The sequence below is a fragment of the Pelodiscus sinensis genome, chromosome 17 (genome assembly GCF_049634645.1).
Source record: "Pelodiscus sinensis isolate JC-2024 chromosome 17, ASM4963464v1, whole genome shotgun sequence".
NCBI classification, from domain to species: Eukaryota; Metazoa; Chordata; order Testudines; family Trionychidae; genus Pelodiscus; species Pelodiscus sinensis.
In genome coordinates, this window is record NC_134727.1 from 16,926,655 (window position 1) to 17,070,833 (window position 144,179).

The 144,179-nt window shown below is 47.4% G+C and overlaps 1 protein-coding gene across 2 annotated transcripts; it reads right to left on the reverse strand.

Annotated features, from left to right (window-relative positions):
* Nucleotides 1-37,474: 37,474 nt before the first annotated feature.
* On the reverse strand, nt 37,475-113,393 carry ADRB2 (adrenoceptor beta 2). 2 transcript variants are annotated; one of them, XM_075900249.1, is made up of 2 exons: nt 111,822-113,392; nt 37,475-39,762 (listed from the first exon to the last, which is right to left on the reverse strand). In XM_075900249.1, exons 1-2 carry the CDS (start codon nt 112,999-113,001, stop codon nt 39,728-39,730), a joined length of 1,215 nt encoding a protein of 404 aa, XP_075756364.1. In that variant the 5' UTR covers nt 113,002-113,392; the 3' UTR covers nt 37,475-39,727. The 2 variants fall into 2 exon arrangements, with proteins under 2 accessions (XP_075756364.1, XP_075756363.1); XM_075900248.1 differs by lacking the exon at nt 37,475-39,762 and adding an exon at nt 92,188-110,138 and having other exon boundaries at nt 111,822-113,393.
* Nucleotides 113,394-144,179: the final 30,786 nt, after the last annotated feature.

The following is a 144,179-nucleotide window of genomic DNA, read 5'->3' on the forward strand; positions in this document are numbered from 1 at the left end:
AGGCATGCTTGAATACGGGCAATACACAGCTTAAGGAAGTGGGTCTGGCCCACGAAAGCTCATCATCTAATAAACCATCTTGTTAGTCTTTAAAGTGCTACATAGTCCTGTATTTTGTCACAGCTTAAGAATGAGCCTTCTCTCTTGCTATCTTTTTCTTTAAAAGTCTGCAATGTTCCTTCTTTCTATCCTGTCCTCAGCACAGACTTCAAACTATCCCTTTCCCCTCTCCCATGGAAGTGGCTCCCTAGATAACTGTGGGTGCGTCTACACAGCAACGTTATTTTGGAATAACGCACATTATTCTGAAATAACTATGAGAGTGTCTACACATCAATTCCATTATTTCGAGATAATATTGAAATAACGGGTGGCTTATTTCAGCATTTGTAAACCTCATTCCACGAGGAATAACGCCTCTTCCAAAATAACTATTTCAAAATATTGCCTGTGTAGACAGAGCAGCTGAAGTTATTTTAGAATAAGTGGCCTCCAGCCCTTCCCACGGTGCCCTGCTGGCCACTCTGTCTACATTTAGTCAAACTCTATAGTCTCCCCTTCCCCTGGAGCCCTTTAAGCTGCAGCCTCAGGGGAAAGAGCTTGTGGCAGACAGGAGGCCCTGAGAGCCCTGAGCCACCCAGCAGCTGCCACAGCTACCCATTTTGGCAAAATGAGTGACTCTGTTGCTCTCATCCAACCCTCCACTGCTCCTAGGGAGCAATTCAGACAGCTCCCAGGAGTTTACCTGGGGACGCAAGAGACATGCACCTTCCTGGTCTGTGCAGAGATCCTGGACCTTATTGAGGTTCAGGATGATGAGACCAACCTCCAGGATCTCCACACCAGATGCAGGAACGCCGACATCTATGGCCCCCATGGCTGGCCACCAAGGGGCACATCCACACTCAGGAGCAGGTGTGGATGAAAGTCAAAGAGCTCCACCTGGCCTATGCCACGGCTCAGGAGTGCAGCTCCCACTCTGGGGAAGAACCCTACACCTGCCCCTACTATGAGAACCTGGACATCCTGGAGGGCTGGGCAGTCTCTACCCGCTCCAGTACTGCCACCAGGGCTCAAGACACCTGTTATCATCCTCCCAGGGCACAGAGCTGGTGAGGAGGTAGAGGAGGAGCCAGACGAGGTGAGCACTGTCATCCTGCTGACCCTGGAGCCGGTACCCCATGCTCTGGGCATGTCTGAGGCATTGACTGAGGCTGGGAAAGGCACATCAGGTGAGTGCCAGCATGTTCCCTACACACATGGGGTGGAGTGGTGAGTGGCGAGAGGCTGGGGTGTGCTCCTCACTCGGCCTTTGCAGCCTGGGGATCACACAGCAACCTGTGCAAGTGGGTGCACATGGAACGCCACTCCAGGGCACACGGCCCCAGGAGCCTGTATCAAAGGACCCTTGTGCTATTGGCCACAGTGTTTCTGGAGAGGTCTGCCATACTCCTGACACCAGGAGGGGACACCCTCCCACCACAAGCCACCACTAAAAGGAGGTTAGGGACATTGACACACACGCGCACACTCTGCAGTCCTGCACATGGCACATGGGCACTTGCCGCTCACACACACCTCCCCCCTCAACACCTTGACCCCCTCTTCTCCAGTGGGCAGGGATACAAGTTCTCTCCCTGCAGGACACCGCCACTGCCAGACCCGGTGTGTGCGTGGCAGGGAAGGAAGCCCAGCCGCCCCATGCTCCCCGCTCCCCACCAGCAGGCTCCCAGTCTGGCCAGTACTTTCACATGCCTGCTTGTCCCCAGGACATGGGGGTAGTGAGACTCCCCCCCTGGACATCTGGGCCCCTGTAGGAAAAGGCCCACTGGCTGGAGTGCACATGGTCTTACTCCAAGCACATTGCCTTTGTCTGAGCAAAGAACTGTCACTCTTGGCTCTGAGATGAGGGCAAGGCTTCAGGCACAGTGTCTCCTGGGATGACTGACCATCTCTCTGTCCTCCACAGCCAGACCAGCTGCAAGAGGGGTGCGGTCAACACCACCCTGGGCAGCCTCCTGACCCCAAGGGACCTGCTGGTGCAGGAGACTCATGGATGACTTCCAGAGGGAACACCTCACAGCACTCCGATCCCTGGAGCAGACCCTGGACCACTGATTGCAGGAAGACATCCACCTGCGGCAAGACATCTGGCAGGAGCTGCTGGAGCAGGCCCATACCATGTGTGCAGAGGTTCAGTCTCTGATTGCCAGCATGCTGCTTGCTCCTGCTCCTGCAACTGCTCCTGTTCCCGCTCCTCCCTACCTGCCCGCATGTGGCTGCCGAGGCCCCCGCACCCGTGGCGGTGGGATCTCCAGAGCCAGGTGCCACTCCCAGCCCCAGACCTGAGTCTCTCCTCCCCCTTCAGGCTCTGTCCCCCCTCTCCAAGATTCTCATCCTCCCTACTCCCCCTCTCTCCTCACTTCTCCCAGGTTCTTTCTCCAGTCTCTCCCCAGTTATTTTGACCCCAAATAAAAAAGCAAAGAGTTTATTTTTTTCAAAACAAAAACTGTGGTTTATTGTCTCTGCTGGAGAGGATGGAGGGGGCGGAAGGGAGGGGTGTGGGAGGAAAGGCAAGGAGGGGCAATGCACAGGCCCCTAGTGAGAAGGCCCAGGGGAGAGCTGGCTTTAGGAATTGCAGGGCCCAATTCGAACAATTTCGATGGGGCCCCACAGCAATTTTGGTTGAGCAAAAAAAAAAAAAAAAACCAGCACAAAAAAAATCCCCGTCAACACACACACACACACACACCCTCCCGCGGCACAGGAAAACCCTGCGCTAAACTCACGCCTCCTGTGTATAATTTTTGGTGGTGCTCCATTAGCCACACCCCCTGACCCCCGTTAACCATGCCCTGACCCCCATTAGCTACACCCCCTGACCCCCATTAACCAGGCCTCACTTGGTAACACACTTGGGACAAAATGGACACATGACCAGAAGTAAAAGGTGTCATGTGACCCTTCTCGAAGGACTTTTCCCACCATCCTCCTACCAACAGGGATTAGTCTGGCCCCACCAAATCCCCTCATGCAACTATCCTGCAGTTGCATTAACCCAATGTGTGTGACATTAACTCGGGGGCAGAGAGACTTGGGGAAGTGTTCCCTCTAAGGTTATGTCTACACTCACGGCTTCTTTTGCAAGTACAGCCGTTCTTGCGCAAGAACCCACAGAGCAGCCACACTGCCTGCCTGCTCTTGTGCAAGGAAATGTACAGTACGGCGTGGTAAGAGAGGGTATCTTGTGCAAGAGCTACGCTCTTTTCTAACAGTTGTAAATTCTCTTGCACAAGAGGGCAGTGTGGATGCTCAGCAGGGATTTCTTGCACAAGAAACCCCTATGGCTAAAATGGCCATTGGAGCTTTCTTGCTCAAGAGAGCGTCTACACACACGGATGCTCTTGCGCAAAAGCACAGCTCGCACATGGCAGTGTGGACGTGTTCTTGCGCAAGACAAGTACCCTTGCATAAGATGTTCTTGCACAAGAAGCCGCCAGTGTAGACATAGCCTAAGAGTTTCCTCCCATGAGCAGAATGGATTTTATGTTGCCTGTACTGAGTTCATGTGGCTTGTTTGGATGTGCCACTGTGGCACCCAAGGGTATGTCTACACTACCACCCTAGTTCGAACTAGGGTGGTAATGTAGGCAACCGGAGTTGCAAATGAAGCCCGGGATTTGAATTTCCTGGGCTTCATTTGCATAAAGCCGGGCGCCGCCATTTTTAAATGTCCGCTAGTGCGGACTCCGTGCCGTGCGGCTACACGCGGCACGGACTAGGTAGTTTGGACTAGGCTTACCGTTACCATCCCCCCTTTGCCCTCTTTTTCCCTGATGCCCACCCCGTCACCACTCTCTGCCCCATTCCCCTCCTGCCCCTCTGTGCCCTCACACATGACTTGCTCCATCCCCACTTTTCTCATGCCCACCCCTTCTTTCAAGCCTTCTCCCAGCACCTCCCGCTCCCCTCTCTAGCCCCCAATGCCCTTCCCCTTTCCTCTCCTCTCCCAGCATCACCCTGTCCCTCCTCCCACTGACACCTCCCCTCCTGCCCTTTTCCTCATTGTCTGCACTTGGCCCCCTGGCATTTGTCTCTCCTCCACCCTGTCTCTTGGTGTCTTCCTCTTTCTTCTCCTTCCCCCGCCCCCTCTGCACAAGTCCCTTCCTCTCCCCCCTCTGCACAAGCCCCTTTCCCCTAGTTTTTCCCCTCCCCTACCTTCTGCCTTCCACTTTGCGGGGCTGGAGTCTGCGCTCGGGCCCCGGGCTCTGAACCCGGAGCCAGGCTACATGATGCAACATGCCTCCGAGAAGTTTTAAAGTCCCGGGTCATGCCCGGGTGTCCTACCTGCTCATTTGCAAATGCTGCGCACGGCAGCAGCACGCACTGGTGAGGGGGAGCTGCACTGAGAGCCGCACACAGCAGAGATGGGACGGGGCTGAGGGGGATGCTCTGGGGTTGGGGTGGGAGGACGCATGGGGTGGCCGGGACCCGCTCCAGGCAGAGCCAGGGGAGAGACCAAGCTCCACATATTGCTGGAGCAGGGCCCCGGTTCTGAACATTAACTCACTGCCCATAGCGCCTGGCACACTTCCGGGTTCAGGGCAAGGGGACCCTTTAGGTGCAGGGCCCCATTTGGGGGAATCGGGTGAATTGGCCTAAGGCCAGCCCTGCTCAGGACCTCCCAGAGGTGCATGCCCCCCCCCCCCGCCATGTGCTTGTTGGATGGCAGCCATGTGCGGCTGCTCAAAGGCCCTGCCAATCCAGTCAGCCTCTGCCCCCGACCTTGGTAGGAACACCTCCCCCTTCCACTCACAAATATTGTGAAGCACACAACATGTGGCCACCACATGTGGGATGTTCCACTCCCTGACATCCAGCTGGGTGAGGAGGCATCAGAACCACGCTTTCAGATGCCCAAAGGTGCCCTCCACAACCATGCAGCCTTGCTGAGCCTGGTGTTGAACCATTCCCTGGAGTGGTCAAGGTGGCCAGTTAGGGCCAGGGCAAGAGAGGGCAGGCTGCATCCCCTACTATGCACATCAGCATGTCCACCTCCCTGACCCCAATAGTGCTGTCGAGGAAAAAAAGTTCTGGCTCTCAGCTTCTCGAAGATGCTTGAATTGTGGAAGACATGGGTGTCGTGAGCCTTCCCTGCACACCCAACTTATATATCTGTGAACTGGCCCCAGTGGTCCGTGATGGCCTGCAGGACCATCAAGGGTGGGAGGGATCCAGCAGCATAAGCCACGTCCTCAGAGAGCCAATGCCGGTCTCCCAGAGAAGCTGGGAGTTGGGTTCCTGCGAGGCAGCCTGCAGAAACTGCTGCACGAGGTGCAATACAAACTGCAATAGCCATCAAGTGCCCAGAGGCAGCTCCAGCTCCATAGGTGGATCACTGAGGTGTCTGCAAGGGCAACCACAGCAGGCAAAGAAATGGGTTTGCTGTCCCTCGAGGAGGTAGGCAAAGAAAAAAGCCTGAGACACTGCTGTACAGTCCTTTAAGCAAGAGCTTCAGATAGCCTCAGGCAGCAGCCACGGGAAATGAGTGCTGTCCTGATGCCCTGCCTCAAGGGGTTCTGGGTGGCCTTAAATACGATTCCGTGTCCAATGCATGCGGACGCTCTATTCCGAAATAGCTCAGCATTATTTTGGTGCAAATTTGGTGTGTAGACACGCTACTTCAAAAAAAGCAATTTTGCAGTATTTCTTCCGGAATAACTTCTTCCAAAATAAGTGTGCAGTGTAGACGTAGCCTGAGTGATACAGCACGCAGGCAACTCAGCTAAGTTTTGGACTAGAATCACTTAGGCTGCGTCTAGACTGGCAAGTTTTTCCGCAAAAGCAGCCACTTTTGCAGAAAAATTTGCCAGCTGTTTACACTGGCCGCTTTGAATTTGTGCAAGAACACTGATGATCTAATGTAAGATTGTCAATGTTCTTTCGCAAATACAATGACTCTCCCGTTCGGGAAAAAGCCCTCTTGTGCAAATGCTTTTGCACAAGAGGGCCAGTGTAGACAGCTGAGAACCATTTTGCACAAAAAAACCCCGATGGCGAAAATAGCGATCGGGGCTTTCTTGTGCAAAACCGCGTCTAGATTGGCACGGACACTTTTCCACAAAAAGTGCTTCGGCGAAAAAGCGTCCTTGCCAATCTAGACACTCTTTTCCGCAAATGCTTTTAACGGAAAAACTTTTCCGTTAAAATCATTTGCGGAAAATCATGCCAGTCTAGAAGTAGCCTTAGGGTATGGCTAGACTGTGGAGGTTGGGGGGGGTTGGGATACTGGAGGTATCCTGAAAAAGCTCTGCTGTGTCCAAGGAACGAGTTTGCTCTTCCACTTTTTTTTGCAGAACAGCAAACTTGCTTTTTCAAAAGCCCCTGTATTCCTTGTTCTATGAGGAAGAAGGGGGGTTTTGAAAGAGGGGGTTTTGCCGACATTTGGCCCAGTCTAGACAGGCCAAATGTCGGAAAAGCCTCTTCCAACAAAAGTATTGGAAAAAGCTACGCAAAATGCGAAGTGCATTTTGCATAGCTTTTCCCAACAAACAGATGTTGTCTAGCTGTACCCTAAGGAAAATGGAAAATCTTTAGCTTAGCTCTATCCACATTATCACTAGGCTACAGTTAAGAGTTAAGGGTATGTCTACACTACAGCGCTAATTCAAACTAACTTAGTTCGAATTAGTTAATTCGAACTAAGCTAATTCGAACTAACGCGTCTAGAACTAAAAACTAGTTCGAATTAGCATTTTGCTAATTTGAACTAGCATGTCCACATTAAGTGGACCCTGAACCGGGGTTACGGATGGCCGGAAGCAGTGCCGGCAGGGCATCAGAGGAGGACTTAAAGCGTAAAGATGCTGTCTCAGGCTAGCCGAGGGCTGTGCTTAAAGGGTCCCGACCCCCACCCCGGACAGACAGTTCTCAGGGGTGCCCCGCTTGCAAAGCAGTCCTGGCTTGGAGTGCCCGGAGTACCCACACTGGGCACATAACAGCACTCGGCCATCAGCCCGGCTGCACTTGCCGCAGGCTGCCATCTGGGGAGAGGGAGCAATTGGGGGGCTGCAGGAGAGCTTCCACCCCCAGAAACCCACAGAGCTAGCCCAGTCCTCCCCATCGGGGGCTCGTACCCCATTCCTCCCTCACCTCCTTCCACTTACCCTTCCCTAGCCCCTTTTCTTGATGTACAAAATAAAGGACAATTGTGTTCAAAAATGGAATCTGTCTTTATTGAACAAAACTGGGGGAGACTGGGAAAAGGAGGTGGGAGAGGGGAAGAGAGAGGCTGGGAGAGGGGAGGGCAACTAAAATGATCAGGGGTTGGGAACAGGTCCCATATGAAGAGAGGCTAAAGGAACTGGGACCTTTCAGCTTAGAAAAGAGGAGATGGAGGAGGGACAGGATAGAGGTCTCTAAAAGCAGGAGTTGGGTGGAGAGGGTGCATACAGAAAAGTTCTTCATTAGTTCCCATAAAGAAGGACTAGAGGACACCAAAGGAAAGGAATGGGTAGCAGGCTTCAAACTAGTAACAGAAAGTTGTTTTTCACAAAGCAAAGAGTCAACCTGTGGAACTCCTTGCTGCAGGAGGCTGTGAAGGCTAGAACTAGAACAGAGTTGAAAGGGAAGTGAGATCAAGTCATGGAGGTTGGGTCCATGGAGTGGTATTAGCCAGGGGGTAGGAGTGGTGTCCCTGCCCAAGGTTTGTGGAAGGCTGGAGAGGGATGGCACGAGACAAATGGCTTGGTCACTGTCTTTGGTCCATCCCCTCCAGGGTCCCTAGGGTTGGCTGCTGTCGGCAGACAGGCTACTGGGCTAGATGGACCTTTGGTCTGAACCAGGACGGCCATTGTAAGCTCAGGGCTCAGGGTTGGGGGTCTCAGTGGACCCCCTTGATTTTCATGCTCACCTGCTCCTGGGTGGCCAGGCTGGCAGCTCTCCTGCCCAAGCTGGCCACTTTCCTGTGCCTAGTGCGGAGATTGTGGACGAGGTCCACGATGTCTGCACTAGCCCAGGCGGGTGCCCACCTCTTGCGGTCCCGGGCAAGCTCCCGGGAGCCGCCAGCCTGGTCCCGGGAAGAGGGGGAGGGCTGGGGGGCATCGGCTGGGTGGCTCGATCCGTGCCAGGTGCAGGGTCTGCTGGCTGGGTGCTGGCAGGCTTGCACCTGGAACGGGCACCGTAGCCAGCCCGTGCCCCTCTAAGGGCTCCGGGGCCGGGAGGGGGGCATATGAGTTGCCCTGGTGGTGCCCAGAGTGGCCACCAGGAAAAGCTGGGGAGGGCTAGCCTCCCACTAGTTCGAATTAAGGGGCTACACACCCCTTAATTCAAACTAGTAAGTTCGAACAAGGCTTAGTCCTCGTGGAATGAGGATTACCTAGTTCGATCTAAGCGCTCCGCTAGTTCGAATTAAGTTCGAACTAGCGGAGTGCTAGTGTAGCGCCCATGAAAGTTAGTTCGAACTAACGTCCATTAGTTCGAACTAACTTTGTAGTGTAGACATACCCTAGGAGAGGTTAGACACTGGCCTTTTCTGGGCAACGCAGGGCTGGTCCCTACTGAGCCTCAGAGAGTGTCCTGAACACAGTGGGCAGTATCAGCCCATATGCCAAGTTCCACTGAGGAAGGTCAGCAGTGCTTGTGAAGGAATTCCTGGCTGAGTGTCTCTTTTAGTTGGGCTAGAAAATGGGAGAGGAAAAAGACTAGTCCTGCAAAGCCACGTGAGGAGCCCTCTGGTAGCTGAGAGAAGAATGTTAAGGGCAGTTGTGAAGGGCACTTCTGTCATCAGGCAGACATCTGCACAGGGCAGGCCAGGGCCGCCGAGCCTCCACAGGCAAACAAGGCCCTGGAAAGCTAACCCCCAAAAAGGGATGGAAAAGTAGCAGAGTCATGAACTTTCATTCCCTGGTAGAGGGTCTGGAAGGCAGATCAGACACAGGTGCAGCGTAGGCGAAGATTCAGTGAGTCAAGTTCCTTTTTCCTCCCTCTAATAATAACCTGCGACATCCCTTCTGGAGAAGTGTTACAGGGAGTTGTGGTCTGGGTTACATTAGGTCACATGGAGTCAAGCACTGAGGGAATTTGAGCTGGTGAGGCTCTGGGGGAGAGGCAGCGATCCAGTAATTCCACCCGTGGGCATGATCCTCTTCTCAGTTGCACCCGGATTTACTTCAGTATAACTGATGAGATCAGGCCCAGTACGCCTGGCTGAAATCAGCATGGTTGATGCAGGTACAGGTTGTTGAAAACTCTAGCAGGGGATTCTCCCCTGGATGGTTTCAAGATAATGATATCAGGAGATGACTCTTCCTAAGAGAAGTGAAGTCCCAAAGAGAGCACTTTTCCCCTCTCCCAGCTCAACTCTACAGCACCCCAGGGAGCTTTTAGGGTACCCCAGGATTTGGAGCTGTGTGCTCCCCTGAAATAGAAACTATCAGCTCCTCTGGCAGAAGTGAGGGTGCCAAGTAGGGAGCTGTGTTAGTGGTAGATCATCTGCAATGATGTGAGTGGTTGGTACTATATAAATAATCCCTTTCAACAAATCCAAACTGACTCCTCACTGCAACCTCCCTCTCCAAACACCTGTATTAAGCCCAGCATGCGACTGTCAAATATGAATAGGGTTTGTTAAGCCCACACAGCAAACAAGCCTTCATCATCTCCTGTGCCTTGGCAGGGACAGGAATCCAAGCATGAAAAGGGAACAAACTCCCTACCCAACCCTTCCACGCCTAATACATGATCCTAACAGGGTGTAGGATTATAAATGCTTCGTCATACACCATCCTGTGGGATGCTGTGCCAAAGTTTCAGTGATAAACCTCCTATATTCAGGGCTACATAATGGATCAATAATAAAGATAAAGCTCAATTGAGTTGCCTTCTGTTGCCATAGAGCCAGCTGTGGGAACACTCAGAATTATAAAGCACATTTCCTATGGCCCAGCAGCTGAGCCCTCCCTGCCAGCGAGCTCGGTGCCAGAGTAAGAAGACGTAGAAATGTCTGTCTTTCTCCTTCCAAACAGCTCCAGAGGAACCCTCTCCGTAGGCCAAATCCCAGACCCATTTAATAGGAAGAGGCAAGATTTGGGTTTTGGGTCCTGAGAAGGTTAGCCTATTAAAGCTTCTCTAAGCAACAGCAGCCTCCCCAGGGCTGCATGTTGCTTGTACAGAATCCACACATCTCTCAAGGCGGCTATGAATTCTCTCACCTCCGGCTCTGATCCTGCTTGGTCCCCAGCACCGGGACTTGCAAGGAGGGTAGCATAAGGATACGTCCACCCTATCCTGCTCTTCACCCAAGCACGGCCTACTTTGGTACACTGAGGCTTTGGCCGCATTCAGCAGAAACCGTATAGGGAGGGGGCAGAGCTGGCACTCTGTATTTAGGTTGCCAAAGATGTTATGATTCTGCTGTGGACAATACAGTTTAGAACCCCTTCCATAACTTCCCCATGATCTCATGTCATATGCCCTCATCCTAGAGCTGCAGCAGGGAACAACACCTGGTCTTTGTTAATTCGGGCAAGACTCAAACCAGTGAGCAATGAGTCTGTACTACTGCCCATTCCCTAATGCTGTGACCATCAGCATTTGGCCTCTGCTTGTTTGCTACACGTTTGGGGCAGGACAAACCAGGATGTTCATTCGTATTAATTTTTCTTCCGTGTTCCTGTGTGCTAGCGATCCACATCTGCTCTCACTCATCTTGCAACCCCAGACTCTTTGCCTTTTCATCTGGCTTCAGTGAGTCCAAAGCCTGTCTGGTGATTTTGGCTCATTTGATATTTATTGATAGTTATATTATTATAACATACTATTTGCTCAGTCAAGACCCTACCTGCTGCAAGTGACTCTGTGAGGCTGTCCCTCCCCTTGTAGGGTCATGTTCTTATAGGTTTAATTGCTCAGACATTGTGTGGGTTCATTACTCAAAAAACCAACTCAAAATGCTGTGTGGAACTTGCTTCTAGAGATGGACCTGGTAACTGATTCATTTTGCTCAGTTTGCTCATCCCTAACTAAATATTCAAAAGGTCAGAAAATATCAGAATGAATCAGATATGAGATGAATATTGAGCAAAAGGATTTTCATGTCAATTGGTGGTGGCGGCTATCATGCTTATAAAAGTTAGTTCAACTTTTCCTCTCTGAATAAGACTCTGCATGAATCCCTGCACCTTCTGAACTCCTGCTTCTAATCTACCTGGCTCTTTAAATGCCCCTAGACTGGCAAGAGGAAGATATATAGAAAAACAATTGGATTCTATTTCTTTTCCTCTCCTTTCATAGCTCTTCTGCTATGATAGCACTTCTTTTTTTATTGGTGTTGATTAAAGCATCTAGTTTCCTCAATGAAACTGACCACCCGGATCAGTGACAGCAAATCCCAGTGTGCCAGGTTTAATTAAGAATTTGAGAAATAAACCTTATTTTTCAGAGCAAAAACTGATCACCAGCAAAGCAATCAGAAAGATCCTTCATTTTGTTCCAACCTCTCCTTCCTGTCATGCTAAGTGATAAGGTATTACAGGCATTATGGTGGTTTATTTTTATACCTTTCTCTAAACACTGGCTGTTCTTGGAGCCAGAGCAGATCTAAGGTCTATCAGCAGGATGTCGGACTAGGTGGAACATTGTTTTCTTCCAGCTCGACAGGAGGAAGGACACCACTGATTTTTTAAGAATTATTTATCATTTGTATTATGGTAGCACCTAGAGACTCAAACTGAGATCAGGCTAAGCAAAGGATCAGTGGATGAGCTGGAAATAGGGCTTGGGTCTCCTGACTTTTTAGCTGGTGACCTATGCACTAGGCTGCACTGATGCCCAGGTAGACTATGCTGATATGGACCATGTGCACCAGATATGAAGTACCTGGCACAAAGGAAGAAGAGTACACTTTGCAGCAGTACAAATTCCTGTGGGAGCTACTATGAAACCCACATTAATACCCTATTAGTTCATTAGGATTCATGCTAGAGCCAGGAAGTCTTCACCAAAGGAATGAATAACAATGAGGCCATTATTTTACAGGGTTTACTGGAAACAATTATTTTGCTTCCATGCAGTATTAGCATAGCCAGAAGATGAAGTTCTAGGCAGAGCTGAGAGACGTTGCCAAAAAGCAGTGATCGCCTAATTCCTACCAGTTAGCAGCTGAGCCAGGACTCCAGGGCCATGCTTCCCTGCTTATTTTAGAGGCCATGTCTTCTTATCTGATTAGTGGGAAACCATTCCAGGGCCATGCAAAGCGTCAGCTGCGAGAATCCAAAATTGGTCTAGGGAGTGACAGTGGCTGACTTCTTTTGCCTACTTTTCTCCTCTTTCTCCACTGGTTTTAGGAACATAGGTCAGGACAGTGGAACAGTCGTCACCATTTTCTGTGGTCAAAAAGAAGCTGTGCCTGAGAAAGACCAGGTCAGATCTTACCTGCTCACTAAAGAAAGTGATTGGAAATAACCAGAATCATCATCCCTCCACTACATGCATCTGACGAAGTGGGTCTTTGCCCACGAACGCTTATGCTCCTACACTTCAGATAGGGTGTGTCTAGACTACATGCCTCCTTCGACGGAGGCATGTAGATTAGCCAGATCGGAAGAGGGAAATGAAGCCGTGATTAAAATAATCGCGGCTTCATTTAAATTTAAATGGCTGCCCCGATCTGCCGATCAGCTGTTTGTCGGCAGATCGGGGCAGTCTGGACGCGATGCGCCGACAAAGAAGCCTTTCTTCATCGGCACAGGTAAGCCTCGTGAAACCAGGTTTACCTGTGCCGATGAAGAAAGGCTTCTTTGTCGACGCATCGCGTCCAGACTGCCCCGATCTGCCGACAAACAGCTGATCGGCAGATCGGGGCAGCCATTTAAATTTAAATGAAGCCGCGATTATTTTAATCGCGGCTTCATTTCCCTCTTCCGATCTGGCTAATCTACATGCCTCCGTCGAAGGAGGCATGTAGTCTAGACACACCCTTAGTCTATAAGGTGCCACAGGACTCCTCGTCGCTTTTGCAGATTCAGACTAACACAGCTACCCCTCTGATACTTGCCACTCATGTTTGTGGATGTTTGCACTGTGAGATCTGTGTCTTTCCCATCTCTGCCCGTCTTGCTTCCCTTGTATTTTTCTCTCAGTAAGTCTGACTGTCTTTTCTCTCTCCCCCTTCTTTCTCTCTTTGTTCACTTTCCTCACTTCCAATTTTTCTAAGGCCTTGCCATTGAGGGATCCCTTTTGCATGGGGAGAAATGGTGCTTGGCTGTTACTGAGGCTCAGCTGCAGTGACATTTTGAAATCAGGGCTTCCTGTGAAAACAATCCCCTCTGAGGTGTTCTGTCCCTACCTGGCATTGGCTGTGTGCATGCACACAGGGCAGGGTATGATCTGGGACAGTGAGTGCAACGTCTTCATCTCCTGAACTCCCCCTTCCCCAGCCCAGTGAGATTAAACTCCTCATGCACAATTTAAAATGAAGAGGGGAACGGAGCAGGCAGAGGCAGGGTCCCCAGCCAGTGAGGAACAGCCTTGGGCAATACAAAATGCTGCCATCTCTCACAAGCTGCCATGTCTGAATATGGTTTGCTTTTGCCCATCTTGAGTGCCTGCACAGCCTGACACCACACAAAACCAGCTTCTTCTGCTGCTTGTTTTCTCACCGGGAGGGGAAAGCACAGCCATGCAAACTCAAAACTCTCCATGTGCTCTTCGGTGCAGGTGCAGATGAAAATTGTCTTTACTCATTTTTGAAAATCCTGCAGAGATTCCTTCAGCCTCTCTCTCATCTCCACCAGCACTGCTTTCCTTTTGGTCCTTCCATACAATCTGGCAGCTGTTGACAACAGTCTTCTTCTCTGCACTGTCTGAAATCTGGAACAGCTTCTCCTGTCTCTCCGCTTGACTGGCTGTCCATCTCATTTCAGATCTCAAATGAAAGCCATCCCTGTTTTCTCACATCCTTCCAAACCCCTCCCACATCCTTGGCTATTTTTCTCTGTAATTCTGTCACCCATTTGTACAGGATTGAAGGGTACCGTATGAGTTGTAGCAGACACACAAAGTTACAGTGGTCTGTGTGGAGCGCAGCTTTCATTATGTCTATGTATTTTTGCAACATCTGAATGTTACCTGCTGAGTAATTTCCCATGAGACAAAGAAGGTTTCGCTTGAGTTTGGCTTCTAACCTCAAACCAAGTAAAGAAATGCCTCTGAGATGAGTCTGGGTTTCCCCCTCCAGTTGATCCTAAGGCAGAGACAGTACATACTCCAGAGATACCATCATACTCTACTCAAAACAGCTCTTTGAATTTTGGTCCCGATAATCTCTCGTGCTATTAATGGTGGAGTAAGGGAGGCTTACGAAGAGACATGGTGGTGTTCAGAGCTTAACTGATAACTACAATTAAGAATCATATTTATATGTGTTTACTATAAATACCTGTTACAGCATGGATTTGTATTCCAGTAAGAGCAACGAAGACTTTCTTCTTCCACATTCAGAGACAGAAATAGCATCAAGCTGACATGCAGGGGGCACTAACTGGAAGAGGAGGAGACCCCAGGAAGTATCTGTTTCCTGATCTTAAAACCTCAACGTGCTTGTGCTGAATATTGCATTTTTGGTGTCAACATGACAATTATCAGAGGGGTAGCCGTGTTAGTCTAAATCTGCAAAAGCAGCAAGGAGTCCTGTGGCATCTTATAGACTAACTGAAGTGTTGGAGCATATGCTTTCGTGGGCAAAGACCCTCTTGGTCAGATGCATGTCATCTAATGTCTACATGACAATGATATCTAAATAAAGGTTTATACAAAATAATCTCAGTAGGGATTTAATATGTCCATCTCATTTCAGACTATGCTGTAAAATTTCAGGTGTTTCTTTAATGCAGTACACGGAGTTTATACCCTCTGAAATATCAGTGTAGGTTAAAATGACCAGAAGTACACAGTCAGACTTAAACTGTGCACAAAATTCCTTGTCACCGCAAAAGATTAATAGTTGTGGGAGAAAGAGGCACTTTGAATACCAGCTATTGCACCTGTGACTACTGCATGGCAGGCGTGGCATCTTCATTAAAATGGCAGGATTTGGGCAGACACCAGGCTATCACTGAGTTTGCCTTGAATACCCATGTTACAGTGCCCAGTAAAAAGGTCTTGCCAATGAAGGAGGGGACAGGTGTTCAGCTCAGTAGTTGATTTAATCATCTCCAGGTTTACTTTCCAAAATTCCTGAGTTCCTATGCTACGGCCAACCAGCATCTGTATCAGGGGTGGGCAATAATTTTCACAGCTACGTCTACACAGCAGTGTTATTTCGGGATACCAGAGGTATTCTGAAATAGCTATCCCGTGTCTTAACAGCAAACCCATTATGTTGAAAAATAATGGGATTGCTATTCCAATGTCCCTGTAAACCTCATTGTATGAAGAGTAAGGGACGCTTCATAATAGGGGGTAATTTCAAAATTTGGCACCATGTAGACAGTGCCAAATTACAAAATAAGCTATTTCAAAATTGACTAGAAATAAGCCACACAATTTGCATAGCTTAAATTGCATATCCTATTTCAAGCTACAGGTGCAGTGTAGACATACCCTTAGGGTAAGTCTGCACAGCACCATTATTTCCAAATAGCTGACATTATTTCTAAATAACAAAGTGCACGTCTCTACATGAGCAGTTAATTCGACATAATGTTGAAATAATATCCAACCGAAGGACTTCTTACTCTGACTCCTGTAACCCTCATTTTATGAGCTTAAGGGACGTTGGAGGAAGAGTGCTCTATTTCAAAATAAGTGCTGTGTAGACATGCTCAAATTCACAATAAGTGTAGTTCAAGTTGCGTAGCTTATTTCGATTTAGCCCTGCTGTGTAGACGTTCCCTTAATGAATTTTGGCACAAGGTCATGGGCTGGCTCCATCCCCACCGGAATGGATGGAGCTTGGGGTGAAAGGGGCAGGGTTGAGGACTAGCCTTCCCTCATAATTATCTGGGACCAGAGGCTGCCTGGGGTTGCTACAGCTATATAAAAGGCCAGTGACTCTGTCACCTGCTGGGGTGTTGCTGCCCTGGAGCCAGGAACATTTTTAAATGGGATCCTGCTGCCTGAACCACCACTTGGAAATTTGGTGTCACAGGCAGTGGGACATAAAGAGAAAGTGACCAGAAGCAGTCCATGGGCTAGATCACAGTGTTCGGTGGGCCACATCTAGCTCCCAGGTAGCATCTTGCCCAGCTCTGTCCTGTATGCTCAGAGAACACAAGATACCCACAGGATGGGTAGCTTGAAACATGATTGACTGTTATGTAAATAGAACACTAAAAAAAAATAACCAAAAATGAGATTTCACCAAAAAAAAAATTTTGTTCTAGGCAAAATGCCATTTGTGACAACTTTTCAATGGAAAATTATGAAGCATGGCCACATTTTTCATGTCATTATCAATGGACATTTTCACTTAGATTTAGCTTTTGAAGACAGACTTTTTTTTTCCAAAACTTTAAATTTTTGGTTTTGCCCTTTCTACACTTGGGTTTGTCTTGGTTTTTTAAAATTTATTTATTTATTTATTGCCACTAAATGCAATAGAAATAATGATATGTAAAGTATTTTTCTCACACTTTTTCCACTATTTTTTCTTTCCAATCCCTAAAATTTTTAAATGCGTGTATGCCAGGGCATCTGCACTGCACTGGCCTAGCAAGGGGTAAATTCAGCCCTGGGAGAGGACTGAGGGTATGTCTACACTACCCTCCTAGTTCGAACTAGCGGGGTAATGTAGGCATACCGCACTTGCAAATGAAGCCCGGGATTTGAATTTCCCGGGCTTCATTTGCATAAGCAGGGAGCCGCCATTTTTAAAACCCCACTGGTTCGAACCCCGTCCAGCGCGGCTACACGGGGCTCGAATTAGGTAGTTCGGACTAGGAAGCCTAGTCCGAACTACCTAGTTGGAGCCCCGTGTAGCCGAGCTGGACGGGGTTCGAACCAGCGGGGTTTTAAAAATGGCGGCACCCCGCTTATGCAAATGAAGCCCGGGAAATTCAAATCCCGGGCTTCATTTGCAAGTGCGGTATGCCTACATTACCCTCCTAGTTCGAACTAGGAGGGTAGTGTAGACATACCCTGAGATTGTGGAGCCCACAGCGGTGGCACAGATCAGCCAGTTAGGGCCCAGCTGGGAGCTATATAAATGAGTGCTCCTGAAGGGGAGGGGAGAGATACTTCTGCTCTAGCTGTGGAGTAGGGGGGACCTGTCTGCTAGGGAAGCTAGAGGCAGGGAAAGGCAGGCAGGCAGGCAGAGCTGGGGACCTCTAGCCTGACCTCACTTCCAGGCTCCAGGGCCTGAGGCAAGGCCTGAGGATACTAGGGCTGCAGGGAGGCAGCCAGGGCAGCAGGTCCACCCCTTTGCCTATGATGAGTGGCCATTTCAGACTGCCATTTGCCCTGGGGGCAGGGTTTAGATAATGACTGGCAGTAGGTCACTGAGACAAGATGAGTATAGGACACTGGGGGTTCGTTGAAGGGAAAAAATAGTCAACATGGATTCACAAAGGGAAAGTCGTGCCTGACTAATCTGATTAGCTTTTATGATGAGGTAACTGACTCTGTGGATATGGGGAAGTCAGTGGATGTGATGTACCTTGACTTTAGTAAAGCTTTTTTTTACGGTTTCCAACAATATTCATGCCAGCAAGTTAAGGAAGTATGGAATGTATAAATGGCCTGTCAGATGGATAGAATGCTGGCTAGATTGTCGGGCCCAATGGGTAGTGATCAATGGCTCAATGTCAGGTTGGCGGTTGGTTTCAAGTGGAGTCCCCTGAGGATCAGTTCTAGAGCCAGTTTTGTTCAATTAATGACTTGGATGAGGGGATGGATTGCACCCTCAGCAAGTCTGCAGATGACACTAAGCTAGGGGAAGAGGTTGGAGGTCAGGAATAGGGTCCAGAGTGACCTAGACAGATTAGAGGATTGGGCCACAAGAAATATGATGAGGTTCAACAAGGATAAGTGCAGAGTCTTGCCCTTGGGACAGAAGAATCCCAAACATTGTTACAAGCTGGGGACCGACTGGCTAAGTAGTAGTTCATCAGAAAAGGACCTGGACGAGAAGTGGATGAGAAGCTGGATATAAGTCAATAGTGTGCCCTTGTAGCCAAGAAGGATAATGGCATATTAGGATGCTTTTAAGAGGGGCATTGTCAGCAGATCTAGAGAAGTGATTATTCCTTTTTATTCGGCATTGGTGAGACCACATCTGGAGTATTGTGTCCAGTTCTGGGCCCCCCACTATAGAAAGGATGTGGATGCATTGGAGGGGGTCCAGCAGAAGGCAACCAAAATGATGAGGAGAGACTGAGGGATTTGGGTTTGTTTTGTCTGCAGAAGAGAAGTGTGAGGGGGGATTTGATAGCAGCCTTCAATTTCCTGCAGGAAGGTTCCAAAGAGGACGGAGAAAGGCTGTTCTCAGTAGTGACGGATGACAGAACAAGGAGCAATGGTCTCAAATTACAGTGGGGGAGGTCTAGGTTGGATATTAGGAAAAGCTATTTCACTAGCAGGGTGGTGAAATACTGGAATGGATTACAGGGGGTATGTCTACACTACAAAGTTAATTCGAACTAACGGACATTAGTTCGAATTAACTTTGATAGGCGCTACACTAGCGCTCCGCTAGTTCGAACTTAAATCGAACTAGCGGAGCGCTTAGTTCGAACTAGGTAAACCTCATTCCACAAGGACTAAGCCTAGTTCGAACTTACTAGTTCGAATTAAGGGCTGTGTAGCCCCTTAATTCGAACTAGTGGGAGGCTAGCCCTCCTCAGCTTTCCCTGGTGGCCATTCTGGGCACCACCAGGGAAACTCGTATGCCCCCCTCCCGGCCCCGGACCCCTTAAAGGGGCACGGGCTGGCTACGGTGCCCGTTACAGGTGCAAGCCTGCCAGCACCCAGCCAGCAGACCCTGCACCTGGCACAGCTCGAGCCAGCCACCCGATGCCCCCCAGCCCTCCGCCTCTTCCCGGGACCAGGCTGGCGGCTCTCGGGAGCCTGCCCAGGACCGCAAGAGGCGGGCACCCGCCTGGGCTAGTGCGGACATCGTGGACCTCGTCCACGACCTCCACACTAGGCACAGGAAAGTGGCCATCTAGGGCAGGAGAGCTGCCAGCCTGGCCACCCAGGAGCAGGTGTGCATGAAAATCAAAGTGGTCCACTGAGACCCCCTACCCTGAGCTTACAATGGCCATACTGGGTCAGACCAAAGGTCCATCTACTCCAGTAGCCTGTCTGCCGACAGCAGCCAACCCTAGGGACTCTGGAGGGGATGGACCAAAGACAGTGACCAAGCCATTTGTCTCGTGCCATCCCTCTCCAGCCTTCCACAAACTTTGGGCAGGGACACCACTCCTACCCCCTGGCTAATAGCACTCCATGGACCCAACCTCCATGAATTGATCTAACTTCTCTTTAAACTCTGTTCTAGTTCTAACCTTCACAGCCTCCTGCAGCAAGGAGTTCCACAGGTTGACTATTTGCTTTGTGAAGAATAACTTTCTGTTACTAGTTTGAAGCCTGCTACCCATTCCTTTCCTTTGGAGTCCTCTAGTCCTTCTATTATGGGAACTAATGGAGAACTTTTCTTTATGCACCCTCTCCACAGCACTCATACTTTTAGAGACCTCTATCATATCCTCCCTCCGTCTCCTCTTCTCTAAGCTGAAAAGTCCCAGTCTCTTTAGCCTCTCTTCATATGGGACCTGTTCCAAACCCCTGATCATTTTAGTTGCCCTCCCCTCTCCCAGCCTCTCTCTTCCCCTCTACTACCTCCTTTTCCCAGTCTCCCCCTGTTTTGTTCAATAAAGAGAGATTCTATTTTTTAACACAATTGTCCTTTATTTTGTACATCAGGAAGGGGGGCTAGGGAGGGGTAAGTGGAAGGAGGTGAGGGAGGAATGGGGTACAAGCCCCCGATGGGGAGGACTGGGCTGGCTCTGTGGGCTGCTCGGGGTGGAAGTTCTCCTGCAGCCCCCCGATGGTCCCCTCCCCCCGGATGGCAGCCTGCGGCATGTGCAGTCGGTCTGATGGCCGAGTGCTGTGATGTTCTGAGTGTGGGTACTCAGGGCACTCCAAGCCAGGACTGCTTTGCAAGCGGGGCACCCCTGAGAACTGTCTGTCCGGGGTGGGGGTGGGGGTGGGGTCCCTTTAAGCACAGCCCTCGGCTAGCCTGAGACAGCAGCTCCACGCTTTAAGTCCTACTCTGATGCCCTGCCGGTACTGGTTCCGGCCATCCTTATCCTCTGTTCAGGGTCCACTCAATGTGGACATGTTAGTTCGAATTAGCAAAATGCTAATTCGAACTAGTTTTTAGGTCTAGATGCCCTAATTCGAATTAGCTTAGTTTGAATTAACTAATTCGAACTAAGTTAGTTTGAATTAGCGCTGTAGTGTAGACATACCCAGGGGGAGGTGGTGGAATCTCCATCCCTAGAGGTTTTGAAGTCTCGGCTTGACAAAACCGTGGCTGGGGTAATTTAGTTGGGATTGGTCCTGCTTTGGAGGCTGGACTCGGTGACCTCCTGAGTTCTCTTCCAGCCCTATGTTTCTATGACCTCAGAGTGTGGGGGCACTAGGTAGGGCAGTACCCTCAAGGAAGGGCTCCACAGCTGGGAGGGACACAGGTCCTGATACAAGGTGGAGAACAAACGAACAGGTAAAGAGCAGGCAAGACACCAGTCAGAAGCGGGTGCTTCAGGGCTGATGTGAGCTAATTCCGCAAGTATCCAGCAAGAGACATCATGGTAGTGAGTTGTGCCATGTGACAGCCTCCAGTAAAAGAAAAACTATATTATGCAAAGGAAAGTAAAGCAACCACAAATCTTGGCCAATATTTACTTTATTGACTTTTGTCGTTCAGTATCTCAATCTTCTTCCCCCAAATAAGCCAAAGACAGAATAATAAGAAAGCATCCAATTGCTCTCCTTGCTTTATTGTTCCATTCCTGAGTTTGGCCTTCTTAGATATGCTGCCACTATTGGTTTCCCACTGATGAAGCACCAGCAGTGCTTTCAGTCCTATTCTAACAGCTTCTAATAATGCCAGACAGCTGTGCCCTGCCTGTCAGGCTGAGAAGAAGATCATAGAATCATAGAACACTAGAACTGGAAAGGACCTCCAAAGGTCATCGAGTCCAGTCGCCTGCCCTCCCGGGAGGACTGAGCACCGTCTAGACCATCCCTGATAGATGTCTATTTAACCTGCTCTTAAATATCTCTAGAGATGGAGATTCCACAACCTCCTTAGGCAATTTATTCCAGTGTTTAACCATCCTGACAGTTAGGAAGTTTTTCCTAATGTCCAACCTAAACCTCCCTTGCTGAAGTTTAAGCCCATTGCTTCTTGTCCCAATTTTTGCATCTCCTTATCACATCAGCCATCCAAGCTATTAGGCACAAACCTCCTGTCAGCAAACGTGGGGTTAAATAACTCATTGTGGTAATTTACCATAATTTTGACTATTATGAAAGAACTTTAAGACTCTGACACTCCACTTTGGTTTCCATGGAAATTGATAAAAAGGACATCTTTAAATTGCAGAATGCTGGTGTAGATGTGTCACTAGGAAGGATTTTGCATAATTTGCTCATAGAGCAGTTTAATTGTTATTTATGTTTTTTAAGAAATTCATAACGAAAATGTGGATCTATGCAGACCAGCCTCTGATCTGACAACATGAAGTGAAAAGTGAGGGAGAAAACAGTGTTACCAAACTGAAAATGTTGATAATTAAATCCCAGAAAATAAAAATAAAATGTATCCAGGTCTGACAAGAAAAACAGACCTGTTTATTGATGCTGCTTGCCTCATCAGACTTGTGGCTGTGACTTGGAATTGAAGACTCAGAAGGGTACCCAATTCTTCAGGGTGAACTGTTATACTGTTGTTTTCTGCTGAAGCTTTTATGGTGAATTGAGGTGCCAATGAAATCATAATGAATGTGACTGTGAACTATTCAGGTGGATGAAAGACTCCCATTGACTTGAAGGGCCTGATCCAAAACCAAACACAGCACAGGTAATATAACTGGCAAGTGGATCAGCAGTGGAGATATACTTTATTCACCTGCCATTAGAGTACAGCAAAGTGGTGAATGAATTAGATACTCAGCTGTGGAGCACTAAAATTCCAGTCTGATTTCCATCATCTGTTCTTGCTAGAATATTGCAAAAGCATACATAAAGGCACAGCCACCATAAAAACATACCACAACAAACAGCAGGCTCAACAGCTTCACTGGGTGTCAGGACTCTTCCTCACTCTGGAACTCTGAAAGCAGAAGATGGGAGCCCACAAGAGACCTTAAATAACTTGCCTCTATAGGCTCCACTTACAAAAACTCCCCAGAGTCACAGATTTACTGACTTTGGGGGGTAGCTGCCATGACCAAGTGAAACAAACCCCTTCTTGAACCCAGGAAGAAAGCACTTGGACTTCCTTCCCCAGGGGTACCCCAACCTTGTCTTCCACAAGAGAGCTTTTAAAAAGAAACAAAAGAAAACAAACTATCTCTGATAGCTGACCTCTCAGGCTAGGCACACACACACACAGGCCTTCTGTTTCTTTCCAGGACACAAATCAAATCATTGGCTTAAAAAGTGATTTTATTAGCAAAACAAAAAGATATACCTGATAAAACATACTTGGTTTCTAGGTGTTGCAGACATATAGGTTAAATTCAGAATGAGTCAAAAAATGGAAGAACAATCTCACAAAAATGTTGACAGTTTAAAGTTATTTGCGTTTTGCAAGGATCAATATGATTTGACATCTTTTTCTGATGAGACTTGTTTGATACTGCTATTAATGCTAATGAAATAGATTTAGACATCTTTAAAACATTTGACTTGGTACAACATGATATTTTGTTGAAAAAACTAGAAGGAAAGAACAACAACATGGCACACATTAAGTAGCTTAGAAACTGGCTAACTGACAAGTCTTAAAGCTGGGAATCATCATTGAGCAGGTATGTTTCTCATGGGATTTCCTAGGGATCAATTCTTGGCCTTTTCCTATTGAATATTTTATCAATGACCTGCAAGAAAACATACAGTCCTCACAGATAAAGTTTGCAGACTACATACAGATTGGGAAAGTGGTAAATAACAAAGCAGTCACTGATATAGAACAATCTAGATTGCTTAGTAAACAGGTTTCAAGCAAACAACGTGCATTTAAATATGGCTAAATGTAAATGTGTGCCTGTAGGGACAAAGAATGCAGTCCTTGCTAACAGGATGGGGGATTCTATCCTGGGATATTATGAGACTGAAAAATGTGGGGGTCATGGTCAATAATCAGTTGAATATAAGCTCTCAGGGTATGTCTAAACTACATCCCTCTGTCACCAGAGGGATATAAATCAGACATACTGACATTGCAAATGAAGTGGGGATTTAAATCTCCCGTGCTTCATTTGAATAAAAATGGCTGCTGCGTTTTGCCGAGTCAGCAGTTTGTAGGCAAAAAGCGGCTGTCAAGATGGGGATCTGGCGACAAAGAAAGCCTTTGTTGGCCGATCCTGTAAACCTTCTTTTAGAAGGCATAAGGGATAGGGTGACAAAGGCTTTCTTTGTCACCCGATCCCCGTCTTGACAGCCACTTTTTGCCGACAAATTGCTGACTCAGCAAAATGCGGTGGCCATTTTTATTCAAATGAAGCACGGGAGATTTAAATCCCTGTTTCATTTGAAATGTCGGTATGTCTAATTTACATCCCTCTGGAGACATACCCTCTGTGATTCTATGGCCAAAACAGCCAATAAAATCCTTGGATATAAAAATGGGCATATTGAGCAGGAGTCGGGGAGGAAGGGTTACATTACCTCTGTAGATGGCTCTAGTGTGACAGCTAGTGCAGTGTTATGTCCAGTTCTGATGTCTGCAGTTCAAGAAGGATGTTGATAAACTGCGGTGTTCAAACCAGATCCACAAGAATGATCATAGGACTGGAAAACATGAGAGAGTGTCAAGGAGCTCAGCCTATGTATTTTATGAAAGAGAAGGTTAGGAGGCGACTTGATTACATTTTCTAAGTACCTATATGGGGAACTACAATTTGATATTGGACTAACAGAAAAAGGTGCAACAAGATGCAAAGGCTGGAAGTTGAAGCTAGACAAATTCAGATGGGAAATACGGTGTACATTTTTAACAGCGAGAATAATTCATTATTGGAGCAATTTACCAAAGCTTGTCATGGATTCTCCATCACTGGCACCATTAACATTGAGATTGGAGTTTTCTTCTCAAGGACGTGCTTTAGTTCAAATAGGAATTAATTCAGGGAAGGGCTGTGGAATGTTATATAAAGGAGGTGAGACTGGATGATCACAGTGGTCCCTTGTGGCTTATAATCTATGAGTCTATGAGCATGGCCATATTCAGCACTCATGTTAAGGTGGAAAATACCCAAGGGATAACAGTGGAAAATACCCAAGGGAAGGCTGCAGGAGTTCACAGTGTGGAAAAGAAATGACAGACAAGATAATACAGCTGCTATTGAAGCTGTATGTGTGTTGAGTTATAAACATCTTGTCTGACCTGTGCAGGCTTGCCATCATGTTCATCATTGTGGCTTCCTGTCTAGCACTGCTTTGATGGCACACCTTTGAAGTAGGAATAAGATCCTCCGGAAAAGGGCGCTTTTTCCGGAGGATCGGGGCCAGTGTAGACGCTCTTTTCCGGCTTTTCTAAAAGCCGGAAAAAAGCGGCGGACATTTTTATTTAAATGCCGCGGGGGATATTTAAATCCCCCGCGGATTTCCCTATTGTGATCGCTGAAATTAACATGCCCCTTCCGGAAAAGGGGCCAGTGTAGACGTAGCCCCTAGTGAAATAGTTTTTCCTAATATCCAACTTAGACTTCTCCCACCACAACTTGAGTCCATTGTTCCTTGTTCTGTCATCCGTCACTACTGAGAACAGCCTCTCTCCATCCTCTTTGGAACCTCCCTTCAGGAAGTTGAAGGCTGCTATCAAATCCCCCCCTCACTCTTTGCTTCTGCAGACTAAACAGACCCAACTCCCTCAGCCTCTCCTCGTAAGTCATATGCTCCAGCCCCCTAATCATTTTGGTTGCCCTCCGCTGGGCCCTCTCCAATGCGTCCACATCCTCTTTGTAGTGGGGGCCCAGAACTGGACACAATACTCCAGATGTGGCCACACCAGAGCTGAATAAAGGGGAATGATGCCAGGAAGATCTGAATTCATTAATCTATACAGGTCTTTGAAACAGGGGGCTGGAAGGTTCTAAAGAAGATTGAGCTATCATGGAGATCTCCTGATCTCACTATGTCATTCCCCTCTTTGAATCCTTTCATGACCTGCTGCCTCCTACTCACAGCAGCTCAAATTTCTCATCCCCCAGGTTCCTTACAAATAACTCCAATTTACACATTACAATAATGCCAGTCTTAGAATTATTATCCACATTTTACAAATGGAGAAACTGAAGCACAAGGAGAGGTGATTTGTCCAAGATCATCCCACAGAGCAGAAGCAGAGGAAGGAATTGAACTATCCTTTGTATCCCACTCATCCTGAAGCTTTCTTCCATGCTGTTATGGAACGCTAAACTGTGATATACGCTTTAGCCATTAGGTGGCACTGTGTGTAAAAATCCCTTATCTAAAAAAAACTTCAAAGATCTTATGATGAACATATCTCCTGTGTACAGTATAAGTAAGATCTGTTTGTCCAGTCCACATTTGGTGAGAAAGAACGTGACATGGTGTCAGGGGCGAATTAAGAACAAAAACCAAAGGAAAACTGCAATAAAGTTTTCAGAGAAAATGAACAAAGAAACAAAGGTTGCAAAGCCTAGAGAACTTCAGCTTTGACCAAACTGCAGAATACAAAGACTGAAAACAATATTTTGTAAGACTTAACATTCAAACCAAATTCCACCAAGAAACTACAAATATACAGATATCTTTAACTTATGCTATGGTGAAGCAGGCAGAGCATATCTTGAAATCCACTGACTTTACTGAAGACAGTCACAAAGATTACTATGAAAAGGTTCTGGCTATGTCTGAAGCATGCTTTCTTGTCTGAGAAATGTGGTTTATGAAGGAGCATGTTGTCGGAAAAGAATTTAACAACCAGGAAAAAATGTTGCATGTTTATAAAAGCTTTGCATATGTTGCCTGAAAGCTGTGGTTTAGGGAATGCAAAACATGAAAATGTCAGAGACAGGCTGGCTATCGGATTAACAAAAAACATCTTTTCACGGCAGCTACAGTTGAAGACAGATTTAACTCTAACCACAGATACATAGTAAAAAACAGTCAGAATTTGGCAAACAACAGAACAAAAGGCAGGAGTAACTTGAAAAACCTGAAAATAGCTTTGAAGCTATAAAAAGACACATGAATATTAAAAGTCATTATCAGATTCCAAAGTGGCCAGAGAGGAAGAGCAGCCAAATCTGATAAAAGGATAAAAGAGCTGGTGAACATGTTACACAACGGAAGTGGCTTAGAGAACTACTAGCTTTAGAACCTGGTGACTGTGTTGTTATCAAATCGGATGGAGAAAAAGGATGGACAACTCCAGCTGTTGTGAAGAAAACATGTTTAGTACTCAGATCCTATGAAATAGAACCCAGCAATGGAAAATTGCACAGAAACCACTGACACCTATAGTTTATTCTTTCCAAAGAACAATGCACATGCTACTGGACAGCCTGATGCCAGTGTTGTTATGCACAGGGCTGGCTCGAGCCATTCCTGCACCCCAGGCAGCGGGCACGCGACGCATGTGCGGCTCCGCCTCCGGGCATCTGGCACATGCGTGGCCCCATCCCCCGCCGCGCTGCACACCTTACAGCTGCAATCGGGCACGCGGCACCTAATGGCAGCTCTAAAGGGCACCGCGTGGCCCCCAGCCCCAGGCATGCAGCGCCTGATGGCAGCTCTAAGGGGTGCCGCACAGCCGGGCACACAGCGCCCCTTACAGCTGCCATCAGGTGCCCCTTAATCTGACCCTGGTTATACATTTGGACCATGTAATTAGACAACTAGTATGATTCAGTGACACTCAATAGACTGATGCATACAGAACTTCAAAGATAGCACCATAGTGTACCTTTTGTAAATGATGGAAACGTAGAACTTAAAGGGGGAGATGTAATGGAATGCTAACCTGTATTATACAGTCCAGCCACAGTGATGAACCTCAACCATACCAGAGGTCATGTACAACAACTGCATCCAAATGCATAACAACTGCAGTGGTCCAAATGCATAACAACTATTTGCAGAGCATTAAAGGATTTTATGATGACTACAGCTTGTGTGTATAAGCAAGGTCTGTGACCAATCCTATCTGGTACAGAAGAACATGACATTTGCCATATCTAATGTCTATCTGTAAGAAGCAAAGACACAGCTCAGAGGAGCTGTACACCACATAGTTTACATCTGTTACAATGGATGCCCTGACCTCCCACAACATTAACATTGGGCTTGGCTAGGTCAAATAATCATGAGATTATCAGTGACAAACAAGATGCAGTTAGCCCAGGCGCAATGCAGTCTTTCCTGCTGCCTTGCTATAGAAGCAAACCATATGAGTGAAAGGTTTGTGATGCTTGTTGCATTCTGCACTCCCTGCTGTTTGCAGGGTAGGAACAAAAATGCACTAGGTGCGGTTTTAAAATTAATCAATGTACAACTGCAAAAATGGAATACCTGATCTGATGCAAAAATGACACAATGACAGGGAAATCTAGAGCACAGAATCAGCAAACTGTTATTGAAAGAAGTCCTTTTGCTGTGAGATGCAAGCAAGAACTGTTTGCCTTTTGGAGAGATTAAACAGATTAAACAGATTAATCAAATATCCTCACTTGGAAACCACTGTTTGTGAGTGTTGCTGGTTCAGTCATATTAACAAGCTTCTTTAACAACAGCCACATAAAGCAATTTTATGTTCTCCCATCAACACACTCTAAGCTACCATAATTCAATTTTGTACATCTAGCCATGAAAGGATGAAGTTGTGTTTTATTGCAGACACATGCTTAGGAAGATCTTCTTGCAGTTATTTTTGAGGATGGGGGAGAAGCTTTTGGCTCTATGAGGCTTTTTGGAACTTCAGAAAAATATTTAGATAACTTGTGGACATCTGAGTATTTAAAAAAGGCTTTTGGAAAGCGAGAGTCAATTCATTATTTTTTACCACATCCCTAAAAGCCCAAGGCGAGCCTCAGTGCTCATTCAGTTCTAAAAGCTCAAACATTCACAATGTTCAGTATGTGAGGAGTATAAAGACATGTTAAGTTGATAAATGGATTGTGGATTAGGAAAGCCCTGAAACCATGTGGGCTGGCAGGCTTGAATCTGGAACCAGAAAAAAGATACGAGGCATAATTTAGTTTTGTAATGTGTTTTGAGATTCTTCGATGGCAGTTGCCATGGGCATGCAAAGTACCACTCCTGTACCTTCAGCTGAGTTGTGCCCAGTGATGCCCTACAGCAGCGGTCTCCAACCTTTCTAAGCACAAGATCACTTTTTGAATTTTAGCGCAATCCAAGATCTACCTCATACCCAAATACCCTTGCCCCACCTCTTTCATGCCTCTTCTTCCAAGCCACATCCCTGCTCACTCCATCCTCCCTCCCTCCCCCATCCTCTCTCCCTTTCACCAGGCTGGGGCAGAGAGTTGGGACACAGGCTCTTCTTGTCTTGGGGATTTGGAGTGTGAGAAGGGCCCTAAGCTGAGCCTGGGACAGAGGTTCAGGTGCTGGGGGGGGGGGGGGGGGGGAATCAGTGTACAGGCTCTGTAAGGGAGTTTGGGTCCTGGGGGCTAACGGCTAGGACAGGAGCATGGGGTACAGGAGGGGGTTCATGACTGGGGAAGGGGATTGGAGCTGGCTCCAGCTGGACACTGCTTATCTCAGGTGGCTCCTGGGTGGTGGTACAGTGGGGTTAAGGCAAACTCACACCTGCCCTGGCCCTGCACTACTCTCAAAAGCAGCCAGCAAACTCCCTCCCAAATCCTGTTGTGCTCCCCTCTGTTCTGTGGAGATAGGATACAGGGTGGGAGGGAGGCACCCTGACATCAGCGCCCCCTCCTCTCCCTTTCCTGCCTTGAACAGCAAGCAGGAAGCTCCCAGGGAGGGGGAGCTCCAAGGCAAAGGGCAGGAAAAGCACAATAGTGTGGGGTGGGGCAGCTGAAGTGCTGGCACTTGATAGCCACTTGGACAAACCAGCCAGGATCACCTGTCAGAGGCTCCAAGATCTACCAGTAGATCCCGATCTACTGGTTGGTGACCACTGGCCTACAGTTTTCCAACCCCTGCTTCTAGGAGTCAGTGTGTCCGTGCACGTGTAGGAGACTAAGAGACTGATCAGCTCTGCAGAGCCATTATCTGTTCTCATGGTCTCCAGTCTGATGGGGAAAGGAAGGTAGGTGGAAAATGCTCCAGTGAGATGAATCGGCCAACAAAAATACTGATACTACCAGGCCTGGTTAATAGCCAGGTCAATGCGCTGGTTGAGCCATGGATTTTTTCCCAAAGGATTTGCCAGTCTCTTTCTGAGCAGTTGTCCTGCTGTTGCATCCTTTTCATGTTTGTCTGACCTGGGCAGGAGAGGGGAGGGAAACTGCTGCTCCTAAGGAGGAGCAGGGGAAAGGAGGCATACAGAGGAAGTCAGGAAGAGCACATCTACACAGCAGGGCTAAAGCTGAATTAAGCTATACAACTTCAGCTACGTCAATTGTGTAGCTGAAGTCGAAATAGCTGAAGTTAGCTTTTGGTGTTGTCTACACAGTAGGAAGTCGAAGGAAGAACACTCTTCCTTTTACTTCCCTTACTACTTGTGAAATGGAGGTTACCATGAGTCTGAATAAGAAGTCCTCCAGCTCGACATTATTTAGAAATAAAGGCCTGTAGTGTAGACGCACACTATGTTATTTCAGAATAACGTATATTATTTCAGAATATTCCAAAATAACGCTGCTGCGTAGACGTACCCAGACAAAATAATGCCAACCTACAGGAGAGGTTCATACCTCAGTGGAGAGTGAATATGCCAAACTATAGATATTGTCCCAATATTGACCATATAGTTCACAAAATGTATTGTGCGTAGAACATACTTGTAGTAATGTTTAATGACTGCCTCAAATACTGTGAAGTATGAAGGGTCTGGCTAATCTCTCTTTTATGTTTAAGATCCAGATGATGTTTCAATAGGCACGATGTAATAGTGAAATCTGTTTAAAACAGTGTGTCGTTTATAGTCTCTAATGATGTTGACATCAAGTGATTCCACTGACTGGTGCTTTTGGTAAAGCTATAGAGCTATCCCTGCTATCTACTCCACCACCCCACCACCATATAAGCTCCCTTGTGGCTGAAGCAGGCACTGGCTGGGTTTGATTAGAGAGGAAGTTATGGCATGTGCAATATTATGTTTTGAACCTTGAAGAGGTTACATACCTTGAAGAGTTAACAGAAGTTCATCTCCTCCAAAAGTTTCTATCATGATACTCCAATTTAGTTCCACTTTGCTCTGGTTCTTGTTCTCCTCCTCACTCAAGATGAAAAGATGAGACTGATACAGTTCTCGCCTTCCAATCCCTGCTTCTAGAAGTCAGTGCATCAGTGCCTGTGTTGGAGGCTGTTATGCTAGTGAAGAAATGAATGACATTTCCTTATTCTATTTTTCCACAACTTTCATCATTTTTTAGATCTCTAAGAAAGGGGTGGCCAACTCGTGGCTCATGAGCCACACGTGGCTCTTCTCCCCCAAAGTGCAGCTCACGAAGCCGCTCCTGTGCCCCCCCCCATGGCTCCTGCCCCCCCATCCCGGATTCCTCCCAACCCCTGGCTCCCCTGTGCTCACTGGGGCGGCGATTCAAAATGGCACCCAAGATGGCGGCTGTCAATGGGAGCCTGATATGGCCAAAAAGCCTAAGCTTGTTTCTTAAAAGGGCAACCTCCTATTTTTTTTTTTATTTTTTTTTGCTTGAAAATTCTGCTGCGGCTCTTAACATTTTTTCCCCCGCTGTTTTGGCTCTCTCTGTTAAATGGGTTGGCCACCCCTGCTCTAAGATAATCCCACTCACCCTTTAGTAATTTCTTTTCCAAGATGAAAAGTCCTAGTCTTGTTAATCTTTCCTCATATGGAAGGTGTTCCTTGCCCTAATAATTTCTGTTGCCCATTCTGTACCTTTTCCAAATCCAATATATCTTTTTTTAGATGGTTTGACCAGATCTGCATGTAGTATTCAAGATGTGGGCATACAATGACTTTAGGTAGAGTGTATAAAAATATGATATTTTCTGTCTTATTATCTATTCCTTTCTTAATGATTCCCAATATTCAGTTGTGTGTGTGTGTGTGTGTTTAGACTGTCACTGCACACTGAGCAGATATTTTCAGAAAACTATCCACAATAATTCCAAGATCTCTTTTTTGAGTGGTAACAGCTAATTTGAACCATATCATTTTCTATGTATAGTTGGGATTATATTTTCCCATTACTTTGCATTTATCGACACTGAATTCCATCTGCTCTTGTATTGCCCAGTCACCCAGGGTATGTCTACACTACCCCACTAGTTCGAACTAGCGGGGGTAATGTAGTCATCCGCAATTGCAAATGAAGCCCGGGATTTGCATGAAGCCGGCCGGCGCCATTTTTAAATGCCGGCTAGTTCAAACCCCGTGCCGCGCGGCTACACGCGGCACGGAGTAGCTAGTTCGGATTAGGTTTCTAATCCGAACTAGCTGTACTCCTCGTGTAGCCGCGCGGCACGGGGTTTGAACTAGCCGGCATTTAAAAATGGCGCCGGCCGGCTTCATGCAAATGAAGCCCGGGAAATTCAAATCCCAGGCTTCATTTGCAATTGCGGATGACTACATTACCCCCGCTAGTTCGAACTAGCAGGGTAGTGTAGACATACCCCCAGTTCTGTGAGATCCCTTTTTCAAGAACATTTATGAGAAGTTTAACAGCAGTGATCCAAATGCAAATCCTAGCAGCACAACATTTATTCCCAGGACTCGACAAATAATGCAATCTACTCACCCATGGCGAGTAGATTGCAACCCAGAAGAGCCGGGTTCAGGCGATCTGTGCATGTGCAGATCGCCGGACAGCACAGCTCTTTCCCCCCTTATCTTTTAAGAGGAGTACCCAGAAATGTTTTCACAATGATCTAACAATCCTTCAGTTACTGGAATGCCCAGCCTTTTGTTATTCGTAATCACCTGTCTCCCTCTTTTTATAATACTCCCTGCCCAAAAGGCAAAGCTAGAAGCAGCTCAAACACTGCTGCATTTAAGAACTGCCTTTGGAATCAGAGCATGGGATTTAAGTAGACCTCAAGTATGAAATCCAGGGGTTCTAACTTTGGGGAGCTACTGCCCTCCTTCCCCCCATATATGGTGACTTTGCCCAAACCTCCCAGCACTGACCCCCTGTGACGGGATATATTAACCCTGCACTGGGGAACAGGGAGTGAGCTCTGCTCTACTGGGTGAAAAAGCCCCTCCTCCACTGCCCTGTTGGGCATGCTCACAGTGGAACCTGGCTATAAAAAGCCCTGGGGCAGTTCAGTAGGGGCTGACCGCTGACAGGGAAGTAGCCTCTGAGATGCCTCCAGAGAGAAGGAGTGACCAGAACTTCCAGCAGCAGTCCAGAGCTACTATTTGCAGGGCCAGTGGACAGCGGAGAGATGATGGGAGAGAGCTGGTAGGAAGTAGCTCAGGGTGTGGAGTAACCCCAGAGTGCTCAGCATGTTGTGGCGGGATTCCCTGCTGAGCGTGGCAGCTGCCTCAGACCCTGCCTACAGGGCGCTGGGCTGGGACCCGGAGGAGTGGGAGGGCCTGGGGCCTTCTACCCAACCCCCATAGCTGTCTTGAGAGGCCGACACCCCTGTGAATTAGGCCTAAGGGCCATATTAACCCTGGTATGAGGGACTGGGGTGACTGACTTTGGCCAATGGGCCATATTGTCTCTAGCGAGGGGCCTAAGCTCGAGGGGCCTTCCCGGGGATGGTTTTCCCTCTACACCCCACCCCCCATGCCCTCATCCCCCAACCTCCAACTCCCTGCCCTTATTCCTGAACCACCCAAACTATCCTGCCCTGAGCTCCCCCACACTCCACCCCACACTTATATTTCTTACAGGCACTGTCATAACACACACTCCCACCCCCCTTCCCTGAGCACCCTCCTCCCCGCCCTGCCCTCAAGAGGTGCGATATGACAGTACTTGTAAGAAACAGAAGTTACTTTCACCCCTACAAAATACTAGGCACAATTACAACTATGAAAACTTATTTAATCACTCTTCAATACACTGAGAAGAAGAAGTAAAATAACTAACATTAGCTAAGCAGTAGTGCTCAAGACGTGAGCAGTGAGGACAGGGAGACCCAAAGTTGTATCTTGCATACTTCCCCTCCCACTCCGAACAGCTAGTTGCACCTGTTATTTATCTTTGGTGCAGATATCATTCATCATCTACCAAGGAGTTCTTTCCTCTCTGACCTCAGTATAGATGCCACAGTGCTACTGGAACATTTCTTACCAGATGCATTTTACAGGCAACTTTTGAACTGGAGGTCTGGTGCCCACCTGAAAGGCAGACCCTGCTTGTTTCTTCTCTCCTCCTCCATCATGCTGCCACAAACTGCTGCTTTCTGCTCTCTTCAGTCTTTTCACTCTCCAGTCCCTTCTCTGAACCAGCACAGCTTTTGGTGTACAATGAAAATTCAGGACACAGGAACAGGGTATGTCTGACTTTATTTTTTGGATTCTCCAGGAAGAACAGAGGACTTCAGGTTCACAACAGCTCAGAACAAATGCAACATGTAAAGCAGTGGTGGGCAACCTGCCAGCCACGGGCCACATGCAGCCCGTAAGGGTTCTGTGTGTGGCCCGCCAGACATTTTGGTTTCTGTTGCTCATGTCCAGGGTTGCCAGATTCTGCGGGTTTCTGTCCTTGTTGGTTTTTTTCCTACCATTATGATTAAAGTGACACGCACATAAAGCAAGGGCACGTGAAGTGAGGCGCGTGCTGATTGCACACAACATTGCCCGTGAGAGCCGTGCGCTCCACCTGCACCCAGTCACAGCGCTGCTACGGTTCAATTGGCACACCCCACAAACTCTAGGTACACAAGCACAGTTAGCAAAACTGCCCCCTCCTGGGAGACTGTCTTGGTTACGATGATCTTGCAGCTCACTGAGATGGAGGGCTGCTCATTAGCCTAGGTTGCCCAGCACCGGTGTAAAGACTCCCTATGCAAGCTGGCAATGTGCATTCACTATGATTACATGCAGCTTCATTCTGCATGCCTACAAGGCGCTTGTGCTTCTGTGGAGTGAGCAGTGTACAATGGCGCTCTCAACATCACCCATGGCATTAGCTACTGGAAAAGACTCTGGGGCGGCACCAGAATAAACAGTGCCTGGATGCCCACAATTTGGCCTTTTAAAGCCCTATTTCCAAGAGCCATGGGTCAGTGCAGTCACACAAGTAGCTAAATAGTCCACAATCTAGTTTGAATTTGGTGGGAGCTAGTTTTGTTTGGGATGGAGCTCTTGGTGTTTTCCTGCCTTCATCAGGATTTAGTCCTGTCCTGGGTAAACTAACACTTGCTAATGAACTTGGTCTGGTTTCCCTCTGAAGCAGCTGGGTCACATGTCATGAGGACACTCTGACCTCTTCCTGCGATGGAGGACCAGTGGGGAGCTATCAATCCATGGCTAGCACTTCGGGCACTGTACAGGAACTACTTTGGAAAAGGTTCTGTCACAAACTACTCACAGCTAGAGTCAAGAGTGAATCAGCCTATTTGTATGTTGAATTAGAGAGAGGTTGGAGATTAACAACAATCAGGAAGCAGAGTGACTGATCTGGGAGGAGAGATGAAAGGAGCTAAAGAGGCAGAGCTTAGAAAAGAGACATCTTCCTCTAGACGTGATAATCAGCGGCATGGATTTGAAAGGTGTGGCCAGGGTAAGGGGATGATACTTTTAAAAGAGATGTGTAGATATTAGTACAAACATTCTGAGCTTGGCTGTGGAAAGGTCTCCCAAAGGAGATGGTGAAACTTGACAAACTACTTGCAAATGTAATATAGGGAACAAACCTGTAGGCCCTTGGCAGATGGACTGAATGGTGTCTAAGAGATTTCTTCAATCGCCTATGACTCTGTGAGGAAGCAATCAGTAGTGAACAGGTCACAGACAACTTTGGGGTTGTGTTTGTGAGGTACCAGTGAGACTGCAGCCATTTTAGTTACTGTCAAATACTCCCACACAAGAGAGTATTAGTAAGAAGACTAACTGAAAGTATCCTGTGTTGCTCTTCTGCCTGAAGAGAAATCTGTTGGGTACCATTTCTAAGGGAGACGCCATGGCTGATCAGTCATTGTAATGACTCCTAGGCTAAAAGGACAGTCCTCAAATATTAACAACCAGGACTAGAGTTCACTCTCCAGCACACAAGTTCATGGGAAAGTGAGTTAAGGGATAAGGAATGAGATTTGTAGTCCAATTCAGTAAAACAGGTCCTATGGCTGAATCTGGGGGCTGGCCTACACTACAGTGGGAGACTGATCTAAGTTACCCAACCTCAGCTACCTCAATACCATAACTCAAGTTGACATACTTAGATGTATTTACTGCAGTGTCTTCACTGCACTATGTCGACAGTAGACACTCTCCCATCGACTTCCCTTATGCTTCTCCTTAGGATGGAGTCAGGGGAGCTGACAGCCATCCTGGGCCCCTGGGCAAGGTGTGTGTGGGTATGGGCGGGCTGGCTTCCTGCCCCTGGAAGGGGCGTGGCTAAAGGCCGAAGGGGTGGGTCTGAGGGCCGTTGACCTTCAGCATTGCCCAGACTGTGCCCCCTCTTCCTTTCCCTCCCCAGCACTGCCTGGAGTGTGCTGCACGGTGCCCCCACCTCCTCAGGCAGCCCTAAGAGCTGCCTGGAGCATGCCATGTGGCACTCTAGCAGAGATTTAAAGGGCTTGAGGCTCTGGGTACCGCTGCTGCCACAGCAACAGTAGCAGTGGCTGGAGTCCCAGGCCCTTCTGAACCCCTGGGCCCTGAGCACCCTTTGCCCATTCTCCAACCCTGTCAGCAGGCCTGTGCGGAGTACTGGAGTCAATGGGAGAGTGATTGGCAGTAAATTTATCACTTCTATACAAGACACGATAACTTGACCCCCTCCGGATAAATCACAACCCTGTCAGTATGGCCCATAGTGAATACATTCCCTGTGAAGTCATGCCCTGAGTGTGAGCTGTTGATGATAAAAGAATGGCTACCCCATCTGCCTACAGAATCACTTCACAGCCTGCATCTAACTGGCTGCACTATTCTGTATGGTAGCGTGGGGCTCGTGGGAGACACTGAGCCAGATAATCGCATGGGCTACGTCTAGACTGGCATGATTTTCCGCAAATTCTTTTAATGGAAAAGTTTTCCGTTAAAAGCATTTGCGGAAAAGAACGTCTAGATTGGCACGGATGCTTTTCCGCAAAAGCACTTTTTGCGGAAAAGCGTCTGTGCCAATCTAGACGCGCTTTTGCGCAAAAAAGCCCCCATCGCCATTTTACCCATCGGGGCTTTTTTGCACAAAACAGTACTGTGCTGTCTACACTGGCCCTCTTGCACAAATCATTTGACCAAGAGGGCTTTTGCCCGAACGGGAGCAGCATAGTATTTCCGCAAGAAGCACTGATTTCTTACAGTAGAAAGTTGGTGTTCTTGTGGAAATTCAAGCGGCCAGTGTAGACAGCTGGCAAGTTTTTCTGCAAAAGCAGCTGATTTTGTGGAAAAACTTGCCAGTCTAGACACAGCCATGGTGTAAATTGGTGTAGCACCTCTTCTGTGGGACTATGACAGCTCCAGCAGCTGAGAACTTGGCCAACAGGCACATGCAAGGCAACTGTATATAAAACAAATGTGATTCTTCTGTAGATGGCTGTGCTGGGAAACAATATTAAGCATCTAAAGTACCCGTGAGAGTCTTATTCGCACATGCACACACACTCTGGCTATGTCTAGACTGGCCCCTTCTCCAGAATAGTCATGCAAAGCAGGCAAGTCAGAATAGGGAAATCCGCGGGGGATTTAAATATCCCCCGTGGGATTTAAATAAACATGGCCGCCGCTTTTTTTCCGGCTTGGGGAAAAGCCGGAAAAAAGCGTCTAGACTGGCGCGATCCTCCAGAATAAAGCCCTTTTCTGGAGGATCTCTTATTCCTACTTTCAGGTAGGAATAAGAGATCCTCTGGAAAAGGGCTTTATTCCAGAGGATCGCACCAGTCTAGACGCTTTTTTCCGGCTTTTCCCCAAGCCGGAAAAAAAGCGGCGGCCATGTTTATTTAAATCCCGCGGGGGATATTTAAATCCCCCGCGGATTTCCCTATTCTGACTTGCCTGCTTTGCATGACGATTCCGGAGAAGGGGCCAGTCTAGACGTAGCCTCTGTGTCTTTCACATCCTGCGCAGCAGGTAAAGAATATCAGACTGCAGCCTCTTTTGTTTCTAAACATCAGGCAACCCCAGTGAAATGGCTTGCTTTTATTTTACTAGAGCTCAAGGCCTGCTTATGGCATTACATGAGTTATCGGTGGCTTCCACATACAGACACAGGTTAGGAAGCTGCTCTACAATGCTCTGCAGTCTGGTTTTTGTGTCGCCTCAAGCAGCAAATAAATAAATAAATAAACCCAAATGTACATTCGTGAGGTTATTCAGGTGGGAGCCCAGCTTGTCCGCTCAGTTCCTGTCAAGATAGAGCTGCGTGCAAATCTCAGAATTTCCATTACTGGTGCTGGTGCTTCGAGATCAGGAGGCTGTTAAGCAGAATCCTGTGTTCGCTCAACTGGGCTGGGTGCTTTGCCTACAAAATACTCCTTTTGCCATCAGAAATTACAAGACCATCGCAGCTTTCCTGCTGTTTGAAAGCGTATTTCCAATGGTTCGCTGCAGGGGCCTCGAGCTCTCTACCTTTCCCTTTGCAATATGGGTAAAGAGATGAAGGGTCCTGTGACGTAGTGGGGGGTACCTTGCTGGTTGCTATGATGGGCAGTGGGTTGTGAGTGACCTCCACTGGCTGCTGTCTTCAGCACAGCCCAGCAGGACAGGGAATGAGTCATTATGCAAGGGGGCTTCGAACCTGTCCAACGAGTTATCTCCGAGGGAGTGGAACAATGGGAAGAAGGGGAGTGGAGCCCTGGCTGGGGGCAGGGCTGGAAGTGAGCGAGTTAGGTTTCTGGCTGGTTTCATGGAGGAAGCAGCCTAGGTAACAGGCTGGGATTTAGGGGCCCAGGCTCCCCCATCTCAAGGGGGGCTGAGGCATCCTAGGCCTGCCCTGTAACCAGATTACATCTGTGCTGTGCTGTATCCTGGAGAAGCAATAAACTCCCTCTATTCTACTGGCTGGTGGAGTCTGTCCATGCCATTACAGGGGTGCAGGAGACGGGAAAACCCCAATGCGCCATCACAGGTCCCCTGAGCTTTTGAGATGCTGAGCTCCTGGAAGTGCTGGTCAGCCAGCTCCCCTGGGTACCAGTGGGGGTTGAGCATCTTGTGGACAGTGCTAGGCATCCGGTCAACCTCACAGAACCAAGCCCTTATTAACCAAACCAGGGTTTTTCATTTTGAACCCATTAGAATGTTTTAAAAACCCAGGAAGCTGCGTTTTTTTAACAAGGCTTGACCTGCTTGTACACTGATTTCAATACTCAAACAAGGAATTTGAGCCTGGCAGGGCTTTGGGGCTCAGGTCTAAAAACTAGGCTCCAAGGGTGTGGCGGATGATGTTTGACCATCAGGGTTAAAAAGTGAAAAGTGAAGCTGATCTCCCTGCCCCCACCCAGCATGGTGCAAAAACATTCACACCTTACAATCATTGGAGTCAGTGCCTTGGGGTCTGTGGGAATGTCGTCTGAGTTAGGGTATTTGAGTTAGGGTAACGTCGTCTGAGTTAGGGTATTTGTCTACACAAAGGAAGAGACAGAGAAGACGCCCTGGGTAGAAACTAACACAGAGTGAATCAGAGCAAACTTCAATGCCTCTTGTCTGTCTAGTCTTTGAAGGGTTCCTGTTTCATTGCCAGTTTCATCCACTGCCAGGGCCATGTTCCTGGCAAACTCTTGGCCTAACCAGGAGGCAGTGAGCTTGGCTTCTTTTCCATGAATTGGCCACTGGAGAGGACAGTCCAGCCCTAGAGCTTTCTTGCCTTTCGAAGTGATGCTCTCCAGGCTGGTGAGACAGGGAAACCCTGAAATGTTTTCCTCCTGCTTGGAGATTGAGCTCATTCCAAGCTGAGATACCCCTGTGTAGTTGGGCCATGCTTCCACTGTCTCAGAGTGGATCCAATTTGACTTGGCTGCTTCCTGGAATGTGGCTCTTTCAGTGCAGGTCAGATTCCCTTCTTATATCCCCCCAGATGTTTGACGCGCTGATGGCTCCTCGCCTGGTTCGCTGCCACGCCATCATCAGCTTCTCCTTCGGGTGACTTGCTGCAGGCGATAGGCTGGGACGAAGGCAGTTGCCAAAGCAGTAGATTCCCACAGATTCACCAGTCTCAGAGAAGCATGGCCATGCTCCTGCTTTCCCTTTCCAGAGCCCTTGTGAGCTCAGCATGGTAAAGACAACATTTCAGTCCATTCAACTTTCAACCATTCCAGGACACCCGGGGATCTCTGTGGAGCAGAGAGAAAAATGATCAGTTTTTTGCACAACAGCTTTATAGGCTAGAAAATACTAAAGACTCAATGCTGAGTCCCAGGATTACATTTCCCACACTGCAATTTATCAGCTAGTGGCGTGGGCTGTATGTATCTAGCAACCACAGACAATCCTGCTCCTGTTAGTGTCAGCGAGGAATGACTCCTTGGCTCCTTATGGCTTATAAGTGCATTTAACCAGCTAATGGAGCCCTTGCCCAGCAGGTCTACTCCCTGCATATGTGCGGCTCACGTTACCTCAGCTGAGACTAGAACTGGGAGACTCAGTGTGCACAGCTTGACATCCATGAATGGATAGACACTCATGAGGCACCGTATCCCAGGGGAATCCCTCTCTGGTGTTTCGGGTATTTACAGCGTCCATTTCCCTCCACTCTCCTCCATCCCATCATATGCAAAACCAACATCTGGCCACATTCTCTTCATGCAGCTTTAAACACTGTCACAAACAGTAGAAAGCTCAGAAAGCTTTTACTAATAGCACTTCCTGAGCTGCTTCCTAGAGAGGCTGGCTCACTGCACAAGAAGCATACAAACTCAACAAGAGCTGCTTGGGTCCTTTAGGGAGAGAAACTAGTTCCTGACATAGTTAAGGCGCCTCTCCCTCTTTCAATTCTCTGAACATAACTAGGCTCATTCACAGCTTCAAACAGCAGGCCTTGCTCTAGCTCCAGCTCCAGGAGCTTTACAGATGGCAAAATTGGTGAAGAACCATTCTAGGGGCATGAGCCCCTACCCCCATCACTTTCAGACACACCCAGGGGACACCATTGGCTATGAAGCACCAATGAAGCTGTACCCCTCTGTTCTCCTCAGTGGATGGTAGCTCTGCTAAGCCCCTTTTATCTGGAGATTGCTGAAGATGCTTCTCCTTCTGCAGGTAGGTGGAGCTCTGCTGTCACTGTCCCTACAAAAACAATTAGTAGTCCTGTGGCCCCCTAGACTGTATCTAGACTACATCTCTCTGTCAACAGAGAGATGTAGACTAGACATGTCGAAATTGCTAATGAAGCGGGGATTTAAATATCCCATGCTTCATTAGCATAAACATGGCCACCGCTTTTTTTCGAAATGGAGCTTTTTCTAAAAAAATGGCAGTCTAGACGTGGATCTTTCGAAAAAGGGTTTATTTTTCGAAAGATCCGTGTTTAGACTGCTTTTTTTTTTTTAAAAAAAAACCCTCCTTTTCAAAAAAAAGCGGCAGCCATGCTTGTGCTAATGAAGCATGGGATATTTAAATCCCCGCTTCATTAGCAATGTTGAAGTGCCTAATCTACATCTCTCTGTCGAAAGATAGGTATAGTCTAGATACACCTAGGCTTCGTCTAGGCTGGCATGATTTTCTGGAAATGCTTTTAACGGAAAAGTTTTCCGTTAAAAGCATTTTCGGAACAGAGCGTCTAGATTGGCACGGACGCTTTTCCACAAAAGCACTTTTTGTGGAAAAGCGTCCGTGCCAATCTAGATGCGCTTTTCCTCAAAAAAGCCCTGATCGCTATTTTCGCGATTGGGGCTTTTTTGCGGAAAACAAATCGCAGCTGTCTACACTGGCCCTTTTGCGCAAAAGTTTTGCGCAAAAGGACTTTTGCCCGAACGGGAGCAGCATAGTATTTCCACAAGAACACTGACAATCTTACATGAGATCGTCCATGCTTTTGCGGAAATTCATGAGGCCAGTGTAGACAGCTGGCAAGTGTTTCTGCAAATGTAGCTGATTTTGCGGAAAAAATTGCCAGTTTAGACACAGCCCTACAGACTAACAAAAAGACATAGTATCATGAGCTTTTGTGAGTAAAATCAACTTCATCAGATGAGCTGGAGTGGAAATAACAGAGCCAAAAATAGTTGTTGTTTTTAAAATGGCAGACTAACATAGCTATCCCGCTGCGACTGTCCCTACAGGCATTTCCACACAACCACCTTGTGATTTCCATTCACTCTTTGCAATCTCACAAACTGCTGAGTTGAGGAAGCACAAGCAGTTCTGGCCATTTTAATGGCTAAACAATACTTCCCCTCCCCGACAACAAGCCCTCCTCTTAAAAATGGCTAACTGTCACTTCCCTAATCTAGATTAGACACAAGTATTTTAGCTTTTAGGAAACTCAGCTATCATAATGGCGGCTTCGGGCATTCAGATGAACTAGGGAAGAGCACAGGATGTTGGAGAGGTTTTTGCTTTTTTTGGTTAAATTTGTGATCATATACCCTAGTGACACTAATGACAGAAGAAAAGAAGAGCTCTCAATTTTGAGAGAGAGAGAGAGAGAGAGAGAGAGAAAGGAAAAAAATATGAATGAATATATTCTGGGTCTGATTTTGTTTTTTATTTTTCAGTGCTATTTTAGTGAATGAGGATGATGATCATTTTGGGCTACTTTTATGGATCTTGGAGGGATAAGGAAGGACTTTTCAGTTCTATGAAAACACAACGAAGACTCAAATAAAGCTAAATTTCTGTCTGGTGTGAATGGAAGTCAAACTTCCATAATCATAGAATCATAGAGCTGGAAGAGACCTCAGGAGGTCATCAAGTCCAGCCCCCTGCCCAACTAAATTAACCAATCCCAAATAAATCAAACCAGCCAGGGCTTTGTCAAGCTGAGACGTAAAAACCTCTAGGGATGGAGATTCCACCACCTCCCTAGGAAACTCCTAGTGAAATAGTTTCCCTAATGTCCAACCTAGACCTCCCCCACTGTAACTTGAGACCATTGCTCCTTGTTCTGCCATCCATCACTCTGAGAACAGCCTTTCTCCATCCTCTTTCAAACCTCCCTTCAGGAAGTTGAAGGCTTCTATCAAATCCCCCCTCACTCTTCTCTTCTGCAGACTAAATAAACCCAAATCCCTCTGTCTCTCCTTAAAGGTCATGTGCTCCAGCCCCCTAATCATTTTGGTCACCCTCTGTTGGACCCTCTCCAATGTGTCCACATCCTTTCTGCAGTGGGGGGCCCAGAACTGGTTGCAATACTCCAGATGTGGCCTCACCAGAGCTGAATAAAGGGGAATAATCACTTCTCTAGATCTGCCGGCAATGCTCCTCCTAATGCAACCTAATATGCCATTAGCCTTCTTGGCTACAAGGGCACACTATTGACTCATATCCAGCTTCTCATCCACTGTAATCCCCAGGTCCTTTTCTGCAGAACTGCTACTTAGCCAGTCAGTCCCCAGCCTGTAACAATGCTTGACATGATTTAAATAACGTTGGCTGCCAGTTCTGTTTGTTTTCAAAGCCACCTCTGCTGTGTTAAATACAGACCCTTCTCCACACTTCCTTCCTTCCAACTTACAGTATCTCTGGCCTTGTGATGTGAATCACTGATAGTTTCTGCGGGGCTTGAAGATTATTTTGTGCCCTGCCCGGCAAAGATGGGCACTGAAGTGAGTGCCACATTTTTCTGGATAACATTGCTCAGCGTGGATACAGAGAAATGGGGCTTCCCTGGGAAATCATAGCAGCATTAGAACTGCACTGCTGAAACATGGAATGAACCCAACAGCTGGAAAAAAGGTTTGCAATAAAGTGATCCCAGACACTCACTAGGGGCCTGATCCAAAGACTACCAAAGGCAATGAATAGTCTCCCGTAGACTTCAGTGGTGTTTAGATCAGGCCCCAATGTGAGTAATACAGTAGAAGAATTGGCATAAACTTTCTGCTTTGGTTTTCACATAGAGATTGATTCCTGAGCTCAGGGGAAGGCTATTGAGAGTTCTGGCTTGACTAAGTACTCTTCCTTCTTTTATTGTGATCAGGACTCACAGGCCTAGGGCCTTGTCTACACTATGTGATAAGGTTGAATTTATTAAGGTTGATTTTTTAGCACCCGATTCTGTAAAGTCAAAGGTACATGTCCCCACTGCATGCAAGAGTTTTATGTAGTTCAACGTAGCACATCCCTATTGGGGTAGCTACTATCGACTTCGATAGTGATGCACTAGGGGTAGCTAATCTACAGTTACTGCTGTTCCTTTGTATTCTGGGTCGGGCTCCCAGTGCCCAATGGGACCAAAACTGTGCAGCCGGTGGTTCTGGCTTCATGTAATCAGCACCCCATAATGCAGGGGTTTTCAGACTCTGGCTTGCAGATTGTAAGGGCAAGCCATGAGACACTTTATTTACCTGCACCTCCACAGGTATGGGCAATCGCAGCTGCCATTGGCTGCGGATCACCAGTCTGGCCAATGGGAGCTGTGGGAAGCAGTGCATAGTGGGACACCTCTTCCCACAGCTCCCATTGGTCAGGAATGGTGATTCACAGTCACCAGGTGCTGCGATTGACCATGCCTCTGGAGGCTCAGGTAAACAAAGCATCTTGCAGCCAGCTTCTGGCTTATCCTTACAAGTCATGACTCAGAGTCTGAAAACTCCTGCCATAATGCACTCACCTCCTCCCGCCCTTGCTGCTTGAAAGCAACAGCAATCAATCTTTTTGCACTCCCCCCCTCCTCCAGGTATCCTTGCAGATGCCATAGAATGGCAAACATACACCTGGTTCACCAGCAAAGTTCTGTGGCAATCATAGTAAATATCTCAAGCCATATGCTATAGTATGTCCAGAGCCTATCCAGGGCCCACCAGAGTGAACAGGCCATGAACAGATACTTGTGTGAAGCACTTGAATTGTGCATTTGGCAGATGCTGGCAACATTTGATCCTCTTGAGACAGTGGAATGCCAGTTCTGGTGCCGTGAGACAAGCACAGACTGAAGGGACAGCATAGTTATGAGATTATAGGGTGATCAGCAGTGTCTGTAAAACTTATGCATGCATAAGGCCAATTTTATGGAACTTTAGGAATTGCCTCCCTTGCTGAAGTGCAGTAATAGCAGAAGGAGACCTGCTCCGACAATTGAGAAGCAAGGGACAATAGCCCTGTGGAAGTTTGCATTCCCAGACAGCTACTGGTCAGCCGGGAATCAGTTTGGAGTGGGAAAATCTACAGTGGGGGCTGTTGTGATCCAAGTAGCCAAGGCAATCAATACCCTTCTGCTATGAAGGGTAGTGACTCTGGGAAATGTGCAGGACATAGTAGAGGGTTTTGCCGCAATGGGATTTCCTAACTGTGATGGGGCCAGTGGCGGCCCGTCAATACAGGCGACCTAGGCGTTTGCCTAGGGTGCCAAGATAAATGGCTGTTGAGGGCTTTGGAGGCGGGGTCGCCGATTGCGTGCCAATTGCGCATGTCTCCTAGGACGCTAGTTGCCGGCAGCTCTTCTAGGGCTGCTCCTGGATGGGGCAATGGGACACACATCCCTATCTTGGTACCTGACCGCCTTGCCAATGAATACATAAACCATAGGGGGTGCCTCCTGATGGTGTTGCAGGTTCTGGTGAATCACAAAGGCTGTTTCACTAACAGAAATGGTGCATGACATGCACATCTTTAGGAACACTGATCTCTCCAAAAATCTGCAAGATGGAACTTTCTTCCCAGACTGGAATATTAACATTAGAGGCATTGAAATGCCAATAGTGATCCTTGGAGACTTAGCCTACCCCTTGCTCCTGTGGCTCATGAAGCCATATACAGGCGGCCTGGACCGAAGTAAAGAACAGTTCAACTACAGGTTGAGCAAGTGCAGAATGGTAGTAGAATGTGCTTTGGGATGTTTAAAGGGAAGGTTTTGCAGTTTATGGACTAGGTTAGACCTCAGTGAAAGCAACATTCCATTGTTGTGGCAGTCTGCTGTGTGCTCCATAATACCTGTGAAATCCAGGGGGAAAGTTTAATGCCATGGTGGGTGGGACTGAGACAGAGCACCTAGCCACTAATTATGAGCAGTCAGACACCAGGGCAAGAAGGAGAGCACATTGAGGGGCCCTGCAAATCAGAGAGGCTTTGAAAAACAGCTTTGTGAATGGCCAGACAGTGATATGACAGTCATACATGTTGCGCATAACAAAGTGTCCCCTTCATTAAGTGTACTTGCCTATGAACTCTCTAGTCCCCCCTCCACCATGCAACACAAGCCAAAAAGATATTGTTGTTGAGAAATCATGTGTTTTTTTATTTAGGGGATGCAAAGAAGCAGGGACAGAAATGGAGTTCAGAGTGGCAGCTTTGGGGTGGGGGATGATAGAAGAAGGGAAAGTGGGGTATTACAATCCCCCTGTTCAGCAATCACACAGGTGAGAGAAGGAGTCTTTTGTTCTGGGACACATCCCTGGGGATTGACTGTGAGGCAGCCTTTAACTTCCTCCCCCACTTTATAGGGTGCCTGAGAGAGGATGCTCTGGAACTTGGTGAAGTGGGAATGTGATTCAGCCTGGCCCATAGGGGGTCTGTGTGCATCTGACTCTCCTGTGAGTCTATCAGGTGCGTCATCAGCTCCACCATGATCTTCAAGACATTCTCCTGTGTCCCCACTTTGTGTTCCCTGCATGCTTTCCTCTCCTTGTGCTTGACTTGCATCTTCTGCGGCAGCTTCTCCACTGATTTAATTGTGCCCTGACCAAGTGACGGATTGCATTTGTTCATTGACCATATCATCCCAATGATGTTTTCACCTTTATACCAAACAACTGAAGGGGCTGAGGGAGCGGGCAGTAGTCTCACTGTTGCATCCACTGTAATGAAAAAAAGGGAAGGGCAGATTTTATAGGAGATGCATTGTGGAACGGAGAACCTAATATCTTAGAATAAAAAAAGTCTGTCCACAAGAATAGGCTCCTATTATGTACAAGGACAAAGTTATGCTTTTAAGCAACCGCTATGCAGCTGGACTCAGTTTGGTGGCTGGCAGGGTAAGGAAGAGATCAGGGCTTGCTCTTTTGCTTCTGCTTTGAAAGCATGTGCGAAAAAGTGCTTGCAAATAGCCACTTTATCCAGGTTGCTATGCATGATATCCGTCTTCTCCGAATCACGCAGAATGATCAGGAGCAGATGCTGATTGAATGTGGCCAGAAACCTGGATCCTGTGCTGCAATGCTTTGTACTGCAATGATGCCAGATCACTTACTGCTGGCCTGGCATGGGAAGATGTCCCACCGTGGAGGATGGAATAAGGCAGCCTCCCCAGAAACCTTGTGAGAAGGATCAAAGAGTTCTTCTATGACACCTTTATGGAGATGTGCAGGGAGGAGTCCCACTCTGTCTCCAGACACATTAACAAATTGTTCTAGGGAGCCCCTGCAGTGTAAGTAGAGTGGCTGTTACAGATCACATCCAATTACCTTAACCTACTTGTAACATGATTGAAAATGTGAACTCACCAGAAGTTCCCTCCCCAGGGTCAGTGCCTGGCTGTGAGTCATCCTGGGAGGAGGGGATTAGCTCCAAAGTTATAAAAAGGTCCTGGCGGTCAGTGAGATCCAATGCTCCACTTGCCTGCTGACCATTCTCCTCCTCCTCTTCTTCCTCATCCACAGTGTCCTCCCTGCTGGTGCCCAAGGATGTCTCCTGAAGATTCTCTTGGGAGGAATCCATGGATTAGGTTGGGGCACTGGTCAGGTCCCTGCCCCCAGAATCCCATGCAGCTGCTCATAGAAGTGGCATGTGTGCAGCAATGAGCCAGACCATGCATTTGCCTTCTTTGTCTTCCAGTACACCTGCCTGAGCTCCTTCATTTTCACGTGGCACTGCTGGGTGTCCTTGGCATATCCTTTCTCCACCATGCCCTATGCGACCTTGGCACAGATATCAACATTTCTTTTGCTGATTTGTAGTTCTGCTTGAACAGAGTCCTCTGCCCACAGAGCAATGAGCTCCCATATCTCTTGCATGCTTCATGCTGGAGTTCGTTTGGTCAGGCATGCTGCCTGCTCTGAGGTCTCCTTGCCACACTGGCCAAACAGGAAATGAAATTCAAATTTTCCTGGACCCTTTCCTGTGTACCTGGAGAGCATCAGAGTTGAAAGTGCTGGCCAGAGCGGTCACAGTGAGGCTCTGTGGGACACCTCTTGGAGGCCAAGACTGTTGATTTTCACAAAGCTGCATGTGCACTTTCCTAAAGCTGACCATGCAAGGTTGAATTTACCGTTACTCCTCATGAAAAGCAGGAGGCCCTTAAAGTTGACAAAATGGCCCTTAAGGTCAGCAAAACAGGCTTGGGGTGTGTACTTATTGTTTAGAAACTCCCACTAATGTAGCTAAATTTGACCTAAACTTCTAATGTAGACCAGACCCTAGGATACGTCTACATTGCATAGCTATTTTGAGATACCTCTGGAATCCAAAAACAGCTACCCCACGTCTTAACAAGCTGCCCGTTACTTTGAAATATTTCTCAAAATAACGGGCATGCTATTTCGGCATCCCTGGAACCCTCGTTCCACAAGGGTTAAGGGATTTCTTGAAATAGGGCTAGAAATGTAGCCGTGTTAGTTAGTTAGTTAGTTAATTGTATCCTTTGGTATATATGGTTGTGATAATTTTCTTCTGCTATTTGATCTGAGGAAGTGGGTCTGGCCCACGAAAGCTCATCACCTAATAAACCATCTTGTGAGTCTTTAAAGTGCTACATAGTCCTGTTTTTTGTTGAAATAGGGCGTTATTTTTACATTTGACACTGTGTAGATGTGCCAAATTTCAAAATAAACTATTTCAAAACAGAATTGAAATAAGATATGCAATTTGCGTAGCGCAAATTGTGTATCTGATTTTGAGTTTAGGGTTCTGTGTCCAGGGCTCAGAATTCACCAAAGAACCATTTCAACACATGCTTCATGTAGCAGCCCAATGGCACTGTTTTGGCAACATTGGCTAGTGGTTGGCAATATTTGGGGGAAAAGACGGGCAATGTAAATTTTAATTTTATTCCTCATGAAAATGAGGAGGATTGATAGTGCTGACTGACAAAAGCTAGATAATGTATGGAGGATAGGCCTATCAATAGTTAAGGGGATACACATGAGGCCACGTGCACCCCGTCCAGCACTGGCAGGACGGCCGGCACCAGAAGCAGGAGTCCACGCCCACCCACTCATTGGTAGCAGCAGCGAGGAAGATGCAGGCCAAAGTGGCTCCAGCCCATGCCATTCTACTCCCCATCCACACCACTCCAGGGAGTGCCAGGAAGTGGTGCGGGGAGGGGTAGAACAAGGAGCAGGGAGATGCAGGACCTGCCTACTCTCCTTTCCCTGTCACCAGTTGCCACTGGTCAGGATGAATAGGAATGGTGTCCCTAGCCTCTATTTGCCAGAAGCTGGGAATGAGCGACAGGGGATGGATCACTTGACGATTACCTGTTCTGTTCATTCCCTCTGGGGTACCTGGCATTCTGCTCTGGGGTACCACTGTTGGGAGACAGGATACTGGGCTAGATGGATCTTTGGTCTGACCCAGTATGACTGTTCTTATGTTTTTATATTGTGTTGCACCTTCTTCCTTGCCAGTTTTTCTCATAAAAAAGATGGATCTATGTAGTGGTGTTGTGGGGATCAGATAAAGATCTCCAAAGTCAGTATACCTCAACAACAATAGTAGCTACAAATCCTAATTTAATGAAACTTTAAAATAAATGTCAAAGACAAAAATAGAACATTTTAAGACACTTTAATTGCTATGAAGGCTTCTGTTAGCCACACAAAGGACAAGGAAGAAAATATGATCCTTGGTATTTCCTCCTCTAAAAAGGACTACGGACAGACAGTATTTCTGTCATTGCACCTATTAAAATAGACCAAGGGTTTGGTTTGATACACACTTACCACTAAGGTAGTAGGAAATTTACTCAATAAATAATCTTGGATTTTATTATTTTATTATATTGTGGTTAGCTTATTTCTCTCTGTCCACAGAGTTTCATAAACTATTAAAACATATAAGAAATCATAGCCCCCTTGCTCCAAAAAGCTTGCGATCTAGCAGCTCACTAAACTTGAAATTCCCCATTGGTTTCAATGGACAATGGCACCACATTAGGTGCAGTGAAGGACCTGGAGCTAAAGGTTTAACAGCAAAAAATAACAATATAATAAAGTCTGAAGTAATGTTGTAAGGGTGAAACAAATCAACATCTTGACAATAATATGTAAAAGCCACCCCCTGAGTGACAGAAAACTGGAGTCAACAAGTAAAGCTTCTCTTCCTATAGGACTAAATTGGAGCCTGAAGGGTTCATTTTCAGTTTCCCTATAGATGGAGCTCTTGAGCTGACCTTGATGAGGAAATTAACTTAAAAGTTGAGAGTTGAGGAAGTGCCACAATGCAACCACTGAGAGAAGATCCTCTGGTTTACAAGAGATTCACTTTAAAATAAGGAAAATAATGTATTGGGCAAACAATACATACAAAATTCAAAACAGGAAGTCCACAAGGCAGAATAGAATCGGATTTGATAGGACATAGCAACAGCAACATAACAACCTACTTCTCTAACTTTGCAAGAGCCATGTTTTAGCCCCGCTACATGCTCAGTCTTGTAGGTATTTACTGCCCACAACTCTTAAGTCTAAGCCCGAGGTCCTTACATAGTACTTATTCAGGCAAACGCACACCAAAGTAATTCTTTATCTGTAGGTAGATTATGAGGAATTTATTCTGAATTCAAATTATGTTGGTTAGTTTGGACAAATCAGTTTTGTTGCCTATTTCTGCTTCCTGATTGGACAAAATGAACATATAGACTCAAATTCCCAATGCCAACAATCACCATTTCATTCAATGTTTGTGACTCTTCAACAAATTCATACTGATTCCTGCCAGTGGACTCTGCTAGCATAATCACAGAAAGCAAACTCAAGAGAGGCAGGAAAAGTGCAACTCTAACCATCCCCAACTCTAATCATTCCCATTTCAGTAACACTGAGCCCTGGTCTACACTAGGGAGTTATCATATATACTAGCCAATTAGTCCGTCATAAGACGGGATTTTCAGGTCTTCTCTCTGAGCTCTCTCGCTCTGTCTCTCTCTCTCCCCTCCTACTGCCTCCCCCTCTCTCTCTCAGCTCTCCTCTGCCTTCTGCCTCTCTCTCCGTCTCTTTCTTTCTCTTCTCTCCCTCCTGCCTCTCATTCTCCTTTTCTCTTCTCCTCCTCGTCCTGCCTCTCACTCTCTCTCCACTCGGTCTCTCTCTTTCTCTTCCCCCCCTCCTGCCTCTCACTCTCTCTCCGCTCTCCTCTGTCTCTGTCGGGGATGCATGAGCGGGGCGGGCAGCACTCTGGGATCTGCACACACCCGGGTGAGTCCGGCTCCCCACCGGCCGATTCCCTCTCTCCATCCCCTGCCAGCCAGTTCCTCCTCCTAATTTCCCATGGCCAGCCTCGCTGCCCCCGACTCCCACCCGCGATGAGCTTTGCTTCCCGCCGGCTGCTCCTTCCCCCATTCTCCCTTGGGCAGCTACTGCTGCCTCTGACCACCCCCACCAGTTCTGCTTCCCCCACAGCCAGCCCCGCTCTTCTCCTGGCCAGTCCCTCCCTCCTCCTGCCCCCGATCAAGGGTGTCCAGTTTTTTTTTACACCCTACCCCAGGGACGTACACAGCCAGGGGGTGGGGCCATGTATGTCACCGCCCCGCCCCCTCCCGCCGTGGCACTCAACTGAGTGCTGCACACTCAACCGGGCCGCCGCGGGGGAGGGGAGGCGGGGCAGTGACGTACATGGCCAGGGGGTGGGCCCAGCCATGTACGTCACCGCCCAACCCTCTTCCCCTCCCCTCCCGCCGTGGTGCTTGGCTGAGTGCTGCGTGCTCAGCTGGGCCACTACGGGGAAGCCTAAATGGCCGCTTGCTCCCCCGCAGCAGCCCAGCTGAGCGCCACGGTGGGTGGGGAAGGCAGGTGGGACAGTGACATACACTGCCTCACCCCCTGGCCGTGTACGTCACCGCCCCGCCCCCTTCCCCTCCTGCTGTGGCGCTCGGCTGAGTTCTGCGCCGTTCAGCTGGGCCGCGGTGAGAGAGCAAGTGGCGGCAAGCGGCTGTTTGGGGTCCGCAGTCCCCCACAGCACCTCTGTGCTGTGTGGGGAGTGCGGACCCCAATCGGCTGCTTGCTGCGGCTTGCTCCCCCACCGCAGCCCAGCTGAGGGGTGCAGAACTCAGCCGAGTGCCACCGCGGGAGGCAAGAGTGGTAGCCAGAGGTGAGTCTTTAATGCTACTATCATATATATGAGAGTAGCCCAATGTCTGTGACTCTGTAACGCTGAAACGCTGGCGGTTCCCTCTGGGCGGTGCTGTTGCCTCCCGCCGTGGTGTTCGGCTGACTTCTGCATGGGAAGCGGGGGGCCCAAACGGCCGCTTGCACCACTTGCTCCTGGGTGGCGGCCTGGCTGAGCAGCGCAGAAGTCAGCCGAACACCACGGAGGGAGGTAACAGTGCTGCCTAGAGGGAACAGCCAGGGCACAGGGCCTGGACGAGCGTGTGTCTCTGATGTCAGGAAAGGACGCCAGATTCAAAAGAAGGAAAGCAGAGCAGACACAGAGGATGCAGAGGAGACAGAGAGGAGAATGGAGGCGGCGGAGGACAGCGAGAGAAAGAGTGAGAGAGATGCAATAGGAGGAGAAGAGAAACACAGAGTGAGAGGCAAGAGGGGGAGAAAGAGCGAGAGAAGGAGAGGCAGGAGGCGGACGAGAGCTGAGAGAGAGAGAGGGCGAGGCAGTAGGAGAAGAGAGAGAGAGGCCATTTGCACTGCTTGCTCCTGCGCAGCGACCCAGCTGAGCTGCACAGAAGTCAGACGAATGCCATGGCGGGAGGCGAAGGGGGGCGGGGTGGTGATGTACATGCCCATGAGGTAGGGCCTAGATGAGCGAGCATCCCCAACAGAGACAGAGAAGAGAGGAGAGCGAGTGAGAGGCAGTAGGAGGAGGAGGAGAGAGAGAAAGAGAGAGACAGGGAAGGAGGCAGAAGGCAGAGGAGAGCTGAGAGAGAGAGGGAGAGGTAGGAGGAGGAGGAGGAGAGAGAGAAGGAGATGAGGAGTGAGAAACCGGAGGCTCGGGAGAGAAGACCGATGTGGAGGAGAGACCTGAAAATCCCGTCTTATGATGGGCTAATTAGCTAGTTTCAAAATAACTCCCCTTATTTTGAAATAACAAGTGAAGCGTCCACACAACCAAGCCCGTTATTTTGAAATAATAACTCCTGCTTTCCATGAGGAATAATGCTTATTTCAAAATAGTTATTTCAAAATAGTGGTCGTGTGGATACTCCACTGCTGCTATTTTGAAATAACTACTCCCCAGAGTATTTTAAAGTAATTACTTCCCAGGGCTTTGTGGAACTCTAAGTTGAGGTAGCACATTCACATTAATGAAGCCTACCTCAGACTAATTTTGAAGCTTCCGTGTAGTGTGGACATGCTATTTCAAAATAGTCATTTTGGGTATGTCTACACTAGCCCCCTAGTTCGAACTAGGGAGGCTAATGTAGACATTCGAAGTTGCAAATCAAGCCCGGGATTGAAATATCCCGCGCTTGATTTGCATCTTCCTGGCCAGTCGCCATTTTTGAAATTTACAAGTCTGGACTAACTGCCGGGACCCGGTATTTCGAATTAAAGCCCTAAATCGAACTACCTGTTATTCCTTCTGCAAAGAGGTTTAGACACAGGCAGTTAGTCTGGACTTGTAAATTTCAAAAATGGCGACTGGCCGGGAAGTTGCAAATCAAGCGTGGGATATTTCAATCCCGGGCTTGATTTGCAACTTCGAATGCCTACATTAGCCTCCCTAGTTCGAACTAGGGGGCTAGTGTAGACATACCCTAAGGGAGTTATTACTTCAAAATAAGTTATTTCAAAATAATTTCCTAGTGTAGACAGGCCAGGAGTGGTGATTTTCATCTTCTATTCATGCTTTGATCCAGGAGTGCTGGGAGGGGTTTTTTTTTTTTCACTTTGATGGGACGAGTGTGAATGAAGAGCAATGTTTTATTCTTACACTAATGTACACGTCCATCCTGTCCAATCCCCTTGAGCCACAAGTATCTCAGGTCACAGAAACTTAAAGGGCTGACTGTATTTCTTTTTGAGTTTGTCATGATCCCTCTATGTCTGGGACACTGGTCACTGCTGTTCTGTAAACAGTGGAGCCTCTAGAATAACCTCACAACTGAGCATTCCAGGAAGTCTCCTTTGTTAACTTTTCTGGGTTGATTCATGACCCTCTTCCTCTCTCCTGGTGCTTCATCCTCAGAGACTTTAAAGGAGTTGTAGCAGGTATGGAATCTCTTCACTGTATGAACTCTGCTGATGACACTACTCTCTTAGCATACACACACACTATTTTAAAGTCCCCAGTCATTTAAAAACAATTAACAAACTAGCTGCAAGCCAATCAAGGACACCTGGCCAGAGAGGGCAAATAGGCATAACTCCACTGACTAATGGAGCCACGAGATTTATATCTACTGCAGGTCTGGCCCTCCTCTTTCCTGCAGTTAGAGCCATAAAATCCCCAGACATTTGCCAGTATTTTGTCAGGCAAAAGCCTCTTTAAATCCCTGAAGGTCAATAAGCTCAGGCTCTCACGAACCCTCTAGGAAACTGAGTTCCTCAGCCAAGGGCCCTTTCCTGAAAATTCCTTTCCCCCCTCCCCCTTCTGCTTAAAGCTAGGAGCTGTAACAGAAGGAGAGAGGCAGCCCTGATGTAACCAGGACCAAGTGGTACAGGGTCAGATGCTCCCGCTTTAACTTCCTTACTCTTCAAACAGTGCCCATTAGGAGTAAGGGGGCTGGAAATCTGGTCCACAGAATATACAGATTAAAGTCAATGCCCTGACTGATGCCCAGTAACGAAGTTGAGGCCAGTGTAGAATATCTAGAGGAGGCATCCCAGGCTTCCTACAAGGAGCACCACAAAGCCAGCATCTCACTGCATTTTGTTCTAGAGATAGTTTCAGGTGCACCTGCAGATGCTGGGGTCATCTACATTTCGGACCAGTATGTACTATTCCCAGTTAATTAATGACTATTCCAAGAAGGTAAACAAAAGCACAACAGAGGGAGGCTGACTACTGCCTAGGGAATATAACTTGGTAAGCACAAGTATTTGCAAAGGTGCCGGCTGTGGAAGGTAACAACCTACCCTTACACTTTCTCTCTCTCTCTCTCTCTCTCTCTCTCTCACACACACACACACACACACACACAATCATAATATGTCTAATGAAGTAAACTAGACACACACACACACACACACAATCATAATATGGCTAATGAAGTAAACTAGATGGCTCCAGTGTAACTCTGCTGAAGGTGGTAGACTACCCCAGGGATCAAACTAGCCCAACAAGCTGAAATTAGGCATGTCTGTTTAGTGCTTTGCTGAAGAAAAAAATAATCTACATTTTTACCCCTGGTTCTTAAGACCTCACACTTGCTGTTGACAGGCCAGATTTTGAGCTCTGTTACACCAGGGTAAATCAGGAGTAACTTTTAATGGCATTATAGTAGATTTACATTAGTGTAACTGAGATCAGAATCTGGCCTGCTTTTATATTATCCTGGTTCGGAATGTCCAGTGGTCATCCATTTTCTTATTTTTGAACATTTTGGGCCCAATTCTCCTCTCACTAGCACTGAAGTAAATTAGGAGTAACACCATCAGAATCAAGTTTGCTGGTTTTCTTCTCGTTTACACCAGTGTAAAACCACTGTAGCTCCCCTGACGTCAGTGGAACAATTCCTATTGTCCACTGGCGTCAATGAGTAGAGACTCAGATCCAGCAGATTAACACCGCTGTAAAACTGGTGTGAGAGGAATATCAGTTCAGCATTATACAGTATATACAGGCAGTGATGGAAGACAGGGCTAGCTGTTCTAAGAACTGCATTGCCTAAAGAATTCTTATTTATGGTTCCTGAATGTGTGTGTGCACGTAGGAAGGAGCCTTGGAAGATGACAATTAAAATAAACTTCAGGTCATTTTTCCAAAACATCCGTCATATAAATGCAAAAATCAGATGTTGTTCTGGAATGTGAGCTATCTGCCGCTCAGCATAACCCAGCGGGAACTGCAGCTTGCCTGACCTCTCATGATCTCACCTCTGATCTGGGAACTAAATTCCTCAGGGTTCACAAACTAAAACATGAGTTTCAAAACAGAAGCTTGCTGAAGAAATCTGCCAGTCCCTCTTCATGACTCCCAGTCTCTGCTTGCCTATGAGAAGTCCAGATTCCTTCCAGGAACTGATGAGATGGGATGACAAACCACCTCCATGCCACAGTGCGATGTTGGACATGACCAGGAAACCGGGCTGTGTGCCAGAACATGGAGGAATGGCACAGCCTGCATATGTGTGTATCTTATTATCTTGCTAGCTACTAGGCCAGGCTGAACTCATTAACCATATTTGCTGTCTGTATATCTACATACCCATGAAGAGGGAATGTTTCTGTTCTGTTGCGATAGGTAAAGTACTCGGTGAGGAAAATGAAAATGACACTTGCACAAATGAGCCATCCACATTTATGACTGAGTGACAAAGGGCACTCTGAGTAACCAGGTGAGGGGACTGGAGGGGGACAAATTGTCTCCAGGTTATGGACTGGCAGCAGAAGGCTTCAATAGCCTCTACTATATCCGTGCACAAGGAGGGCGGGGGAGGAAGGGGAGCTGCAGGAGCCCTGTAATGAGCATGGCCTTTGAGAGAATTTGGTGGATCAGCACAGTCATGGACCACTGGTCCCACCCCTCATCAAGCTCATTCCCAGCTCCCCACCCTGTACTGAGGAGCAGAGAACTACTGCACAGCAGGGAGGAATGGATAACTTGGAGATCTCCAAACCCCTGCTGTCCCAGTGCAGTGGAACCACACACTGTGTCCTGGATGCCTGGTGTCCACTGGATTTGGGGTGAAGTGGTGGCTGAGGCCAGGGGCGGATGAGGATTTTGCGGGGCTCAGGGTAGTTCAATTTCGCGGGGCCCCCCCTTTGACCCGGCACATGCACCGTGGCACCACGGTGCATGCGCGGGGATTCTTAAAGCGCGGGGCTCGGGGCGGCCGCCCCTCTCGCCCTGCCTTATATCCGCCACTGGCTGAGGCAAAACTGGGATTTACCCACCACACTCAGCAAAGCTGAAGAGCTAATCATTGCAGTGGCCACATCTTTGCCTCGCTGTTCTTTCTGTCTCACCCGAATTACTCACATATGAAAGAACAAATCATGAATTCTTATTGTTCTAGTTTATGCCCAAACCCCTGTCATCTGTAGTTTGCATCTTGTCACCTGGCTTGAAGAATGCGTGCTAATGGCCAGCACTCTGTCCCACGAAGAAGAATGCAAAATAACTCTAGGGCAGGGCTACTCGACACACTGCCTGCAGGCTACATGCAGCCTGCAGTCTGTTTGTTTATGGCCTGCGGTGCAGATTGGGTTTATGCGGGGCTCAAAACACGGCCCGCGGGTGGGATCCTCTGAACGTAACCTTGGCTGGGAACACTCTCCACAATGGCGAGATGTTTCCCAGGCAGGGTGAGCACTGAAAGACACAAGCGGACGGGCTGGCTGGAACAGATGGATACAGGGTGTCAGTGTTGCTAGCCCCCAGGGAGGAGAAGCTGGGAGCTTCAGGCATTGTGGAAAGTACTGGTTGCTTAGCCTTGTGGGGCAGAGCCTGAGAGGTGCTGACAGGCTCATACTGGCCACATTTGGGTCCGGAGCTGCAGCTTAAGGTTTAATCATGCCCATCAGTGTGAAATAAGCTATCTGCATATACAGGGCTTGACAAATAATACAATCTACTCGCCACGGGCGAGTAGATTGTAACCCGGAAGAGCCGGGTTCGGGCGATCTGCGCATGCGCAGATCGCCGGACATCGTGGCTGGCGAGCAGGGCTCGCCACGGTTCGGCGAGCCCTGTACATATTTATTTGCATGTATATGCAACCACACTTAAGTTGCGGCCCTCGGCATGTGCTGTGAGTATCATTGTGGCCCCTGGGGCTTCCAAAGTTGAGCAGCCCTGTTCTAGGGTAACTGACTATCAGGGTACGTCTACACTAGCTCGTTAGTTCGAGTTAGGCAGGGTAATGAGGGCAAGTGGAGCTGAAAATGAAGCCTGGGATTTAAATATCCTGGGCTTCATTTGTATGTTCCCGGGTGCCACCATTTTAAAATCCCCCTTAGTCCGAACTCTGTGCCCGCGGCTACACGTGGCATGGAGTAGGTAGTTCGAAATAAAGATCCTAATTCAAACTACCATTACTCTCCATGGAATAACTGCCTTGGCTTAACCATGAGATCTTGCAAGATCTAAAAATAAAAAAGGAGTCATATAAAAAATGGAAAGTAGGACAAATTACAAAGGATGAATATAGGCAAACAGCACAGGAATGCAGGGGCAAGATTAGAAAAGCAAAGGCACAGAATGGGCTCAAACTAGCTACGGGAATAAAGGAAAACAAGACTACTTTTTATAAATACATTAGAAGCAAGAGGAAGACCAAGGAGAGGGTAGGCCCACTGGTCAGTGAGGAGGGAGAAACTTTAACAGGAAACTTGGAAATGGCAGAGATGCTCAACGACTTCTTTGTTTTGGTCTTCACTGAGAAGTCTGTAGGAATGCCTAACATAGTGAATGCTAGTGGGAAGGGGGTAGTTTTAGAAGGTAAAATAAAAAAAGAACAAGTCAAAAATCACCTAGAAAAGTTAGATGCCTGCAAGTCACCAGGGCCTGATGAAATGCATCCTAGAATACAGGCAGTCCCCGAGTTACGCGGATCCGACTTATGTCGGATCCGCAGTTACGAACGGGGTTTGCTGCCCGTCTCCCTGGTCTGCTGGAGACCAGCAGACCAGGGAGACGGAAAGCAAAGCCTCTGAGGACGCCGGCAGCGGGACAGCCGCGGCATGTCTGGGCTGTCCGCTGCCCACGTGCTCCACGGCTTTGCTCCACGTCTCCCCAGACCAGGGAGACGGGGAGCAAAGCCGGGCAGCGGACAGCCCAGACGCGCTGCAGCTGTCCCGCTGCCGGCTTGTTCCGCGGCTTTGCTCCGCTTTGCTCCCCGTCTCCCTGGTCTGCTGGAGACCAGCAGACCAGGGAGACGGGGAGCAAAGCTGCGGAGCACGCGGGCAGCAGGACAGCCGCGGCGCGTCTGGGCTGTCCCGCTGCCCCCGTGCTCCGCGGCTTTGCTCCGGACGCCTGAGGTACAGCAGCTGGGGCGCTGCCAGTTGGTCCCGTAGCGCTGCTCTGGGCGCTCTGGGTGCCGAGGAGCTGCGCTACTGGAGCAACCCAGCAGCACCCAAGCTGCTCTGCCCCAGGCGTCCCCAAGTCAGCCGCTACTGAAACTGATCAGCGCTGACTACCGGAAGCCCGAGGCAGAGTTGCTCTGCCCCGAGCTTCCTGGAATCAGCCACTGATCAGTTTCAGCAGCGGCTGACTTGGGGACGCCTGGGGTTCTTAAGTTGAATCTGTATGTAAGAACTGACGTCCAGATTCAGCCTGTTGAAACTGATCAGCGGCTGATTCCAAGAAGCCCGGGGCAGAGCAACTCTGCCTCGGGCTTCCTGTAGTTAGCCGCTGGTCAGTTTCAGCAGCTGCTGAATCTGGATGCCAGTTCCGACTTACATACAGATTCAACTTAAGAACAAACCTACAGTCCCTATCTTGTACGTAACCCGGGGACTGACTGTACTTAAGGAGCTGATAGAGGAGGTATTTGAGCGTCTAACTATCATCTTTGGAAAATCATGGGAGACAGGAGAGATTCCAGAGGACTGGAAAAGGGCAAATATAGTGCCCATATATAAAAAGGGAAATAAGAACAATTCAGGAAACTACAGACCAGTTAATTTAACTTCTGTGCCAGGGAAGATAATGGAGCAAGTAATTAAGGAAATCATCTGTAAACACTTGGAAAGTGGCAAGGTGATAGGGACAGCCAGCATGGATTTGTAAAGAACAAATCATGTCAAACCAATCTGATAGCTTTCTTTAATAGGATAACAAGTCTTGTGGATAAGGGAGAAGTGGTGGATGTGGTACACCTAGACTTTAGTAAGGTGTTTGATACAGTCTTGCATGATATTCTTATCAATAAACTAGGTAAATACAACTTAGATGGGGCTATTATAAGGTGGGTGCATAACTGGCTGGATAACCATACTTAGAGAGTAGTTATTAACGGTTCACAATCCTGCTGGAAAGGCATAACAAGTGGGGTTCCGCAGGGGTCTGTTTTGGGACCGGCTCTGTTCAATATCTTCATCAACGATTTAGATATTGGCATAGAAAGTACGCTTATTAAGTTTGCAGATGATACCAAGCTGGGAGGGGTTGCGACTAATCTGGAGGATAGGGTCATAATTCAAAATGACCTGGACAAATTAGAGAAATGGTCTGAGGTAAATAGGATGAAGTTTAATAAAGACAAATGCAAAGTGCTCCACTTAGGAAGGAACAATCAGTTTCATACATACAGAATGGGAAGCGACTGTCTGAGAAGGAGTATGACAGAAAGAGATCTAGGGGTTATAGAGGACCACAAGTTGAATATGAGTCAGCAGTGTGATGCTGTTGCAAAGAAAGCAAACATGATTTTGGGATGCATTAACAGGTGTGTTGTGAGCAAGACACAAGAAGTCATTCTTCCGCTCTACTCTGCGCTGGTTAGGCCTCAACTGGAGTATTGTGTTCAGTTCTGGGCACCGCATTTCAAGAAAGATGTGGAGAAATTGGAGAGGGTTCAGAGAAGAGAAACGAGAATGATTAAAGGTCTAGAGAACATGACCTATGAGGGAAGGCTGAAGGAATTGGGTTTCTTTAGTTTAGAAAAGAGAAGATTGAGGGGGGACATGATAGCGGTTTTCAGATATCTAAAAGGGTGTCATAAGGAGGAGGGAGAAAACTTGTTCATCTTGGCCTCTGGGGATAGAACAAGAAACAATGGGCTTAAACTGCAGCAAAGGAGGTTTAGGTTGGACATTAGGAAAAACTTCCTAACTGTGAGGGTAGTCAAACATTGGAATAAATTGCCCAGGGAGGTTGTGGAATCTCCATCTCTGGAGATATTTAAGAGTAGGTTAGATAAATGTCTGTCAGGGATGGTCTAGACAGTATTTGGTCCTTCCATGAGGTCAGGGAACTGGATTCGATGATCTCTCGAGGTCCCTTCCAGTCTTAGTATTCTATGATTCTATGAAGATGGGCCAAATTTTAGAAAAGCCTGTTCTCACAAAACTATTGGAAAAAGGCATACAAATTGCGAAGTGCAATTTGCGTACCTTTTGCTGAAAAAAAGCAACAGTCTAGACATAGCCTCAGTGACTGCTTCTTGCTGACACCATACCAGCCTGGCCCGGTATCCAACCTGGAGTTCTAGCTTCTGCAATGCATTATGGGGCCCCAAGTCCAAACACGCAATATCCCAGATTTCTTAGCATGCTTCCAAAATATGGCCAGTGTAGCTGTTAGTTCATGGTGCACTGTGGGAAAAAGTCACTGTCTAGAGGACAAAGAAAGTCAGCCTGTGGAACATTTTAGGTGGACTTGTAGAGCATGAGTCCATTGAATCTACATCTACATTGCAAATAGGTTTGAACCTTGTGTTCTGGCTTGAGTTAGGTTCAGACTTTTCATACTCGTGGAGTCCGGAGACACTACATCTGTGCCCTGAGTTAGCACAATATGTGTGTAGACAGAAAGTTAGGTTTGAGCTTGATTTTGAGCCCTGGGGTTATGTTGCAATGTAGACACACTCAGGGTGACTCTGGGTGGAGTCAGCCTGGGAGTCATCTGTGGAGAAGCAGAGGGAACATGGTCTGCCTGTGTCCATTAATCGTCATCATCAACAACAACAAAATAATTCAGTACGCCAGATTCCTGGCTCTTAACCATCTCAAAGGACAACACATAATGGTCCAGATCCTCAGCAGCTGTAAACTGGCAAAGCTCTTGAAACCAGCCTACCTGTACAGAAATGGAGCAGGTGAGGATCTGTTTATTGCCATTTCTAGACTTTTTAAATATCCTGAGACCATGTCTTGATGGATATGGGCTAGTCCAGTGGGACACTGCAGAGGGAGGGGGAGTTGGAGGGCTCCTCAGTCTCTCTAATTATTTTGAAGTTTACAAAACTAGTTTGAATTCAAAATCCTTTTGTCCCTGTAATTTAAATGGGTGAGCATTTCCCAAGGGCTATTCAGCTTTGTGTATACTAGAATTCTTGTGCCTGCCCTTCTCAGCTTTTTTTAAACATCCTGTCTGAATTGGAGGGTGTCTATCAGTGTTCCCTGTAAGCTGAGTGCTTGGGTAGCCAGCAGGAGCTTCAAGTGCTGCTCAACTAAATAGCAGAGTGCCCACAGCTGCCAGCATGTGTTTCTACTGGTGGTGCACATCTGCACATGCCTTGGTGCACATAACAAAATTTATTCTGCCATGGATGGAAAAAAATTAGAGGGAACACTGGTGCCTATTCCTGTCTGCACCAATTTTTTCTTTGCACCAGTCTCTCCCAAGTGGATCTGATAATCATAGAATACTAGACTGGAAGGAACCTCGAGAGATCAGTCCCCTGACCTCATGGCAGGCCAAACTCTATCTATATCATCCCTGATAGCTGTCTGTCCAACCTGCTCTTAATTATCTCCAGTGATAGAGATACCACCACCTCCCCAGTCACTTTATTCCCATGTTTAACCACCCTGACAGTTAGGAAGTTTTTCCTAATGTCCAACCTAAACCTCCTTTGCTGCAATTTAAGCCCATTGCTTCTTGTCCTACCATCAAAAATCAAGGAGAACAATTTCCCCCCTCCTCCCTGTGACACCCTTTTAGATACCTGAAAACCGCTATCATGTCCCCTCTCGGTCTTCCCTTTGCCAAAGTAAATACGCCCAATTCCTTCAGCCTGGACACAATATTCCAATTAAGGCCTAATCAGCGCAGAGTAGAGCGGAAGAATGACTTCTCATGTCATGCTCACAATACTCCTGTGAATGCATCCCAGAATCATGTTTGCTTTTTTTGCAACAGCGTCACACTGTTGACTCATATTTAGCTTGTGGTCCACTATGACCCCTAAATCCCTTTCTGCAGTACCCCTTCCTAGACAGCAGCTTCCCATTCTGTATGCATGACATGGATTGTTCCTTCCTAAGTGGAATACTTTGCATTTGTCCTTATTAAACTTCATCCTATTTACCTAAGACCATTTCTCCGGTTTGTCCAGATCATTTTGAATTATCACCCTATCCTCCAAAGCACGTGCAACCCCTCCCAGCTTGGTATCATTTGCAAAGTTAATAATCGTTCTCTATATTTCATCATCTAAATCGTTGATGAAGATATTGAACAGAACCGGTCCCAAAACAGATAACGGTTGAATTTGAACCAGATTTTCTAACCCAAGTTTCATCAAGTGAATACACGAAGGCCTATGCACTCTCATGACCATAGTACAGAAGTGGAGAATCTTTTTTGGATCAGGGGCTGCTGATCCACAGAAAAATCAGCCAGGATGAGGGGAGATACCCCCCACACACGTGAGAAACAAACAAAAAAAACAACCTCCGGGCCTGATGTCACCGACTCCGCCGCAATAGTGTCTGAGTCTCTCACGGTCATCTGTGTATTTATCCTCGTAGTTCTCCAGTGAGGTCAGGCAGAGCTACTATGCCCATTGTACGATGTGGGACCTGAGACAGAGAGACCAAGTGATTTGCCTAAGATTACATAGTCTGCAGCAGGGCAGGAGTTGAATCCAAGGCTTCCCAGTTACAGGCTAGAGTCCTTACCGCATCCTTTGTCTTTGCTAATCTACCACTTGTTACCCGTTCCCAGATTTAATTGTACAGCACTCCTACTTGGTGGCAACGTTACCCTGCAAGTGTGAAGGCCTAATTTCTCACTTTCATTTACCATTGATGAGACAGCACAGACTTCACATCAGAATGCCACTCCTTGGTGTCACCGGGATACAAGTGACAATCACTGGCCCGTAAAGTGGTATAACCGACAGTGCAGCTGCTTAGTTCCCAAATGGGTTCTCATTCACTTCACGGAGAAATTACATCCAAATACCATTTTAGATTTCAGGGATATTTTCTCATCCTGGCAGTGGATAATTTGAGTAACTCTGAAGTTTAGTTAGAATGTGGAAAAGCTGAAAGGCAGCATGAGCTGAAAGCCAGTGTTATTCTATTCCTCTTGTTTGCCTGGCCTGGCTTTTCTGATTTTATTTATTAGTCCCTGAACAATTTGGACTTTGGTCCCAGAAGCGCTGTAAGTCCCTTTACACTTTGTAAAATCTATCCATAAAATCTTCATCCTGGCAGGAGTTTTTCATTATATGAGAGTCAGGAGGGCTTTTGGTGTTTTTGCCAGCAATCATTTTTTCCTCCCTGTATTTCCCTGACCAAAAGGCTACGTGTGTGTTAGTGCATTCATGCGGAAATATTTTCATGTGTTGCTTTGTGCATTCAAATCAGTAAAGCTGGTTTTCTCCATCCAACAGAGCTACTGTGATGTGATGTGGGGAAAAGAATGAGAGAGGATGGGCTATGAAGATGGAAGCCAGTCCTTCCTCTCCCTCCCCACACTCTTGATCCAAAGGAGAACTAACTAGCTCACTAACAAACCTGACATATTGGCAGCAGTTTCATTTCCACCCAGGAAACATTTGGTTACTGTCAAGGAGAAGGAGAAAGGAGTTGAGATTTTATAGAAACCAGACTGTTGAGTTACTGTCCTTTGTGAGATTCAGGCAGAAACATGCAACCAAGATAAAGAAACCACAGCCTTAAAGTATATGTTCCCTATATTCAAGGTCCTGACAGCATGTAACAGCAACATTGAGGTGACAGGCGCCTGGTTACAGATGTGCACACACTCAGCCTGGTTCCATGTAAATCACAATTTGCAGTATAGATGGCTCTTGAGCAGGGCTGGGCAGTACTTGCAGATGTGCAGGTAAAAAAAACATCTGGTGGCCCAGTAAGGCAAACCGCGTCCAGGCCACAGACTGCTTATTGCGCACCTCTGCTCTTCAGCCAGGCTTGACTTCTGGAGAGCTGCAGCACAGTTTGCAAACTCTGAAATCATGCTTCAATCTTGTCTGCCCTGCAAGTCCGAAGCCCAGGTTTTAACTATGAGGGAGACAAGAATGTTTGTATTCAGATCCCTGACACTATAGTTATAATGTAAGCTGGATTCTAATCAACCCAGTGCACATTCTACTTTCTTGTGGATGATATGGTTTTAGTGTAGTATGGACAGGCTTCACGCTGGGGTTGAAATGCTATTATCAAAAGGGCATGTTCAACTGCTCCAGATGGAAAAAATAAAGAGCAACGTAACACGGAGTAGAAATTCTCACTTTTCCTCTAGGGATAATGGAACATTCCAACTGCTCCCTCGCTTCTCCATCTAGCTGTGTTTTTGTATGGCATGGTGGTACCTGACAGCCGAAGCGATGTCACACAGCTTCCAACCCCCCGTCTACCCAAATCAAAGCAGAAAACTTCCCTTTACAGTAGTCAATGACTGCAGATTCCAGTTGCCCTCTCTAAACACGTGGATCCAGACACTGCCTTCCCTCTCCCCACAGTCTTTTGCTGACAACAGAAACAGAGTTCAGAGGAGTGGTAATTGACAGAATCAGTAATGGCAGAGACAGGATTAAACACATCTGTTCAGATCACTGATGTCTGTTTCTCTCAGAAGGTTGCACAACATGGCTGTGGCTCATCTACAGCATCCCTCCCTTCCTTGCCAGGCTTACCCATGCAGCCACGTGTCAGCTGCAACATCATTTTCCTGCACATTGCTACTGTCACATAAGATGCCCTCACTCTCTCTCTTCCCCAGTCAGACCTTACACTGTGCAGCAGGCCCCGTGCACAATGAGATCACAGTGCTGTTGTCAAGACCGGTCAGGTGTGATCACTGCTGCACTGTCACAAGGAAAAGCGTCCCAGCTGCAGTCTCAATCCAGAGTTCCTTTGCTACTAGTAAATCTCTTCAGCCAGAGCCCTTCCCCAAAGAGATGCTCTGGTATGCGAGCAGAGGGAAATAGTATATGTGAAATCAGAGGGGTCTGCCAACTTGAGTCCAATCTAAACCTGACCTCTTTCAGTCTTGCTTCTTTGAGTCTGAACCTCTGAAATCCTCTCCAACAATTCATGTTTTAATTAATAGTGATAGAAATGTAGCCGTGTTAGTCTGGTGTAGCTGAAACAAAATACAGGACTATGTAGCACTTTAAAGACTAACAAGATGGTTTATTAGATGATGAGCTTTCGTGGGCCAGACCCACTTCCTCTGATCTGAGGAAGTGGGTCTGGCCCACGAAAGCTCATCATCTAATAAACCATCTTGTTTTAATTAATGATATTAATATCACATAGTTTAGTTATTTTAAAAAACTGTGTCTAACCTTGATGAAAGCTACCAAACCGAACACCTCCAGAGCTGGAAACCCTGCATGCACTAAAGAGGCCCAGCAACAGTGCTTGAAATCTTCCCCTTGTCATCCCCCCAGGCCTGTGAGCCTCAGTCTTGATCGGGGTGGGGAGTTCCCAGTGGGGATGGGAGTTGTCTCCATGGCTCATTCAGTCCTTTGGCACTCCGCAAGGCCTGCCATTGATAGGGGTCCTTAGTGTCAGTTATGGGGCTGGTTTTGCCACCTACCCACAAGGAAAGGAACAGAGACACATCAGCAGGCCTGGATTACGAAAGGGGCTTTAGGGGCTGTACCTGAGCAAAGGGGAGGCTCCCTTAGACTAGGGCTCCGGGATACAGCCCTTAAAGCCCCTGAATGCTGTGGCTCTGCCTGGTGGGATGAGGGGAAAGTGGCACTGTGCACTGATGTTCCTCCACTTCCCCCTCAGCTGAAGCCATGTGCATTGCCATGAGCCGCACTCGCCTGCAGGCCCCACGCCCACCGCTCCCATTGACCGGGACTCATGGCCAATGAGAGTGGCAGGGGCGATGCCTGCAAGTGCAGGGTTGTGTGGAGCCTCCTGTTCTCTCCTGGGAGCTGCAACCGGTAAACGCCCCAATTCCCTGTCCCTTCTCACAACCCCACCTCCCAGACCCCACAACCCCACCCCTAACCCCAGCCTGCTCCTACACCCTATCTTCTGCTCAGACCTCCCACACCTATTTCCAGTCTGCTCTTATGCCCTACCTTCTGCCCAGACCCCACCCCGCTCCCCAGCAGTCCCCTCCTGCTCACTGAACCCCTAATTTTGGCTCCACCCCAGAGCCTATAGGACCCACAAAATCTACTAGCCCTGGACTGGCAAAAGAGTTAATCTGTCCCTGCCCATCAGCCTCCCCAAAGTTGTTATCTTTCATTTCCATTTCCAATGGAAATACATGCACTGGGAGCTGCTTAGCCTTGTAATTGCTAGATAAGCTTGGACAAGATTTTCAGTCCTGACTCATGATGCCAGTTTCTCAGTGCCCAGAGGGCAGGTGCTCAGAACTCTTTGAGTATAAGGCTCCTTTATGGTGTCTTAGAACTGAGACAACCAAATTCCCAGGTCACTTTGGATAGTTTAAGCCAAGGGCCATGCATTGTCTAATTTTAGATGCAACCTAATGAGTGAGAGTAACAAATAAAAGGGCCATGGGCTGAGGAAGGACAGGATTACAGTTACAGGATGGTAGGATTACTCAGTACTGGCATTGAAACATGTTGAGGAAGCAAACAAACATTACTTTCAAATATACAACATTAAAATTGGTCCTGAGTCTGAAGGAGGAAAACTTTGTGGACACTTGGCTTCAAGTGATGGAAATACTTCCCCAGCTGTAAGACAATTGTTTGTGAAACTTGAGTATGAATTGCAATTCCCTCCTGACTGCTGAGCTGTTACAACAATTCCTGGGAAACTTCAAGTGGGATTTTGGTTGCTTGTTTGATTATGTTACATCTTTACTGTTGTACTATCTGAAATAATTGGGATGGGAAGAAAGCAATAACATTTCTTATTTTTAAAAGTCCAAGTTTGTGACCATCCAATCTATAGATAAAGATGTACACACAAGTGGAGTCTACTGGTTGTTTTCAAAGCAAATGAAGGTAGCTTTTGTTGTTACCATCAATAAGCACAGGGGTGATTTCTTGTTGGGCTGTGCATTTCTGGCAAGAAGACCTGGAGACTGACAACTACAAAAGAAAATCCCTTTTCAGAACTGTTGAGGGCTTAATCCTATTGACAGCTCCCATTTAAATGCCGGTAAAACCCATCCTTCCTATGCTCAAACATTGTTGAGGGTTTGATGTGTGTAGATCCCTTACTAAAGGGGCCTCTGATTTTTACTTGGAGTATCCTTTGTGCTGCAATCTAGCCCTAAGACTACAACTCGCATGAGCTCTTGGGAAAAAGGAGGAACAGTGTCTCTTCCAGCGTATATGGACAGAGAGTTAGGAGGCTCCATTTTGGAGAGAGGAGCCAGGCTACTGGTGTGGAGCCTTTTCCGGGCCAGGAGCTGTTGTGTTGCAGCTAGAGAGCCTGTTACTGAGAGCCTGCTAGGGCTTGGATCTAGCAGGCTGCTTCAGGGGCTATTGATTGTCCCTGAAGGGGACAGATTCTGGATGTGCCTGTGGCTGGGAAGAGCCTACATAATCCTGCACGGGAGGTAACTGTGGCTGTTTGGAAAATTTCTGCCTAGAGCAGAGTACAGAAGACAAACTGACTGTACATCCAGTGAGAGCCAGAGTGATCTGCCCAGGGAACCAGAGGTGCTGGCATTTGGTGGGGCCTGCTCCTGTGGCAGAGGGATTTTGCAGCTGGCTGCTCAGCTTGGACTAACATAAACACAACCTGTGCATTGCTGTCTTCACTACAGCTTCAGGCCTTCAAGTATGTCCACACAAGCAATAGCATTTGGGACTCTGAATCCAGAGGAGTGCACCCTCTGGGGTGGGATAAACGATGGCAGTGTAAATGCAGATAGCTAAGATTCCTTTCTTTCTGTGTACTTTGTTAAATCATTTTATTCACTTTTAATCTGTTAATCCCTGGTTCTTTAAATTGTTAAGTAAAGGTGTTAATTCTAATTTACTCAATTAGATTTGTATTATTTATAATTGTTGTCTTGGAGTTAGATCCAGATTATTGTTGGAATAATTTTATTCCTGGAGGCTCCCAAGGCACACCATTAAGGGCATAAAGGGCCAGCCAGGTGGAGACACTTCCATTATATATTCTTTAGCAGCAAGAGGGTGGCTAGGCAATCCCCAACTAAACAACATCACCATTGGGGTACTCAGAATCTCCTTTTACATTCAAAACATCAGGTGCCTAGGCACACATGTGAGTGTGATCTGCTCCCAAGTAACCCAGGTAGGAAAACAAAATACACTGCAGTAAAAAAACCCAGCATTCTTGGCAGAAACCCTACAAAAAGCAGCCAGTGGCTCACATACAGTCCACTTCACCAGCACAAAACCCACAAGAAACCCTACATTTATAGTCTATCATGTGTAGCCAAGTGGTTATGAGTGGGACTCTACCAAATGCACAGCCTTAAAAAAAGTGTGTCACAGACCACAAAATCTGGTGTCCCCCATGAAATCTAGTCTCGTGTGCTTTTACCGTATACTAGACAGATTTTATAGGAGAGATCAGCATTGCTCAATGTGGGAGTCCTGAGCCAAAAGAGAGTTACAGGGGGGCACAAAGTTATTTTGGGAGAGTTGCAGTATTGCCACCTGTACTTCTGTGATGCCTTCAGAGCCGGGCATCTGGGGTACGTCTAGACTACAGGCTTTTGTTGACAGAAGTTTTGTCCACAGATACTGACGACAAAGCTTCTGTCGAAAAAGAGCATCTAGACTATATCCAGTTCTGTCGACAAAGCAAGCCGCTTTGTCGACATGACAGTGTAGATGCAAAGGACAGTGTAGATGCAACAACGCCTTCTGTCAACAGAACTCTGTCGACAAAAGGCGTTATTCCTCGTAGAATGAGGTTTACAGCCGTCGACAAAACTGCTGAGTTCTGTCAACATTATGTTGACAGAACTCGGCGGCAGTGTAGACGCAGGTATAGTTTTGTCGACAAAAGTCCACTTTTGTTGACAAAACCCTGTAGTCTAGACACGCCCCTGGAGAGTAACAGTGGTTGGCTGGGTGCCCAGCTTTGAAGGCAGCACCCTGCCAACAGGCGTGCAGAAATAAGGGTGGCAATACCATGCCATGCCACTCTTACTTCTGCGCTGCTGCTTTGAGAGCTTGGTGGTTGGACTGTAGAGGATGCTGGCCAAAGGCCCAGTTCTGCAAGTAGCCATGGAGAAAAAAGAGTGGCAATGCCATCCTTACTTCTGTGCTGCTGCTGGAGGTGGCTTTGCCTGCAGAGCTGGGCTTCCAGCTAGCAGCTGCCACTCTCCAGCCTCTCAACTATGAAAGCAGACCCACCACCAGCATCAGTGCAGGAGTAAGGGTAACAGTACCACAACCCTCCCACATATGCTTTCATATGCTTTATGAAAATTGGCTTCTGAAATCATAGAATCACAGAACACTAGAACTGGAAGGGACCCTTGAGAGGTCATCGAGTCCAGTCGTCTGCCCTGAAGGCAGGACCAAGCACCATCTAGACCATCCTTGATAGATGTCTATTTAATCTGCTCTTAAATATCTCCAGAGATGGAGATTCCACAGTCTCCCTAGGCAATTTATTCCAGCGTTTAACCACCCTGGCAGTTAGGAAGTTTTTCCTAATGTCAAACCTAAACCTCCCTTACTGCAGTTTAAGCCCATTGCTTCTTGTCCTATCCTCAGAGGCCAAGGAGAACAATTTTTCTCCCTACTCCTTGTAACACTTTTAGGTATTTGAAAACCACTATCATGTCCTCTCTCAGTCTTCTCTATTCTAAACTAAACAAACCCAATTTTTTCAGTCTTCCCTTATAGCTCATGTTCTGTAGAGCATTAATCATTCTTGTTGCTCTTCTCTGGACCTTCTCCAATTTCTCCACATCTTTCTTGAAATATGGTGCCCAGAACTGGACACAATTCTCCAATTGAGACCTAATCAGCACAGAGTAGACAATAAATAAATATGCATAACTCAGAGATGCTTTGGATAAAATACTCATGTAACCTATACATTTTAATATTGCAGTCTGCTGGATCTGTATATTCTATTTTGGTGCATGTATAATTCTTGTATGTAAAGTTAGACATATGGGCTACGTCTATACTGCAGGCTTCTTGAGCAAGAACAGCCGTTCTTGTGCAAAAACTTGTGGAGCATCTACACTGCACGCACGTTCTTGCACAAGTAAATTTACAGTAAAACATCGAAACAGAGGGCTTCTTGCACAAGAGTTATTCCTCTCCCCGCAAGGAATAAGCCCTCTTTGTACATGAGCTTCTGTGCAAGAGGGCAGTGTGAACAGGCAACATGGGTTTCTTGCACAAGAAAGCCCTATGGCTAAAATAGCCATCAGAGCTTTCTTGCGCAAGAGAGCATCCACACTGCCATGGACGCTCTTGCGCAAAAGCCCATTGCAGTGTGGACACGTTCCTGCGCAAGACCTTTTGTGCAAGAACTCTTGTGCAAAACAGTTCTAGTGCAAGAAGCTTGCAGTGTAGACGTGGCCATGATGTACGAGACAGTATAGTTTTAAATGTGCTAATGAGAGCCATTACTGATGCCCCCCCCCCCCCCCCAGAAGCCTTAATGACTGGGTAATCAACTTAATGACTTGTAAATAACCTTGCTTGTCCTGTAAGTACACAGGTGACTGAACTACAGAGATATGTGACCATTCCACCTCATGCTGGGATTTCATTTTTAACCCAGGTTATTTTCAATGGAAGGGGAAATGTAGAACAAAAGATTCCCATTCTGTGAAGAAAACTATTTAAGCAAGGGAAAGTTATCAGGTCTTTGTATTCAGATGGCGCAACACATTCTGCAGAGATCTGGGGACCAAGGTCAAGATAAAAGAGGTTGTCTCTGACCTGAAGATTATGCCTAAAACAAGACACAAGGCTCTTTAGAATAAGAATCTACGTGCAATAAGTTTATTAGTGAATTAGAACTAACTATGCATTTTGTTTTTATTAGTAACTTACTTTGCTCTGTCTGTTTTCACTTGCAAACTCTTAAATATTACTGTTTGTACTTAATAAAAACACCTCTGTTTACTATCAAGTGCAGTGAAAATAATTGTTACCAGCCAGTGTGCATATCTCTCTCTCATTGATAAAAAGGGTGAATATCCTCATGAGCTTTTTGTGTGTTTGAGAGAAATTTTATTTGTGGGTTTGATCCCTTTTGAAGGTTGGTTTCCTGGGTGCTGTGCCCTAGAACTGTATTCTCCCAGAGCTGAAGTGATTCAGTGTCTGCACTGCTCTTCAAGGGGATGGTAACCCCAACTCTGTGCCTTGTCTGGGGGAGACCAGAGAATCACGTCCAGCAGGACAGGGTGGTGAGCAGTATTCCCTCTAAGCCCTGTGGCAGCACAGCTTCACATGTGATTAATCAGCCCCAGTCAACTGGGCAGGGCTGATTAAGCACCTGAAAAGCAGTGCTGCTGTGCAGCTTAGAGGGAACACTGGTGGTGGGGAGCCCCAGAAACCAAGAAGGTGGGTGTCAGTGATATAATCAGCACACTGGGGAACAATCCCAATAGGTCTTCCATGACTGCACCCCATCACAGCCCCCATTCCTTTTTGGGTCAGAACCTCTACTATTACAGCAATTTGAAATTTCAGATTTAAATTGTTGAAATCATGAAATGTATCATTTTAAAATTCCTATGATGGTGAAATTGACCAAAATAGACCATGAATTTGGTAGGGCCCTATTTATGAGCAACCCTAATATGATGCATTTTCCTCCTATATATGATGGAAACAACAAAACTGACAAGGAAATACACTTTGGCTACGTCTACATTGGCAAGATTTTGCGCAACTATTTTAATGCAAAAACTCTTGCGTTAAATGTATTTGTGCAAGAGAGCGTCTACGCTGGCATGTGCTTTTGCGCAAGAGATGTGCTTTTGCACAAAAGCATCTGTACCAGTGTAGACGCTCTCTTGTGCAAGAAAGCTCCTATGGCCATTTTAGCCAGCTGGCTTTCTTGCTCAAGAAATTCATGTTGCCTGTCTACACTGGCCTCTTGCACAAGAGGGCTTATTCCTGAGTGGGAGCATCATAGTTCTTGCGCAAGAAGCACTGATTTCATACATTAGAACGACAGTGTTCTTGCTCAAGAACTCCCTGCCAGTGTAGGCAGGCAGCATGTTTTTGCACAAAAGCGACCGCTTTTACGCAAAATCTTGCCAATGTAGACACAGTCTTCCATTCTGAGTACCACTCACTGTGTGACATTTGCTGCTATCCCCACAAAGTAAACACAAGCTTGGTCCTCTACTGATTGTCCAAAGAGAACGCAAAGGCTCCATTATGGTTTCACCATGAACTCTACCTCACCAAGTTTACTTGCTGGAAGAATCTATTTGAATGGTTGTTACTTTACTCCCCTTCCTCTTTTGTTCCCATTTTTTCAATCTCTAGTGTAATTGATATTAGCCTGGTTACAGTAATGGTCAGAGTGTTTGAATATCAATGCATGTATATAGATAAGAAAATTCCAGTAGCATCCCTGTTTTAACCTGCTGTCTTTATTGCAGAGGTGCTTTTCATATGCCTCTGATGCTGCAGGCATCCCACAGAGAGGATTTCTTGAATAGAAATACCCTAACAGGCCTGATGAAGAGGAAATTGTCTGTTTGTCATGTGCATTTCCTGCTCTGTAGCAGAGTCCCTGCCGTGCACTGTTCCCATGTGAGCCCACTATGTGGGGAGTCAGCAGCTCCAAGTAGAACAGAACTGAAATGTGGGAAATGATTTACAACACTGGAGTTAAATCCCAGGCAGCTATTAGCCCAGCAGGTGCATGGGGGAATAGATGCAGCAATGAGGGGGTTGGAGCTGAACACTTTTACCCTTCTTTTTCTAAGCATCTTGCCTCCTACTGCACCACAGCTGGCAGCTTTATACAGCAGGAATTCACTACTGGTTCATGCTTCATCTGCAGCTGAAATGGGACAATTAAGCTAAGTAGAACTGAGCTGGGAGTGGGTGCCTGCTGCTGTGACAGATGACTGCTTCCTGTCTGCTCCTTTCTTAGGAGCAAACTTTGATCAACATAGCTAATTTCTGAGAAAGGATCCCCACCTCTGGGTGTTATTGGCTATGCCAATCTAATCCCAGACTGCGTCCATCAATTTAGCTGCCATCACTTGGGAAGGTGGAGTTAGAGAAACACCTGCATCACTGCCCTCTGTCTGCACTATGGACTTGTGCAGCCATAGCTCCAGTGCTGTAGCTATTCTGCTGTAGTGTTTGTAGGGTAGATATGCCCTCAGTCTTCTCAGTGACACTTTCCTCCTTTGACAGCACACACGTGATTGTAGAGTGAGATGCAAAAGCTTCACGTTCCTGCAAAGCCAGCTACTCTGCACAAGAGTAGTAGGAACTGGTAAAAGTAGCTACACAAAGGAGATAGCTCCCAAGTATACTCCTGTATGCTTTATGCCAGTCAAACTCCTGGTGAAGTCCATGTTGTTTTAGGAGTACAAGCAATGCAAGATCCCATCCATTGTTTTTAATGTAATAACACCTCACTCATACAGTACCTTTCATCTGTTGCTCTTCAACCTTTGCCCAAGATCACAAAGCAAGCCACTGGCAGTCAGTAATAAAACCCTTGTTACCCAAGTTCGAGTCCATAATGTTTGTCCTCTGGACCAGTGATCAAGTGGCTCCCTAATGTGTCTCCTGTGGCTCTTTGCAGAATATGACATTCAAACACTGAATTAATTATAAACCAGGTTAAGAAAGTTATTAACCAATCAGGTTGCTTTCCCTATTAACCAACTGTAAATTGATACTACCACTAGCTGGGCAATCATTTTGGTGTATTACTTGCCTCAGAGGCTCATAGCAGCCTTCAGTTTAGACACCAGCTTGCTATTTGTTGACCTACTCTCATCATTGGCCATCATGGGGAAAAGAAGGGAAACCAAATTTCAAAGTCTCTGTGCCTCCTCCAAGTGATACAGGCTAGGACAAACCCCTGTACCAAGGCCAGTTTCTTTCTACTACTGGAATGGGGAATTGGTGGTGGGGAGGGGGGAACCTGGGCCCACCCTCTCCTTTGGGTTCCAGTCCAGGGACCCTGTGATAGCAGCTGTCTGCAATGTCTCCAGCAATAGCTACATGACAGCTACAAATCCCTGGGCAATTCCCCCACAGCTTTCCCCAATACCTTCCTTACTACAAATTCTTTCTCCTGCTTTCACTTTCTCCTCTCAGACGCTCCACAGCTCCTTATATCCTCAAACTCCTCACACAGATTGAGCTACCAAAAAGGGAGCTCTTTTTAATCAGTCTCAGGTGTTCTGATTAGTCTAACTCACTTGACTTTGAAAACCTAATTAGCTCCAGGTGACTTAATTGCCCTGATAGTTTTTGGCAAGTTCCTGCTGATTCTGAATTAGCACTTGTTAGTTTGCCCTGGGAACAGAGATTAACTCAATCTAGGGCCAATATACCAGAGAGAGAGAGATACATACACAGGAAATAAATCTTTTCCATGACGCACAGTTTATACAATCCAATGGTAAATGAAACAAGGTATTCACACGACTGTAACTCTCGTGGGTAATGCTGATCACTAATTTGGCTCCTGAACCCACTGGCTGTGCCTAGACTGGCCACTTTTTCCGGAAAAGCTACTGCTTTTCTGGAAAAACTTGCCAGCTGTCTACACTGGCCGCTTGAATTTCTGCAAAAGCACTGATGCTCTCATGTAAGATTGTCAGTGTTTTTGCGAAAATACTATGCTGCTCCCGTTCGGGCAAAAGTCTTTTTCTGAAAAACTTTTGCGCAAAAGGGCCAGTGTAGACAGCAGAGATTTGTTTTCCGCAAAAAAAAACCCCGATTGCGAAAATGGCGATCAGGGCTTTTTTGCGGAAAAGCGCGTCTAGATTGGCCACGGATGCTTTTCCGCAAAAAGTGCTTTTGCGGAAAAGCTTCCTGACACTCTAGACGCGCTTTTCCGAAAATGCTTTTAACGGAAAACTTTTCCGTTAAAAGCTTTTACGGAAAATCACGCCAGTCTTGACGTAGCCACTGAGTTCTGAACATCACTGCTCTGGATTATCCTGCTGCCACACAATATTAATTACTCATATTAACATATACAATGACACAGATGTACATTTCACTTCACAACAAATCTTTCCTCAACAATGAGCTATGCCAATCTAAATTGAAAGTGTAGACCAGGTGGGGGAAATGGGAAGACAAGGAGGTGGGAGGAACAGAGTGCACTGGACACTGGGAGGGAGAAAAGGAGCAAAAGGGAGGCAGTTTCTGTCACAGCAGCTCAGAACTCAGCTCTGGTTAGCTTAATTGTCCCATTTCACCTACAGAAAAGAAGCATGTGCCAGCAATGACTTCCTCCTTTGGGAATTTATGATCTCCATTTGTTTCTTATTTATCTAACTTCTTTTGACTTAGAAACTGAATCTGACCCAGCTACAGTTGATGGGGGAAGAGTACAAGAGAACCAAGGAAAGTCCTGAGATGTGCTTTATTAGAAAGTGCACATCTTGCTCCTTCCTGGGTTTTAAAAATATGAATTAATTATATTTTCATATTGATATTTGAAACCAATGTCAACCAGAAAGAACTCGGGGTCACAGGTTAGGTAAATGATGTAAGACACAGTGGATTATGAAGATGTTTGGAGGATCTATTCTTTAAGAATTCTGCTTTAGAGTTGCACAGGCAAAATTTCACATTCTATCCTGTTCAGTTTGTTATATGGGGCCCATCGCTGTAGTGTCTCAAAGCTCTATATTAATACAGGCAGTCCCCGACTTACGCGGATCCGACTTATGTCGGATCCACACTTCCGAACGGGGCTTTCTCGCACCGGAGCTCGCAGGCAGCGATCCGCCACCTCGACCTCCGGGGCGAGAAAAGCTGCTTCCGGTGCCCCTGATCTGCTGGAGACCATCTCCAGCAGACCAGGGACACCGGGAGCGAAGCCGCAGCCGCGGCGGGTTCCCGCGCTTCTGAGACTTTGCCAGAGCAAAGCCTCAGAGGCGCGGAACCCCGCCGCGGCTGCAGCTTCGCTCCCGGTGTCCCTGGTCTGCTGGAGACGGTCCCCAGCAGACCAGAGACACCAGGACAAAGCCGCAGCGGCAGCGGGGTGCCGCGCCTCTGAGGCTTTGCTCCTGGTGTCTCTGGTCTGCTGGGGGGGGGGACGCAGCTAGTGTGCCCCCCCCCAGCAGACCAGGCTTCTAGACCCTGGGGCAGAGCAGCTGGGGCGCTGCCGGTTGGTCCTGCAGCGCCGCTCTGGGCACTACTGGACCAACCCGGCAGCACCCCAGCTGCTCTGCCCCAGGCGTCCACAAGTCAGTCGCTGCTGAAACTGACCAGCGCTGACTACAGGAAGCCCGAGGCAGAGTTGCTCTGCCCCAGGCTTCCTGGAATCAGCCGCTGATCAGTTTCAGCAGCAGCTGACTTGGGGACGCCTGGGGTTCTTAAGTTGAATCTGTATGTAAGTCAGAACTGGCGGTCAGTTTCAGCAGTGGCTGAATCTGGACGCCAGTTCCGACTTACATACAGATTCAACTTAAGAACAAACCTACAGTCCCTATCTTGTACGTAACCCGGGGACTGCCTGTAGATAGTTCTGGGGCACAGAGGGATACGTATTAGTGAATCTTGTTTCAAAGGGATCCTTGAGGATTTCTGTGGGAGTTCAGGGCACAAAGTGTCTGTCTGGTCAAGGACTCACTATCCCTTATGTAGAGCTTTGTGGAGAGCTAAAACTAAAGGGGAACTATCAATGCATTTTAGCTCTGACAAGGGCAGGGAATGTTGTCAACTCTTATGATTTTAACATGAATCTTGTGATATTTGGCAGTTTCTCTAAAGTCTAGTGCCTGGAGGTAAGTGATTAGGTAGGGATCTCAGCTTTCACTATAAAGTAAAAACTAAAAGAGCATCTAGCCCTCATGTTTGCAGAGGACAGCTTAAAACTTGACATAGCTGCACCCTAATACTGCATTAAGCAGAAGGCAGAGAGAACAGACCCAATCGTTCTTTTCTAAAAATAGCCAAACACGTGATTTTTTTTGCATGTTTGGGGTGGATGCTGTTGGGGAAGAGGTTGCATGACAGTGGGTGGAATGATTCAGCAGATAAAAACCAGTTGCAGTCAGCAAGACCTCTTCCTCAAGAACGAGCATCTACAATGAGAAAGTAACATAAGGATCAGAATGTAGACTAGCTGGGCATCGTTCCAACTTGCCGACCCTTGGTTCTTCCCTCCCAGTAGCCACTCTTATAGCTCTTCTCTGACACCATTCATGGAAAGGGAGAAAGCAGGACTGAAATTAACCCTTTGTTTGGCAGGGTCCAGATAGTTTCCCGGACTCTGCCATAAAACCCAAACCTGAACTATTTGTAGTGCACACGTCTGTAATTTCCACAGAAACATATGTGCAAAAGGTTGGTTTTGTCTGTGTGTTTATTTTTTATTTGAAACTTCACTTCCCTCTACTGATAGAATCCAGAACTCAGCAACCTGGTGTGAGCACAGGAGCTTGAATAGCCTCTCTGACCTTGACCTAGTGATGCTGATGAACCTACCTCTGCTCTCTCTTCCTGAGTGGAGTATGCAAGTGAAAGCAGCAGTGTGTACATGTTGCACCGACACTGGGTCATTTACAGTTCTCTCAGCTGCAATTAAGAATACCGCAAAGAACTGCCTCCAGAGCCAGCCCCAGGGATCTGTGCTGAGCACTGCATAGCAGGTGCAGACTCCGGCTCAGTTTCTATTCTCTTGCTCCCTGACTTAGCAAAGGCTGCCAACAAGGTATCTCGCTTTGCAGTGGCTCTTCTAGCCAATCTGAGTATAATGCTGGTCGGTCCCTTCGTGCCCTTTGTGTCTCATGGCAGGTAGCAATGGCACCAAGCCTCCACAAGTCATCAGGTCTCCTCTGTAGCACAACACAGTCCTAATGGAGCCTGTATGCTGCAGAGTGAGGTACAAGTGCCTGTTGATAATAAAGATTCATCTCCCTGTAATGACTCCTGGGTGGCTGCTAAAGCTGTTGCTTTTAAGCCATTTTATTTTTCCCTTACAGACTATTTGACCCATACATGAAGGGCCCAACCCTGCTCCCTTGGAAATCAGTAGGAAAGCTCCCAATCATTTCAGCACGACTGTGCCCTGCATCCTAGCTCAGCAATGCCTGCGTATTAATGGATACAGCGGAGCTGTGGGGAAAGAGCCCAAGAGACCGACGATTGAGTCTGCTAGTTCAGAATGTAACTGCTGCATTAGTTTTAGGTGCCCTGTCTCAGGACCCCGCAGCTATGTGAAAGGAACAGGATCTGCAACTACTGCAGAGGAGCTCAGAATTCTTGAGCACTTTCTTGAGTCTTGCTTCTCCACTCCAGCAAAAAGCTCTGCTACCACTGTGGCAGCAGCCCCAGCCACTGAAACCACACTGAGCTGATAGCCCTTGACAACAGGCTTCTAAGTATATCTCCCTATCAGGTGTCAAACCAGCAAACAAAGACCATAATCCTACAGGCAGTGACTACCCTCTGATCCTGCTCATTGGTCTCCTGTGTCCTTCTCCCCAGACAAAAACTATTTGCAACCAAAACAAAGAAGAGAGCAGAATAAAATCCCATTTCACTCTCCAGAACAGGCTCTTCCTGTAATGCCAAATCTCTCTCCTTCCCTCACCCACTGTGCTGGGGCGTTATGGAGAAGAGTCACTCTCACTGGGCAATATCCATTTCCCAGGGCAATGAGGATGGGACTGGAGTCCCTTCAAGGCTGATTGTCATTGATCCTTAATGGAGGATACTGCAGCAGCACAAGACATCTCATTGCCTTTGCAGTGGTATTTTTTGTCTGTGTTGTCCATGGTAAATTAAAGTATAACAGAGTTTTAGGAACCCACAGCTAAGCCAGCACTTTGGTCAGTTAAACTTCAAATAATTCCCCTCAGAGTGGACCTAATGGGTGTAATAGTGGATCAGAATGGGCTGGCTGAGGAAGGACAAATGAGCAGACTGGCCCATTAACACAGGAGGTGTATGAAGGCACTGGAGAGAGAGGCAGGCTTGCAGAGCTAGAACCAGAATGAATTTCTGGGAAGATCTCTTCCTTCTTCTCAGCAGAGAACTGAGGAGAAATGGAAACTATCAATAATTATGTGGCATAGAGAAATTGGAGAAGGTCCAGAGAAGAGCAACAAGAATGATTAAAGGTCTAGAGAACATGACCTGTGAGGGAAGACTGAAAGAACTGAACTTGTTTAGTTTGGAAAGGAGAAGACTGAGGGCGACATGATAGCTGTTTTCACGTATTTAAAGGTGTCACAAGGAGGAGGGAGAAACATTGTTCTCCTTGGCCTCTGACGATAGGACAAGAAGCAATGGGCTTTTAACTGCAGCAAGGGAGGTTTAGGTTGGACATTAGGAAAAAAACTTCCTAATTGTCAGGGTGGTTAAACACTGGAATAAATTGAATAGGGAGGTTGTGGAATCTCCATCTCTGGAGATATTTAAGAGCAGCATAGGTAGATATATCTAGATCAGGGCTACTCAACTTTGGAAGCCCTGGGGGCCACAATGATACTCACAACACATGCCAAGGGCTGCAACTTAAGTGTGATTGCATATACATGCAACTATATATGCAAATAGCTTCTTCCACACTGACGAGTAATACAAAGATTAAGGCAAGATTATACAACACACAGGCCCCATTTAAGTCAGTTCTGCTTATATTAATAAAATGCAATATTTACCCGATTTTCCACCAATATGACAGCACTTTTAATGAGCAATGCCAGTCCAGGAATTTAACGACTAAAACACATACCAACAGAAGACCATTATATTGACTACTTTTTTGTTTTGGCTCCCACCCGCGGGCCGTGCATTGAGTCCCACGTAAATCCAAACCACACAGAGGGCTGCATGCAGTCCATGGGCTGCGTCTTGAGTAGCCCTGGTCTAGGCGGTACTGGGTCCGGCCATGAGGGCAGGGGACTGGACTCGATGACCTCTCGAGGTCCCTTCCAGTTCTAGCGTTCTATGGGTCAGTAACATACTAGGAAGAGCCAATATAAATAAACAGCACTGGGATATAAAGGTGTTGGAATCTACATAGATGGAGCAAAGCAGGAGCAGGATGCCACTCGGTCACAGAGAGAGGGGGACAGGAATCATATCCAAGTCTCCTGCACGGCAGTTGCAGACAACTCTGGCTTTGCCATCCCAGGGCAAATCAGAGAGCAGGCATGGAAACTAAAAGTGGAGCTCTCTTTTGGCAGTGCAGTGCCCAGAGACAAAGCCTGCAGGCTGGCTGGCATACGTTCTATAATAAGGCATAGGCGGGGGGGGGGGGGGGAAGGAGGTTCAGCATTGTTGCAAGCCCTTGGTGAAGGAGAAATGGAAGGTCTTATTCCAGACTCTTCTTCTGAGTCTTATTCCAAACTCTTCTCCGCTTGTTACTTTCACCCTTATGCTTGTTTGATGCTTCTCAAGTGGAAAGTCTGCCCGGCACCGTACATTTGTGCAGTGTCCCTCCTTAAATGTATGGCATCTGACTGCCCTCCTCTCTCCTGGCTATTGTCAGTGATATGAGATCTAAATAGAAAGAACTTAACAGGCCAGATTCTTTTATCAGTTACACCCCTGAAAATGAGAGTGAATCCATTTATTTTGAGACAGGTATGCTGCATTTACACCCAGGTAACTTGGCTGAAAACAATCAAAGTGACTCTTTTTCTACTCTGGGCTGTGCCGTTTGGAGTTCTGAGCATGTTATTGTTTATGGGAAACCCATGGAACCCACTGCCTTGTCACTTCAGGGTTGGTCAGACTAAAATTGTGCAGCTGGATGGATAGAGGGGATAAGGAGGAGAAACTAGCTGGTCTTTAATTCTTTGCTGCAAGATAAATCTGGGATAAAAATTTCAGTGGCACCCAAGTGACTTAGGAGTCCAAATTCCACTTTCAAAATTGGGCAGTCATTCACTCAGCCTTTGGAAGAAAAAAGGGTGAGTCATTTTTACTTGACAATAACTGGAACAAAAGTGATTTTCACCTAACCAGAACCGTGAAGGGTGGGGTAGGTAGATTTTATGCCTAAGTAGATAAATGTTCCTGAGTTTTGCACAGCTGCAACCGGTGAGCAGAAGAGCCTGTGAAAAGGATGGTGAGGCCACAGGTGACCAGGTTACAGTACTTTCTGTTTGGCCTCATCTAATCAACCAACATTACAGCCAGCTGAGCAAGTGGTGGCCCCCAGTGATCTAGCAGACAGGCACTACACAACCCCACAGGTGGGGAGTGACCTAGTTCTGACATAGAAGCAGAATAAAAGTAATGACCTAGAATACATGGGTGGAGCACACGTAACACCCAGTTAAATAATGTCCCAGCAGTGGGGCCTGTTTTTCCAGGCCCCAGCTCTGCAAGGTGATTACACCATTCAGCCCTTGGGGACTTTTCCGCAAGATCTCTGGCAATCACTGTCTTAAATGAGCAAGGTGTTGGCATCTGCCACTGGGATATAAAAAGATTTCCACGTGAGGTGTAACTCTGCTTGCTGATCATATCATGGTTTCAGTCATGGTGATCTTCCATGTTTGGTTTGAGCACCCACTCCAACATCCTGCTTGCTCCCTGCTTTGCTAGCAAGAGATATATATATATATATATTGCCTTTGCTTTGAGCCAAGAAACCCAGGCACTTGTAACCTGCTGATCTCCAGTTCAGATCTCATCCTGACGTACAGCTCGACGTAAGGACACATCCTCCCTATCCCCAGAAGGAATGGTAGAGATCACACAAGGCTTGGGAAAGTTCCAAGAGGGACAAATAAAATCTAGACATTGCCAGCAAGATGTGCAAACAGTTGTTGCAGGGTTTTAAGGGATGCTGCAAGCTAATGACCATCAAATCTTTACCTCACAGTATCGTTACTCTGCAGCACAATTTCACATTGCATTGTGAAGGCAAAAGGTAACATGGTCTAAATTTAAAATGTAGATGGTCCCAAGATATTTGTCAGTGACAGTTTTGTACCATATGACTAACTGGACCTTCTTCACTACTGTGACAATCTCCTAGGGAAAGTCCTCTGGATTCCTGGCTTTTTTACTTAAGGTAAATTTCATAGTAACAAAAGACACACCACTGAGAGACTTAGAGACTGGAGTCCTCCATTTACCCACAAGAGAGGTACAGCACAGGGAGTGGTAGCTGATGTTTCTTTGTCACTGGCCTCCAACATATCTTAATCCTGACCCAGAGGGAACCCAGGAGAGATCAATTATCATGACTCTCTGTTGAGATTGCCAGTAAAGATACTATCATTTGTGGTGCTGGTTTCAGTGACATAGAAACCTATCCACTGGGACTTAGAATGAGGACATCAGAATTCATTTCACATGAGCTACTGAACAGCCATCACATGCTAACTCCTTCTAAAAACAGTCCTGGTATAAAGATATTCTGGCAAGTTACATTTCTTCATCTTCTTCTTTGCCATCCCCTTGCTCAGTCAGGGTCAGTGGCTCTCATTCTTCATCTCCAACAGTTCCATGGAGTGTGTCTTTCAAGAAGACAACGGTGTTTTTCATGTCTTTTTTCAGCAGCTTGAACCACAATTTCCTCAGTTTTCTGTGACCACTATTTCTTATATTTTCTGGCCAACATATTCCACGCTTCCTCCTCTCCCATGACCCAGCCATCTCAGCTGAAACTGCCTTGGCTTTTCTGTGATGAAGTCTACCCACCTCATGGCATGTAAGATTGTACTGTATAGGCTATCAACTATCTTACCCAACATCCACCTGAGCAGTCTTATTTCAAAATATGTATGTATATACTTAACTCTATCCATCTCGCCTCACAAACCAGTCCTTCCAACCCTTCAGTTGGTTTGGCTTCTCTTCTCTGAATTCTCTCATATTCATTATTAAGAAGAAGAATGTATTGACTATTTGTATTGCAGTAGCGCTGATGAATCCCAGTCGTGGGCCAGGATGCCATTGTGCTAGGCACCGAACAAACTCAGAATAAAGAAATGGTCTTGGTGTCAAAGAGTTTATAATCTTAGTGGACTACATTGTGTTGGTATCTTTGTTGCTATTAAAGCAACCAAAACTACAGAACAGGGGTCACAAACTCCCAGCCTGCGGGCCATCCCCAGCCACAGCAATTGTGCAATTTGACCCAGGATTGCCAGTGGGCTGGAGGTGGGGGGGGGGGACAACTATCCATTACCATTCCCTAAGCCCCTCCCCTTCTTGCCATTGGTCTGCCCTCTCCCTCTATGACAACCCATTCCCCAAGGATGCAACTTAGGGGATCACCAGGGGGTGTGCCCGGTACAGCAGTAGCAGTCCCCACACACATGCTCTGTGGTGACCATAGGGGGGTGGGGGGAAGGGCATTGGCAGGAAGAGACAGGGCTTGGGGAATAGTAATGACCCCCATGCTCACCAACACTCCTGGGCTGAATTGTGCAATTGCTCCAGGTGGAGATGGCCAGTGGGCCATGAATTTGAGACCCCTGCTATAGAAAGTGTCCAAAGGACTTTTCACAGTGAGGATAATTAACAATTTGAACAACTTAATGAAGATTGCAGTGGATTCACCGTCTCTGGCAATTTTTAAATCAAGACTGGAGGTCTTAAAAAAGATCTGCAGAATTTCAAACAGGAATGAATTCAGGGAAGTTCTGCAGCCTTGTTATACAGGAGGCCAGACTAGATCAGAGGTTTCATACGTTGGGTCGTGGCTTGTAAGGGTAAGCCACTAGCTGGCTGCGAGATGCTTTGTTTACTGAGTGTCCACAGGCATGGGCACTTGCAGCTCCCAGTGGCCATGGTACATTGTTCCCAGGCGATGGGAGCTGCGAAAAGTGGTGCGGGTTGGACCACCACTTCCTGCAGCTCCCAGTGGCCAGGAATGGTGAGCCACAACCACTAGAAGCTATGAATGGCTGTACCTGTGGATGCTCACTGCTAACAGTCTTCAAGCATGTACACAGGTGCTGGCTTCCTTCAAGACCCAGGAGTGCTTAATTCCCCACTCCTGGCCGGGCTGAACTCTTTGACGGTAAATGCTTCAGTGCAGTGACTGGTTCTTCCTACGTGTTCCTCCTGCACCTAGCACAATGGGGCTGTGACCCAGACATAGACCACTGTGAGCCACTACAAACCAACTAATATGAATGAAAAGTAAACTACGATGAGGGAGCATGGAGAGACACACAGTGGGGTTGGGGAGCCCTGAACATAAAAGCTAAGCAGAGTCCCAGTCTGTGAAAGTCCCAGGTTTGCTCTCCTTTCTCTCCACTCTTCCTGGGCTTCTTTCTTTAGAGGGAGATAAACAACTTTGGCTGCTGGAAGGAAAATGCCACATTACTCACACATTCACTGGCTTTCAACAGGTGGCCCTGCTTAGAACTCAGCCCTGTACCAGGCAAAACATTACGACAGAGAGAGAGAGAGAGAGAGAAAGAGAGTGCAAAGACCATGCTAATTTACCTCTGTACCTGTCGGATGCACTCACTGAAAGGGATAATGACTGCTCCAACTCAGAGTGACAGACACACGCCCATTGCAATAATGGCCTGAGGAATTAAAGCAGCCATGGAGAAGGCAGATGGCTTGCTATTAGTCTTAAGGAAACACATCCAAAAACCAAGCTGCAGCAATGAGGCAAAGCTTGGGGAAGGAGGGGAACAGTGCAAGAACTTAATTGCCACAAGTAGCCTGGCCTCGGTGTCAGGTCTTCGGTGAAGACATTCTCCAGACACGCAGCCTGGCTCTAAATCCCCAGGCGGAAGGAAAAGAAGAAGCTATGTTAGAAAAATACTTGGTTTGAGTTTGAGCAACTCAAGAAGAGGAAGGAAGGAACAAGAAGGAAGAGAAAGATGTGATAAGAACCCCAGGCAAATTCCTGGCAAAGATCAGCAGGCTGTCCCCACCCACCTGAGTTGGGCAGCTGGGTCCCTTTCATCCAGTCCCTACCTCCAGAGACAAGGCTGGAGATGTGGAGGGGGAACTGCTAATGGGAGAGACCTTTTCTTAGTGAAGCTTCAGTTCATGCCAGCCATAGAGGAGACATTCACTGCACTGATACTGCCAGCCCCAAACTCCAAATATCATGAGTTGGACTCCTCCCCCCAAATAATGGAATCATAGAAATATATGGCTGGGAGGGACCTCAAGAAGCAGAACCACATTAACCTAGATCGGGGTGGGCACTCCAAGAGTTTGGTAAGTGGTCGAGGGCCGCACTCTTCCATAATATTAATGGAGCAGGTGTGGGGTCTGGGATGGAGGCTGAGTCAGAAGGAAGTTCAGGGTAGGGACCCGGGGGGGGATGGGGGTCTTGGGCGGGAGTATGGGTGAAGGAGGGGGTTGTGAGCTAGGGCAAGAGATTGGGATTTAGGAGGGGATGCTGGCTCCACAAAAGATAGAGGGGTTGCAGCAGAAGAGGATTCTGACCTGGAAGAGAGAGGTGCAGGAGGAGGTTGTGACCTAGAGAAGGTCAAGGATTTGGGTGTGACCTTGTGGTGTAGGGTCTGGGAGGAGGTATGGGTGCAGGAGCAAGACTGCAGAGGTATGTGGGGTAGGGATGCAGGAGGTGGGGCAGAAGATGGAGGGGATGCCAGATGCAGGCTGTGACCATGAGATGATTGCCTGGGTGGCTGTTATCCAGAAGCCCAATGGGCAGGCTCCCTGCCTGCCCGTCCCCCACATGCTGCTCAGAGCAGCGAGCTGCGGGGACCATGTGCTGCTCTGATTGCTGCAAGCCCAGGGTGTGTGTGACATGCAAATAGTTGCCAGCCAATGAGAACTGCCAGATTTTGCTGGGGGGAGGACAGGATAGCAAACAACCTCCCCCGCTCCCTCTGGCTCACGGCACTTAGAGCAACACATGGTCCCCACAGCTGGCCACTTTGAGCAGTGGGGGTGGGGAGGAGCAGGGCATGCAGGGATCTCGCCTGATGCTCTCACTGGCCACATATGGCACAGCACACTAGGAGCAGAACTAAGGGTGTCTGGGGGAGGCACAGCACACTCGGAGCAGCATTGAGGGCTGCCTGGGGGAGGCACAGAACACTCGGAGCAGAATTGAGGGGTGTCTGGGGGAGGAACAGCACACTCAGAGCAGCATTGAGGGCTGTCTGGGGGAGGCACAGCACACTGAGCAGCATTGAGGGGTGTCTGGGGGAGGCACAGCACACTCTGTGCAGCATTGAGGGGTGTCTGGGGGAGGCACAGCACACTTGGAGCAGCATTGAGGGGTGTCTGGGGGAGGCACAGCACACTCTGTGCAGCATTGAGGGGTGTCTGGGGGAGGCACAGCACACTTGGAGCAGCATTGAGGGGTGTCTGGGGGAGGCACAGCACACTTGGAGCAGCATTGAGGGGTGTCTGGGGGAGGCACAGCACACTCTGTGCAGCATTGAGGGTGTCTGGGGGAGGCACAGCACACTCGGAGCAGCATTGAGGGTGTCTGGGGGAGGCACAGCACACTCGGAGCAGCATTGAGGGGTGTCTGAGGGAGGCACAGCACACTCTGTGCAGCATTGAGGGCTGTCTGGGGGAGGCACAGCACACTCGGAGCAGCATTGAGGGGTGTCTGGGGGAGGCACAGAACACTCGGAGCAGCATTGAGGGCTGTCTGGGGGAGGCACAGCACACTCAGAGCAGCATTGAGGGCTGTCTGGGGGAGGCACAGAACACTCGGAGCAGTATTGAGGGCTGTCTGGGGGAAGCTAGCCTTGGCCCCATCCCTTCTGCCTGAGACCCTGCTCCTTCTGGGGGCATGGAGCCAGCCCAACCCCACTTTGCCCGGGGCCTGGCACTGTTTCGCTGCAACCACGTGGGCAAGAAACTTACATTTTTAGAATGAAGGCTGAGATTCTTGTATTGTCACATGACTCCAGAAGCTGGGGTTTTAAAGAAAAACATCATAAAGCTCACAAAAACACATGAGAGTTGGCAACACTGCTGTGCTGTCCCGCCAACCTCCTGCACGGCTTTGCCAGGGCATCTCAGGCCTGGCGTGCAGCACCCTCTTCTACCCAGTCACCTGGCTCCCGGACCTCTCCGATAAGGCCTCTCAATCCTACACTGAAGCACCTCCCAATGTTTCAAAGGAAAGCGGGAAGGCAGCTGTACGTGAGTAAGGATTTCAGTTCTATCCTGGATTCCTGGTGGGACCTTTGCAACGCTGTCTCCTCAGTGGGGGTAATAGCATGCCCCTGTCTGATAGGGAATGTGTGAGGCTTCATTCATTAATATTTATAACTTAGTTTTGTGACAGCCGCCATCTTGGCCAGAGCCAGACTAAGCTGGTGATTTGCTGAGCTGAAAGCAGAAGTTTTCATAGCTTGAACTAACGAACCAGCCCTGCTAGCTGGACCTCAGACTCACATCCTCTTTAGTATGAGCACAGAGAGGGGCCCATCTCACACATTCACCAGGGGATGGTTGTTGTTTGTCTCATCCTGGCGCTCCCAACAGCTCTGTCAAAGCCTGGAAGCTGCATCCTGGCACCCTCCTGCGAAGGGACTGGCAGCTGGGAGGTGTGTTATGTAAACAACAGATTCCTAGAAGCATTCTCCCTTCATGTAGCGTGCATCGTTCTCCGAATCTGGCCTGGACTCAGGTGTCCACTGGTGCCTTCCGAGCTCACACTTGTGAGGTGGGGGAGGGGTAGAATGTTCATATGATTGAAGTTCTTACACTTCCTTTTATAAATAGATAAGCTTATTGTCTCTTCCAGTTTTAATCATGCCCACTTCCTGATTGGTGGTTTCTGCTGCACCTATATTTAACCAAGCCCCAAACAGCATCACTCCCTTTGTCAGCACCTAAAAGCTACCAGTGCTGCTCACAGGACATCAGCATAAGAACATAAGAACGGCCATACGACCATACTGGGTCAGACCAAAGATTGATCTAGCCCAGTACCTTTTCCTCCAACTGTGGCCAATGCCAGGTGCTTCAGAGAGAAAGAACAGAATAGATAATCATCAAGTGATCACTCCCCTAGAACTACAGAATCATAGAATCCTAAGGTTGGAAGAGACCTCAGGAGGTCGTCAAGTCCAGCCCTCTGCCCAAAGCAGGTCCAACCCCAACTAAATCATCCCAGCCAGGGTTTTGTCAAGCTGGGACTTTGTCAAGCCTGTTACCCATTCCCAGTTTCCAACAATCAGTGGCTAGGGACTTCATTTCTACCTATCCTTGCTAATAAACATGTATGGACCTATCATCCATGAATTTATCTAGTTCTTTTTTGAACCCTGTTAACGTCCTGGTCTTCACAACAACTTCTGGCAAACAGTTCCACAGGCTGACTGTGTGTTGCATGAAGAAATACTTGATTTGTTTGTTTTAAACCTGCTACCTATTAATTTCATTTGGTGACCCCCTAGTTTTTGTGTTATGGGAACTAGTAAGCAACTTTTCCTTATTCACTTTCTCCACACCAGTCATGATTTTATAGACGTTTTATCATATCCCCCCTTAATCTCCTCTTTTCTAAGCTGAAAAGCCCCTATTTTATTAATCTCTCCTCATATGGCAGTCATTCCAAACCCCTCATCATTTTGTTGCCCCTTTCTGAACTTTTTCCATTGCTAAGATATCTTTTTTTGAGATGAGATGACTACATCTGCACAAAGTATTCAAGATTTGGATGTACCATGGATTTATACAGAGGCAGTAAAATATTCTGTTTTACTCTCTATCTCTTTCTTAATGATTCCTAACATTCTGGGGCTGTGTCTACACTGGCACCCTTTTCCGTAAAAGGGATGATAATGAGACACTTCGGAATTGCAAATGCCACGGGGGATTTAAATATCCCCCGCGGCATTTGCATGAACATGGCTGCCGCTTTTTTCCGGCTCGGGGTTTTGCTGGAGAAAAGCGCCAGTCTAGACGGGATTTTGCGGAAAATAAGCCCTTTTCCAGAAGATCCCTTATTCCTACTTGATCTTCCGGAAAAGGGCTTATTTTCTGCAAGATCCCGTCTAGACTGGCGCTTTTCTCTGGCAAAACCCAGAGCCGGAAAAAAGCGGCAGCCATGTTCATGCAAATGCCGCGGGGGATATTTAAATCCCCCGCGGCATTTGCAATTCCAAAGTGTCTCATTAGCATCCCTTTTTTGGAATAAGCAGCTGCTCATTAGCAGCTGCTTTTCCGGAATAAGCTGCGAGCTGTCTACACTGGCCCTTGAATTTCCGGAAAAGCAGTGACGATCTACTGTAAGAAATCAGCTGCTTTTCCGGAAAAACTATGCTGCTCCCGCTCGGGCAAAAGTCCTTTTTCTGGAAAACTGTTCCGGAAAAGGGCCAGTGTAGACAGCACAGTAGTCTTTTCCGGAAAAAAGCCCCGATCGTGAAAATGACGATCGGGGCTTTTTTCCGGAAAAGCGCATCTACATTGGCCACGGACGCTTTTCCGGAAAAAGGGCTTTTCCGGAAAAGCATCCTGCCAATGTAGACGCTCTTTTTCCAGAAATACTTATAATGGAAAACTGTTCCGTTTTAAGCATTTCCGGAAAAAGGTGCCAGTGTAGACACAGCCCTCCTGTTTGTTTTATTGACTGTCGCTCTACATTGAGTGGATGATTGCAGAGAACTAGCCACAATGACTCCAAGATCTTTCTCTTGAGTGGTAACAGCTAATTTAGTCTCCATCATTTTGTACTTACAGCTGGGATTGTGTTTTCCAATATGCATTACTTTGCATTTATCAGCATGAAAATACATTTACTGTTTTGTTGCCTAGTCACCTAGTTTTGTGCAGCTCTTCTCTCTGTGTAATCTGCACTGAGCAGAGCTCTGCAATGGGATTAGGTCACTGGAAAATAGAAACCAATCCCTTAGACCACAGAAGGGCACTTGCAGAAGGAAACCTCTTCAGTAGAGCTTGGAGACCTCTCAGAAGGATTCAATTAATGCCCTTGACCGGTAGTGCTGTGAGGACCCTTGCTGTGGGATCTCCTCCTTGGCTGAGTGAGCATGCTGAGGTCACAGTGCTTTCTGCAGAAGAGATAATATATACAGGCAGTCCCCGGGTTACGTACAAGATAGGGACTGTAGGTTTGTTCTTAAGTTGAATTTGTATGCAAGTCGGAACTGGTACATATTGTAGGGGGAACTCTAGCCAAACATTTCTCCAGAGCTCAGTTTTATTCTCCCACACCTCACTTCCCTCAGTCCTTTATTCTCTAGATGAAGTGTCTGCTGAGAAAAGCCGCTCTGCGTGTCCCTGGTCTGCTGTGGGAGCGCTAGCTTGGCGTGTCCCTGGTCTGCTGGGGGAAGCAGCTAGTGCGGGGTTACCTCACCCCGTTTGTAAGTAGGGATCTGATGTAAGTCGGATCCATGTAACCCGGGGACTGCCTGTACTTATACCTCAGTCACACAGGGTCCCATATACACAGCCTGCTGGAAAACAAGGCACCTTTCACCAAGATTTCTCTATGAGGTCACTGTTTGGACCAACAGCTGCTGCTGGACTGTTGGCTCCTGACTTCCAGTAAAACCCTTTGACAAAATGCAAACTTCCGTGTTTATCATAGTGGAGTGAGTGTGAAAAGAGGCTTGGGGCTCATGTGGAAATGCTACAGGCAGCTCAGGCTGGAAGAGAGTCAATGATGAACAAGGCTGCTGTTCATCTATGTTCCCAGAACGAAATCAAGGGAAGGCCCCACTTGACAATACTCCCAGCTAGTGGCAGCTCTCACAGGATTAACATGTCAGTGATGCGTGTCACAGCCTCCGAGTGGAAGGAAGGAATGTTTTGAAATGGTTTCTGTGGGGCTGGCAGCTGAGACTGAAGGAGAGGCAGAGGGTAAAGATGAATCTAGCTTGAAAGAATGTTCCTCCCTGTGCAACAGATAGTGTGGCAGGCATAGAAGAGAGAACAGGGAGAGGTGTCCATGCAGAATTCAGATGAAGAGCCAGGTGCAATGAATGCTGGAGGGGGCAGAAGGGTTCAAACAAGGGTGCAACATGCAAATCTAGCTGTGACTGGTGATGGTGCCGACCACACACAGTACTCAGGCTCCACATCATGAATTAGCTAAGTAGACCTGCAAATTCCCCTCACCCTAGTTGCCAGTAATGCTTTCTGATGGGAAAGTAAAATAGTCATTTTTTCCATTGTCATCATCATCATCTTTAGTGCAAAGGGCAGGAAAGTAGATTTTTATGATTGGGCTAGTACGTTTCATGTCAATTTAACAAGGCTGAGCCCCAGGGTTTCGAGAGATTTAAATATTGCAATAACATCCCCTCACTGCAAAAATAACAAGGAGCACTGTGGCACTTTAGAGACTAATAGATTTATTAGGGCATAAGCTTTCGTACGTAAAACCCACTTTATCAGATGAACTGGAGTGAGGTTACAGAAGCAGTGGTATATATAAGGAAAAAGTTGCTTGTATTAATGAAGCTAATTGACTCATTCACAGCATTTGGTGTGGAGATGTGAATATCCAGAGAGGAGAAATTGCCTTTGTAAGGTGTTAACCACCTGAGATCCTTATTCAGTCCTAAGTTGATAGTGTTGAATTTGCAAATCTTTCTTTCTTTCTACATTACCTCGAAATAAGCTCAAAATAAGCTATGCAATTTGAATAGTTCAAACTGTGTAGCTTATTTCGAGCTAGCACCACAGTGTAGGCACACCCTGAATGTATAAATGTCCCTCCTTGGTCTGTTTCTCCTTCCGCCAGCTGCAGCTTCTGGCTGGATCCTCTCTGTAGCTTTTCCCCAAGGTCACATAAGGGGGGGACCCACCTGCATCCTAGTGTCCCCAATGTTGAGGGGGAGGTATGACAGTTCCCCCATCCCATGCTGTTTGAGATTGTCTCACAGACACAAAAAAGTACAACCCAAAGCCATGAAGCCATGAGCTTTTCCATTTTTGTGGATTCATTCAGGGCCTCCCTGAGAACCTGCGGAATTCCATGGCGGAGCAGTGTAACTGGAGAGACATGGCCTCAATCATCCCTATTTTAACTCCATTTATGATACACGAGAGGTGAATTTCACCCACGATGGTAACTTGCAGTATAGGATCTTAAAGATGTGTTTGCATCTTGGATCTCACACCATTTTTTAAATTGATGAACCTTGAAGATTATGGCCTATGGAACTAACAGGCTGTCTATTCTATTATTAGACACCCATAGCTAGCTTGTGCCAGCTGACTCAGAATTGCAGGGCCTGGATTAAGTGGTTGTTTCAGTGCAATGTAGATGTTTGGGTTTGGGTTGGGGTTGGGGTTGGGGTTGGGGTTGGGGTTGGGACCCTCCCACCTTGCAGCATCTGAACCCAAACATTTATACCACAGCTAAACAGTCCCTTAGCTTGAGTTCTGCTGGCCTGGACCAGGAGCAGGCTTGTAATTGTACTGCAGACACACCCAAAAAACCCAATTGCAGGGGCATATGTGACACCACAGTTTAGTGCCTTTGTCTTTCAGCTCTGGAGATGTGAGTTCAAATCCTGTTGCATGGTCACAGTGAATGCAAAGAGTGGAAATTTCCTCCTATGACTAGTTAGTGGCCAATGCGAGTCCTTTTTGCCTGCTCCAGGAATGAATTTGGCACATATATTGTAGCCAACGCTTGCAATTCTTAACAGAAGTCTTATGGGTTTTAGTGTTTTTATTACAGCTTGTATCTCTCTTGTCCAGCACTCTGTGGTCTGGCAACATTTGTGGTCCGACATGATTTTAGTTAGCTGGATGTCCACTTATCATGAGTGTCGCCAAGTTTTCCCCAACCCCATAAAGTTTGTTTACAGCCCCCAGTCCTGTATCTCAGTGTTCTGGGCTTTTATTTAGCTCTAATTTATCCCTATGGGCACGTCTACACAGCAGAGCTCGACTCAAAATAAGCTATGCAACTTGAGCTACGTGAATTGCTGCTCTCTACACAGAAGTTATTTCAAAATAGAGCACACTTCCCCTGACTTCCCTTACTCCGCATGAAATGAGGTTTACAGAAGTCAGAGTAAGTAGCCCATTATTTTGAATTTATTTCAAAATAACAAGCTTGCTGTGTAGACACGCACTACGGTATTTCAGAATAACTGACGTTATTCTGAAATAACGCTGCTGTTTAGACATAGCCTAAATTTCTTCTAAGAGGCTAGTAAGCAGTACAAATGTTGGCAGTGCTGGTAGACAATATTGACCTCCTGTGGTTAGGCAAATTTTCTGGTTTGGCACCGGTCACATCAGGTCCTAAGGGTGCTGGACTAGAGAGGTTCAACCTGATTATATAAAAATTGCTGCTTTTTTTCTTTCTTCTTTTTTTTAGTTTATAACTTTCCTGGCTAGAAAGCAAAGCTTGAAAATGTGAACTCAAAACCCAGAAGGAAAATAAACAGAATCCAAAATATATTCTTTGAAATAAGAGCCCCTCCAGGTTTTTATATTAATCTCATGATTTGGGGAGGCCTAGGGTTCCTGGATTTTGAAACCTTGGGGTTGGCAATACTGCCATTATTTATTATTATTGTTAAATATTATCTGTGTTATTTGTTATGCTACCATTGTACATAACAAAATGATGCTCCTGCCTTGAAGAGTTAAGTGCTGTTGTTTTTTCAACGTTTTCAGCTTTAGAGAGAACTCTTATGCCCCCGACAGATATTCAGCTCTGGCATAGAGGAAAACATAACATTAGAAAAATACTCGCACCTCTGGAACAGCCACCAGAGTTCTGCAGTATCACTGTGGCACAGGTACTCGGTCCATTCCCACAGAATGCTGTAGTACTGTCTTACATAGGGAGACACCTTGTGCTGTCTGCCTTGGGTCAGAGGGCAGAATGAGCCAGGTAACTGCCTGCACTGGGAGGGGAGCTATGAAAATGATGCCATGTCTCTGAACCTCCCTAAGCCTGGAGCTGGCGGAACATCCAAACGTGTGTGTGTGATCAGAGATCAGCAGAGAAGAAGGTTGCTCCTGCCAGCAGTTATGAAAGCCAAAGAAATGGAGGCTTTGTGGTTTGTTTTTTCCCTACCCAAGCCTCCTACTTTGTTTTTATCTTCACCGGCCAAAGTAAACGCGTCACACCTAAAAACAACAACCGTGCCTGTCTTGTCCCGCCTGCCGCTGCCTTTGCTTCTGAGACCAGCGACACTTTATTTGCATGCTGTGCTCCTGACCTTTCCTTACTGGGAATGGCCTGGGCCCTTTGCCATGGATCACTTGACTCCTTTACCTCTCATTCTGCTAGATACAGTGCAGCTGGATAAGTCACACCCCCACCCAGAGCTGGCGACATACAGTATGTCATCACCTTTTATTGCTCGTGAGAACTGACCACAACTGTCACTTACAGTCTGCTAGCAAATGTCAGCCCATAGGCTGCACTAGGCACTGGGAGGGATGGGGGGGGGGGGGACGGGTACAGAAGGAACAGCATGTGCATTACTCTCCTTTTGGGAGACTGAAAGATGTTCATTCAGGGCTGGACAGTTCAGGGCTACCTCTATGCAGGGTGCTGGACTGAAAATAAACACTTCCAGGATCCTCTGAGAGCAGCGTTTCCCAACCTATGGGTCACGACCCAAACATGGGTCGCCACACATTTCAAAAGGGTCCCCAAGTGTCTCCCCAGGTCGTTCTGCCCTTCCTCCTCCCCCTGTTTTTGAATTATCTTGGGTTGCCAAGTCTTCCTGAATTGTCAAAATGGGTTCCCATCTGGAAAAGGTTGGGAACTGCTGTCTTAGAGCATAGGTGACGGGTGTTATTGGCCAGGGCAGACTAAGCCTCCCCTGGCACAGCTATGGTCACTAGACACAGATTGTGAGATTTGCAAGGGGACGTTTTTGCTTATTATTATGCCCTGTGCAGGTTCCAGGGTGGCTGAGGAGGCAGGATGTGCTGCTCAGCCTCCCAGGTTCATCAGCCAGCTAACTGGAGAGACAGCCAACTCTTTGGAGAAAGACAGGAGATTTTTCCACAGGACGGACTGGGGTCTCAGGAGGGGAGGGTGGGAAGCTGTGGGGGCTCTGGCTGACTATCAGGTCCTCCTGCTTTTGGGGGGGGCACCTTAGGTGGATGGGATAGAGTTAGGGTGCTTGCCTCCACAAAGAGAGGCACCACCCACCACCCCTACCTCACAGAGGGAATTATCTTCCTACCGATCCATGCAGGAGCGTGGACAGCCTGCCAGTTTTTCACAGTTAATGAAATAAACCCAATGGCACATTTAGAGCATGCTGTGTGTGAGCTGTTCTTTGTTAAGTCATACAATGCCTTTGGCATGGTTCTGCTCTCGCTCTCTCTTTCTCTCACACACACATTCCTGCCCTTTCTGCCAGGTCCCCTCTCTCATCTCCCTCTGTCATTCTCCAGGTGCACTGAACACATATTCATTAGTTAAATGGTCTCTGACCTTGCCAGCTTCCCTTCCATTCTCCTGTTCTTGGGGTGGGTGCTGTGGCTTCTTATTGTCTTACAGCTGTCAGGGTCTACACTCTGCAGGTGCCTAGGACACCAAGATCTTCTCAGATCTTCATTGATACTTGAAAATGTTCCCCCATGGTGAGTGTGGGCTACATGAACCCCACTGTGCTGGTCCACAGAAGCTCTTGAACAGAGAAGTGATGATTCAGCTGATGCTGTAGCCTCTCATACGTTTATCTCTGGAAGCCCCCAATTTGATCCCTGCTACGATGAAACAAATGGCCTCCCTGGGCAGGAGCAGAACTTGGGAAGGAGGCTCAGCCTGGCCTCACCAGGTGTTTTTGGCTCTCAGGCTCCTGAGCCAGTTCTGTGGTCTCTATTATAATCAGGTTTGTCTCCTCCAGAGCCAGGCTGCTGGAATTGTCCTAATTACAGGCAGAAGCCCATTTTCTGTTTTTAAACTGGCTGTTGCCTTGGAGTGAGAGATAGTGCTCTAGTGCAGCCTTTTTCAAACTTGGGTCGTGGGGCTGCTGGGGAAAGCTGCTGGTGGACCCACGCCACTGTATTTACCTAACGTGTCCCATTGGCTGCAGGGAGCCCTTGGCTGGAAACGGCAAACTGCAGCCAATGGGAGCTGCGAAGCTCTGTAGTCACAGACAAGTTAAGTAAACAAAGTGGCACGGGCCCACCAGTGGCTTAGCTGGAAGCCCCATGACCCACGTTTGAAAAGCGCTGCTCTAGTGTGAAGAGCGAAAGGGGAAGGAAAGGTGTCATGTGGGAGAGGCAATGAAGGGCTGGTTCTGATCTCGCCCTGGCTTTGCTCTGCTGTAGCTACTGATACAATGGAGAAGACCCTCCTAATTTACATCCCCGGGAGAGGGGAAACTATCACCTGGACTCTGACTTGGACTACAGGTCTGCACATGGGCACTGGGAGGAGTAAGTGCCCTCTCACACTCTTACACACACAACCTGCACCACAAAACTGTGACTTGGCACTACATGCCTCTTTCTTTCCCTGGCACCGGCCAAAGCAGGCAGGGCCTTGGCACTGTGCCCCAACTCACCAGCTGGCACAGCAGTTCCAGTGTCAGGAGGGTAGTAACCTGATGCTAATATAGACCCACAAATTACTGCTCCCCTTGAGTAGGAGGGAAGCAGGAAAGGAACTGTACCTCCCTGTGTACTTTGCATGACACCTCCTTGTTCAGGACAGTAGCTAACGCCTCACAATCACCCGGAGCAAAATACAAAATGAGGACACCAGAACCTGTTCTACACTAGGGAACTGTACCACACTCCATATAATTTCTTCCACCAGCACTGTTGTGAAATCATTCCTTAACCAGGCTGGCAAACACTGTGCTTTTTCAGAGTTTAATATCAGCTGTTAGATCTGATGTAAGTGGAGTGATCACATTTTCACCAGCATAGCAGAGAGCAGAAACTGAAAGGACAAATAGGCTAAATAATAAGCAAGACTCCTAAACTCTGTGCCCTTGAAGGTCACCACACAGACAACCCGCCTGAGGAATGCCCAAGATCTGGAGATATTTGGGTTTAATTAGGATGAGTCACACAGGCCCTTTGCTTTGAAATTTAGTTCCTGAAAGGCCAGAGTCCTGACTGATTATGACTGCAGAAGTACAGAGGATGACATCAATAAGGGAGGCATGGGAATGGTAAAATGGGGGCTTGTATATAAAAAGGTGTGGTGGGGAAGATCAAACCTTCCAGTGAGCATGACCTAAACCTAGCTTCTTAGATCCAGCATTCAGTTACCAACCAGCCCCGGCAGTGATCACTGTGATGTGTCTCACTCGAAATATCTTTCTTTCCTCCCATCATTTCTTTTTCTGTCTATTTTGGTTGCTAGGCTGATCACACAAACCTTATACCCAGGAGATTTCTGCACCTAGAACAAAAGGGATATTTTAAATCTAGAACATGCATGGAAAGAAAGAGGGCCAGGTTTTGAATCCAATTGCACTAGTGTAACTGTGCAATACTATGATTATTTGTTCACGTTACGGTCGCATGCCGGGACTCCAGTCACGGTCAAGGCTCCATTGGGCTAGGCATGGCACAAACATGCTCTAGGAGATGGCCTCCCTTCCCCAGAGAGACTGCTGACTGAAAGCCAAGGATGCCAGGTTCATTTACACTGGTGTCACAGAACCCTGACTCATGGGGCCTAGTTTCAAGCAGGAGCTTATTGGCTGTGGAACGACAACCTATATTTAACAGACACGGATACCTGCCATCTATTCCCAGAACAAATAAATCAGGTGGAGACCACAAAGGGTCAGGGGGTGGTTCCTGAGCCAGGAATGAGAAAACATTTGGATACTGAATGGTGCAGGAGTGGGGTCCAATATTAATATATTGAGAAATGAATTAACAAATATTTAAAGGTGTTTCTTCTCCCCCTCCCCCATCTGCAGGCACTGTAACTCTCTGGAGCTCTGTTACACAAAGCAAAATCTCCTTTTAAAACATGTGATCCAGAAGATACATCTCATTGAGCCATCTGCTATTTACTCAGGTTTTATTCAGTGCTTACACAGGCAAAACTGCTAGTAAAATCAGTGAGTAAAGGCTGAGTAAATACCTTCAGGATTTGGTCCCTTGATCATGTAACATTATGAGCACAGTTGTACCAGTGGGTTTGAGAAGCAAGCGTTCAAGTTGCAGTGGTTCAGCTGTGGGGAAAGTCAGGCAGGGTGAGTAACGTTCCCAGCTGGGTGTGTATGTGTGATGGAAGTAACGACTGAAGGCTTAGGGCAAAAGACCCTCCGCACCCAAGGTTGCTTGAAGGATTCTTTGTGGCCCTAAAACCTCAAGGAGGGAATCTTGCACTAGCAAGCACACGAGAGAAGAAATATTTACCTAGGGAGAAAGGACTTGGAGGGGATCCCCCTGAGGCACCTTTTGCTATACACCCATTTCACAGGACTGGGTTGAAGCGGCAGCTCTGGAATCTGAACACCTTAGAGCTCAGCAAGGGGTGATTGGAAATGGGGGTTGGGACAATCTTTAGTAAGGATGCTGGCGCCTCCTTCCAAGCCAGGTTTCCCAGCTGCTTGAGCCTACAGTGAAGTCAGATGGTTGTGAGACTGCAGAGAGTTTTCATACTAATCACTGTGCTGTCAGATTGTGCTTACTACAGTGACATCACTGCAGGAACAAACCTGAGGGCTGTGTCTACACTGGCATGAATTTCCGGAAATGCTTAAAACAGAATACTATTCCGTTTTCAGTTTTTCCGGAAAAGGAGCATCTTCATTGGCAGGCTGCTTTTCCGGAAAAGCCCTTTTTCCGGAAAAGCGTCTGTGGCCAATGTAGATGCGCTTTTCCGGAAAAGAGCCCCGATCGCCATTTTCGCGATCGGGGCTTTTTTCCGGAAAAGACTACTGGGCTGTCTACACTGGCCCTTTTCCGGAACAGTGTTTCGGAATAAGGACTTATGCCCGAGCGGGAGCAGAATAGTTTTTCTGGAATAGCGGCTGATTTTGTACAGTAGAGCGTCGTTGCTTTTCCGGAAATTCAAGGGCCAGTGTAGACAGCTCGCAGCTTATTCCGGAAAAGCGGCTGATTTTCCGGAATAAGTGGCCCAGTGTAGACACAGCCGAGGAGAACTCCCAGCCCCAACTCTGAAGCAGTGAGAAGGCAGGTTGGGAAAGGAGGGAAGCCCTGGTTCACACCCAAGGGATTAGGTGGGGCATGTCCCAGAGGGTAAAATGCTGTTTTATGCAGTGTGATATGCTGGAAATCCACTCCAAGATGAGGTCCCACTTGGAAGAGGGGACTTGCTCCAAGGAAAGGGCTGATTCTGTGTGGTGCTGAGCAGAGCCGGCCCACAACATTTTGGCACCTGAGGCGGGGCGCTCAAATGATACCCCCATGCTCCCTCACTGCACCAGCAGCAGACACAATTTTCTACTCTCTGGGTGGCTGCCTCAATTCGCCTCATGGTAAGGCCAGCCCTGGTGCTGAGTGCTCTCAAATCCCATTGAAAGTGTGGCTCCAATTCAGGGCCTGCTCTGTCAGGAAAGTCAGGATTTCTCTCTAGTGTTCTCAGTCCTTTTAAATGCAAATGAAAAAATTATTACAACCTGGAGAGTTGTGGTGGCTTTGGCAATGGGTAGATTTAACCACTTCCCTGCTCAAGCTACACTATGCTCTGCAATGCCCTGCTATAATTTTTGGGAAGGGGAAGTGCTGAACTACGCATGGTATATGTAACCCGCACACCTGAGTGTGGTGCACTGTCCCACCTAATGGCACTAAGACCACTGACAGAGAGAATAATGAGTCTGTGCTACAGGTTTAGCTGCCAGCCAGCTGGCTTTTGGCTCAAGCTGTAGTGGCTCATGCATGAAGCTCCAGAGGTCCTAGATTTGGTTCTGCATGTTGCATTTCATGTACATGGGGCCTTTGCAGAAGCCCTTATGGCCCGAAGTAGCATGAAGAATGCAAAATACTCTTCACTGCAACACTCTAGGCCAGTGTTTCTCAATCAGTGGTACGAGTACCCTTAGGAGTACTTGAGAGACGTCTTTGGGGGTACATCAACACAACTGAAATTTGGAGAAAACTGAATTTTTGTTTTACGTTTTACAGCGCTTTATTTAATTTATTTATTTATTTATTTATTTATGTATTTCATTGCCTGCCGGGCTACAATGAAGTTGTTTAAACAAATGTGATGCAATGGTAGAAAAAAATGTTGTGCGTCTGAAAACTGTAGGTACTGGGGGTATTTATAATTTTTTTAAAAGGAGTACTTTATAAAAAAAAATAGAGAAGCACTGCGGTAGACTGTGTTTCTGGCTGACTAATGTCATTCTGTTTCCTCCTGGTCATGTGCAGTGATGAGTCTCTTGGAGCAACCAGAGGAATGAGGTTCTGAAACAGCCTTCCACTAGGAGCACTAAGGGAAAGATCCTAACTGGTTTTTAGGATTGAGCTTGATAAATATACTGATGTGGGGTTGCCTGTGATAGCAGGGGAGTGGATGATCCAGGAAGTCTCTTACAGTACAGTGTTCTTATATGCATGGTGAAATGAGCCATACAATAATAATACTTTTCAAACACCCCTCCTAGCTGCTCCAGCTCTGACTTAGATCTACCTTCAAGGAGCTAAAGAAGGAACAAATGGAAAGGACCTATTGAGGTATGCTGTTGCCATCCCCTGCCAATGTAAGAATGGCAAATCAGACCTCAATAGGAACATTTTCTAGTGCTTGGTCCTTTCTCCTTTTTAATGAGCTAATCTAGCAGGAGAATGAGCTCGGTATTTTGCATCTAGTTCTGTGAATACCTGCTGGAATACTGGCACTGGGGAAAAGCAAAAGTTTAATGGTTTAACAGTGCATGACAGCATCTCCTAAGCAGGCCTGTTCTGTGGCAAAAGTACATTATTCATTCAGCATACAAGGGAGTGAAGTAATATCTTTTATTGGCCCAATTCCTGGGCTACGTCTTCACTGCGGTGCTATTTCGGGATACCGGAAGTATCCAGAAATAGCTATTCCGTGTCTTTTGAGCACACCCGTTATTTCAAAATAGATTTCAAAATAACAGGTGTGCTATTCTGGCATCCCTCTAACCCTCGTTTCCACCTACCTTATCTCTCTAATATTTGGAGATAAACACAGCTATAATGATGCGGTAAACAGTATTCATTCAGGGCAGAGAGATGTTGTTTGCAAAGTGATCAGACAGAAAAGCAGACAGGTTGTTTGAAAACTATTAGAACGATAGGCCTGGGTGGTGAGACGAAACACAGAAGGGGCCCTATCCTGGAAGGTGCTAAACCTGCAGGATTCAGGATATGAAGATGCTTCCTCATGGGATCAGGCCCCAAGAGAGGAAAACCAAATGCAGACTCAAGAAGATTTTGGATCTTGCATGGCTGGTGGCTTTTGCTTTGTTTTGTTTCCGTATCTTAGAGAATTCAACAGAAGTGTGAGACTTACAGCCATACAAAATGACAGCAAAACAAGGATACAAGCACAGACAGTACCATAAATACTCTTTATTTAAAACACATATCAAACAGTGGGGCCTGTAATAAATACTCAAAATTTGTACATGCATATTTTCATCTCTCTCTCTCTAGCTAGCTTTGAGAACAAAAATATCTTTACATTCATTTACTATTTTACTTTATATTTCGATATATACAGTTGTGCAAAAATGACCTTACCAAGGAGAGTAAACAAGAACTATTTCCCCATGTACTCTCACTGACACCAGTAATATTGCACAGAAAAATTCACAGAACCTTTCCAGCGATTGGGAAGCTGAGAAAATAGGAGGAGAGAAGAGCTGTTATTCTATTCATGGAGGACCTGCGAGCCCATTAAAAAGTTTTCTTTCAAGGTCTGACACCTTGTAAAATATTGGGCCTGATTCTTCACACCTTTACACTGTGATTCCTGTGTAAAATTGGTGTCAGAGTGATGTGTCATGGCTATTAGGGTACAATCTTACGACTAGCCCCTGGCAGCAATTTTCAGGCAAGATAGCCCAAGGTATTCTACAGTGCAGTCTTTAGCTGCCTTTATCTGTAATACAGATGTGCAGCCCATAGATCCTAGAGCTTCCACCATGCTCTGCCCTGATCCACAAGCATTGCTGAGATGCTCTGGGGGTGGTTAAAGATAAGGCTAGTTATAGTCTGCTCCATATTATGCAAACATGAGCCCACACTCAAAAGCTGATAGGTGCATGGACTGCTGTGCCCACCAGAGTCTGCTGGAGCTTCAATGTGGCACCCGGTGGGTGAAACAGTCTGCCTTGTGCTATCAGCTGTAGCATCAGGGCCTTAAAATGCAGTCATAAGGCTCCTGCAAGCTGCAGAGCTGGGCAAAGTTTTAGTTCCCTACTTTGTAGTATCACAAGAAGTGGCTGGTCTCATGTATTCCCTTTAGTACCCATTGGGTATTTTTGCACTGCAATTAAAAGCTGGCAGTTGGCTCATGACAGCTGATTTTGGCTTACAGAGCTTGAGCTGTTTAAATGCTGTAGACATTTGGGCTGCACCTGGAGCCCTGGGACTCCCTCTCTCCTGGTAGGGTCCTAGAACCCGAGCCCCAGCATGACTGTCTGTCACAGTGACACAGCCCCTCAGCCCAAGTAAGCTGGCATGGGCCAGCCACAGGCCCATGCAATGGAGACATACCCATGATGATCTCTCTTCTTACTCCTAGAAAGAGAGATGTGGTGAGACTAGAGTATAGCAAACCCCTGTGGAACATGGCTGTGTTTTGCAGCATGCGTTTCTGTCTGAGGTGGACAAGATGATTAAAGCTAAAGTCACTACCAAAAAAAAAAAAAAAAACAAATGAAATACCAGTGCTGCTGGGTGCAGTATCATGAAGTGCAAAGATCTTCACATAGAAAGAGCCTTTGCTACCCCGATACTAACTGTTGTCTAGGGTCCTCCATGGGAACCAGATAAATCAAAGACAATGTAAAGCAAGTCTTGTAAAATCCTAACGCCCAAGCAATTCGTAAATGAGCACATAGAAGCAGATGTAAGTTACTAGTAGGATTGTGATCCCAGGGCTAGGTTTTCGAATGAGCTCAGCACTCAATAGCTCCCATTTAGGCACCCAAATAAGAACTGTAGGTACCAAGTACTTTTGAAAATCTAGCCTGAGTGCGTGCATTGAAACATCACTAATTTTAGCTAAGGAGATGGGCTGGGACATAGAACATTTTGCCCAATACGTGTCAGTTACTGATAACCTTGTGGTCATGCAGGAACCATGTTCCATCCTACTTTATAGGGGAGGGCAATTTCCATTACGCAGGTGGGGATCAGAGATCCCAGACAGCAGAAAGTGAACCTAACAAAGGGAGAGTAAACAATGGAGTGAGCCTGCAGCCAGGGGAAATGAGCCATTCCATAAACTGATCTCACTGGGAAATGGATTTGCCATGCTCATGAAAAAAAGTCAGCAAAACAAGTTGGAAGAGAAAGTAGCAATAGAACAACTCTTTCCTGTTTATCAGCCTAGGTGTTTCTGGCTCTTGGAGACAAGAAGGCAGGGAGATGCTGGAAAGGGTCTCAGCATTTTGTTTACTCTTGCCTGGCACTGTCAAAACTGGAGGCCTTGCACACCAGCTAAAATACGTCCCTTAAAGTTAGTATGTAAAGAAATAAATGAAAGGTTTGAAAAAAGTAGGGTGGCATGACATGGCCAAGCTGGAGAACACAGCATGTGCTCACTCATCCTTTCATTCCCTCTACACAGAGGCAGGGGCTCTTTCTTGTTTTATCACATCTACGCTTTCTTTACATTTCAGGCTGCTAATATTTCTAGATATTTGGTAATGAATCCTCCTCATCCTTTCCCCTGCCTCCACTCACTGTCTCAGCACAGCTCTCACTCGCACCTTTAACATACCTAGCACAGACCTATTGAAAGTTTAGCCATTTTGGAGCTAAATAGTGAAACACGTGGACCAGAGTGCATGGGAGAGGGATGGGGATAGATTTACATGTACAGTCAGTGAAACCCTCAACTCTTTGCATTTGATCCTTCAGCTTGCAACCTTAGCTCCTCTTTACACAGCCGTACACGCCCTTTTGATATCACACTACAGTATAATATGCGATGACCTGCAGAGCGTTTCACTAATTTCCTATCGCAATCTGCTATTTGCTGAGTTGGAGGATATGAATTAGCTAGGTTCTATAGCATATGCCATACGTCTGGACCAAGGCACACACACAGCTGAGGGGGAGAGAGATTTCACTGTAACTAGAGATGGCACAGACCAAAACCCTGCTTCCAAAATTCATCATAGGCAGAATAAAAGCACAGGGCCCTGAACTTACAGGTTTGGAATCTAGGTGTAAATCTGGATTTCTCCAGAGCTTGGGATATTTGGAAAGAGGTTTACGGTGTAAGAATTCCACATACAGTACATAGTATCTAGATCAGCATATTTCTCATAGTACACCCATCACTAATTCTCTGATATTGACATTTCATCTTCTGGGGCCTAGGGTTCTCACAAAACAAAAGCTCTCCACAAATTGTCTCCAAGGAGGGAAAAGATGGTCACAGAGGAGGAACAGTACATAATATGTCTGCTTTGGAGGATGGAGTGACAACAGCTCCTGAAGTAGAAAATGCAGCTACCAGCATAAAAATGACTCAGGGATCTGCAGCTACTACGCTATTTTGCAACGATGCAAAAACAGGAATTACAGCATTGAGATTTACCAGAATCAAAAGAATTACATAACTGAACATGACATGATGCAAAACTCTGTTCAGTCAAACTGCAATAAGCAATAGATGTGGAGGGCACTTTTGCCCCACTACAAAATATATTCACAGGGACTGTACCTATAGCGACACAAAAGGTTCAAAATAGTCTACTTACATCCAGTGTAATCTCACTGACATTGCAGGGGTTGTGGAAGAAACAGACCAGCAGCACAGAGTGCAAGCCAATGTGTTTTCAGTGCAGTGGATTGTTTTAGGTGAGGTCATGGAATTTCATTTCAGAGAGAGGGGAATTCTCTCGGTTTTTTTGTCCATGAGTGAAAGCAGCATTGAGCCAGAGTCTCTGCTGGATAAACAGACATAGCTGGACAGGAGTCACTTTGCACCAGCTGTGGGCCTGGCCCATACTCCAGCTGTACATACCGATTTCGGCTGGTTTCTAGGATATTTTCTTCATTACAAAATAAATGATCGGACAAGAGGTTTTCCTTTCTGCATTTTTTTAAATTTCCACTTGGCAGTTTCTAGAGGCCCCAGTTTATTGTGTATGTCATATTGTAACTGCTTGGGTCCATGACAGTTTTGTTCTTGCACTTGTCACATTTCTATGAAAAGCCACCAGTTTTCACTGATCCAAATCCAATGAGAGTTTTGGCTGAGTAAGACTTACGGTATGTCTACATTATGCAGCTTTTAGTGACAAGGCTGTGTCGACAGCCCTGTTGCTCGAAGTCAGAGTGTGTGCACGCTGTACTTCTACCGCAACAAGAAGGCTTTGTTTTTTCAGCGATAATAGGTGCACTTGCCACAGTAGAACTCTGTTGTTCACGGGGGCGGTGGGAGGGGAGAGGGAAGAGTTAAGCACAAATGGACGACAAAAGTTTTGTGGAGCAAGTACAAGTGTAGACACCATCTGGGTAACACATAACTAAGCACCTGAGAATTTGACCTGAGAATTTGTGGATTTCCAAAGAAGTTGCTGATCCTTTCCTTCAACTTCAGATGGACTGAGACCTCCACAGCTCAACCTGCATCTGTGCTGACTTCAGAGAGAAAAGTAAAATCTGCAGCAATTCTCACATGATTTGCATACAGATCCTAAGACTGATAATGCCTCCTTTGCCCATTCTATCTGTGTTGTTCAGAACCACCTTATCCAGGTTGTCTTCCCAGCCTTGGCACACAGTGAATAATCTATTGCTTCCTGACCCTTCCACCTTCCAATGCTTTGAACAGCAATGTGGTTCTGAAATAAACCACATCCCAGATCAGTCCTCTTCTTCAGATACTCATTGCAACAGCATTTGAAGCTATAATATCACATAGCCAAAGAAACATGGTCATGGATAAAATATGCACAGTGCTTGCAATGAGGATGCAGAATTTGTTTGCATTCAGGGCCTGTGCCTGTTTGAATTCAAGGCAATGGAAGTTTGGCTAGTAATGTCAATGACACCAGTAATGGGCCCTTGCTAAAGAGAATGTAATCCTGTTACTTGTGAAAGGATGACAGTCTCCCGCCCCTCCCCCCATTTGGCTCAATCAGTCTTATAAAGCCACCCTGTCTTGGTGTAGATCCTTTATGTCACATATATATGTAATCCCATTAATGAGGATATGTTCATATTCATTTTACAAACACTGCAAGCGACTGGTGGTTATTGGTTGTTCAGACTGACAAACACGGGAGAGGAAATTGAGAACCACAACTTGTAACTAATTTTGTACTTCCTCTGGATTGCTATATAATAATAATGAATAGATACACTGATGCAGAATATGGACATATAGATCATGAAAGTGTGTGTTTGCATGCACCTACTGTACTGTACAACTGTACTTCTGCATCTAAATCCTTGCATTGTACAAAACAAGCTTCATTAACAAACAGCACTTCATTTTCTGAGTTCCTAAATGTTGCACTGTGTCAGGTTTCATTCTGCCAGGACAGCCTGTTAATGTTTATTTGCAAAGAGATTGTTTTTGTAGACCCTGTGACTTCCCGTATCAGCAATTGCATGTACCCTGTAATGTCATCACTCTGCGTGTTTGTTTCAGTGGAACTGGCTGTATTTTAAAGGCTTAATATGGGAATTAAACTGCACATGGGATCTGCTTACAGCCTGACATCAACAGCAGGGAGAGATGCACCAATCAACCTCCCCATAGCAAACCTGTTCTCTCTTTGGTGCTAGGGGGCAGTCAAATGGTAAACAAGCAGGGACTTCCTGGAACTCACCTCACATAGCAGTCAATTACTGAAAGAGGCAAAAGCCTTCTCAGGCCACATTCACTTTGGGTTCAGCTCTGAAGTCCTGATCTAATCCAGGCAAAACTCTCTTTGTAATGGCAACCATACCTGCTGGCCTTTGAAGGAGGATTGAAGGATCGGGCTCTCTCAGTCCAAAAAAGTGAGTGCACAAAGTGAGTGAGTGCACAGTGGGCGTGAAAAGAAAGCAGAAATGGTGGGGTTTACACCTGCTTTGAACTTATTTTACAATAGAGTAAATTATTTCAGGTTTTTACTGCCTTTATAACCACCTGCTTGATGTAAATGATAATCCCAAGCATGACTGTGCACAAAAGGAAAGGTTTATGAATGTGGTTTGGGCTACAAATGCTCACTTGCTGCTTAACAAAGTGCTTTTTCCCTGGGAGGTAGGTGAGCAAGTTGGGAAACAGAAAGAAACACTGCACATTATGCAAAGAGCACCTTCCATGTGGGACAACTCCACAGATCTTTTACCAGTCTGGCTGAGGAGAAGTTCTTGTGTGCACAAGGGGGGGACTCCATGAATTAGTTACATCTCTGGCATCTTCTGTTAACAGACACAACAAAAATCTCCCCTGAAAGAGAGTAGACTACAGATTTCTGATCAAGACGCAGAGACTTTAGCTTGTAAGAAATCAGCAAGCAAATCCTCACCACTTTATGCTCACTTGACAGTCTCTGCAGCAGGCCTCACTTGGCAGGATAATGCTTATGAGATCTGAGCTTTCTGAGGCCTCAACAGCTCCTAGGAACTACAGGAAACTTTCCCAACCAAGTGCAGAAAGTATTTTCAATACAGAAAGAGCCAAAGGCAAAGACAATCTATGCTTTACATGAACAGGCTCACTCAGAAATGCATTGGAAACACCAATTACAATGACAATATTCTTTTTGCGGCAAAGCTTTGGGTGTGTGGTTGAACAAATGCTGCATTTGGGAGCAGCCCATCATCTGAAATCATTACTACTAAATTTGCAATTTTGTTTTGTTTTCCCTCATATTTTTTTCTCATTAAGGTTCTATTCCAGGTCACCCCTTATGCGAATCCTAGGACACGAGTCAAAACGTTTTTAGATGGAGTTGCCTGACCTTTGCATGACTCCAAGATTGACTAAAAGCTATTTCAAGCAAATTAGTCAAAGCGCAAAGCAGTTTCCTAAGACAGCAGTTCTGTATTAACAGATTGTAATAACAAAGCAGGAAAACAGAAAGAGCCCAACATCCCAAGATATGAAGCGTTCAGATACTGTGATGAGGGATTTGGCATGTAAGTACACAGAACAGATTGGAATGGAAAATGTAACTGCCTGGTAAAGGACCCCGTGGGTGATTTCCCCCCACCTCAATATGTTTTGAAAGGACCCTTCTTTTTCACATCCCCTTTGCAGTTGAGCCGCACCCTTTTAAAAAAATGCCCATGTGAGCCTAAAGAAAGAGCCCTGTTCTCTAATCAATTCCTGCATTGAGAGAGGCAGAAGAGCAACAGTTCCTTCTCAGTTCCTCACCCCTGACTATACTCCTTCCCGCCTGCACCTGTCCTCTTATGTCTAAGTATTAGCTTCCCGTCTGACAGCCCAGGGGAGCTTGCAGCCAACGGGAAGCAAGTTTTGCAAACCAGGAACAACATGAAAAACTAATAAATTAAAACAGTGCCACAAAAACACACAGTAATATTGGAAACTGACCCAGCCTTCCATATCCATTGTCTCTTGACATCAGACACTCTCTGAATTAAATAAACCAAGTTATTTTATTTTAAATAACAAACCTTTAGCTAGAAGTTTGACTAAAATGATTTTCTGTGACTTAACAACAGAGACAACTTTCCAGCTACCATCTCAGTGACATTTTCAATCAGTCTTCTTCATTCTCCCAAATTCCCCAAGTTTTTTTCTATTTTTATGACACAATCCTATAGAATGTAATAGAGAACACTCTTTTATTTGTTTCTATAAATCATCCTACCAAATTTAACAGACCTATATCTTGTATATATTTCTATAGAGCAGTTCTAAATCCCTATAGAAATGAACTCATTTCCTTTAAACATATAAAAGTTTTATGGAAATTCTAAACGAACCTTTTCAGAGCCCTGCAGAACTCTGCTGGTTCTGTAGAGTTCCAGAGGATTATTCCATAAGCAGGACTTTGCACCATACTTTCCATCAGAAAATTTCTGACCATGTGATTCATTTCATTGTTTTCTTTTGTACAACAAGAAAATTCAGGTTCAAGTGCTGGTTTATTGGCTGTGTGTGGGAGCAGGAGGAGGGGAGATTTCACTTTATAACAGCATGGGGTGATCTGGATCATCGTATGGTGGTTCCTGGCCATCATGAGATGAGGGACACTTATTCAGAGGTGACACAAAATGCTGTAGGACAGACTGCCAGTTGAATGACACCAGTAGCACTGGGGTTAGCGGGTATAACCACTTCTGAAAGATGGGAAGAGCAAAAGAGGGAAATTTTAGGAGTGGGGAAAATACTGCCCAGCAGATTTCCATTAAAATGTCATTAGAGTCCCTCTGTAAACTGAACCAATGATGGAGGGCTGTAACTGGGAACAGCTCGAGGGCTACTTGCTGAGCTGAAACCTGCTGGACCCTGTTCTGACTGACGGATCCACCTTTCTTAGCTATGCTTGTCACCCCCAGGGCAGGAGAGCTAGGAGTGGTGGCCTGGGAATCAGGCTCACTGTGGTCAGAAGGGAAGGGCTAACTCATGTTACAGCTCTCGCTGAACAGTCCAGTTGCCCCTGCCCCCTGTGTTTGGGTGATGTAAACTACAGAAACCCAGCACCAACAATGATGGGCTTAATCCTTGTTAATTCTCTAGTATTTATGCTCAGATCCTTCTAGATGCCAACATTTACCTATGTCCCAAGTACAGGACATAAACCCACTTTTAGCGTATGTCTACACTGCAACACTATTTTGAAATAACTAGCTCTATTCTGAAATAACTTAGTCCGCATCTACACAGCAGGCAGTTATTTCAAAATAGTATCAAAATATTGTCAAGCTGGAGGACTTCTTACTTGGATGCGTGTAACCTTCATTGTATGAGGAGGAAGGGAAGTTGGAGAAAGAGTGCTATATTTGGAAATAAGTGCTGTGTAGACCCTCCCTATTTCAAAATAAGCTATGTCAAAATAAGATACATCATTGATGTAGCTCAATTTGCATAGCTTATTTCAAGTTAAACCCTGCAGTGTAGACACATCCTTAACCAAGGAAACTTCTAGAAAGGAGAAGTGGGGTTAGTTTCTTTAGCATAAGCTGACATTACCCATTACTCTCATAGCTAAATCACTGGGATTTCAATAATACACAGTAATGAAAATGTGTGGGTGAGAATTAAATGTAGATCTCAAGTGGAGGGCAATTGAAAATCATTTCTGGACTACTGTGAAGCGTGACCATCTGAACTGGGATTAATAGGGATGGAGGGAGGGAGGGAAGGGAGATGAGCCATTCCTAGCAGAATTTAGTATGAAGCCATTAGAGCTTCATCCCACTGTTAGACAGTGGAGAGGACTTTGCACTGACAGGTGCAGGGAGGTCAAACCAATAGACACTGCACAAAGAAGTAAACTTTAGCCTCCATTCCTCAGAGGAGGGGAAATTGAACCCTGAGTGGTCCCGCAGTAAAGGCTCCACAGACAGCCCTCTGACGTGAGACACCCACACGTCACCAAGGGACTTGAGTCCAGCTGGAGTCTGAGGGCAGCGGTCACCTGCTTATTATTACTAGAGCTATGAGGTAGATAAACAGGAACAAGAACACCGCAGCAGTCACGCATTCCTCAGGGGACGAACCTCATCCACAGTCTTAAAATAACCCTCAGTCGGGGAGGAACTAAACATGTCCTTGCCCGAGGATTCTGTACATCCTGCAAATAAACAAGCCCTCCCCCCGCGAACGGGGCACACCCACATATGTATAGCGAGCTTGCTAGGTTTAGTCCCTTGGCCCTACCAAAGAACCGTTACATTGTTGGTGCCTTTTTAATTGGACTCGGGGGCGGGAGGAGGGTGTAAAAGCGCGTCTCTAGAACACGGACTCGGTTGTGCCATGCCTGACGCCCTGGGACTCCACGCAACCGTTCCGCACAGTACCTTTACAGTGCGCTAAGTCCTCGCTGGCAGGCAGCCCAGCTTCTTCACACAGCAGTTCACACGTTTTGCCCTGTCCCAGGGGACAGCCATTGTCCTCCTCCTCCTCCTGGAAGTCACTTTTCCCGTAGCTGTTGGAGTACCCATTGGCATGCAACTTCAGCGCAGCTCGCCGGAGGCACAGCAGTTCCTGAAAAGCGTACCTGAAGTCCGGGCTTCTGCAGTAAATCAGGGGGTTGAAGGCGGAATTGACATAGCCCACCCAGTTCAAGAGGATGTAGAGGTAAGTGGGGATGATGTTGTCCCGTATCACGTGCACGATGTTGACGATGAAGAAGGGCAGCCAGCATAGAGTGAAGGTACCCATGATGATCCCCAAAGTTTTCAGGGCTTTGTGCTCCTTCAAGCAAAACTTGGAAGTTCTCCGGTGACTCGCTCTCCCGTTCGGCTCCTGCTGGTTGTTGTTCTGGTTATGAAACCTCCCTTCGCTTTTGTCTATCTTCTTCAGCTGCTTCTTGGCTACCTGGAAGACCTTGGCGTAGACGAAGACCATGACCACCAGAGGCAGGTAGAAGGAGATGATGGAAGAAGTGATGGCATAGGCTTGGTTAGTGAAGAAGTGGCAGCAGCTGGCGTTATTGTAACACTCGAGGGCTTCCGGGCTCTCCGCTCTGTACCAGTGCATCTGGATAGGCAAGAAGGAGGTCAGAACAGACACCACCCAGACCACGAGGATGACAACCCTGGCTTTGCTTTTGGTCAAGAGACTCTGGTACTTGAACGGGGAGGTGATGGCAAAATACCGGTCCACCGCGATGACGCACAGGGTCTCGATGCTGGCTGTGACACACAGCACGTCTACGGCGGTCCAGAACTCGCACAAGAAGTTCCCGAACTTCCACTGGTTCAACATGATGTGGCTGGCGCCGAAGGGCACCACGGCCAGCCCCATCACCAGGTCGGCGCAGGCCAGGGAAGTGATGAAGTAGTTGGTGACGGTCTGCAGCCGCTGGAACTTGGCGATGGCCGTGATCACCAGGACATTGCCAAAGACGATGGCCAGCACGATCACAGACATCAGGATGCCCATGCCCACCATCCAGACGTCTTGGTGCAGGCTGGGGGAGTCTGTCCCCGCTTGGCTGCTCCCGTTGCCCGCGTGGCTGGGACTCACGGACCCCATGGCTTCCTCCCCGCAGCGGCGACAGCTCTGCGCCCTGCGGCGGCCCCGCGTCCCACCCCCGCCGAGCTGCGCTGGCGCTTTGCAGGCAAGTCCGGGACTGTCCCAACCGGCGTCCGCTGCCCGCTGCACAGCCCCACACGCGCTAGCTGTCTCCGGCGGCTGGTGCTCGGCTGGTGCCTGCAGCAGTCACACGATGCGTCTTCTAGGTGCTTCCAGCACCGCAGCTCCCAAGAGAGGCCGGCGGCGGCTTGGCCGGGCTGGGGGACTCCTGCAGTTGGACTCACTGGTAGGTTGTTTGGAGGTTGGGGATTTGCATTGGCTGGTTCCCCTTGGCCCCCTCCCCGCCCTGCCCTGCCGCAGCTCCAGCCTGGGCAGCCGCTGCCCGGCCCGGGCTCCTGGCTACAAGTGTCCTGAGCCCGTTATGTGGCAGGGCGCTTATAGGAACAGCCCGTCGTGACATCAGGCAGCCCCAGCCAATGGGCTGCCAGCAGGACACACGCGCGCGCGGCTGCCGGGGCTCCTGCTAGTCTGGCCCGGGGAACGGGTCTTGCTGCCCGGTCCGGGTGCCTCGCGCTGGCCTGGTTCACGGGGGAGCCCGCACTTCGGTCCGCGCTGCCCGCACCGCCCCCTCCTCTGGCCGCGCGCAGCCCAGGTCTCGGCCGCTCGCTCCAGGCGCTGTGGTGGACAGAGGCAGACGCGCCCCCCCGGGCGCTGTGCGTTCCGCGCTGCCCCTTCGGCCCCTTCGCTGGATTCCGCGGCCGAGCAGGGTTTCGCACCGTTTCCCTCATCACCCTCGCTCGGGGGCGGGGGGGGGGGTCGTTTTGCGTGCGCCACGCCCCGTCCCCACGCCTGTCGCTGCTTCGCGAGCGAGGTGCTCGGCGCGCCCTAGCCAGGGCTGCTGCGCCTTGTGTGCTTGCACCGCGAGGCGGCCGCGGGGCTCTGAAGTGGACCCGCAGAGCCCCCCATGCGTGGGAGAAGCCGCACGGGCAGATCTAGGTGCTGCGTGTCAGAGGGAGGAAGGAGGCGGGATACTCTCTGCCCGCCCCCCGCCGACACCGCCCGATGCCCCGGGGACTGCTGGTGTACAGCTCCCAAGGGCACTTTGCCAACAGCCTGCTACTACTTAGCCTTTGTTCTTCAGCTTTAATTAAAATCACGTCGGGGCGCTGGAGACGGTGCATTTGTACAGTTTCCCTGCCAATCGCTGAGACGCAGGTAGTTACAATCAAGGAGCCCGCTACGTATCTGCCTAACTACTTTCAACGTTTAGCCAAGTTACTGCGGGTACGGATCCGTGAGTGCAGATAGTATCGAGATTCCATATTTAGAGCAGTAGGTGCAACTACTTTGTTTGCCAGATTAAGCTTCCAAAGAGACTTCGTTTCTCTAATTACAGCATTTATCTTGCAACACCCTCCTTTTAAGTGCATGTCTAAACGTAGCACATGATCCCTGGAACCAGATCATTTAGCTCCTGTAAGGAAAACTTCCTTCCTGATGGAAGAAAATACAGGGCAACATTTAACTGCGATGTCTAGGGATAGGAAAGAGAAGCCGAAAAAGCAGTGTTATGTTGACTATGTACACATACTTTTGGTACTCTACACAGCAGCGTTATTTTGCAATAACTGATGTTATTCCGAAATTACATAGTGTGCATCTACACTACAAGCCTTTCTTTCAAAATAATGTCAACTTCTTTCTCTGACTCATGGTAACCTTCATTTTAAAAGGAGGAAGGGAAGATGAAGGAAGAGTACTCTTCCTTTGACTTCTTGCTGTGCAGACAGCACCAAAAGCCAAATTAAGCTATTTTGACTTGAGCTATGCAATTGACATAGCTGAAAGTGGGTAGTTTAATTCAACTTTAGTCCTGCTGTGTAGATGTACCCTTTGAGACAAGGACCCAAATCTGCCTCCTCTTGCAAATTTTCCTGCTGGACCCATTCATTGGGATTGCCAGCACAGTAATGTAGTGGTCAACAGGAGTAAAGATGTCAGGATCTGGCTCTTTAATATTTTGCAGTTTTTATTTTGAAAGCAGACACATTTTGTCATTGCATAGGGAAGTCATGGAAACCCATAGGAACAACTGACAGGGTATAACTGGAATGGAGGGCAGCTTCCCCAAGTCTGAGCCTGTTAGTGTTGGGGATACAACAGTACAGATTTCTCATTGTCGGTTTCCATTCTGATCCTATCTGCTTGCTTGTAGCTATCAGTGGGATAAATCCAAGAGAAAAAAAGGAGGCTGGAGAGCAATGGGTTAAATTGCAGCAAGGGGGATTTAAGCTGGACATTAGGGGTATGTCTAGACTACATGCGTCTGCCGACAGAGGCATGTAAATTAGACATACCAACATAGTCAATGAAGCAGGGATTTAAATATCCACCGCTTCACTAGAATAAAAATGACTGCCACGTTGTGCTGGCTCAGCTGTTTGTCAGCATGAACCAGCAGTCAAGATGGGGATCAGTCGACAAGGAAAGCCTTTGTCGACCAATCCTGTAAATCTCATTTTATGAGGCGTAAGGGATTAGTCAGCAAAGGCTTTCCTTGTCGACCGATCCCTGTCTTGACTGCCGGTTTGTGCCGACAAACAGCTAAGCCGGCACAACGCGGTGGCCATTTTTATTCTAATGAAGCGGGGAATATTTAAATCCCCACTTCATTGACTATGTCAGTATGTCTAATTTACATGCCTCTGTCGGCAGAGGCATGTAGTCTACACATACCCTAGGAAAAACTTCTGAACTGTCAGGGTAGTTAAACACTGGAATAAATTGCCTAGGGAGGTTGTGGAATCTCCATCAGTGGAAATACTTAAGAGCGGGTTAGACAGACATCTATCAGTAATGATCTAGATGGTGCTTGGTCCAGCTCTGAGGACAGGGGACTGGACCTCTTGAGGTCCCTTCCAATTCTAGTATTCTGTCCATATGTGGAATAATTTTATGTGCACTGAAGCATGTGCAAATGTGCACCAACAGTAGAAACATAAAAGCATAACTGAGCAGCATTGGAATCTCTCCTGAACAGCCACAGAAGTGCACAGCTTTCAGGGAAGAGTGATGGAGGGGGACCATGTGTTTTGGACTGAGTTGGAAGAAGGCAGGGGAAGTGGATCAAAGATTCAAGAAATTTGAACCAGCTGAGGACCAATCTCAGACACATTGTTTGAACTACATCTGTGTTCTCAGAGGTCATATACAATTAAAGACCGATATAGTCTTTTTAATCTGTTATAGGACAGTTCAGCTATTCCAGAGGTCCTGAACACTAGGAGAAAGACCTTTTTCTTCCTCTGGTTGTGCTGCAATTTACAGTTTACTAATTTCTTGGTAAGTAGCGAGAGACCTTTTGACTTGAGAAAAGCAATATAGAAGGAGAAGGAGGAAATGTTATGTGCCTTTGTTACATGATAGCTTTGTCTTTTCATCCTCCCCCCCTTCTCCCCATGCCAGTTTATATTGGAATTGTTAATACACTGTAACAATTTTATCTGGCTGTACACTTAAAAAGATAATCTTTTCAAATTAAAGGTTAATAACTTTTAATTTATTTGTGGCAAATGCATGGGGCAAATGTCATTTCTCTCAACAGCTTCAAAGATTTCTCCTTAATGCACGTCTGGTCTATAATCAGAGAGTTGTGACCCATCTTCAGTAAAACCATGGTACTGAACAAATGTATTCAGTGATTTCCCAAAACACTTGAGAAATGCTGTTAGAAATATGCCTGACCTGACCATATATATTCCTAACATGGTTAACCTGCTGGTCTGAGTTTAAATGGATTTTCCCCAAAAGCAAACAGTTTGTTATGTTAGGGAATAATGATTACCATATGCTCCTTTTTATCTAAAAGGAGATAATTTTGCCTTTTATGTTTAGTATCTGCTTATTTATTTATAATGAAACCATATCAACTCAACGCTTCTTTTTTCTGAGATAAAGTACATTCCATGTAGCATGTGAATTCTTTTGGACATGACTTTAAAATCTGAGGTCCTTTGGGCTGTGATGTACACGGACTTTAAGATCTCCTAGCATTTAAAATTAAAGATTGCAGCGGTGTCATGTCTAAAATACACCTCTTGTCTATAGTTGTGCATTATGCTGTGCACTTGGTAACTGCTGCCTTCCACACCAGAGGTAGCTGCATTTCTCACACACACTCTCTCTGAACTACCATGTAAGGACTGCTAATGTATGCGTACATTTGAAGAATGGGGCCCACAATTTGCAAAGCTCTTTGGAATAAAAGGTGCTATAGAAATGCAAATATTATTCATAATTAAATGGGTTTGAGGTAGAGGGCTGATTATTAATCTTCTTTAGATTTCTGAAGGATTAGTAATGTTGAATCACATTTTAAAGTTATCAAGACATTAAACATTCATAGGGTTACAGGATTCTGTCTCATTTTCCCATTGCTAATAGAAAATTAAATGTAAAAGTAATAAAGCCCTGGATGTTACATTCTGCAACATAAGTCTGCCTACAATTGCTCTGCTTCTTTCACTATCCATCATTTCTAAGACTTTGGGGTGTGAGCAAACTTCTCAGAACCTGTTGCTTCAAAGCTACTAGGTGTCCCATGTCACGCAAATTCTGCTCTTGAGGTTGCATTGTTTAAGCCCAGACCTGCTATAGTTAGAGTGCTACATTGTACACGTTCTGTGGTTTTATGAAAGAAGGGTTAGTAAGGTGCTAGAAACTAGAAATAAACAGTGAGGTTTTTGCTTAGTGTTGCAGAGGTTTCTCTTAGGATGTCTCAACCACATTACTGGAAATATTTTCAGACCTTACCCCCATGTTTTGTAGTTAAAAGCCACCCCTAAACACAGGATCTTTAACATTACTAAAATAAATAGTATTTAAAAAAAATAAAAATTGATGATGTGTACAAAAACTGTTTCCCCTGGAAATATCCAAGACCTTTGGAAAGAATGGGGGTTGGATAATCAAAGCATGCACATATTACAGAATGAAACATAAGTGACCTTTGATAAAATAGTCCTTTCACTTCACTGGAGATGGGGTAAATACAGGCAGTCCCCGGGTTACGTACAAGATAGGGACTGTAGGTTTGTTCTTAAGTTGAATCTGTATGTAAGTCGGAACTGGCGTCCAGATACAGCCGCTGCTGAAACTGACCGCCAGTTCTGACTTACATACAGATTCAACTTAAGAACCCCAAGCTTCCCCAAGTCAGCTGCTGCTGAAACTGATGAGCACTGATTCCAGGAAGCCTGGGGCAGAGCAACTCTGCCTCAGGCTTCCTGTAGTCAGCGCTGGTCAGTTTCAGCAGCGGCTGACTTGGGGATGCCTGGGGCAGAGCAGCTGGGGTGCAGCTGGGTTGCTCCAGTAGCACCGCTCCTCGGCGCTACTGGACCAACCCAGCAGCACCCCAGCTGCTCTGCCCCAGGCGTCCTGATTCAGCCACTGCTGAAACTGACCAGCAGCGGCTGAATCAGGACCTGGGGCAGAGCAGCTGGGGTGCTGCCGGGTTGGTCCAGTAGTGCCCAGAGCGGGTGCTGCAGGACCAATCCGCAGCGCCCCAGCTGCTCTGCTCCAGGGTCCAAAACAAAAGCCTGGTCTGCTGGGGGGGGCACACTATCCGCCCCCCCCAGCAGACCAGGGACACGGGGAGCAGAGCAGCAGCGGCAGCGGGGTGCCGCGCCTCTGAGGCTTTGCTCTGGCAAAGTCTCAGAGGCGCGGGACCCCCCCCCCCCCGCGGCTGCGGCTTCAGTCCCGGTGCCTGTGGTCTGCTGGGGACCGTCCCCAGCAGACCACAGGCACTGGGACTCAAGCGGCAGCAGCGGGCAGGTTCCCGCGCTTCTGAGGCTTTGCTCTGGCAAAGCCTCAGAAGCGCGGGAACCCGCCCAATGCCCCTGGTCTGCTGGAGACGGTCTCCAGCAGACCAGGGGCACCGGAGCAGCTTACGAACGGGGCTTTCTCGCCCCGGAGCTCGCAGGTAGCAATCCGCCACCTCGACCTCCGGGGCGAGAAAGCCCTGTTCGTAAGTGCGGATCCGACATAAGTCGGATCCGCGTAAGTTGGGGACTGCCTGTACTCTAAATACATCTCTATTCATTGAGAATAGATCCCCAGCAGGAGTGAATCAAGATAATTCCATGACTTACAATGATTTATACCGATTGATACCAGCTGAAGATCTATCTAGTCCATAATTGTTTAATGCAGCCCACTTGCTTTGAGACAATTTAATAGCTTGCTCTTTCCATTCCTTCTTTACACATGGGCTACGTCTACGTTGGCATGATCTTGCGCAAATATTCTTTAACGCCAGAGTTTTTACGTTAGAGTATTTGCGCAAGAGAGTGTCTATATTGGTCCGGGACTCATTGTAAGAATGATGCACTTTTGCACAAAAGCGCGTCTACATTGGCAGGATGCTTTTGCGCAAAAGCAGAAGCCCGGAACCATTTTGCAGAGGGCAAAAGGGCACCAGCCCTTTCCAGGGGCGGGGGCTGGAGCTCCTTTGAGACATGTGCTTAAAGGGATCTCACCGGACAGCCGTTTCTCTCCTGCTGTGAGCTTTAGGACCTCTTGCAGGGACTGACAGCCGTAGCAGTTCTACTTGTGGTTGCCCTCTGTCTTGTTGGACACCACTGCCTTGTGCCTTAGTGCCATTAGCTGATTTTTGGACCTCGGCTCCCTTTTTGTGCCTTGGAGCCAGGGGTGGCCTTGTGCTGTTCTGGCCCCTTCCAGCCATTTTGGAGTGCCTGCAGCTGCTGCTCCATGCTGCTGCACTCATCGTCCAGGACCTCGAGGCGCAGGTCGCTCTGGACTCCCTCACCAGGGAGGCCATGGCATCCCTGTGGCATCCCCACCCCACCATGGAGAAGCTCTTGTGGAGACTGGACACCAGTACCGACTGGTGGGACTGGCTGGTCCTGGGACAATGGGACGACCAGCAATGGCTCCGAAACTTTTGGATGCGAAAGCAGATGTTTCTGGAGCTATGTGCCTAGCTCACCCCTGCGCTCCAGAGAACCACCACCCAGCTGCGAGCACCCATCCCCATCGACAAGAGGGTCGCCATCGCAGTATGGAAGCTGGCCACCCCGGACAGCTACCGATCGGTGGCACACCAGTTCGGGGTGGGCAGATTGACTGTTGGTGCCGTCATCATGCACCTGGGGGGGGGGGGGTGCTGCACTCCAAGCCCAGGGGCAGGCAAGACTCTAGGCTGGGCCAATGGGGAATGCCCCATCACCCAGAGGTTTGGGCCATCCCTCCCTTGCACAGGCCTGCTGGTGGGGGGGGGAGGGACCGTGGGGTGAGGGAGCCTTGGGTGTGTGTGAGTGTGAGGGCAGAGGGCATCACGGGGGGGGGGGGGTGGGAAGCCCCCAAGGGAGCATGCACTCACCCTGCCTTATGTGATGCGTTCCCCTGTGTTTCTGTGCACCCTTCTGCAGGTCGTCCATGCCATCAACGACGTCTTGCTTCAGCGAGTCATTCACCTGCGGGATGTGGAGGCTATGGTGGCCGGCTTCGCTGCCCTGGGGTTCCCCAACTGCAGGGGAGCCCTGGATGCAACCCACATCCCCATCCGTGCCCCGGAGCATCGAGCAGCCCATTTTATAAACAGAAAGGGGTATTTCTCAATCATACTCCAGGCCCTCGTGGACCACTGGGGCCACTTCCTGGACATTTATGCAGGCTGGTCCGGCAGGGCACATGACACCCGCGTCCTACGCAACTCCGGCCTGTTTGGCAGGCTGGAGGTGGGCACTTACTTCCCCCAGCGGGAATTTACTGTCGGGGATGTGCCCATGCCCACATGTGTTGTGGGGGATGTGGTCTACCCCCTGCTGCCCAGGTTAATGCGGCCCTACACAGGACGGACAGACCACAACCGGGCACGGTTCAACGACCACCTCAACTGGGCCCGCAACCAGGTCGAGTGCACCTTCAGCCGTCTGAAAGCCTGGTTTCGGTGTTTGCTCACCCGTCTGGAGATGGGTGAGTGGAATGTCCCCGAGGTAGTGGCCGCGTGCTCTGTGCTCCACAACATCGTGGAGTGGAAGGGGGAGGCCTTTCTCCCAGCATGGATGGCAGGCGAGGGCCAGGCCTTTCAACAGCCCCGCACAGCTGTCATCCACCAGGCGCACCGTGATGGGGTGCACATCCGGGAGGCCCTGACGGAGATGTTCTCCCAGGCCCCACAGTAGGGGTTGCCTCTGTCTCCCTTTATATCTCCCTCCCATCCTCAATCCTTCCCTCCCCTTACCTCCCAATAAACAACCAACACAGTTTTTTTTGGAACACAACATAACATTTGGAACTTTTTATTTACAATTTTGGATGGGGGAGATAAAGGGGGAGGAGGCTTTTAACTGGGATGGGGGAGCTACTGCTGGGAAGGGTGGCCCAGTGACTGCTTCTGCGGGGGCGGACCTGCACATGGGGGTCGGGCCGTGTCGGGGCAGGCTGCACGGGGAGGTGGGCAGGAGGGGCAGGAGCAGGAGGAGGCATTGCAAGAGCAGGAGGGGCAGGAGCAGGAGGGGGCATTGTGGGAGCAGAAGCGGCAGGAGCAGGAGGGGGTACAGGCATTGCTATGGGAGGGATGGCGGGTGCATGGGGCAATGCCATGCCATAATGAATGGCTTGGCCAATGTGCGTGGTGAGGGTGGAGATGGCATCTGCCATTCGCACACACTGGGCCTGGAAGGGGCCCCAGGCCTCCTGGCACCACTCCAGGTCCACCTCCACCCAGCGCGTGATGGCTGCCTCCACGGCCTGTATGTGCCGCCGAAGCAATTGGTCCCACTGCCGGACCTGCCGGCTTGGTGCTTGGGCGGCTGGGGGTGCTGCTGCCGCCGCAGGGCTAGAAGGTCCCCTGCTCCTGCTTGGTCCCGCTGCAGGGAAGAGAAGAAAGGATGGGTCAGTCAGGTAGCCCAGCCACTGTCCCCACACCCCATGTCCTCCACCCCTCAGCCCAGGTGACACCACAGTAGTGTGGCTTGGGCCCACTCGGTTACCCCCCTCTTCCCGTGTTGTATGTTTACAAGGAGGACCGCCCTGGGGTAGGGTCCTCCTCCATGTATTGTAACCATTGGTCTGAGTCCTGGCCCCTTGGGGGGTGGGAGGGCTCTTGTGTTGTGTTAACCTGTAAACCCCCTGCCGGTGGAGGCTGAGGCTTTGGGCTAATCACTGGTGTTTGACAGGGAGCAAGATGAATCCCCACACAGTGCCTGGGAGCACGTCTGGCAGACGTGGTCTGAGCTCTCAGGTCCCCATCACGTGGGATGTGTCCTAGACGGAACCAGGAGAGTGACTGGGGAGTGTCCCATCCTTGCAGCAAAACTCAGGTGGCCTTAGGGCTGGCCCGAGCGTTTTCCCCCTCCCCATCCCATTGTCCTCACACACAGTGGGGACTTCCTTCGAGGGGCCAGCCAAGGCACCAGGAGTAGGCGAGGGGCTCAGTGGGGGCCACGCTCACAGGGCTGTGACGTGTGGTTTTCCAAGGAGCCAGGCATGGGACAGTGTTGCCATTCTGCGTGCTGCACCCTTACAGAGGTGCGGGCTCTGGCCTGAGCCCCTGGGGCCCTGGATGGTTCCAGCCGGCATCCACCCTTCCCCGCTGGTCCCGCCAGATGTGTGTGAGCACCAAAGTTCCAGGCATGCCCTGGAGCTGCCTGCCGCGGCCACGTGCTGCTCGGTCACCAGGCTGCACGTGATTGCACGTGCTGCTTCCTGCCCAATGCTATACAAAGCGTGCAGCTCACTGAGTGATGCTCTCTCCCCCTCCCCACTCCAGGTGCCTGGCTCCCCCCCGCCCTTGTGAGTGCAAAGTGCAACACTCACCAGTGGATCCTTCCCCGGCCTCCGAGGACACCCGGGAGACACGGGGGCTGCTGGAGAGGGCCCCCGCCTGGAGGGTCCCGCTGCTCCCCTGGTCCATCTCGTCCTCTGACCCACTGGGCAGCTGTGCTTCCTCCTCCACCTCACTGGGCCTGGTGACGGGGGGGCACCTGCTGGTGTCCACCGGCACCAAGGGTCCGTGGAGTGGTGGTGCCTGGCCCAGAATGGTGTGGAGCCGTAAGTAGTGGAGGCAGGTGTGGGCTTCTGCCCCCTGACCCTCACTGGCACGGACATAGCCCAGGCGCAGCTCTTTGACCTTAGCTCGGACCTGTTCCAGGGTCCAGGCTGGATGATCCTGGTCAGAGAGTGCCTGGGCCATGTGGCGGAAAATGTCCGCATTGCGTCGACAGGACCATGGGTCGTAGAGGGCCTCTTCCTTGGCCAGAGGTCCAGGAGGGCCTCGATCTCCCCTGCGGACCAGGAAGGGGTGCAGCGCTTTGTGCCCCTTGAGGCCTCCTGCGCTGGAGGTGCGGGTTGTTCCCTCCCAGAGCGGCCATCCTTGGTGGTCTGGTGGCTGTTGCAGGGAGCAGAGCCGCGTGGCAGAGCTCTGGGCAGAGGTGGCAAAGCTGCTTCTGCCTCGTGGCCTCTGCAGGCTGCATTTGCCTTTAAGGGGGCTGAGGTTACCAGGCAGTCCGGAGCTGCCTGCAGGTATGGAGTGTCCAAGCGGCCACAAGGGCTTTTTTCCATTTAGACTGCTTTTGCACAAAATGTCTTGGCTGCCTGTCTACACTGGCCGCTTGCGCAAGAACAGTTGCGCAAGACGGCTTCTTCCTGAGCGGGAGTGTCAGAGTATTTGTGCAAGAAGCACTGATTTCATGCATTAGAACGTCAGTGTTCTTGCGCAAGAACTCGCGGTCAGTGTAGACAGGCAGGAAGTTTTTGCGCAAAATCTTGCCAATGTAGACACAGCCATGCATTCACCCTTCCCTACCTGAGAGCCAGCAGTACATGCTTCACCACAGGTACACCGAGAAAATAATGGGGGGGGGGGGAGCTTATTAGGAAAGCAATATCTCAGAGGAGCTAATGGGCAAGAGGAAAGGGGAAGGGGATGCATTTGGGAATTTAGGCACCTAACTACCTTTGAGGATCTGGGTTTGTCATAACACTGAACTTGCAGGCTCTTGCTCCTGTCTTAACACCTGGTCAAATAAACCAGAAAATGATCAGCAAATGTTTTTGTGAATAAAGTAGGAATTTCACTTCACTGTACTTTGGGGGGAATAATATTTGTTAATTGTATTTAATTATCATCTCCAAGAGTTCAAAAAAGCATATGACAATCTCATGACACTTCTAACCTGCAATATACAAAATCTCCATATCTGTAAACATTTGGGGGTATGTCTACACTACCCCGCTAGTTCGAACTAGCGGGGTAATGTAGGCATACCGCACTTGCAAATGAAGCCCGGGATTTGAATTTCCCGGGCTTCATTTGCATAAGCGGGGAGCCGCCATTTTTAAAACCCCGCTGGTTCGAACCCCGTGCAGCGCGGCTACACGGGGCACGAACTAGGTAGTTCGAACTAGGCTGCCTAATTCGAACTACCTAGTTCGTGCTCCGTGTAGCCGCGCTGCACGGGGTTCGAACCAGTGGGGTTTTAAAAATGGCGGCTCCCCGCTTATGCAAATGAAGCCCGGGAAATTCAAATCCCGGGCTTCATTTGCAAGTGCGGTATGCCTACATTACCCTGCTAGTTCGAACTAGGAGGGTAGTGTAGACATACCCTTGGAGAGAGAGAGACTTTGCTTCTTTGCATTATTTGCATCATTGCCCCCCAAAAGCATATCTTTAAAAGAGGAGTAAACTTACTATTTGAAAATCCAAAAGTGTTCATGAGGTCTCACATGTCACACACACACACAACTGGCCCACTTGCTCTCCCCTCAATTGATCTCAGAACTCTAAAGCTCTCTATCATTGTGGATGGAAAGAGCCATTCGGCCCACTTTAAGTCTTTGCTGATTTATACAAATTCCATGAGCCTTTGCCTGGTTAGCTGGGTAAAGTGGGAAAGTCAGGAAAGGAAGATTTCCACTGACTTGGCTGCCAATAGCATTTTTTAAAGGGTGAGATTTGCATCTTTACTGCCATGCCATTGAGTAAAGGTCCTTTGACTGACTTACCTGGACCTTGCCCAGCTTCATTAATTCAATATAATCTGCTCTGTTGATCTGAAAATGAAGATTTCATTTGTTATTTCCAGCAATGTTTTCAAGAATTTATTGCATTGTTAAGTAATGGGGTAGATTCTTTGGTCCACTATGACCATTATATCAGCCAAAGATTCACACCAAAGAATTCTCCCTACCAAGATGTGAGGGGGAGGAGGTGACAAGCTGAGCAGATGATGGTGATGAGGTCCAATCCTCTGCTACCTGAAGGACCCTTATGCTAGCAGTGCCAGTATCCTGAGTTAGTTAACATACATTAAGGTCAGGCAGCTCTGACTCAGACATAGTGAAGAACCAGGGCTATTATATGCATAACATGAGCTCGGGGGATACGGGAAATACTTGGTGTGAAATGCTGGCCCTTGTGAAGACAATTACCAAACTCCTATTGACTTGAATGGTGACCGGATTGCATCACTGGGATCCTGTTCCAATGAAACCTGTAGAGGTCTCTGGGGCTTCAAACTATAAAATTGGAGCACCAGTAACACAGTAAAACATCCACAAGACACCATATGCATGGCACAATGTCTGCTGCAAGCTCCAGGATGTGTTTCTCTAACCCTTTCTATATAGAGAAGATTGTAAAGAGGTACCACTATTTAAATAACACTGACCCATTCTAGTTTTTGTGGTCACTGAATAAAATCAAACTCCTTGCTTTGGATGGGCAATTAGTGTGAATTTCTGATCAGCTCTGGGTTTACCTACAAGGGACATAAGTAATGTTGTCCTATAATCAGAACAATTTTTCTACCTTCTTCTTATAACTACCTTTTATGTACTTGAACATTCTTAACATGCTCCCCTCCCCCCTCGCCCTCCAGACTAAACAAATCCAGTTTCTTCAATCTTTTCTCATAGGTCATGTTTTGTAGAACTTTAATAATTTTTGTTGCTCTCTGGACTTTCTCTAATTTATTTGTCCACATCTTTCTTGAAACATGGCACCCAAAACTGGATATAATGCTCCAGTTGAGGCCATATCCATTTGGAGTAGAACAGAAGAATTATTTGTCATGTCTTGCTATCAACATCTCTGCTAATATGTTCCAAGATGATGTTTGCTTTTTCTGCAATAATGATACACTGTTGAGACATATTTAATTTATGATCCACTGGCTACGTCTACACTGGCCCCTTTTCCGGAAGGGGCATGTAAATTTCACCAGTCGTCGTAGGGAAATCCGCGGGGGATTTAAATATCCCCCGCGGCATTTAAATAAAAATGTCCGCCGCTTTTTTCCGGCTTTTAAAAAAGCCGGAAAAGAGCGTCTACACTGGCCCCGATCCTCCGGAAAAAGTGCCCTTTTCCGGAGGGTCTTATTCCTACTTTGAAGGGCACTTTTTCCGGAGGATCGGGGCCAGTGTAGACGCTCTTTTCCGGCTTTTTTAAAAGCCGGAAAAAAGCGGCGGACATTTTTATTTAAATGCCGCGGGGGATATTTAAATCCCCCGCGGATTTCCCTACGACGACTGGTGAAATTTACATGCCCCTTCCGGAAAAGGGGCCAGTGTAGACGTAGCCACTGTGACCCCTTGATCGCTCTTTGTGAAACTCCTTCTTAGGCAGTCATTTCCCACTTTGTATGTGTGTAATTGATTGTTTCATGAATATGCCGAGAGAACCTGATTCAAATCCTTCTCCAATCTCACGCCTCTACTTACCACCTGCCAACCCTTACTGGAACCCATAAAGGCATCATAAAATAATTACAAACCACAATAAATGGGGACCCCTCCTGAAGTAAATCTTTTCTGAACCCCTTGTTCTGGTCTTCAAACAAGGCCAGAACCTCATCAGGCTAATCATCAGAAGCAAGCTACCCCACAGACCAGAACACACAAACTTAATGTGGCACTAGACCCTGCCAGAACAACAGATACAAAACTTGTAGACTCATCTCCACTGCTACCATGATCCATACTCACTACAACACACCTTTCAAGATCCAAGGGTCCTACATGTATCTATAACAACATACAGAGACATATTAACCGGCCACTTAATCTTCAGTGTCCCTTGAAATATGCTTTAACTATTTATGCTCAACAATCTATTCCATCTTATATATAGCTGTTGAGTCTCTGAGTACACACATTTCTAAGAACTGAAGAAGAGCTCCATGTAAGTTTGAAAGGTTGTGTCTTTCGCCAGCAGAAGTTAGCTCAATTCAAGATCTTCCTTCACTCACTTTGTCTCTCCTGGTACATATTACATTTAAAAGAGCACAGTTACACTGCTGTAGACACTCTCTATGCTGATGGGAGGGATTCTCCCAACTGTGTACGTAATCTATCTCTTTAAGAGGCAATAGCTCTTCCTTTGACCTAGTGCTGTCTACACAGGGATTTAGGCCATCTTAACCAAGCTGCTCAGAGTGTGCAGATTTGTTTATACTCAGACCAACATAGTTAACCAATTACATTTTTTATAGTAGACCAAGCCTAAATGGGACCCTGGAAAGGCAGAATCCACTTAAATCACTGCTGTGTGGATACTGCTCTGGAATTCAGCAACGGAGATTGAATGGAGTCCCCACGGCAACATCTGTGATATGGATGACTTTTGTGGTGGAGAATTAAAAATACTAATGAAAGGGAAACTTCAGTGGGTCATTCTTCCTGTCAAGCATGGATGGGTTCCCAGCTCCGGGGGGAGAGGGGGAAGAAGGGGGGGGGGGGGGGGAATTGTCTCAACTTCAAACAAAAGAGCTATTCAGGAAGCATGTAGCTTTTATGAGGAGACTGTTGTGGTAACAAAATAATCCAGCCTGGTTGGTTGTTATTTCTCTTTCTCTTTTTGAATTGTGAGGTGGGGCAATTTTGAGATTAACCTGGCACCATAAATCACTGGAGAAGGAAATGTTTACATTTGTTTTGAGCCACAGCCTGCCTTCCTTTGTCTGATTTGAAATGAACACTGAAGTGACAAATGAGCCTGAGTTTTTCCTCTCAGGGCTCCCTGCGTTTCCTTGTGACAGTCCTGTGGACCCTCTTTCCTATCTTTTACGCCCTCGCTCTTGAGGCCCGCTCTGTCACTGCCATTCCCACAACCAAAAAGGAACTAAGTAGGAGCTCAGAATCTGTCAACACTTCTGCCAGAGGGTTTGGTTTTGTGAAGCGCTCACTCCATTTCTTTATCTTTCCCACAGGAGGAGAATGTGCTACCTCTGAGCTCCAAGAAAACATGGCTCATGGAGAAGATACTTGGATTGGATTTAGGTTAAAGACCTGGGCTTAATCATCAAGATGGCAAGGGCTGTAGGATATCTTACATGGCTGATGAAAAAGAATAACTTCTCGCTTCATTCAGTGATGAGCCTTCCTTTTGTTTAAGGAGTGATGTTGGGCAACTGGTTGACTCAGCAGATTGGCCATGGAATTCTTTAGTCTGAATTCAGGTCTGTTGCAATTACAGCCTGGCCAAATTCTCTCTTCTGGACCTAAATCCTGGGCTCCACAGACTTCCAAGTTTGGATAGTGACTGACAACTCTTCCTGGCTCTGGGTCTTTCAGCCACACTCCCAGATGCAGACTCTTGGACACCATTCTTGGGCAGTAGGACCCAGGAATCTAGCTGCCTTATCCCCCTGAAACCAGTGCCGCTGCCTTTCCAAGCTGACATATTCTTAAAATATATGCTTAAGACATATTCCCCAAGACTCCACTTGGCAGTGGGAGCTGTAGTTTCTAGATAAGCCCTGCTGGGAATGTGGCAGGAAAGCAGGGAACACAGGCTTAGCAAAGGAATTTCTTAACCATAGATACTTTATTTTTAATAAAGCATACTAGAGAGATATGAGTCTCAGAGGGGTAACAGTGTTAGTCTATCTGCAAAAACGAGGAGTCCTGTGGCACCTTAAAGACTAACAGGACCTAACCAAGTCAGTTATACGATCAAGGGCTCATATTCCTGTACATCCAGCAATGTGATATATGCCTTCATATGCCAACAATGTCCCTCTGCAATGTATATTGGACAAACTGTTCAGTCGCTTGCCAGAGAATTACTGCTCACAAATCAGACATCAGACATCTCCACACAGAAAAACCTGTTAGCCTACATTTTCATCAAACTGGCCATTCCCTTAAAGATCTAACAACACGTGGCTTACTACAAAGAGACTTTAACACCAGATTACAGAGAGAGACTTCAGAACTCTTTTTTATGCTAAAATTTGACACGTTGAGAATGGGCCTTTATTTAGATGATAATTACCTTACACGGGGTGTATGGGGTGTTCAGGGAGGGGTAGCACCTCTGATGTACAGGCATGTCATGTCCTTTTAGGGCAGCTTGTCCACCTTTGGTCCTCACTTGTCACTCAGCTCTCACCTGTGGCTCCTAGTAGCTGTAGCATGTGCAGCAGCCACACCCCGGGCAACAGCTTCGACAGGCTGGCTAAACCAGGTTGAGAGTAGCCGTCGGGTCATCGACCTTCGGTGAGATAGGGACTTGTCTATCCCGAGCATGTGAAGACAGACTCCGGCGGATCGAGCGGATGAGACATACTAGAATAGGACCAACGGTCATGAAGGTGGTTTCTGCAAGCGATGTGGTATGCTAAGAGCACGGCAAGACATGAAAGATGACCTGGTCAACCACTGCGCCCAGCCCATCTCCAACCGTCTTGACATTAGTCCTGCCATTGGAGCAAGATGGAATCTGGGAAGAGAGAGTGAGGCTGACTATGTGCACCTCTCCCTCACTTTAATCCAATTCACGCGCAAGTCTTGACATCTCGACATCCCCTAATTCCCGTAAACCTTAAAGTCCTGTGGCAACGGGCGAGCGATGAAGCAGCAGGTGTGGATACACGGGGAGCTGTAGCCGCGGACCTGCACACAGGTGGCTCAGGTCTAATGGTCATCTTCTTGCTAGCCGAAGCAACAGATGGATTCAGCGTCTACCTGAGTGACTGAGCAGCCCTCTTTAGGATTGCACTGCTCACCTCCGTAGTAAGAGGAAGGGGCTAGAAAAGGTGCCCTAAACATTGTTTGCTTCATAGAACCCTGGCCAGCTTACCGCAGCTGGAGGGGATCCCATCTCATGTGGTGGAACAATAAAATTTCAAACAAAATGCAAGGTGACACCACTCACTATTGGCACATGGAATGTATGCACGCTTCAAGACAACCCTTCAGCAGATCGACCAGAAAGAAGAACAGCCCTGGTTGCCAGAGAGCTCACAAGATTTAACATCGATATTGCAGCACTGTGTGAAACTCGTCTAGCAAATGAAGGTCAGCTCATGGAAACAGGAGGTGGTTACACATTCTTCTGGCGTGGACGCAGTGGTGACGAATGTCGTGAATCTGGAGTTGGCTTTGCAGTTAAGAATCATCTTGTCCGCAAACTTGCCAGTCTTCCCAAGGGTGTGAACGACCGACTCATGACACTGCATCTTCCACTACCGAGAGGAAAGCAAGCCACACTGATCAGCGCTTACGCGCTCACAATTACAAATCCGGATGAAGTAAAGGACAAGTTTTATGAAGATCTCGATGCCCTACTCTCATCCGTGAAGTGCGCCGACAGGCTGATTCTACTTGGCGATTTCAATGCACGAGTAGAATCTGATCACACTGCCTGGGATGGCGTCATTGGAAAAAATGGAATCGGTAAATGTAATAGCAATAGCCTACTATTACTGAACACATGTGCGGCTCATGATTTGATCATCACCAATACCATCTTCCGCCTGCCCACTTGCAAAAAGATGTCCTGGATGCACCCACGCTCTAAGCACTGGCATCTCATTGATTATGTCATTGTGCGGAGGAAAGACAGACAGGATGTAAGGGTGACCAAGGCCATGCCGAGTGCTGACTGTTGGACTGACCACAGACTTATCTCCAAATTAAGCTTTCACATCAAGCCAAAGAGACGTCCGCAGGGAAACAAAGCTGTGATGAAAAAGATCAACGTCAGTAGACTGAGGAACCCCAACACAGCAGCTTCACTAGCAGAAGATCTTGGCAACCGACTTTTAGAGCTGCAATTAGAGGAAAATGCTGAGAAGGACTGGGAACGCTTCTGGGATATTGTGTACTCTTCTGCACTAAAGGTTCTTGGACCCTCACACAGGAAACAGAAGGACTGGTTTGATGAAAACAATGAAGAGATCAAGGCCATACTTGCTGAAAAGCATCGCCTTCACCGTGCTCATCAGAATGAACCGTCGTCAACAGCTAAGAAAAATGCCTTCAACAACATTCGCAGGACCGTACAGAGCAAGCTTCGCAAGATGCAGGACTCCTGGTTGAGTGCCAAAGCAGATGAAATCCAGAAGTTTGCCGATAGAAACGATGCCAAACAGTTCTACGAAGCCCTTAGATCCTTGTACGGACCTCAGCCCTCAGGGAGTTCCCCTCTACTGGACTCAGATGGTGCAACTCTCATTACTGAGAAGACTCTGATTTTACAGCATTGGGCTGAGCACTTCCAATCCATACTGAACCGCCCATCTTCCATCAATAACGAGGCGATTGATAGAATGCCCCAGGCGGATATCAACCGCAGCCTGGATGTCTCACCATCAGAGACTGAAACCTTACAGGCCATCAGCCAGCTGTCCAGAGGCAAGGCCCCAGGATCTGATGCGATCCCAGCGGAAGTCTATAAGGGTGGTGGTGCAGTGCTTGTCGACAAACTCACTCAGCTGTTCCAGTCCTTCTGGAATCAAGGATCTATTCCTCAGGAACTGAAAGATGCGTCCATCGTACACCTCTACAAGAGGAAAGGAAATCGACAAGTTTGCGATAATCATAGAGGAATATCACTGCTTTCCATCGCAGGTAAGATCCTTGCACGAGAGTTGCTGAATTGCCTGATTGACCACCTGGAACAGGGTTTACTACCCGAGACACAGTGCGGCTTCCACAAAGAGCGTGGCATGGTGGATATGATCTTCGCAGCCCGACAGCTCCAAGAGAAGTGTCAAGAGCAGAATCGTGAACTGTACACCATCTTCGTGGAGCTCACCAAGGATTTTGACACTGTCAGTCGCGAAAGTCTGTGGCGCATCATGTCGAAGTTTGGGTGCCCTGACAGATTCATCCTGATGGTACGTCAGTTCCAAGACGGCATGATGGCTCGTGTTCTGGATGATGGAGAAGCTTCAGAGGCCTTTCCCATCACAAACGGCGTCAAGCGAGGGTGTGTGCTGGCACCGACCCTGTTCAGCATAATGTTTTCAGCCATGCTGTCAGACGCCTTTCAGAACAGTTCCTTGGGAATCAGACTGAGATACAGGACCGATGGGAAACTGTTTAACCTGCGAAGACTCCAGGCTGTCACCAAGATAAAGGAGACTGTGCTACGAGACCTCCTTTTTGCTGACGACTGCGCCCTGAATGATGGATCAGAGCAGGAAATGCAAGCCAGCATGGACAAATTCCCAGCAGCATGCGACAACTTCGGCCTTCTCATCAACACAAAGAAAACCGAAGTGATGCACCAGCCACCTCCGAAAGCTCAACATCAAGAGCCCACCATCACAGTGAAGGGACAAAAGCTGCAAGCAGTGGACCAGTTTACATATCTTGGCAGCACCCTCTCCCGTGCAGTGACAATTGACATCGAGGTCAACTGCAGAGTCGCCAAGGCAAGCTCTGCATTCGGCAGACTGCTGACCAAAGTGTGGGACCGCCATGGAATAAGCCTTGCTACAAAGCTTAAAGTCTATTGAGCAGTAGTGTTAACTACCCTGATGTATGCCAGTGAGACTTGGACTGTATACAGGAGGCACGCTAGGCAACTGAACCACTTCCACACGATTTGCCTCCTCAGACTTCTGAGGATCCGGTGGCAGGATAAGGTGCCAGACACAGAAGTCCTTTCTAGAGCAGGCCTGCCGTCAGTTTACACCCTGCTGATGAAAGCTCAGACACGCTGGGCAGGCCATATTGCAAGGATGCCAGATCATCGCATCCCTAAACAGCTCTTCTATGGTGAGCTGTTTCAAGGGAAGAGATCTCACGGGGGACAAAAGAAGCGATACAAAGATACGCTTAAAGCCTCTCTCAAGTCCCTGGACATTGACACCACCTCCTGGGAGACCCTGGCACAAGACCGATCGACATGGCACACGCTGATCTACCAAGGCTGTCAAACATCTGAAGCCAGAAGGACAACCATAGCACAAGAGAAGCGAGCACTCCGTAAAGCCAGAGTTGCAAAAGCTGCAACAGTGGTGCCCACACATGTCTGCCCGACATGTGGCAGAACATTCTGTGCCCGTATCGGCCTTATCAGCCATTTGCGGACACACCGTGGACAGTCCACAACCTATTAGATGTCAAGGTCCTCTTCGAATACGATGGATGAACAACAACAACAACAACAACAATTACTTTACACATTACAAAGACAGCCTCCCCACCTTTTGATATCCATAGTAACTCCAGATAAGTCACTTAACTGATGCTTACAATAAGCAATTTCCTCCTTCCTTGTAACTTCCCTCTCCAGCTCCCATCTTCTATGCTATGTATCTGCCTCCTGCTGCTCCAGCCCCTGCTGTCTCCCCAGCTATCGCTCCTCCTTCCACTCCTTCTCCCGCTCCTGCTTATTCCTCCACACCCTCCCCACCCTCCCGGGGATGCCGAGGCCCCTGCACTCGCAGTGCTGGGAGACAGTTGGGCCAGCGAGACCTCCAACCCTGAGCCCTGAGCTTCTCCTTCCCCTTGATCCCCTTGCCTCCCCTGCCATCTCCCTCCTCCCAGGTTTCCCCCTCCCCTCTCTCACCCTCCCTCTTCCCTTCTCCCACCTTCTTTCCCCAGTCTCACCTCGGTTTCATTCCCCCCCTATATTGTTTTGTTCAATAAAGAGACTTTGTTGTAATGAACATGTGTCTTTTATTGTACAGTAGGAAAGGGGGTTAGGGAGGAGTAAGTGGAAGGACATGAAGGAGGAATGAGGCACAAACCCCCGTGGGGCATACCAGGCAGACTGATACTGCCTGTAGAACGTGCTGCCAGGCTCGCAGCAACACATCCAGGAGAAGCACCAGAGTGCCCAGGGGTGGCTCTATCTCTATGCTGTAGAGTACTGTTGTGTCCTGAGTGAGGGCAACCAGAGCATGCAGAGAATAAAATGCTTTGCTGTCCCTCAGTGAGGTAGGCAAGCAAGCAGGGAAACCTGAGAACTGGCGCTCCGGGAGGGTCCCTTTAAGCACAGGCCTCAGATACCTTGTGTGGCTGCTGCCTGAGGCTAACTCCTGACCTGATGCCCTTCCAGAACCAGTTCCGGCTGGCCTTAAATGTGATTCAGCATCAAACCAATGTGGATGCGCTATTTTGAAATAGCAAAACGATATTTCGAAATGCATTTTGTGTCTAGACGCATTACTTCGAAATAACGCTGTAGTGTAGACATACCCTTTCAGAATATGATCTGAAGAAATGGGTCTGCCCCACAAAAGCTCATCACCTAATAAACCATCTTATTAGTTTTTAACATGCTACATGAGTTTTTGTTTGTTTGTTTTAGATTTATTTGGGTGTAAGCTTTCCTGGGTAAAGACTACATAAACTAAAAAAGCGGTCTTTTCTCATGAAAGCTTACACCCAAACAAATCTGTTATTCTTTAAGGTGCCACAGGACTCCTCCTTGTTTTTAGAGAGCTATAGGCAACAAAATCCTGAATGTGCACCCATAGGTGTGCGCAGCACATTTCATTAGGGTGTGCACCCAAAGAATTTCTTTAAAATGCACTTTGATCCCTCATTAGCCACACCCCTAACCCTGTTAACCATGCCTCTGACCTCCATTAGCCATGCCTCTAGAGGTAACCCTCTCCGGGCAAGATGGGCACATGACCAAAAGTAAAAAGTGTTATGTGACCCCCGACCCAAGGACTTTTCCCACCATCCTTCTACCAATAGGGATTAGTTTGGCCCCCACCAACGCCCCCCCATGCAACTATCCTGCAATTGCATTAATCCAATGTGTGTGACATTAATGTGGGGGTGGAGAGGCGGGGGGGGGGGGAAGTGTTCCCTCTAAGAGTTTCCTCCCATGAGCAGAATGAATTTTGTGTTGTGCACCAGTACTGAGTTCATGTGGCTTGTCTGGATGTGCCATTGTGGCATCCAAGTTATTAATAAATATCTACCTTTCCCCTCTGCTGCCATGTCTCCTCCCCTTGCTCCATCAACTCCCCTGGTGCCTGCTGACCCTCAGCCCCTCACCCTCCTCTGCTGTCCTGACTCCTGCCCTTCTCACTGCCCTCAGCCTTCCTGAGACCTGCCCCTCCTCCACCAGCTCTTCTCTCCCCCCTGTGCCCACCCCTCCAGTAGCCCCTCTCTGATCATGAGAGCTACCCCTCCTCATCCCTTCATCTAACACCTCCCTCGCCTCTCTCCTCTGGTGCTGGTCCCTCCCCTGCAGGTGTCTGCCCTTCTGCTTCACCCCCAGAATCCCCTGGCAGCTGCACCTTCCCTTACCCCTGCACCCTCCTGGGGCCTCCCCCTTCCCTCACTGCCCCTGCCCCCTTTGCCCTTTTTTTCCTGATGTCCATCCCATCACCACCCTCTGCACCCATTCCCCTCATGCCCCTGTGCCCTCACACATGACTTGCTCCAACCCCACCTTCCTCATGCCCACCCCTTCTGACAAGCCTTCTCCCAGCACCTCCCCCTCTAATCCCCAATGCCCTTACCCTCTCCTCTTCCAGCATCACCCTGTCCCCCCTCCCACAGACATCTCTCCTCCTGCCCTTTTCCTCATTGTCTCCACTTCCCCGCTAGCATTTGTGTATCCTCTACCCTGTCCCTTTGGTGCCTTCACCTTTCTTCCCCCTCTCCCCTCCCCTTCTGTACAAGCCCCTTCCTCTCCCACCCCTTCCTCTTATCCCCCCCCCCCCCCGCCCCTTACCTTCAGCTTCTGCCTTACAGCTTGCAGGGCTGGAGTCAGAGCCAGCCCAAGATGCAGGGCCAGGCAGGGGCACCCCCGGGGTGATGTGCGGTGCTGCAGGGCCAGGCAGGGGCGCCCTCAGGGTGCCATGCGGTGCTGCCGGGACTTGCAGGGGCGCCCCCAGGGCGCCGCATGGTGCTGCAGGGCCGGGCGCTGCGCGATGCTACCGGGCCGGGTGGGGGTGCCCCCGGGCAGCTCAACAGTGCCACCCCGTGCGCTCCGTAGTGCCAGGCCGGGCAGGAGCACTCCTGGGCGCCTTAAGAGTGCCATGCCGTGCTGCCGGGGGTGCTCAAGGGCGCCACGCTGTACTGTTGTGCTGCGTGGGGGCACTCCCAGGTGCCTCAGGGGTGCCACACACCATGCTGCCATGCTGGGCGGGGGCGCTCCCAGGCGCGACAAGGGCACTGCGCCGTGCTGCCATGCTGGGCGGCGGCGTTCCCGGGTGCCTCAGGGGTGCCGCGCGGTGCTGCTGGGCTGCACGGTGCTGCTGGGCCGGATGGGGCCAAGGGCACAAAAATGGCTCAGGCTAGCTGGCCCGAGACATTAGGGTGTGCCTGGGTACATCCGGCACACGCCGTGTGCACGCCAATGTGTGCACCTCATAGTCTGATCTTATTCTTTCTGTGAGTCTTGGGGTCAGTGTGCTTTCTGTTTTCTTTCTCCTCTCCCTGACATCCCTACCCGTGGTGCTTTGAAAAGCACCCTTCTTCTAAGACAGGCTCTCCCATTTCCCTGGGGGTACGTCTACTCTACAGGACAAAGTCGAATTAAGATACCCAACTTCAATTATGTTTATTGCGTAGCTGAAGTCAAAGTAGTTTCTCTCTGCTTTGATGCTATCTATACTGAAGGAAGAGCACTCTTCCTTTGACTTCCCTTACTCCTTGTGAAAGTAGGGTTACTAATATTCACAGGAATGATCCTCTCACTTTGAATTAGCTCTCTTAATTAGACCGCTAATTCGAACCCTGGAAGATTGACAGCGGCAGCTTCGATATTCCTCTGAGTGCTTCAGCCAGGAGACTTCCATGTTCTAACTCCTCTGTCAGCTTCTGTGCAGACAAATATGCAAAGTCAGTATCCCTACCAGTAGAAACCCCATTGTTCCAGTACAGGAGAAACATTTAACATTAGTGGCTCTTGATGGTGCTCTCACTGCTTCTCAGACACACTCTTCCCTTGAGGTGTCAAGTCCCCACTACAAAATGGATGCTCTAAACAGTGGTTTTCTCTGGGGGTCCACAGACTATGTCTAAGGGATCCATGAAAGGTGCTCAGATCCCTCAAAAAGGCATTCTGTTTTTCTGATCAAGCCACAGTATAAGACCTACACGTCCAAACCCAGAACTATTGTCATTACCATAGCAACCCACAGTTTTGCCCCCTTTCTTGTGCTGTGTCAACTGCCATGCACAAACGGGAGAGCAAAGAGGCCTGAAAAAGGCTTCACTCCGAATTGAAGCAGACAGCACAAAACCAGTTCACCGTTTGGGGAGATTTCTGAATCAATCTGCCATAGTTATCACCTGCGTGAAATGAGCCTGCAGCATCCCATTCCAGTGGACAGGTCTCTTCATCACAGTGGCATAGTCTGTGTTTAGGGCTTTTGAGGGCCAAAAGCTGAATGAATTGTGGAGACTTTTTTTTTCCAGGGAAGTGTTTCCACGGACCCAGCCCACAGTCACTGAATATGCTCTCAACTCCTTGCACAAACAGAGGTGGGAATGGTATAGATGATCTGCAGCAGCACTGTGGCAGGGGTATTTTAATTTACAGCAAGCTAAACAACAACTCCTCTGGGCTTCCTGCTTTCTGTAGAGCGGGCTAAAGATTATGATCATCAGAACTGCCTTTCAGACAGGACCAAGGGAAAAGGAAGCTGGTCAAGATGAGTAATCACCCCAGTATATTTGATTTGCTTAATATGAAATATGATATTGGATACAACAGCTGAACACTGGGAATTTATAGTCTTCAGAATAAGTGCTGAATTGTTCCGGTATCAATCAATAACAATGGTGAATAGAGGTTATAAAATGACACAATGTGAAGGCAAAAGAGGAAATAAAGAAAACTCCAAAATAACCATTAAAGATAAATGTGTTTTTGAAAAAGCTTCTATTATTACTAGGGCCAGTGAGTGAATTTTGTGCTCATAACTGTGTGTGACTGATAACAGGAGCTATCACCAACCTTAATTCAGGCTGTGCCTGCACCCCTGAATTCTGGCAATGGCTTTCGATCCTGTCTTGCAAGCACCCCTGCTATTGTAATGTTAATGCCTCCCTGTTCTCCCCAAAGCTCTAGGATGGCACCTCAGTCCTGCTCTGCACATCCTAGACTGCCCTTTGGAGTTACAGGCTCTTATGGTAAATAATGTACATTTTTTATGATGTGGGCAGACTGGGTTGAAACACCCATAACAGATTTTCACTTGTAACCTAATTCTGAGACAAATTTTCATAGGGTATGTCTACACAGCAAAGTTATTTTGAAATAACAGCCGTTATTTCGAAATAACTTTCCTAGCATCTACACAAGCCAACTGCTATTTCAAAATTAATTCGAAATAGTCGAGGGCTTATTTTGAACTTGGTAAACCTCATTCCACGAGGAATAGTGCCAATTTCAAAATTGCTATTTCGAAATAAGCGCTGGGTAGACACTAACTTCAAAATAGGGGGCCTCCAGCCCTTCCCAGAGTGCAACTGCTGGCCGCCCTGGCCACAAGGTAACTTCCGACCTGATGCCCTGCCGGGACCAATTCTAGCTGGTCTTAAATGCGATTCGGTGCCAATTAGTGTGGATGCACTATTTTGAAATAGCAAAAAGCTATTTTGAAATGCATTTTGTGTGTAGACATGTTATTTCAAAATAAGATATTTTGAAATAATGCTGTAGTGGAGACATACCCATGCAGAATAGCACCCCCACTGAAATCAGCAGGGATTGTGTATGCAAAGCTAAGGGTGATACCCAGATGTCCAGAGGTGAAAGATGATATAGTTTCTTATTTGTCATTCCATGGCTTTGCAGATGCGGGTAATACATAATGTTATTTGTAATTTTCCTTTCTAGAGCAAGCCCCTTGCCTGTCAAACACAATGTCCCTAAATCAGCTCCTGCATGCAGAAAGTACATGCATAACCACAACTGAACCATAACTCTCCACCATATTTTCCTCAAGCAAAAGCTTGTATGTTGGCATTGTAACATGCTCTGAAATTCAGGCTCTTATGGACCAGCTTAAGGAATGGTCTCCCAAGTCAAGGATCCTTCGGATAAAACATCCTGACCCAAGACTTTTACACATGGTAGTGTCAGCATGGCCACTTCAGCTGATTTCAGCCTGTCTTACACAGTATAAGAGAGGTGTTTTTTTAGGGCATGTCTGCACTGGAGAGTTATTTCAAAATAACTGCCTTTATTTCAAAATAACAAGGTGAGTGTCCACACTACCAAGCCCATTATTTTGAAATAAGAAGTTTCTTATTTAGAAATAATAACTCCTGCTTGTGAAGAGGAATGGCTTATTTCGAAATAGTTATTTCAGGAGTTATTATTTTGAAATAATTTATTTTAAAATAATTTCCCAGTGTAGACATAGCCTTAATACATCAAGAAAGAGCCAGGATTCCCACATGGGATGTATAGTCTGATGGCTAGAACAGGAGCTGGCAGTCAGGAGAGATAGGTGCTGCTATTCATGACTCTGCTACTGAATTGTGGGGTGGTCATTGGCAAATAATTCCCCCTGCACATGCCTCAATTTCCCCCATTTGTAAGAAAATTACAATTAGGCTGTGTCTAGACTGCAGGTTTTTTTAGAAAAAAGTAGCCTTTTTTCGAAAAAACTTCACCTGCATCTAGACTACAGCCGCGTTCTTTCGAAATTAAATTGAAAGAATGCGGCTTTTCTTTCGACAGTGGTACTCCTCATTTCACGAGGAATAACGCCTTTTTTTGAAAGTGCTCTTTCGAAAAAAGGCGCTATGTAATGCAAAATGTGCTTTTTTGAAAGTACTGGTTGCAGTCTAGACGTAGCCTTGTTGATGCTGTTAAATCTGTGGGGACTTGAACAACAGGAAGGAGCAACATGGTGGAAAGCATAAAGAATGCACAGGGTCATTCACTCTTCTTCCATTTCAACCACCAATGTAGGGTAGCAATGGGCTGAGAGTAAAATAATGGCCCCCCTGAAATGAATGGTAGTTTTGTCATTAATTTCTGAGAGTCCAGAATTTCACTCCAGCTTCCAATTTTAGAAAGGCTACTTTATGAGATTATAGGAAAGGGAACTCTGTGTGCTACAGTATGTGCCCTGTTCTATTTAGTTCAAGAGGAAATTTGTTTTTTCCTGAGAGCTTTCTTATCAAATCTGCTGCATATCAAACCGAAAATAGCTTTTGTGGCTGTTGGTCAGAGAGATTTTTCTTTCAGTTGTATGGGATCATTCCAAGAGTTGATGGAAGGAAAGATAGAGCCAATTAGAGTGGCGTCATGGGGGTGAAAGAGGGGCTCTGGTAATGAAGCAAGCAAGGGCCAAGCAAGTGTGACTAAGTGAAGGTGAAGGATTGCCCTTCCACTCTTGATATAAAAATCACCGTCACATCCTGCCTTTCTCCATAGGGAAGGGTCAGCAAATGTTCTCTTTTAGTCAAGAGGGTCAGCTGTGAAGGAGGATGAGAAGAACGGCTTTCAGCTTCTCACTCAAGCTACTAAGAATCCAGTCTCCTCACTGACTGATGCAGTAGAACGTAATGAGGAATCACAGTCCAGCCACTGACAAAGTGGAAAAGAAGGAAAGTGTAAGGAAAGGATGAGAAGTGAAGTAGGATAGTTTTGGACTTAATGCACTGGCTTGGGTCTCAGGAGGGCTGTGTTCAGTTCCTGCATCTGCCACAGGTGTCTGGTGTGTCCTTGGGCAAGTCACCGAGGCTAACATTTTCAAAAGCGATGTAAGACACTTAAGAATCTAATTACCATAGGAAGTTATAAAGAAGAGCTGTTGTCAGTAGGTCACAGTCACTAAGGTGCTGTAGAAAATGTTTTAAATCTCTGTGTGCCTCAGATCAAATAGTGGAAGAAAATTGTCACACCCATATATACCAAAGGATACAAATAAAAAAAAGTGAACACATATGAAAAGGACAAATCAAATTTCAGAACAGAAGGGGTATGGGGGGGGGGGGCAGGGGAAAGGTAAATGTCTGTGAGCTACTGATATTAGAGGTAATAATTGGGGAATCTATCTTTGTATTGGTTAAGATAATTAGCATCTTTATTCAAATTTGAGTATAAAGTGTTGAATTTAAGCATGAATGACAGTTCAGAGGATTCTCTTTGAAGTGAAGTTTTAAAAGGTCTTTGAAGCAGGATGTAGGTAATCAAGTTGTTGAGACAATGTCCTTTCTGGTTGAAATTGCAAGAAACTGTTTTTTCTTTGTGATCCTGTCTGATATCTGTTTTGTGGGCATTGATCCTTTGGCGAAGTGTCTGAGACGTTTGACAATGTACATAGCAGACGGACACTTTCGGCACATGATTGCATAAATTATATTTCTGGATGCGCAGGAATATGTGTTCTTGATCTTATAACTCACTTGGTTGGGTCCAATAATGGTATCAGCAGAGTGAATATGTGGACAAAGCTGGCAACGGGGTTTGTTGCAAGGGAAGGTACCAGGGTTGGTATTAGTGTGGTATGTCCTGTGGTTGTTGGTAAGAATCATCTTGAGGTTAGGTGGTTGTCTATAGGAGACTATGGGTCTGTCTCCCAGAGCCTCTTGGAGTTTAGTATCCTGTTCCAGTATAGGCTGTAGTTTATTGATAATGTGTTGGACAGGTTTAAGTTGGGGGTTGTAGGTGATGACAAGTGGTGTTCTATTGTTGGTTTTCTTGGCCTATACTGGAACAAACTGTCCACCTGTTGGATACTGTCAACTTTTTCTGCTTATTAACAACCCGAGCCAAATTCAAGCTGGTCACCTGGAAGAGAAAGGTGCCCTACCTCAAGACCATCCAATCCCCTTTTCCATCCAGGTCACCTGTGTCAAGTCAAAACAAATATTGTGTGAATTTCTTATACAAAGCATGTAATTGCTTTTAGATTTACTATTGTGTGTGACATTCATCTGTGTGATGAGATTATGAGCTGTGTTTTGCACTGTTATTGTATGCTAACAGTGCATGCAATTAAATCTCTCACTGGTGTTTTTTCTATGCTATTGTGTGGTAATGGACTGATCTTTCTGTTTAAGTCAGGGTAGGCAATAATTTTTGATGAGGGAGCAACTCCAAGAATTTGGTAGGTGGTCAAGGGCTGCACTCTTCCATATTAATGGAAGAGGTGCAGGGGTCTGGGATGGAGGTTAGGTACAGAACGGAGCTTGGAGTAGGGAACTGGGATGCAGGAGATGGGGTGGGAAATGGTGAATTGGTCACTCTCCAGCCAGTCACTTCCCGCTCATAAGATCAAGGTCATTTGGTTTCACAATAGTTGATGGAATCACTTAACAGGAGTGAAAGCGGGATTCATAAGAGTTGGTTGGAACCCGGAAAGACAGGTGACACAGAGAGAATGGATCAACATTTCCAAAATAGCATCAAGAACCCCGATATGCCACCGATGAGGGCTAAGAGTGTTGAGAAATTGGGAGATTGGACAGCTCAGCAAACCACCATGTTAGTTTTATAACCAGACCCTATAAACAGTCCCAAAGACTGTTTGGGAAGTGGAGACTGAGTTCCTCTCTCACCTCTAATGCTGAAGCAAAAAACAGGACTATGTAGCACTTTAAAGACTAACAAGATGGTTTATTAGGTGATGAGCTTTCGTGGGCCAGACCCACTTCCTCAGATCAAATAGTGGAAGAAATCCCCGCTTCTTTGCCTATGCCAATTAAACTATTTTACATGGCTCCGTTGACAGAGCCATGTAATCTAGACATAGCCATATAGTCTCACAAGCATACAATTCACACATAAACTTGGATGAGAAACTACAAACATGGCTTACATCAAAGGCATCAAGTACATAAGCCAGCTAAAGCATCTCTGTGACTAAGTAGCCAGAGGGCTCTCTGCATTGGTTCCTCTGCGCAGCACACGTTTAGGGGAGGGTGACTACGTTAGCCTGGCATGTCTACTCAGCACATGAAGGTGTGACTATACACAGGTGGGCATATCCAGGCTAGTTTTAATCGAGCTAGTGCAAATAAGGGATGTGGCAGCATAGACTTCAGCATATGCTAGCAACCTGCATATATACCCTAGTGGTGTTGTAGTCAGGTTGCTAGCATGTGCTGAAGTTCAGCCTAGCATGTCTTCCCTATGACTGCTACCCAAATTAACTAGATTAAAGCTAGATCAGGTATTCCTACCTGTGCTACGATCTCATCTTCATTTGCTGTGCAGATTTATCTTATTCCTATCCCCACTGTTTGGCAAGACTTATAGGGAAAGGGATATATATGACTGTGTATTGACCTGAAGGGCAGCTACATTTTTATTTCCATGACTCACACACATATACGCACCCTTCATTCCCCTGCTGCCATTCGCAAGTTACTTAGTCATCCTCATTACCTCATTCATAAAGTAACCCCAAATGACCTGCTGGATGTAATATGTACACTATAGATACATGTACGTACATTATATATGTTTGCTTGGACTGGCATTCTCAGCCCAGGATTAGCAAGAAATGTAGCAGGTCAGGACTAACTCTGGTAACCACAGCATTATGTGTTTGCATCTAGGCATATGTGAAAGGGGTGGGAGCTTATGACTGGCATGGCAGTTGTTGCTTGTCAGGACTGGCAGAATTGTGCCAGGGTTCAGAAACTGTTCACACAAGGAATCCACAGATCAGGACAGAATCACAGAACACTAGAACTGGAAGGGACCTTGAGAGGTCATCAAGTCCAGTCTCCTGACCTTACAGCAGGCCAAGCACCATCTATATCATCCCTGATAGATGTCTATCCAACCTCCTCTTAAATATCTCCTGTGATGGAGATTCCACAACCTCCCTAAGTGTTTTATTCCCATGTTTAACTACCCTGACAGGAAGTTTTTCCTAATGCCCAACCTAAACCTCCCTTGCTGCAGTTTAAGCCCATTGCGTCTTGTCCTATCATCAGAGGCCAAGAAGAACAATTCCCCCCCCCCTCCTTTCTGT

What these genes read in the sequence shown, in the direction of transcription:
- ADRB2 (XM_075900248.1), bottom strand. Translation starts at nt 113,001, where the DNA reads ATGGGGTCCGTGAGTCCCAGCCACGCGGGCAACGGGAGCAGCCAAGCG. An exon ending in GGACTTAGCGCACTGTAAAG is followed by an intron (nt 110,139 to 111,821) that starts GTACTGTGCGGA and finishes CCCATCTTTCAG; the next exon opens with AAGTGGTTATACCCGCTAAC.